General features: G+C 44.5%; 2 protein-coding genes, 1 long non-coding RNA gene and 1 other non-coding gene across 6 annotated transcripts in view; 2 read left to right on the plus strand and 2 right to left on the minus strand.

Moving 5' to 3' along the window:
* UBL7 (ubiquitin like 7) overlaps positions 1-1,094 on the minus strand; it is a 13,178-nt gene extending 12,084 nt beyond the window's left edge. Inside the window, exon 1 of one of the 2 annotated variants that reach the window (XM_057724691.1) lies at positions 980-1,094. The gene's annotated coding sequence lies outside the window, so the exon portion shown is untranslated. Of the gene's footprint in view, positions 1-926 lie in introns of both variants that reach the window. The other variant, XM_057724692.1, reaches the window with a different exon arrangement.
* A 20,474-nt stretch (positions 1,095-21,568) lies between these two features.
* TRNAE-UUC (transfer RNA glutamic acid (anticodon UUC)) lies at positions 21,569-21,641 on the minus strand. The gene has a single exon. It is a non-coding gene; the product is annotated as a tRNA-Glu (tRNA).
* Positions 21,642-27,065: 5,424 nt separating this feature from the next.
* On the plus strand, positions 27,066-28,140 carry LOC130844026 (uncharacterized). Its single transcript, XR_009051133.1, has 3 exons — positions 27,066-27,119; positions 27,365-27,532; positions 28,105-28,140. It is a non-coding gene; the product is annotated as an uncharacterized LOC130844026 (long non-coding RNA).
* Positions 28,141-67,415: 39,275 nt separating this feature from the next.
* ARID3B (AT-rich interaction domain 3B) lies at positions 67,416-120,378 on the plus strand. 2 transcript variants are annotated; one of them, XM_057725253.1, is made up of 9 exons: positions 67,416-67,521; positions 70,265-70,899; positions 98,635-98,706; positions 98,915-98,987; positions 112,208-112,391; positions 113,624-113,904; positions 114,022-114,276; positions 115,642-115,743; positions 117,868-120,378. In XM_057725253.1, the coding sequence occupies exons 2-9, from the start codon at positions 70,342-70,344 to the stop codon at positions 118,029-118,031; spliced, it is 1,689 nt and encodes a 562-aa protein (XP_057581236.1). In that variant the 5' UTR covers positions 67,416-67,521; positions 70,265-70,341; the 3' UTR covers positions 118,032-120,378. The 2 variants fall into 2 exon arrangements, with proteins under 2 accessions (XP_057581236.1, XP_057581237.1); XM_057725254.1 differs by having other exon boundaries at positions 115,645-115,743.
* The last annotated feature ends 1,518 nt before the right edge of the window (positions 120,379-121,896 follow it).

A 121,896-nucleotide genomic window follows, 5' to 3' on the forward strand; every position in this document is an offset into this window, starting at 1 on the left:
TGCTTTAACTACCACAACAGCTTTACAACAAGCTCCCTGCCTCTGGCCTCTCCCTATCAAATATCCATTTATCATTTTAAAACACAGATCTGATCAAGTCACTCCTCTGCTTAGAATCCCTCCAATGACTCCAAACCACCTCTATGAATAAGTCTAAACGCCACAGCCTGGCTTTCAAAAACATTCCCATCTGTTCTCTCTGCCAGCCTTCCTCCCCAAGAGCGCTGGGCTGCCCCGCCCTCCCCAAGAGCACTGGGCTGCCCCGCCCTCCCCAAACCTGGATTGATAACAAAGCTCTCCCCTACTTTATACCTCTGCTCATCTGCTAACTCTGCATGTAAATCCTCTTCCCTCTGTGGTCTCTAAGCAAACTCCCATCAAGACCAACCCCCATACAATCTCCTCTGTCCCCTCTCTTCCCTCTATTGTTGTCACATTCCCTCATGGCAAAGGGTTACAAATATCTATTTACTTCTCAATCTCCCTCGCATTCCATTCTTAGAGGCCCTTGAAAGCAAAGACTGGAGTTTTCTGTCTTTGTTCCAACATCCAGTACTTATGGGTGCCCAGAAACTCTGAGGGCGGAAGAATCTTGTAAGGCAAGACAAGCCCTTCTTATAATCATCATTGCTTCCAAAGTGGCTTCTTTGGAAGAGGAAAGAAAAGGCTTCGAGGCTGCCCAGCAGACCCTAAGGCATCCTCAAACCTTCCATCTCCAGGTTTACCGCAGGGAAGGAAATAGGTCTTTCAATCTACCGTATCTCATCTAATCCTCACAACTGTTCCCTGAGACAGTCTCATCTACACATTACAAAAGAAGCAACCGAGACTCAGGTGAAGTCAATGGCCCAAGGTCACTGATAGTTAATATTGGGACAGGGACACTATCTCTCGGATGACGACCCCACCGCTCCCATGGGACCAACCTAACAAATCAACACACGTCCAGCCCGCGCGGCCCGGGACCCAGCGCCCTCACCCGTCCCGCGGAAGGAACCCGGCCGCAGGGCCGCCGGCGTAAACACTCACTCGGATCCTCTCGCCGGAAACAGGAAGCTCCGCGCTGCATTCTGGGAGTTGCAGTCCCAGCTGCCGTCCTCCGCCCCTTTATAAATAGCCGGCCTGCAAGTGGCGCTAGCTGCAAAGCTTCCGGTTCCGGGGAAGGCGTGGCTTATCTGCAGTTTGAAAGTTCCGGCGCGAGGTGTCTTAGTGCTTTCGCGGGAGAGGGTTGTACATCTGTCAGTGTTCTAGGGCGCAGATCCCTAGAGCGAGGCATGCTGTGAGGTTTACAGCCCCGCAATTCCCGCCCTTTCCGGGGACGCGTGCAGAGTCCGTCGGTTCTGCCGGGTCCTTACAGCCCCGCAGGTGGACAGTTCGCTGCCGGGCTCTCAGCCGCATCGCGGACCCCAGATCCCCTCTCGCGTCGACCCTTCGCTCCCAGAGGGCCCTTTCCCGAGCGGCCTCTTCAGACACGCCCCAACCCTGCGGCCCTCACCGGAAAACGGCCTGCCTTTGGATGAAGTCAGCCTCTTTGGTTCTCCTCGCCTCTGGCTTCTCGTGGCGATCCTGTCTTTGAGGGCATGCCGGGAACCCAGCGATGACTTCCTCTAAAAGTTGGTTCTGTGAGAGAAGTTACCAAGCCGGGTTCCTGGTCCTCCCCAGCGTGCAGTGGTGGGATTTATGTAAGTCATTCATAGAATCAGTTCGGGAAGGGGAATTCCACCGAACTCTCCAGGACCCCCCGTGGATATCAAAATCCGCAGATACTTAAATCCCTTATAAAAAATGGGGTAGTACAGTCGGCCCTCCGTATCCTCGAACGCGGAACCCACGGATACCGAGGGCCGACTGTATTTTAGACGCACAGTTAGAATAGATTGTGTTTGCACAAAGGTTAGGATTAGCCAAACTATTCTGGTTGAACTCTACTCGAGGAATTAATTCAAGGACTAAGGAAAGCAAAAAAACAGGAGAATATAAGAAAATAATGAGGTTGGTCCTAGGGACTAAAGGCTGATCCGGTGTGCACAAACGTAAAAGCATGACTCTGCAACATCCCAATGTATGGCCTGGGACTGAGGCAGCAACTGAACAAGATACCTTGACTGAGGACAGCAGATAAACTGCAGGGTCTCCGAGGGCCTAACATTGGAGGCTAATCACTCCCCTGCTCTTCTAATACAGGAGATTTTCACGAAAGTCTGTCACTCTGTCTTCCTTCTGAAGCCCAGATTCCTCATAGTTGTCCCCAAAGTACCCTCTCCTGCATGCTATCCGTTTTTAGATATAACCTCACTTTCAGAAATTCTTCCTAACTATCCAGCTCTCTTTAGGCTCCTTCTCTGATCTACTAAGCTACTTGCACCTGAACCACATAATTTAGTGTTTTATTTTTTATTTTTTTAAGCTCTTTATTGGAATATAATTGCTTTACACTCTTGTACCTGTTTTTGAGGTACACCAAAGTGAATCAGCTGTATTTATACATATATCCCCATATCCCCTCCCTCCCGCGACTCCCTCCCACCCTCCCTGTCCTGACCCTCTAAAGCATCACCCATCATCGAGTTGATCTCCCTTTGTTATACAGCAACTTCCCACTAGCTATCTATTTTACGTTTGGTAGTGTATCTATGTCTATGCTACTCTCTCACTTCATCCCAGCTTCCCCTTCGCCCCCCACCCCAGCCCCATGTACTCCAGTCCATTCTCTACATCTGCATTTCCACTCTTGCCCTGTCGCTGGGTTCATCAGTACCATTTCTTCAGATTCCATATATATGAGTTAGCATACGGTATTTGTTTTTCTCTTTCTGGCTTACTTCGCTCTGAATGACAGTCTCTAGGTCCATCCACCTCATTACATATAGTTCAATTTCGTTCCTTTTTATGGCTGAGTAATATTCCATTGTATATATGTGCCACATCTTCTTTATCCATTCATCTGTTGATGGGCATTTAGGTTGCTTCCATGTCCTGGCTATTGTAAACAGTGCTGCAATGAACATTATGGTACATGTTTCTTTTTGGATTATGGTTTCCTCTGGGTATATGCCCAGTAGTAGGATTACTGGGTCATATGGTAGTTCCATTTTTAGTTCTTTAAGGAACCTCCAAACTGTTTTCCATAGTGGCTGTACCAGCTTACATTCCCACCAACAGTGCAGGAGAGTTCCCTTTTCTCCACACCCTCATTGTGGCTTTGACTTGCATTTCTCTAATGATTAGTGATGTTGAGCATCTTTTCATGTGTTAGTTGGCCATCTGTATGTCTTTGGAGAAATGTCTTCCGCCCATTTGTGGATTGGGTTATTTGCTTTTTTGGTATTAAGCTGCATGAGCTGCTTGTATATTTTGGAGATTAATCCTTTGTCCGTTGCTTCATTGGCGAGTATTTTCTCCCATTCTGAGGGTTGTCTTCTAGTCTTGTTTATGGTTTCTTCCATTCATTTATTCTTGATTTTATTTCCATGATTCTAGGAGGTGGGTCAAAAAGGATCTTGCTTTGATGGATGTCATAGAGTGTTCTGCCTATGTTTTCCTCTAGGAGTTTGATAGTGTCTGGCCTTACATGTAGGTCTTTAATCCATTTGGAGTTTATTTTTGTGTATGGTGTTAGGAAGTGTTCTACACTCTTTTACATGTTGCTGTCCAATTTTCCCAGCACCACTTATTGAAGAGGCTGTCTTTTTTCCATTGTATACTCGTGCTTCCTTTGTCAAAGATAAGGTGCCCATATGTGTTTGGGCTTACTTCTGAGTTCTCTATTCTATTCCATTGATCTTCCTTTCTGTTTTTGTGCCAGTACCATACTGTCTTGATCACTATGGCCTTGTAGTATCGTTTGAAGTCAGGAAGCCTGATTCCACCAACTCCATCTTTCCTTCTCAAGATTGCTTTGGCTATTCGGGGTCTTTTGCATTTTCATACAAATCGTAAGATTTCTTGTTCTAGTTCTGTGAAAAATGCCATTGGTAATTTGATCGGGATTGCATTGAATCTGTAAATTGCTTTGGGTAAGATAGTCATTTTCACAATGTTTATTCTTCCAATCCAAGAACATGGTATGTTCCTCCACCTGTTTGTATCATCTTTGATTTCTTTCATCAGTGTCTTATAGTTTTCTGCATACAGATCTTTTGCCTCCTTAGGCAGGTTTATTCCTAGGTATTTTATTCTTTTTGTTGCAATGGTAAATGGGAGAATTTCCTTAATTTCTCTTTCTGCTCTTTCATTATTAGTGTATAGGAATGCAAGAGATTTCTGCGCATTAATTTATATCCTGCTACTTTACTAAATTCATCAATTAGTGCTAGCAGTTTTCTGGTAGAATCTTTAGGATTTTCTATGTATAATATCATGTCATCTGCAAAGAGTGACAGTTTTACTTCTTCTTTTCCAATTTGTATTCCTTTTATTTCATTTTCTTCTCTGATTGCTGTGGCTAAAATTTCCAAAACTGTGTTGAATAATCATGGTGAGAGTGGACACCCTTTTCTTGTTCCTGTTCTTAGAGGGAATGCTTTCAGTTTTTCACCATTTATAATGATGTTGGCTCCTGGTTTGTCATATATGGCTTTTATTATATTGAGGTAATTTCCTTCTATGCCCACTTTCTGGAGAGTTTTTATCATAAATGGATGTTGAATTTTGTCAAAAGCTTTTTCTTTGTCTATTGAGATTATCATATGGTTTTTATCCTTCAATTTGTTAATATGGTGTATCACATTGATTGATTTGCATACATTGAAGAATCCTTGCATTCTAGGGATAAACCCCCTTGATATGGTGTATGATTTTTTTAATGTGCTGTTGGATTCTGTTAGCTAGTATTTTGTTGAGGATTTTTGTGGCTATATTCTTCAGTGATATTGGCCTGTAATTTTCTTTTTTTGTAACATCTTTGCCTGGTTTTGGTATCAGGGTGATGGTGGCCTCATAGAATGAGTTTGGGAGTGTTACTCCTTCTGCTATATTTTGGAAGAGTTTGAGAAGGATAGGTGTTAGCTTTTCTCTAAATGTTTGATAGAATTCACCTGTGAATCCATCTGGCCCTGGGCTTTTGTTTGTTGGGAGATTTTTAATCACAGTCTCAATTTCCATACTTGTGATTGGTCTGTTCATATTTTCTATTTCTGCCCGGTTCAGTCTTGGAGGATTGTACTTTTCTAAGAATGTATCCATTTCTTCTAGGTTATCCAGTTTATTGGCATATAGTTGCTTGTAGTAGTCTCTCATGATCTTTTGTATTTCTGTGGTGTCTGTTGTTACTTCTCCTTTTTCATTTCTAATTCTGTTGATTTGCATCTTCTCCCTTTTTTTCCTGATAAGTTTGGCTAGTGGTTTATCAATTTTGTTTATCTTCTCAAAGAACCAGCTTTTAGTTTTATTGATCTTTGCTATTGTTTCCTTCATTTCTTTTTCGTTTATTTCTGATCTGATCTTTATGATTTCTTTCCTTCTGCTCACTTTGGGGTTTTTTTGTTCTTCTTTCTCTAATTGTTTTAGGTGTAAAGTTAGTTTGTTTATTCGATATTTTTCTTGTTTCTTGAGATAGGACTGTATTGCTATAAACTTCCCTCTTAGAACTGTTTTTGCTGTGTCCCATAGGTTTTGGGTTGTTGTGTTTTCATTGTCATTTGTTTCTAGGTATTTTTTGATTTCCTCTTTGATTTCTTTAATGATTTCTTGGTTGTTTAATAGCGTATTGTTTGGTCTTCATGTGTTTGTATTTTTTACAGTTTTTTTCCTATAATTGCTATCTAGTCTCATGGCGTTGTGGTCAGAGAAAATGCTTGATACGATTTCAGTTGTTTTGAATTTACCAAGGCTTAATTTGTGACCCAAGATGTGATCTATCCTGGAGAATGTTCCATGTGCCCTTGAGAAGAAAGTGTATTCTGTAGGTTTTGGATAGAATGTCCTATAAATATCAATTAAGTCGAGATGGTCTAATGTGTCATTTAAAGCTTGTGTGTCCTTATTTATTTTCTGTTTGGATGATCTGTCCATTGGTGTAAGTGGGGTGTTCGAGTCTCCTACTATTATTGTGTTACTGTCGATGTCCCCTTTTATGGCTGTTAGCATTTGCCTTATGTATTGAGGTGCTCCTATGTTGGGTCCATAGATATTTACAATTGTTATATGTTCTTCTTGGATTGATCCCTTGATCATTATGTAGTGTCCTTCCTTGTCTCTTGTAATAGTCTTTACTTTAAAGTCTAATTTGTCTGATATGAGTATTGCTACTCCAGCTTTCTTTTGACTTCTATTTGCATGGAATATCTTTTTCCATCCCCTTACTTTCAGTCTATATGTGTCCCTTGGTCTGAAGTGGGTTTCTTGTAGACAGCATATGTAAGGGTCTTGTTTTTGTATCCATTCAACCAGTCTGTGTCTTTTGGTTGGAGCATTTAATCAATTTACATTTAAGGTGATTATTGACATGTATGTTCCTATTACCATTTTCTTAATTGTTTTGGGTTTGTTTTTGTAGGTCTTTTCCTTCTCTTGTGTTTCCTGCTTAGAAAAGTTCCTTTAGCACTTGTTGTAAGGCTGGTTTGGTGGTGCTGAGTTCTCTTAACTTTTGCTTGTCTGGAAAGCTTTTGATTTCTCCGTCGAATCTGAATGAGATTCTTGCTGGGTAGAGTATTCTTGGCTGTAGGTTTCTCTCTTTCAGGACTTTCAGTATATCCTCCCATTCCCTTCTGGCCTGCAGAGTTTCTGCAGAGAGATCAGCTGTTATCCTTATGAGTTTTCCCTTATATGTTATTTGTTGCCTTTCTCTTGCTGCTTTTAATATTTTTTCTTTGTGTTTAATTTTCATTAGTTTGATTAATATGTGCCTCGGTGTCTTTCTCCTTGGGTTTATTCTGTATGGGACTCTCTGCGCTTCTTGGACTTGATTAATTATTTCCTTTCCCATGTTGGGGAAGTTTTCCACTATAACCTCTTTAAATATTTTCTCAGACCCTTTCTTTTTTTCTTCTTCTTCTGGGATGCCTATGATTCGAATGTTGGTGTGCTTAATGTTGTCACCAAGATCTCTGAGACTGTCTTCCATTCTTTTTTATTCTTTTTTCTTTTTCCTGCTCTGTGGCAGTTATTTCCCCCATTCTATCTTCCAACTCACTTATTCGTTCTTCTGCCTCAGTTATTCTGCTGTTTATAGCATCTAGAGTATTTTTAATTTTGGTTATTTTGTTATCAATTACTGTTTGTTTGCTCTTTAGTTCTTCTGAGTCCTTATTAACTGTTTCTTGTATTTTCTCTATTTTGTTATCGAGATTTTGGATCATCTTTACTCTCATTACTCTGAATTCTTTTTCAGGCAATTTTCCTATTTCCTCTTCATTTATTTGGTCTTGTGCATTTTTACCTTGTTCCTTCATCTGTGACATATTTTTTTGTCATCTCATTTTCCCCCCACTTTTGATGGGCGGGATTGTGTTCCTGTCCCACTGGTTGTTTGGCCTGTGGTTTCGAGCACTGGAGTTCGTAGGCTGTTGAGTATAGCTGGGTCTTGGTGTTGAGGTGAGAACCTCTGGGAGACCTCACTCTGAAGAATATTCCCTGGGAACTGGTTTCTCTGTTAGTCCAATGTTTTGGACTCAGAGCTCCCACCTCAGGAGCTCAGGCCTGACCCTGGGCTTGTGAATCAAGATCCCTCAAGCCGTGTGGAGCAGGAAAACAAAAAAAATTAAAAAAAAAAGTAGGGGAACAGCAGAACAATAGCAAGATAAAAAATACAATAATAGGAAACTAACAGATGTGTTAGAGAAAAAAAAAAAAGATGGAGCAACAACTGGAAGGTAAAACAACTGCAATAGCCTAAGTGAGGAGGTAGGAAGAAAAAAAAAAAAGCCAGAAAAGGCCTTGGCTATGAGTGCGGGACTTAGACAGGGGTAGGGGTGGGGAGGTGGTGGGGAGGTTGGGCAATGGGCAGGGCCTACGCTTAGAAAAGGCCCTGGGGGTGGTGGGGAATGGGGCTTAGGCTCAATGAGGCAGAGGGGCCCAGGAATGCCTGTGGTCCTGGGGGCAAAGGACCAGGTCAAGGTACCCAGCGGTCTCCCTGGGCCCGAGTTGGTGGGAGAAATGCTAGGCTCCCTCCCCCTTGGGTTCTCTTCTTCCTCACCCCCTCTCTCCTATTTCCCTAGGACCCTCACAGCTGCAGGGCGCACTGGAAGGCAGGAGACCAGACTCTGACGCCCAACAGGCTTCCCAAGGGCAGCCGGGCTAGGGTAACGCCTGAGGCACTTCCCCAGATCTCCCAGTCTCATAGGGTCCCTGTCTGCCTCTCTTCCTCTCCCCCACCCCCCACTCTCCTAGGTCCCAAGCAGCTGGAGGGGGCCCTGGAGTGTGAAAGACCAGGTCTGTGAGCCTAGCAGGCTTCTAAGGGCTAGTGGGCAGGGGAAATACCTTCTCCACCTCCCTCGATCCTCCAATCCCAGAAGGCCCCCTCCCCTGCCTGCCTCTCCTCTTCTCCCCTGTTTACCATCTACACCCCTAGGACCAGTGAGACGTAGAGGGGCCCCTGGAGGACCAAAGACCAGGCCTGGTGGCGCAACAGGCCTCCCGGTGCCAAGCGGGTAGGGAGATTTCCTGCAGCATCTCCCCTGATCCTCCGGTGCTGCAAGGTCCCCCCCACTGCTATCTGCCTCTCTTCCTCTTCTCCTCTCCTCCCTCCCTCCCATGCCTGTACGACCCACTCAGCCAGAGAGACTGAAGGACCAGACTCGGGAGCCCAGCAGGCCCACCGGGCCCAAGTGGGCAGGGGAAAGGTCCTCCGCACCTCCCCTGGTCCTCTGCTCCTGGAAGGTCCCACCACCAGTCTGCCTCTCTTCCTCTTCCCCTGCCACGCTCCAACGTCACCGAGACTGATGCGTCTGGGAGGGGACCCTGGAGAGCTGGAGACCAGGCCCGGGAGCCCAGCAGACTTCCCAGGCCAGTGGGCAGCAGAAATGCCTTCCACTCCTCCCCCGATCCTCTGATCCCAGAGGGTCCCTCCCCCCTTCCGCCTCTCTTCTTTTCCCCCCACCACTTCCCTCCTGTACTTCCAGGACCAATGGCCCGGAGGAGCCTTGGAAGGTGGAGGACCCGCCCAGAAGAAATACCCTGCGGCGCCTCCCCTATTCTTCTGACCTGGAGAGATCCCTTCCCACTCCCACTGTCTGCCTCTCTCCCCGCCATGCCCCCAGGACCCTCGTGCCGGAGGGGGGCCCGGAGAGTGAAGGACCAGGCCCGGGAGCCCAGTTGGCCTCCCTGGCCAAGAGGGCAGGCGAAACGCCCTCTCACCTCCCTGTCCCCCAATCTCAAAGCCCCCTCCCCCAACTGTCTGCCTCTTCACCTCCTTGCCCCTCCTCCCTCCTTCCCACACCCCCAGGACCCAGGCAGCCCGGAGGGGGCCTTGGAGGGTGGAGGACCCTGCTGGGGAGTCCAGCAGACCGCCAAGTTAGGGAGCTCAGCAGGCCTCCTGGCCTCCTGGTTGGGAGAAACCCAGTAGCGGTTTCCCAATCTCCCTAGCCCCCAATGGTCCCTCCAGACGGGAACCTCCCCCATCACCCAACCACCCCCCAGGGGCAGCAGTCCCATCCGGCTTCCCCTTCCTCGCCCCCCCTGACTTCCCCCAGGTCCTGTCCGGTTGCTCCGGGGTTCCTCCGGTCTGCTTGGGCCTTGGGTCCCCCGCCAGCCTCTGGCAGCTCTAGTGTTTCATTAAACTTTGTTCAATGCTGTGCGTTAACTACCTGCAGGAGAAGAGGAAGAGGTAGGGTTAGGGTCTTCATCTTGTTTTCCTCATAGTGGAGCTGAATATACTAGGTGCTCATGAGATTTTTGTTTTGATTGATTTCATTATAAGCTCCGTAGGAGAACGAGCAATGACTATCTTACCCTCTGCTTTATCTTCAGCAATTGACCAGGACCTGGCCCATAGTAGGTGAGCAATAACTATGTGTTGAATAAATAATTCATCTACCAAATGTAGCTGTCTTACTGTAGCTTGTTGCTCCCAGGAAAGGAGCTAAGCTTCTCTGAGTTCTGAATTGTACATTGTAATGGTAAACTATTAAATGAGTAAATATAGTGATAAACTATTAAATGAGTAAATAAATGAAGTAAATGAATGAATAACCCAGGACCAAACAGGTTCTTTGAGAACCAATTTACCAAGTAGGTGCTGTGGTCAGAAGTAAGGGTCAGATTCTAGATAAAACTAGACGTCTGGACACAAGACAAAGATGGATGACCAGACATGGTAAAAACGAAAGTGTCCAGGCCCAGTCCTTCAGTCAATTGGGAGACATATATCCTCGTTAGCTTTTCTGAGAAAGTGGTAGCTGATCTTTCATTAAACCTTCAAGAGACTCTTTGCTCAATCATTAGCTGTTGAAAAACAAGTTATAAGAATGCACATTTGCATTTTTAAAATAACTTTATAAAATTAATATGGGGATTTCTGGGTCTGGCAAGAGAGCAAATGAAAATCATCTGTAAGTACTCCTACTACAAACAAAAATGTATAAAATAATACATTTATTAAAAAATTACGTAGCTGTGATCACAGGAGACATGGGAAATCCTCAGATGCCAGAAATGAAGGGGTAACTGGAAAAAAGCAGTGAGCTTTGGAAGCTGATGAGCACCTTTCCAGAGAGGTTAGTGGTCCTGGAAGTCTTGCTTGGAGATTTTTATTTTAACATCAAAATACTGGGCTGGGCCCCAGAGCAATTGAAACTGATACCGCTACATAAAGTTAAAACCTTTAAAAGATTTGCATCCTAAGTAAAAGGGCAGAGTACAGAAAAACCAAAAAACCCAAACCCATGCAACAGCACTAAGAGAAAACAAGAAAAGTTCTCTCCTTGGCTCCGAAGGCAGGGCAGTGAAAGGGGGGTTGATGTGTGAAAGAATAGTCTTCCCTGAGAATTAGAAACCCCAGGCCTGTACTCTGGGTAAGTTTGTGGCCAAACTTTCCTAGAAACGTCCAGAATTGGTCCTGGGGTCTGCATTTTAACATACAATTAAACTGGGGCATTCTATTAAGAGACTTAATATTCAGTGGCAGGAGGAAATGTGTAGTTGGTGACTTTTGTGTGAGTGAAGTTGATTCGCTGAAGTTTGCTTTTTTTAATAAGGGGAAAAAAGGCAAATAACATTTCACTTGAGGTCTACAATTTAGAATTTTTAATCCAATTCATTCTTTTACAGAAAGCAACAAAAACCAGACCTGTATGAATAACAAATATAAAAACTAAAGACATGAAAATAAAGTAATTAAGTTCATGCTCAAAATGTGATCTTTGTTTTGTTTTGGCTGCATTGTGGGGATTGTGGGATCTTGGCTCCCCAACCAGGGATCAAACCCTCACCCCCTGCAGTGGAAGCACAGAGTCTTAACCACTGCACTGCCAGAGAAGTCCCTCAGAATGTTATCTTAAGTATTATCTCAAGTTTTCTTGAATCAACTTTATTTAGAAATAATTTACATACAATAAAATGTATGCTTAAAAAGAATTGGTCCTTGGACCCACCTCCTAGAATAATGGAAATAAAATCAAGAAGAAACAAATGGGACCTCATGAAACTTAAAAGCTTTTGCACAGCAAAAGAAACTGTAAACAAGACTAGAAGACAACCCTCAGAATGGGAAAAAAATAGTTGCCTACAAAACAACGGACAAAGGATTAACCTCCAAAATATACAAGCAGCTCATGCAGCTTAATACCAAAAAAGCAAATAACCCAATCCACAAATGGGCGGAAGACCTAAATAGACATTTCTCCAAAGACATGCAGATGGCCAATAAACACATGAAAAGATGCTCAATATCACTAATCAGACAAATGCAAGTCAAAGCCACAATGAGGTATCACCTCACACCGATCAGAATGGCCATCATCACAAAATCTAGAAACAACAAATGTTGGAGAGGGTGTGGAGAAAAGGAAAATCTCCTGCACTGTTGGTGGGAATGTAAATTGGTACAGCCACTATGGAAAGCAGTTTGGAGGTTCCTTAAAAAACTAAAAATAGAACTACCATATGATCCAGTAATCCCACTACTGGGCACATACCCAAAGAAAACCATAATCCGAAAAGAAACGTACCATAATGTTTATTTCAGCACTATTTACAATAGCCAGGACATGGAAGCAACCTAAATGCCCATCAACAAATGAATGGATAAAGAAGATGTGGCATATATATACAATGGAATATTACTCAGCTATAAAAAGGAATGAGATGGAGCTATATGTCATGAGGTGGATAGACCTAGAGTCTGTCATACAGAGTGAAGTAAGTCGGAAAGAGAAAGACAAATATTGTATGCTAACTCATATATACAGAATCTAAAAATGGTACTGATGAACTCAGTGATGACAAGAACAAAGACGCAGATGCAGCGAATGGACAGGAGAACTCAAGTTTTGGGGGGTGGGGGGTGAAGGGAAAGCTGAGACGAAGTGAGAGAGTAGCATAGACATATATATACTAGCAACTGTAAAATAGATAGCCAGTGGGAAGTTGCTGTATAACAAAGGGAGTTCAACTTGAGGATGGATGATGCCTTAGAGGACTGGGACGGGGAGGGTGGGGGAGAGTCGAGGGAGGGAGGGAATACGGGGATATGTGTATAAAAACAGATGATTGAACTTGGTGTACCTCAAAAAAATAATAAATAAATAAAATGAAGAAAAAAACAAAGAATTGGTCCTGGGGTTCTTGGTAAAGCAAATATAAATCCTTTATGGAGTGACACTACCAAAACCCATGCCACCCAACAGGAAAGACGAAAGCTAAACTGATGATTTCACACAAAGAATTAACAAATATTCATGGAAATAAGCCATTGTCAGAAGGAGCAGAAGTACAAACAAGTCACAACACCAAAAATATCAGATATTAGGAAGCCAATTAAAAAAGGGAAATAAAATAAGCATGGTAACAGTCAAGACACTGAAAAAGCCATCAGGACTTTGAGAAAGAATAACACATGATTTGAGAACACATAAATTTGAGAAGGACCAAAAAGAACTTTCAGAAATAAGAAGTATTGTCACTAAAATTAAGAACTTAACAGATGTAGGTTCTTGTCGAAAATGTATATTGTGAATATCTTCTCTCAGTTGGTGGCTTGTGTTTTTACTCTCTTAAGGGTACTTTTTTTATATAAATTTATTTATTTATTTATTTATTTATTGGCTGTGTTGGGTCTTCATTGCTGCGCATGGACTTTCTCTAGTTGCAGTGAGCAGGGGCTGCTCTTCGTTGTGGTGCACTGTGGGAAGACATTCTGGAACCTTTTTAAGCATTGAAAGTGTTGAAGTATGTGGGCCGAGCGATGGGATTCAGAATGTCCTGCTTGAGCAGTGGAGGAGCTGAGGGTGCGGGGCATGGAGACTAATATCACCCTGTTTGGTCCTGAGGGATGGCTGGTTAGCCAAAGACGGGTAAGATTCCTCAGAGGAGGAACAACCTAAGACAGGCACAGCCGCAGAGGGGCCAACAGGGGTGGTGCATAGAACCTTCCTTATATCACCGTGTTTGGCCCTGGAGGATGACTGGTTAGCCAGAGACGGGTAAGATTCCTCAAGGGAGGAACAACCTAAGACAGGCACAGTCGCAGAGGGGCCAACACGGGTGGGGCACAGACCCCCAATATCTGAGAGAGGTCTCCTGCCCCCAGGGCTGTTTTGCTCTCCACACCCAGCTCAAATCCACACCTGCTCAGCTCGGACCCAGGAGGCAAACAAGGATCATTGCCCCAGTCATGTGAGGCCTTTGATTGTTTATGAGTGTAACCTGAGAATGTTAGCCCACGAACTCAATAAAAGCAACCTGGGATGAGTCAGCAGGGCTCTTGATCCGAGAGGTCTTGAGCCCCCCGGTCCCACTTTTCTCTTCAGTCTGTGTCTGTGTCTTCTTCAAGCTTGCGGCACCCGTCACTCACCTCGAGTCGCCGAGCTGGTCTCGGCAAGTGGCGCCCAACGTGGGGCTCGAAAGGCTTGAGTGACGAAGGTTCACGGAAAGTGAAATTGATAAAAGTAAAGAATTGGGAAGTGCCGTGAAGCCCCCAAGAGGAGAGTAAGAGGCCTCTGGAAAAATCCTGCCAGTAAGTAAATCTCTTGGGTAGTTTGTGTTCGGGGTAAAATATGGGAAATAAAGAAAGTTCAGATTAATATCGACCAGATGTATGCCTGTTACGGCAGCTCCTAAGGGCAGGTGGAGTACAAAGCAAGTGAAGGTCTTGTAAAAAGCAAATGAAGGTCGATTGTTAAAAATTCTGTAAATAGTTGAGAATATTGTATATAGTTTCCTTCTTTAGGCTAACACTGGGTTTATGTACTTAGGGATAAGGTTGGGAACGAACTTAAAAAACTGCATTCTAAAGGGACTCCCGTACCAGGTTCTGTTTGGTCAAATGTGGTCTCTGATTAAGTCAGTATTAGAGCCTCTATTAGAGCCTCTATGGGCTCCTGAAGGCTCAAATGATAGCTTTGATGAAGAAGCCCGTCCGTCAGAGGACCGATGGGCATGTGCGGTGCCAAACGAAACTGAAAAACAAAAGGGAATACAAATGGCTGAGGGATTAAGACCCTCGGCTCCCTCAGTTGTGGAGGAGGGCAAACTTCCTATACTGCCCCCTCCTCCACCCTCTTTAATGCCGCCTGGGGGAGCTTATGCCTTTCCTGTGTCTATAGGACACTCAGTTTTATCACCCTTACAGAAGGGCATTTTGCAGGCTAGACAAGAGGGAGATCTGGAGGCTATGCAAATGGCATTTCCAGTAACTATTCATGAAAGGGTGGCACCTAGAGTGGATCCTAATAATCCCAATGGAATTTATGAGGCAGTACATGAGCCAATACCCTTCAAAATATTGAAAGAATTGAAACAAGCAGTACAAAATTATGGAGTAAATTCTCCATTCACCATAGGTATCATACAGGGAGTAGCCGAAGGCTCTCGTTTGATTCCAGCTGATTGGGCAACGTTGGCTCGTGCAGTACTAGCCCCGGGAGAATTTTTACAATTCAAAACCTGGTGGTGTGATCATGCTGAAACTATGGCAAACCACAATCGAGCAAGGCAGATTCCTATCTCCTTGGATCAATTGATGGGTAGTGGAAATTGGGGCAGAGTTCAAGATCAGATTCTGATGGAAGATCAGGCCATAGAACAGGTGAGACATTGTTGCTTAAGAGCCTGGGAGAAAATAGAAGCTAAAGGGCAAGCTCCTGTCTCTTTTCAAAAGATCATGCAGGGGGCAAAAGAGCCCTATACTGAATTTATTGCCAGATTACAGGAGACTATCAAGCGGCAGATCACTAATGCTGAGGCTGCTGATACTATTTTGCAATTATTAGCCTTTGAAAATGCGAATACAGATTGTAAGAAGGCCATTGGACCTATGAAAGGAAAGGGAACATTAAATGATTATATTAGAGTGTGTCAGGGAATGGGAACTGAGAGCTTTAAAGCAACAATGATGGCACAAGCTATGGCTGGACTGAAAATAAATAACAAATTTCCAGGGAAATGCTTTAACTGTGGTAAACAAGGACATACAGAGAAACAATGTAGGAAGAGAATGGATAGAAGGGCTATTAATTTTCAAGATAATGTAATCAAAGGGCAAAAACAGCCTGGACTTTGTCCAAGATGTGGAAAAGGATTTCACTGGTCAAGCCAGTGTAAATCTAACTTCCATAAGGATGGAACCCCTTTGTCGGGAAACTAACAACGGGGCTCACTCCTAGCCCCGCAACCAAAGGGAGCCTATCAGATCTAGAAACAGACAGAAGTGGCCCAATACTCCGCAGTGCCATGGAATTATCACCAGCCACAGCAGGCAGCGCAGCCTTAGACCTTCCTTGTGCAGAATCTATTATTATACTGCCTGGAGAAACTCCAACATTGGTCAGGACAGGAATTACTGGACCTTTGCCAAAAGAAACCGTTGGCTTAATACTAGGAAGGTCTGGTTTAACATCAAAAGGAATTAGAATTCATACTGGAGTAATTGATAATGATTATGCTGGAGAAATTAAAGTGATGATATCAACTTCGGTTCCATGGAAAGCCCATCCAGGTGATAGAATAGCACAGTTGCTTATTCTGCCATATTATAAGATTGGCAATAGTACAAAAGTAAGGAGAACGAGAGGCTTTGGAAGCACAGGAGAGGCTGGAGTTTTCCTCTCTGAAAAAATTTTAGAAACACGCCAGACGTGCTCAGTAACTATAAATGGAAAAGCTTTTAGAGGATTAATAGACACAGGTGCTGATGTTTCAATTATAAGCAGTAATCATTGGCCTTCTCGCTGGCCTACTTGTCCTGCAGACATTACAATGGTAGGTTTAGGTAAAGCTCATGGCTTGCAGCAAAGTGCTAAAATATTGCCTTGTATTGGCCCAGATGGGCAGCCAGCCCACTTACAACGCTATATAGCAGACCTTCCAATTAATTTATGGGGAAGGGATTTATTGCAACAATGGAAGGCTGAAATCCACATTCCAACGATAGATACTTATAGTATGCAAAGTCAAGAAATGCTAATAAATCAAGGATATCAGCCAGGGTTAGGTCTTGGTAAATATCATCAAGGGAAACTATTTCCCATTCCAGCTGAAGGTAATGCAAATAGAGAAGGTCTTGGAGATCAGTCTTTTCACTAGTGGCCACTGTTCGTAAAAGCTTACTGCTTCCCCCAGCACCAATCCCATTGACCTGGAAAACTGATACACCTGTATGGGTTGAGCAGTGGCCTTTAACCATAGAAAAGTTAGAAGCTCTAACAGAATTAGTGACTGAACAGTTAGAAAAAGGACATGTTGAAGAATCTTTTAGCCCATGGAACTCTCCAGTATTTCCAATAAAGAAAAAAACTGGTAAATGGCATTTATTAACAGATCTCAGAGCAGTCAATGCAGTTATACAACCAATGGGGGCCTTACAACCAGGCCTCCCATCACCTAATATGATCCCTGCTAATTGGCCTCTAATAGTTATTGATCTGACAGACTGCTTTTTCACCATTCCATTACATCCCAAAGATAAAGAAAAATTTGCTTTTTCTGTGCCTGCACTAAATAATAAAGAACCTCGAAAAAGGTTTCAGTGGAAGGTGTTACCTCAAGGCATGTTGAATAGCCCTACTATTTGCCAGAATTTTGTTGCTAAAGCCCTTGAACCAGTACAACTAGAATTTCCTAATTGTTATCTTATCCATTACATGGATGATATCTTGTGTGCTGCTCCTAATCAAGATTTACTTACTTCTGCGTATATTAGCATGCAGCTTTGCCTTGATAGAGCAGGACTTAAAATAGCTCCGGAAAAAGTACAAATGCATAGCCCATATCAATATTTGGGCACAATAGTTGATAGAACAACTATTAGACCACAAAAGGTGGAACTGAGGTCAGATCAAATCCAAACTCTTAATAATTTGCAAAAACTCCTAGGAGATATTAATTGGCTTCGCCCATGCATAGGGATCCCCACCTATGCATTGTCTAACCTATTTGCTTTGTTAAAAGGAGATTCAAAATTAAATAGTCCAAGAACTTTAACATCAGCTGCTTTAGAGGAACTAAAACTTGTAGAAAATAAAATTCATTCTTCTCAATTACAGAGAGTAACTGTTAATCAGCCATTGCAATTAATTATATTACCTTCTCATTCACCTACGGGGATATTAATGCAAAATGAAGGAATTGTGGAATGGTTGTTTTTAGCAAATACTATGGTAAAATCCTTGTCACCTTATTTAGAATTATTAACTCAGTTGGTTCTGAAGGGAAGAACTCGAAGTAAGCATTTAATTGGAACTGACCCTTCACATATAATTATTAATTTAACTACTAAAGAAATTCAGGCTTGTTTCCAAAATTGTATAAGTTGGCAAATTGCCTTTACTGATTATATTGGGAAAATTGATAGAGAGGCATTTTCGAGCCTCGTCTAAGAATGTGACTCATTTTAATGATGCACAGCTGCTGATATGGTGGCAGGACTCATTGACTAATATCTGGTCATCAGGAAGGTTAATCACATGGGGAAGAGGGTTTGCTTGTGTGTCACCAGGACAAGGCCTGGAACCTGTGTGGATTCCATCTCGGATAGTTAAGCCATATCATGAGCGTTCCAAAGAAACGCCATCTTGAATGGGATATAGAATCTCCGGAGATGAACTTTGTACATTTTTTTTCAGGTTTGAGCTTTGGAGACTAAGTTTACTAATTAGGCCATCCCTGATAGACCTTTGTGTAAAATAAAACGGATATGGGCTGACAGACAAGATCAGATTCTTTGGGATGTTTGCTGTGGGGCGGAGGGTGTGATACTACTTAATGGTTCCTATGGAACAGTATGAAACTGGTCCCCTAAGGGGTATGCAGTCTCTAATGGTTTACACCAAAAAAACTCCTCCTGCAATCCCTATAAAAGGTTGTGATGGCATATACCAATATTGCCATGCACTCGCCCTATCCCATCTTATGGCTTAGGATTGGATTAATACTTCCTTGGCCTCAATTAGAGAATGGCAGAGCTCAAACAGAAATATGGAAACTTCCCTTAAGTTTAAGAACATTACAAATCTGGAATGGCCATGATGCCAGTGACACATCGGCTGGGATATGGAGCGGATGGTGTCACACTGGACATACAACAATTACAAACTAAAATAACTGGCATGCAATATGATTTTTGCAGTCTCTACACCAAATTTGCTACTTTACAAAATATAGCTGATGGATTAAAAGCATTGCATCCATTGGATTGGATAAAAGGCATGAATAGCAGTCTCCTAAGCATTTTGATACTTTTTGTTGTCTTTTAATTATCCTATGTTTAGTTCTCAGGTGCACAGAAGGAAGGCTCCAAGGATTGACAGAAAAAGAAATAACTCGAATAGGCTTATCTTCTCCTACAGGCTTATCTTCTCCTACGAAAACAAAAAGGGGGAAATGTGGGAAGACATTCTGGAACCTTTTTAAGCATTGAAAGTGTTGAAGTATGTGGACCGAGCGATGGGATTCAGAATGTCCTGCTTGAGCAGTGGAGGAGCTGAGGGTGCGGGGCATGGAGACTAATATCACCCTGTTTGGTCCTGAGGGATGGCTGGTTAGCCAAAGACGGGTAAGATTCCTCAAGGGAGGAATAACCTAAGACAGGCACAGTCGCAGAGGGGCCAACACAGGTGGGGCACAGACCCCCAATATCTGAGAGAGGTCTCCTGCCCCCAGGGCTGTTTTGCTCTCCACACCCAGCTCAAATCCACACCTGCTCAGCTCGGACCCAGGAGGCAAACAAGGATCATTGCCCCAGTCATGTGAGGCCTTTGATTGTTTATGAGTGTAACCTGAGAATGTTAGCCCACGAACTCAATAAAAGCAACCTGGGATGAGTCAGCAGGGCTCTTGATCCGAGAGGTCTTGAGCCCCCCGGTCCCACTTTTCTCTTCAGTCTGTGTCTGTGTCTTCTTCAAGCTTGCGGCACCCGTCACTCACCTCGAGTCGCCGAGCTGGTCTCGGCAGTGCACAGGCTTCTCAGCGGGGCAGCTTCTCTTGTTGCGGAGCACGGGCTCTAGGCACATGGGCTTCAGTAGTTGTGGTATGTGGGCTCAGTAGTTGTGGCTCACAGGCTCTAGAGTGCAGGCTCAGTAGTTGTGGTGCACAGGCTTAGTTGTTCCGTGGCACGTGGGATCTTCCCGGACCAGCGATGGAACCCGTGTCCCCTGCATTGGCAGGAAGATTCTTAACCACTGTGCCACCAGGGAAGTTCCCCCCAATTGTTAACATTTTATAACATTTAGCTTATCATTCTTTCTCACCCTCTCTCTATATATATTATTCTCCCACCCCCATCCCCAAGCCATTTGAAAGCAAGTTATAGATATGATGCTCTGATACGCTTAAATAGTTCAGTGGGTATTTCCTGAAAACAAGGATGCACTTCTTACTAGACACAGTACAACCTATTAGAATCAAGAAATTAATACAGCTCTACCATCTAATCCACAGATGTAATTTAAATTTCAACCGTCCTAGGTAGGTGGAGACTGATCACCTCACTGCTGTTTTCATAAATTATTTGGGAGATTTTTACAAAGTTTGTCACATCAGTCATTAATCCAAACAGCTTTGGTTCCTTTTAGTGGTGAATAGTATTTAGTATCCAAGTCTGGGCATGTTTATTGCCACTGAGATGTCATTATTTCCATTCCCTCTCAGCGGATAGACCTATGAAATATATGTTTACACACACATTCATCTATATTTCTATTTCATATATATGTTACATATGAAATTATATTATATATGTTCTTTTAAAATTGATTTTCATTGGAGTATAGTTTACTATATATGTTCTAATACCAACACTTCAAATTCCAATTCAACACTATGTATTCTTTTCTATTCTTCCCATCCTGTATAATTTTACCTTTCTTCTCCAAAATGGCTTCCATTTTCCACAATATATTTACCTGCATTTGCTCATATTGAAATCCATAGTGACCATCACAGTGGAGCCTCTTCAACTTGTGGCTGAGTCATTTTAACATTTAACCTCAAAGTTTCTGATCATTGCTTTACTATCTGGCATGATGAGAGTTCTAGGTTCATCTTTACGTTTCCTGCCCCAAACAAAGCAATGAGCCATTTCTTCAAAAAGCTCAGATGGTTTTTAGTGGGAAGTTGAATTTTGAGACCACAATCTGGGCACTAGGGATGCTTATTTTTACTGGATTGCTCATTATTTCTAAGCTGCTTCAGTGGAGAGAGCTAGATCTATATCTACACCTAAATTTATATCTAGATCTATACTTACAAAGACAGAAATAGAGATAATTTATACTGCTACTTCAAATTCAAGACTACAGGGGTTTATGTAACTTTTTGTATATTATCAGTACATGTTTCTTTCCTTTTCCGCACTGAGAATCCTAGTTCTCAAGAACATGGGATATTCCATAATTACTCATTCACTTTATCCCACATTGCTTACACAGGAGTCTCTAACATAACAATATGAATACTACAATCACTAATATAATTATTGAGAAAAGTTTAAAAAAATTTTTTGTATATACCCTTTCCTTCTACCCCTTCTACTCTTTCCATTTTAACAGATGTATTATCTGACTCTATGCCCATTAAATATGTTACCTTCTTCCACTTAACACTTTCAATTATCCGAAGAATTCTATGTTTAGTGTTTACCACTAGCTTTTTTACAATTGAAACTCATTCTCTTATTAGACTTCTCAGGAAGGGCTATGATATTCCCTGGGCTTCTTTGTATTAATAGCAGTTTGTCTGTGGCCTTTACACGTGAAAATATATAATCCTTGGCTCACATTTTCTTTCCTTGACATATTTTCTTCTGATTATGAAAATCATATTTTCTTTCCCTTACAAGTGACTTGCTCTTTTTGCCTAGTTACCTAATTTTGTTTTTCTTTTTTTACCAGTAAATTTACCAGACTACATCTTGGTATTGCTTGTTTTATGTTACTTTGGGGAGGAGGGGTGGCGAACCATATGGCTTGCAGGATCTTAGTTCCCTGACCAGGGATTGAACCTGGGCCCACAGCAGTGAAAGCACTTAGTCCTAACCATTGGACCACCAGGGAATTCCCTTTAAAATATTTATTTATGTATGTATTTATTTATTTACTTGGCAGTGCCAGGTCTTAGTTGTGGCATGCAGGATCCTCGTTGCCATGTACGAGATCTTTGTTGTGGCATGGGGCTCTTTTTAGTTGTGGCATGTGGGATCTAGTTCCCTGACCAGGAATCAAACCCAGGCCCACTGCATTGGGAATGCAGAGTCTTACCCACTGGACCACCAAGGAAGTCCCCTTGTTTTAGGTTAATAGTCTCAGGCATGTAGTATGCTCTTTCAATTTGTAGTTTCATATATATATATGGAACAATCAGACAGAAGGTAAGCAAATAGAGGATTTAAACAACACAATAAACCAACTAGATCTAACAGACATATACAGAACACTTCATCCAACAACAAGAGCATACACATTTTTCTCAAGTGCATATGGAACATTTTCCAGGAGAGACCATATGTTTGGCCACAAATTAAGTCTCAATAGTTTTTTTGTTTCTTGTTTTTTTTTTTTGGCTGTGTTGGGTCTTCATTGCTATGCATGAGCTCTCTCTAGTTGTGTAAGTGGGGTCTACTCTTCATTGTGGTGTGCAGGCTTCTCAGTGCAGTGGCTTCTCTTGTTGTGGTGCACGGGCTCTAGGCGCGTGGGCTTCGAGTAGTTGCAGCACATGGGCTCAGTGGTTGTGGCTCGTGGGCTCTAGAGTGCAGGCTCACTAGTTGTGGTGCGTGGGCTTAATTGCCCCGAGGCATGTGGGATCTTCCTGGACCAGAGATCAAACCCATATCCCCTGCATTGGCAGGTGGATTCTTAACCACTGCACCACCAGGGAAGTCCCAATAGATTTTAAAAGATAGATATCATACAGAGTATCTTCTCTGACCACCAAAAGATAAAATCAGAAATCAGGGACTTCCCTGGTGGTCCAGTGGGTAAACTCTCAATGCAGGGGGCCCAGGTTTGATCCCTGGTCAGGTAACTAGATCCTGCATGTATGCTGAAATTAAAAGTCTGCATGCCAAAACTAAGAATACCATATGCAACAACTAAAGATCCTGCATACCACAGCTAAAGATCCCACATTCCACAACTAAGACCTGGCACAGCCTAAATAAATACATAATATATTTTTTTAAAATCAGAAATAACGTAAAGAAAACTGGAAAGTACACAAACTATGGAAACTAAATTACACACTTTTAAACAACTAATGGATCAAAGAAGAAATCACAAGGGAAATTAGAAAATATTTAGAGAGGAATAAAAATGAAAACAACACACCAAAAGTTCTGGGATGCTGTGAAAGTGGTACTGGGGGAAATTTATAGCTATAAATGCTTACATTAAAAAACAAGAACATACAGATGGCCAATAGACACATGAAGAGATGCTCAACATCACTAACCAGGGAAATACAAATCAAAACTACAATGAGATATTACCTTGCACCTGTCAGAGTGGCTGTTATCAAAAAACACAGTGATTGTCAATGAGGATGTAGAGGGAAGGGAACCCTTGTGCACTGTTGGGAATGTAAATTGGTGCAGCCACTATAGAAAACAGTGTGGAGATTCCTCAAAAAATGAAAAACAGAGCTACCAAATGATCCAGGAATTCCATTCCTGGGTATTTATCCAAAGAAAACAAAAACTCTTAATTATAAAAGATATTTGAACCCTTATGTTCATTGCAGCATTATTTACAATAGGAAAGATATGGACATAAACTAAATTCCCATCAATAGATGAATTGATAAAGAAGATGTGCTGTATGTACACACACACACACACACACAAGAATATTATTCAGCCATAAAAAAAATGAAATCTTGCCATTTGCGACAACGTGGCTGGACTTAGAGGGTATTACGTTAAGTGAAATAAGTCAGAGAAAGACAATACTGTATGATTTCTCTTATGTGTGGAACCTAAAGAACAAATGAACAAACATAACAAAACAGAAACAGAGATACAGAGAACAAGCAGGTGGTTGCCATGGGGAGGGAGGTGGGGGGAGGAAGGAAATAGATGAGGGAGATTGAGGTGCAAACTTCCAGTCGCAAAATAAATGTCTTGGGTATGAAATGTGCAGTGTGTGGAATACAGTCAATAACTATATAATATCTTTGGTGACATATTGTAACTAGACTTATTGTGATAAATATTTTGAGATGTATAGAAATATCAAACCACTAGGTTGTGTAATAAAAACTAACATAGGTTAATTATACTTCGAAAACAAACAAGGTCATAGAAAAAGAGATCAGATTTGTGATTACCAGAGGTTGGGGGAGGGAAGGAGAGGAGAAGGGGAATTGGATAAATGTAGTCAAAAGCTATAAACTTCCAGTTATAAGATAAATACTAGGGATGTGATGTACAATGTGATAAATATGGTTAACACTGCTGTATGTTATATATCAAAGCTGTTAAGAGAGTAAATCTGCTGTGCTGTATGTCAATTATATCTCAATAAAATCAGAAGAAAAAAAACCCAAAGATCTCAAATCAACAACTTTACAACTTAAGGAACTAAAACAAGAAGAAAAAGCTAGCAGAAGGAAGGAAATAATAAACATTAGAGCAGAGATAAATGAGAAGAGAAAAACAGTAGAGAAATCAAATCAATGAAACCGAAAGTTGGTTCTTTGAAAACATCCACAAAATAGACAAACCTTTAGTTGGACTAAGAAGAAAAGAGAGAAGACTCAAGATACTAAAATCAGAAATGAAAGTGAGGACATTGCTACCAATTCTACAGAAATAAAAAGGACTATAAGAAAGTGCTATGACAGTTGTATGCTAAAAAATTGGATAAGCCAGAATGAAATTGAGTTATTTGTAGTGAGGTGGATGGACCTAGAGTCTGTCATACAGAGTGAAGTAAGTCAGAAAGAGAAAAACAAATATCATATGCTAACACATATATATGGAGTATAGAAAAATGGTACTGATGAACCTAGTGTCAGGGCAGGAATAAAGACGCAGACATAGAGAACGGACTTGAGGACACAGGAGGGGAAAGGGAGTTTGGGATTTAGTGAGAGAGTAGCATTGACATATATACACTATCAAATGTGAAATAGCTAGTGGGAAGCTGCTGCATAGCACAGGGAGATCAGCTAGGTGTTTGTGATGACCTACAGGGGTGGAATGGGGAGGGTGGAAGGGAGACTCAAGAGGGAGGGGATATGGGCATATATGTATACACAGAGCTGATTCACTTTGTTGTACAGCAGAAACTAACACAACATTGTAAAGCAATTATACTCCAATATAGATGTATTTAAAAAAAAGAATAAAAAATCCTTTCAGTCTTGAAAAAAAATTGGATAAGCCAGATGAAATACACAAACTCCTAAAAACAAAAACCTACCAAGACTAAATTACGAAGACATAGAGTATCTGAATAGACCTATAACTAGGAAGGAGATTGAATCAGTAATGAAAAATCTACAAACATATGACAACTAGATGGTCCTGAGAAGCTTTTGAAAAAAATACCTTGCCACACACACCAAAGACAATGAAAACAAAAAACTGCCAAAAAAGAAAAGCCCTGGACCTTATGGCTTCACTGGTGAATGCTACCAAACATTTAAATGAATAATACTAATTCTTCTCAAACTTTTCCAGAAAACTAAAGAGGAGGGAACACTTTCTAACTCATTTTACAAGGACAGCAGTACTCTGACACCAAAGCCAGGCAAAGACACTACAAGAAAACTACAGTCCAATATCCCTTATAAACACTGATGCAAAAATCAACGAGATACTAGCAAACAGAATTCAGTAGCTTATTAAACAGATTATACACTGTGACCAAGTGGGATTTATTCGTGGAGTGCAAAGATGGTTCAACACACAAAAATTGATCAGTGCAATACACCACACCAACAAAATGAAGGGAAAAAAACCACATGAGCATCTCTATCTAGAAAAAGCATTGACAAAATTTGACACCCTTTCAAGATAAAAACATTCAGCAAAAAGCAGTAGAAGGAAACTACCTCAATGTAATAAAAAGGGTCTTCTTCATTATATCCCCTTCCACTCGCATGGAAGTGAGTTTGGTAGACCAACTGGGGAGGAGGGGGGTGTGTGGCGGCTGCTGGTTGGGGAAGGGAGGAAAAACAAGAAGGGGGAGAACCAGGCCAAGATGAAAATTCCTGGTGTTCTCACAGCAGAGTGATGGTGGGGCTTTGAGTGCTCCCCACAGGTCATCGCCCCTCTGCCTACCCCTCACCCCATCTCCACCACTCCTCTCTGAGGGGAGAGCATCTTGCTCCTGCTTATAGGCTCACAGGGAACCGTGTCCACTCAGGCCAGCCCATCCGCTGAGAAACACAGCCGTCAGGTCCAAACACTTCACTGGCCATCAGCAAGGTGGCCTGCTGTGAGATTTGTCTGTGCCTTTGGAGAGGTCCTCCCTGACTTCTACACCCGTCACTTCATGGGGTGGGGGGAGTTTACCTGACGCCCAGAGAAGTAAAGGGACCTGGTGCCAGTCGCAGAAGACCACAGTTCTGTCTTGTCCCCACCCACTTGGGTTTTCCCATGGAGTTCCAGGTAACAGGTGGCAAAGTTTCCCCTGGCTGCTGGCACAGCTTACTCCTGCAGGCTGGACACCAGAAAGGCTGTGAGAGGGGTGCGGGTGGGGGAGGTCAGGCATTTGACTCCGTCTCTTCGCGCTGGGATCAGCCTGACTCAGTCTCCTGCGCAGGCTCAGTCTGGCTGCTGGCCAGCGTCCTGCCCTGGTCATGACCTCCGCTCAGATGTGCATCACTCGAAGCCCTGCTCCCCGGCATCCTGGCATGCTGCAGCTGCTGCTGCTGCTGCTCTGGACGGCCAGCGCCTCTGAAGGCCACATAAAGAGCAGACCTCACAGCTTTGTGGTCTGGAAAGGTAGCGAGCATGGCGCGAGTGGCATGGTGGGGCATAGGATAAGAAGCCTCCAGAGTGGGTGAGGAGTGTGCGGCACCGCAGGAAATGCATGCAAATGGCTCTGCGGGTCCCTATGGGGAGGGGAGTGTGTGGGTCTGGGTGAATGTGTGAGTGTGCGCACTGCCAGGCCAGAGAGAGCTGTAAGACTCCAATTCTGACAGCAGCCCATAGCCACAGCGCGGGGAGCCAACTCCTTTTCCCAGGGCACGCCCTCCACCTCCTATGGGGACATGCCAGGTGAGCCCCTGGACAGCCGAACGCAGGCCCTGTTGGGAGCGGGCAGTGGCCCAGGGGTTGGCTTTCCTCTCAGCTATGTATAGTGCTGGCAGAGGGCGTTCCTTGGGAACTCTCGGTTTGAGTCAGGGAGTGCATCTGTCCTGTAATTTTCCAAGGGGAGAGATGCAAATATGAATTTGGAGAGTGACTAGAGCTGCGATTCTGGAGCTGCGCCTGTGCCTTCCTGTTCTTCCTCCTGAAATCTGTTCTCCCTCCTCCAGGTGGCTTCCTGTTTGAAGGGCTCTCTGATGATGAGGATGACTTTCACCCAGTAAGTGGCCTGGCTGCCTGCCATTTGGGGGAGATGGTGGTGGGGATGCCCCCCGCCCTGGGAGTTGGCACTCTGCCGCAGGGAGGTGGGCAGAGCCCTTTGGTGGCCCAGCTGTGTCACACTCTTGCTGTCTGAACCTGGCAGCTTGGGAAGTCTCCCCCAGAACTGTTCCTGGAGTGGGGTTGGGGTTCGTCTGGGAACGTCACGGGGCTGCTTCCCTGATCCTGGGTGTGTCCGTTGTCCAGAGTGCCCGGTCCACGCCCTCGAGCAGCACACCCAGCTCCCGCCCGGCTTCCCTGGGGTACAGCGGAGCTGCCGGGCCCCGGCCCATCACCCAGAGCGAGCTGGCCACTGCCCTGGCCCTGGCCAGCACTCCGGAGAGCAGCTCTCACACGCCAACTCCTGGCACCCAGGTATAGAGACAGGTGGGAAGATCAAGGTCGGGCTCCCAAGGGAGAAGGTCCCAGTGGTAGAATGGATTGGCCTTAGCTGATTCTGGTGCTAGATCTGCTTTGAGCTGAACTCTACCTGGAGCCTCCGTGGGTTTCCCACTGCAGCTCAGGCGACCCCCCCTCACCTGCCTTTAAGGCTCAGAAGTCCGGGGTTCATCACAGGCCTGATTGACTCCTCCCAGCAGTTTGGAAGAACCTCCTGTCACGTAATCTGCCCTTACTTACCCCTGAAAGTAGCCAGACACCACAGGCTTAAGCATTCTTGGTGATGGTCACGCCAGCTTCCAAGGAGCGCTGGGGTCCTAAGCTGGGTCAGGGGCCCCATTCCATCTCCCTGGAGCAAAAGAGAACAGAACCTTTGCTGCCCACATAGAGAGCTTTTAGGTACCTCTCTGTGGTTGTCTCATGGAGGCCCCTGCTGGGAGGCAGTCACTGCGCACCCAGGGGCACCCTGGGGTGATGTGACAGCGGTTGGTATGTGCTGGGAGCTTGAGGTGGCTCTGAGCGTGGCGCTGACCGTGGTTTGTCTCTAGGGCCATTCCTCAGGGACCTCCCCTATGTCCTCCAGCATCCAGTCAGGGACGCCCATCACCAACGATCTCTTCAGCCAAGCCCTACAGCATGCCCTGCAGGCCTCCGGGCAGCCTAGCCTTCAGGTCAGTCTTCCCCACTCCTGAGGTTCACACAGCATCTGAGTTACTTTGGACACTGAGCTTTTTTCTGTTTCCTGGAGGCCCTTCCCTCTTGGCGTGCTTTGCTCCAGGAACAGCTGGGGCGTGGCAGTGTGACAGGAGAGGATGTTCCCAGCAAGGGCTGTTGTCCCTGTGGCTTCCACTCCTGCACCCAGTAACCACGGCCTGGCTCCACTGACTGCCTGGCTTGGACCCTTGTGGCAGTTTTAGTTGAGGAGTCACTCATCCGTTCTGTGAGTGTTGCCTGAGCCTTGAGCATGTGTGTACCAGGCCTGGATGCAGCTCCCGGGGTAGGGACGAGCCAGCCCTCATCCCTGCGGTGGAGGGGCGCCAGGCAGTTACTAAACTGATGGAGCAAGAGGGCGAGAAGCCCAGCCGAGGCTTGAGGTAAGGGCTTAGGTCAGGCACAACTTTCCCCAGGAAGGGGTGTTTGGCCTGACTGTCAGAGAATTAGTTAGAGGCTAGCCAGGCAGGGAAGGGGGTGTTTGGTTGAGGGGGCGTAGTGTCCAGGCAGAGGCAGCCATCCTTAGAAATGTCCTATGTCTGTCCATCTATGACCTTCCACCCACAAGACTGGTTTTGAAATCATCGTGCCACAGTCTGGATTTTGTTCCTGGGGTTGATAATGAGGCTTGGCTTCCTGTCTCATCCTATTCCTAAATTGTCAGCCAGATTCATCACCCTTAGCGAAGTGATTCTTACTCCCTGGTATCATTATCAGAAGCCTCTGGGGAAGGTTAATGAGGCCCTGAGTCTTAGCTCTATTGTCCTGATGCGGCTTTGATCCATCTCACTTTCAAATTGAGTGTTGAGGCACTTTCCACCCCAGAATCCCAGACGTGGGTGGAATTTGCTTTGCACATTACTTCACAATATCCAAAAGGTAGAAGCAACCCAAGTGTCTGTCAGTCGATGAATGGATAAAGCAAATGTGGTGTATACACACAATGGACTATTATCCAACCTTAAAAAGGAAGGAAATTCTGACACATGGGTGAAACTTGAGGACATTATGCCAAGTGAAGTTAGCCAGTCACAAAAAGACTGTATGATGCCACTTATAGGAGGTACCTAGAGTAGTCTAATTCATAGAGACAGAAAGTAAAATGGTGGTTGCCAGGGGCTGGGGGAGAACGGGGAGTTGTTTAATGGGTACGGAATTTCCGTTTGGGAAGACAAAAAAAGTTCTAGAGGTGGATAGCGGTGATGGTCACACAATAATATGAGTATCCTTAATGCCACTGAACTGTACACTTAAATGGTTAAAATGGTAAATTTAATGTTATGTATATTTTACCGCAACTTTGAAAAATACAGCGAAGACACCCCCCCACCACCACCAAAAAAGGGAACACATCAAAATTTGAATGTGTGCCACCCATCTCTGTGCTGGAACTCCGCCAACCCTTCACTTGACTGGAGCCTATCCTGTGAATGGAGATTATGAGTTCCCTAAAGTGGTTGTAAAATATAAAAATATGTCTATGCTGCATATGTGGGACTCTTTCCTCTCCTAGAGCCTGAAATAAAAATGGACAAAGAAGAAATTACTACCTTTATGGCTGAACATTTATTTCACAAATGTTCAAGTGCCTATTTTACGCAAGGCACTATGCCAGGAGCTGTGGAAGATGTAAAAATGAAGCATATACGAGAAGTTCATAGTCTGGAAGGGGAAATGTCCGCACGTAAATTTTTTGGTGAATAATTTTCATGTCAGATAAAATGTAAAATGTGCCCTTTTCTGTACCCTGAAAGCACCCTGTGCTTCTCTCAATTATTGTATGTGTTTTACTGTACTGTTATTAACTTCATTTTTCTTTCACCCACAAGTTGTAGATTGTGTTGGTGGCCCAGTACATCATCCTCCCTAGATCCACGCCCTGTACCATTTACTTTTGCAGTGCCCGCCCACTGTTAGTGGAGTAACCTGCCTGCCCCTTGATTCTAGCTTCCATCACGTGACTTGCTTTGGCCAATGCAATGTTAGTGGATGTGATGAAGGCAGAGGCTTGAAATGGACTTGAACATTGGGAGCTGCCCTTTTGCACCACTGCCATCACCAGGAGAACAGGCCTGGGCTAGCCTGCTGGAGGACATGGTGCAGAGCTGAGTCTCCTAAACTGCCTTAGCAGAAGCCAGCCTAGGTAAGCTGTCCATCGGATGACCTATAGACATGTCACTCAGCCCAGCCAAGAAAAGTGTACAAATTATCATTGTATAGCCCGATGAATTTTTTAGAAGGTACACATCTATATAATCACTACTCAAAGCAAAAACAAGAATTTAGCGGCACTTAGAAGCAGCTCACAGGCCTCTTCCCCGTCATTACCCACCTCCTCCTCCAAAGGTAACCATTACCTTGACATCTAACCAGAGATTAGCTTTTGCCTGCTCTTGAACTTCTTCTAAATGGAATCATATCATATACAGTCTTTTGTGTCTGGCTTCTTTCATTTCACATGACATGAATGAGATTCTTCCAGGTTGCTGTGAATAGCAGTAGTCGTTCCATCATTTTCATTGCTTTACGGTTTGGATATAACACAATGCATTCATTAATTCTACTGTTGATGTACTTTTGTTTTATTTTCCAGTTAGAAGTATTAGGAATAATGCTGCAATGACTGTCCTTACATATGTCTTTTGGTGAGCATATGTGTACATTTCTGTTCCATACATAGTAGGAGTAGAATTGCTAGGATATTGCTTAATACGTACTGCCAAACAGACTTCCCAAGCAGCTGTACCAATTTACACTCCCAGCAGAAATGCACGAGTCCCACTTTCTCCACATCCTTGCCAACACTGGGTATCGTCAAGTGTTAAATTTTTTTTAACTTTTTATTTTTGGCCGCACCGTGTAGCTTGTGGGATCTTAGTTCCCTGACCAGAGATCGAACCCAGGCCCTTGGGAGTGAGAGCGTGGGATCCTAACCACTGGATTTCCGGGGAATTCCCAAGGCTTTTTAATTTTAGCCATTCTGATGGGTATGTAATAATAGCTCATTCTGATTTTAATTTACATATCCCTGATGCCTAGTGAGCGTGACTATATTTTCATATGAACATTTGAATATCCTTTTGTGTGAAGTGTCTGTTCAGGCAAGATTCAAGTTTGTACTTCATAGACTCTTCTACTGTAGGATCAAAAGGGCAGCTAAGCAGGTCAGGAGACTCACAGCAAGAGATCCTGAAGATGATAAAGAACTGTGCATCAGCTCTAACCCAGCTTTTGCATCATCCCAACATCAGGAATGATACAGTGGGATTCCAGCATAAGACACTGAACTCTAGGAAGCCTCAAATCAGTACCCAAGAAGCAGACAGTGGGTTAAACACACGGCAATGTGGGGATCTTCAAGGAAAACCCATTGTCTGGTTGCTCATAGACGCACGAGTTGTCAGATATTCTGGAAACACCAGGACTTCAGGGTCTGGTTCTCAGCCACACAGGCTTAGAAAAGAGCTTTTGCTGACACAGCGAGTCAGAAATTAATGTAAAAATCAGAATGCTGGGGAATGCTCTAGTGGTCCAGTGGTTAGGACTCGATGCTTACACTGCCAAGGGCCCAGGTGGGGACCTAAGATCCCACAGGCTGCATGGTGTGGCCAAAAAAAAAAAAAAGAAGCAAACTTAAAAATCAGAATGCTGATTTATTAATTCACACCATGAACCAGAATTGCCAAGCATTCCAGTCTCTGATTAGGATACTCACTCCCTGTAAGAAAACAACTTGGGAAGTCAGATATAATCAGAAGGCTGCATGGTGAGGTGGAGAAATGGGAGCACCGGAGCACCAGAAATGAGAGAGGGGGGCCAAGAATAGCAGGAGTGTGCTTCCAAGACCCTCACAGTAAAAAAACATCTGCCACTGGAACTGGACAGAAAATGACCTTGGACGAGACCTCACTCTCCCCAGCCAGTGCTCAGATGAACACTAACAATATCCCTTCAGAGACTCTCCTTTTTTTCGGTGTTTCCAGTGTTAGTGAACCCCCTTTCTGATTGACTCCTTCTTCTTTGGATACCTTAAGGACATCTTTTGCTTGTCTTCCTATCATCCATTTCCCCACCTCCTTCCCCAGAGGTCCCTGGCCGCTTTTCTTTTCTTTTTTAATAAATGTATGTATGTATGTATGTATTTTTGGCTGTGTTGGGTCTTCATTGCTGCACATGGGCTTTCTCTAGTTACAGCAAGTGGGGGCTACTCTTTGTTGTGGTGTGTGGGCTTCTCATTGCAATGGCTTCTCCTGTTGCGGAGCACGGGCTCTAGGCATGTGGGCTTCAGTAGTTGTGGCACTAGGGCTCAGTAGTTGTGGCGCATGGGCTTAGTTGCTCCGTGGCACGTGGGATCTTCCCAACCCAGGGCTCAAACCCATGTCCCCTGCATTGGCAGGCAGATTCTTAACCACTGCACCACCAGGGAAGCCCTTTAGTGATTTTCTTAAGCCATTGAATCAAGCGAGCACAGCCTCTGAACTTTTCCATTACTTGAGCCAAGATATTCCTTTTCTTGTGTAAAACAGTTTGCATTGGTCTGGTAGAACTAACTGACTATCCAATATCTAGTCTCTTCTTTACTTACAGAACCCCCCTTTTATTTGCAGTTTAAAAATATTTATTCCCCGCTACTTCCCTGGAGCTAGGGGTAGCCCCAATATGGCCAAGAAGATACTACTGAAAGTCCCTGGGTAGTACTTCTGGAAAAATGATTTATTTTCCAATTAAAAAAAAAGAGAGAGAGCAGATTCAACTGGCACGTGCATTGTGCCTTTCCCAACCCTCATCTCCCTGCCTTCAAAGCAGACACAATATCCAGAAGAGTGATAGCCAACTTGTGATCCTGAAGCTGAAAGACACACACTAAAGATGGCAGAAGAAGATATAAGGAGCCTGATTCCTTGAGCAGATGTACCAGTTCCCAGACTGCCGTTCCCAGACTGCCTATCCCAGACTCCTTGTAACATGAGAAATGTAAACGCCTTATGGGTTTAGCCACTTTGTTGGGTTTCTGTTAAATGTAGGCAAATGCGGTTCTATCACTTAGAGAATTCAGTACACTGAAGTGGGATGCTGCAAGTAATATAATCTGAAACGTGGATTTGTTGAGTGGTAGAGATGGGCGTTCGGGCTGTGAGGGTACATGTGTTACAGACAGGAATGCCAATGACCTTGTTAGGCAGTGGTGGACCATTTAGTCAATTTGTTCTTCTATGGGAGATACCCCACATGCCAACCAAGTCTGTTGCGTTAGGGAAAATAGCTGGAATGATTCAGAATGTTGGCACATGCTGGCGACTTCGCTCCATCTTCAACAAAGTCCTGAGGGAGACCAATGAGCTAGCGTTATCCAGGCTGAAGAAGAAAAGGAAGGAAGTACCACTTCACTGAGGAAGGCACTCCGCCTAGGGCCTACAAATCTCCTTTGACTGAACATCTCATCATTTGGAGACTTGCAGGGCTGAAAAAGGTCATTGTTTCTGTTCTCCAAATAGGAGTGGTGGCTGCCAAGCAATAGCTTAGCAGAAGATAAGACTGGTGTCCTGGGCCTTTCTAAGCACCTTCCTTTAAGAATCACCACTCTACAGAGGAAGTGGGGTCTGCAAAGTGTTCTCTTCCTGCTAGAGCCTTTTATTACCAGTTGTCTCAAGTCAGTGAGCATTAAGTTGAAGCCTAGAAGAATAAGGAGAGCACAGAGGCCAACAGGTAATAAAGGAGCATTTTTCAGGTTTACAGACTGTGGCTGCATAGGAGCTTCAGTTGTGGTTTCTTACACATAGGATTGAAGAAGAGGCAAATAGACCAGAAGCCTACAACATTTTTGAGAGAATCATATAACCAAAAATGAAAATTTAAGGACCTGACCATCAAAACCTTATTTTTCAAACCCAGGCCCCCAAACACACACAACAGAAAGGGCATCCTCCCCAAAGTTCACCTTCAGATATGGTTAAAGAGGGTAACGTACAAAAAGTCTTCTCAAAGGAAGATGGAACTTGGACCATGGAGCACAAACAAAAACATTCCTCCCAGAGAGCAGGTTGGCTGAGTAAGGAAATGACTGTCCGGCAGGGAGTCCTGGCTGCTCCTGTCTAGCAGAATCTGGTATTTGCTGTAGATCTAATGTTTGCAATAGCTTTGACGTGTTTCCCATTCTTCCCTTTCCCATGTGGGAGTTTAATTTTGTTTCTTCTCCAATATTATGTATGGGATACATTGGGAGAAGATAACTTGGCTTTTAGTTTGTAGGTTACTGGACTTTGTATGAGGATTCACATCAGGGCTAAGTGGAGAAAACTGCATTTGGGCTAGAGATTCTGGCTTTTGAGATGGATGCAGTATCTGGATGAGACTTTGGAAATGTCCCCACTAGGGAGGGAGCATATTCTGTTTTGGGGAGGATGGCTAGCCAAAAGTGTGAACTGTGGCAGTCACAGATTTCCTTCTACCCAGTAAGCATTCTGATCCATGACTTTGCCATCAGAACCCTGAATTTGTTTAGGAAAACAATGTGCTCAACTAAAAATGACATCAAAGTTTTCTGGCCATTGAGACATGAGCAAAACTCTGCCAAAGGTATCTGGAAAAGCTTTGTTTTCTGGTTATAAGTATCACTACTTCTCTCCTTTTCACTTATTTCTCCTTTTCTTGCCTGGAACCAAATGGAAACTTGAATCTTCAGAAAAGAATGAAGAGCGTCAGAAATGGTAAATATGTGAATAAACGTCAAAGACTACTTTCTTCTTGATTTCTTAAATAGCATGTGGCTATTTAAAAATAATGTGGGAGTTTCTTTTCTATGCTCTGGAACTTTTTAAGTAGCTTTGAAGGTTTGGTAGATTCTCCTATGAATTCTTCTGGGCCTTGTGAATTTTTAAGGAGTAATTATTTAACTATTTGTTTAAATGTTTTTGTGTTTATTAGGGTTAATTTTGGTAATAATATTTTCCTAGGAAGTTATCTATTTAATCTACGTTTTCAAATGTGTTTGTCTAGACTCGTGAAAAGCAGGATCTTAAGATTTTAAATTTTTCTTCTGTTTCCATGGTTATTTCCTCCTTGTCATTTCTTATCTTGTATATTTATGCCTTTTCCCTTTCTTTCCTGATTAGATTAGCTAGTAGTTTGTCCATTTGACTGATTTTTTTTTTTTTTCTGAGAACCAGTATTTGGATTTATTCTTTTTAGTTTTCTTTCTCTTTTCTAACTCAATTTCTGCTTATATCTTTAATAGTTCCTTCATTCTGCTTTCTTTTGTTTTGTTTTGCTTTTACTTTTGTAGCTTTTAAATTGATGTTTAATTTTACTTAGCTATTTAGTGTAACACATTCTCTTCAAACAACTACTTTTGCAGCATCACGTAGATTCAGATAAGCCGTGCTTCCATTATTGCTATTTCATAAAACTCTGCAATTTTTTTTTGTATTATCTTATTAACCAGAGTTGCTTAATACAGAGTTTTAAAATTTTCTAGGTGAAAGATTCTTTTTGCTTTTAATTTTGTTATTAATTTATACTTTTATTGCATTGTGATCAGAGAATGCTGTTTATATCATTGCTCTTTTTAAAGTTACTGAGATTTTATTTTGCGACCTAACATATCATCAATTTTCATGAATGTTCCTTTCGATTACCCAGTAGCCAGTGCTCTGATCCACCAGATCTCAGACCTGTCCTCAGTGTTTCCCCTCTCACAATAGGATCCTCTCCATCTGGGATAATTCTAGCTGACCTTGCTAGTATTTGCCTCCTCCTGGACCGGGCTTCAGTCTTCTCTCTTCCCCTCATCCCTACCCCCCACCCCTCAGTTCACATGTGAGCTCTGGAGCTGGCTCTGCTGGTTTCAGATATTTATCTCTCCATTTACATGCAAATTGAAGCTTGAGGTACTCTCCCTCTCCTAGGATGCTGTAGGTGAGGGCTGGGGTGATGTAATTTGCTTTCATTGTTGATCTGTGTGGGTTTCAGAGGATTGTGAAGGGGTTTAGGCATCTGCCATTATTCTACAGGAATCAGGAAGCTCTGTGACTTCCTTTTATCATATCTCTGCTGCTTTTTCTTCATTCCTGCCTTCCACGGGCTTAAATTTTCTCTTTTGCCCTTCCCTTCTCATCGACATTGAAGTCGCAGTTCTGTTTCTGTTCTCTTACTGCTAACTCTGAAAAATGTAGCATGTACATTTAGCTTAGCAAAGTCTAAAATTAATCAGTATCATTACCTTCCTTCCAAACAATGTAAGGACCTTAGAATGCTTTCACTCCTGTCATCGCTCTCTCATGTTATTATTCATTCACCAATCAATTTTCTGATCCTACCGCGTGCCAGGTTGATATAGTAATGAACAAAAGGTATGTGTCTGGCAGGTGTGGGTGATGGGCGGGGGGGGGGTCCCCTTTTCTAATTTTTTAGTGGGGGTGACAAACGAGATACAAATTTAAAATATAGTACAGCGAAAAGTACTACAAAGCAAAAAATAAAGCAAGGTAGGGGAATATGAAATCTCCCATTTCTGTGTGTTTGTGTGTGTGTGTGTATAGTTAGTCATCCAGATATCTTGGGGAAGGAACATTCTAGGCAAAGTGAAGAGCAAGTACAAGAACCCTAAAGGACTTCTTGACATGTTTAAGGAACAGCAAGAAGGCATGTGAGGCTACAGTGAAGTGAAAGAGGGGACGAGTGGTAGGATTTGAAGGCTGTGCACAGAGCTAATAAGGAAACCAAAGTAGAACCTAACAAGGACTACAGCACAGCCTACAGTGCACATTAAGGATTTTGGCTTTTATCCTGAGATGGGCAGCCACTAAAGGGTGCTGAACAGAGGACCGACATGGTCTGGCATGCCTTGTGCCAGGACCACCCTGGTTGCTATACTGAGAACAGATTGCCGAGGGCAGGCCCATTAGGAGGTTACTGCATTAACCACGTGAGAGATGATGATGGCTGGCCCAAGGTACAGCAGAGGGTGGTGATGAGAAGTGGTTGCATTCTGAGTGTGCTTTGGAAGTTGAGCTGACAGAATTTGATCACCGACCAGTGAGGTGTGAGGAAAAACAAGAGAACAGACAAGGATGACACCCAAAATATTGGCCTGAGCAACTGGAAGCCTAATTCTTAGAATGTCCCCAGCACCCCCTTGCCCTGGTATAATCCCTTTTGAATAAGCGCACTCCTGTGATTATGTTATGTTATACAAGGCAAATGATAGACTAGCCAGGTGGACCTGATCTAATCACAAGCCCTTTAAAGGCTCAGGTTTTTCCAACTGGTGGGCGGAAGGAGGAGTCAGAGAGATTCAAAGTGTGAGGAGTTGGGGGCACACAAAAAGGAGTCCAGGCAGCCAGTAGGAACAGAGAGCAGCTCCCAGCTCCCAGCCAGCTGGGAAATAGGACCTCGGAGCCATAGCCACAAGGAACTGGATTCTGCCAACAGCCTGAATGAGGTTAGAAGCAGGTTCTTCCCAAGAGCCCCCGGGGAAGAGCCCAGCCCAGTGGACACCTTAATTTTGGCCTTGCAGGACCCTGAGTAGAAAACCCAGCCAAGCCCAGGCTTCTGATCTACAGAGCTCTGAGATAATGAGTGGGTGTTGTTTTATGCTGCTAAGTGTATGGTAGCTGTTACACTGCAATAGAAAATGAACACACACACAACTCTTAGGGAGGCTGGGAAACGGTGTCTCTGGCTGGACATTCCTGTGCATTGTTAACCTTGGAGGGGGAGGCAGCAGGTTTAGAGTGAAGGAAAGAGAAGAATGAGTACTGGGGGGATGATGTCTTTTCCCACACTGAAAACCTGCACTATCCAATACAGTGGACACTAGCCGCATGTGGGTACTGAGCACTTGGAATGTGGCCAGTCCAAATCGAAATGTGCTGTAAATGTAAAATACCCACTAGATTTTGAAGAACTAGTATGAAAAAAAAAGGGATGTAAAATATCTCATTATTATATAGTTTGCATTTTGAAATAATATTTTTGATAGATTGGATTAAGTGAAATACATTAGTAAACTTAATTTCAAACTGTTTCTTTTCACGTTTAAAAAATTTTGTTACATATGTAAGTTAAAATTTAATTACATTTGTGACTCCCATTAGAGTTTTATCGGACGGACGTTGCTGCTGTAAACTCTCGTATGTCTCAATTTTTCTTTACATGCACATGAATTAAATTTTTAAAAACATTATATCCTTTTCTTTTCAACACTATACGTTTAAAGAGGCAATGTTCCCAAAAGAAATAATGGCAAAGAAGGGAATTCCTAGTCATGGCCAGTAAATCTGTTTTCCCCGATACCTTAATAAACTAGTGGATGTACGTACATATATAGGAGAGGTTGATAGAGTAGAGGGTCTTGGAAGGAAAAGAAGGTACGACCATCATGGAAATGGAAATGGAAATGGTGCTTATACCATCATGAGTCATCCCTTGAGTTTGGGCACAACACAGTCTCAAATAAAGTCAAAACGGAAGGGGTAGCTGTTGTGTAGGTAGGTACCACGACTTATTATGGGAGGGTGAAGAAAGGACTGGCTGTCACAGCTCAGCCTCACCAGGACATGTATGGAGTGCCCTCTGGTGGACTGTGGTGGCACTTGAGTCAGGCGGATCAGAATCCCCCACTTTTTTTTTTTTTTTTTTTTTCTTTTTTCGCGGCACCACTCGGCTTGTGGGATCTTAGTTCCCAGACCAAGGATCAGACCTGCACCCTCGGGAGTGAAAGCTCGGAGTCTTAACCACTCGGCCATCACGGAATTCCCCCAAACCCCCCACTTCTTACCATCGCTGCCACCCTCGCCCAACCCACCCTCATCTCAGGTGAGAATTACCCTCAGAGATTCCTGATTGGTCTCCTTCCTCCCACTCCTGTCCACCAGAATGAGCTTTTAATACCGTCATCAGGTCACGTTGCTCCTTTGCTCAAAACTCAGGAATCACTTTTCTTCTCACTCGCAGTTAAAATCGAAGCCCTCACTACTCCGCAACACATCTGTCCCTTCCTGACTCCACTCGAGCCACGCTGGGCTTCTTGCTCTTTCTTGCTCTTCAGTATAACACATCAAGCATGCTCCTGCCCTTAGGTTCGCTATCTCCTCTGCCTGGAATGCCTGGACCACTCCTCACAGCGATGCTCAGATGTCACCACATCACCTTCTCACCCTAACTAGGAAAACAACCCTCCTCCCAGCTTTCTATATCTCTCTCAACTGGATTTTTTTTTTTTTTTTTTTTTTTGCGATAGCATTTAACACCATCTGACCTGTTACATATTTACTTGTGTTATGTATTATGTATTTATTACCTGTCTCCCCCTACTAGAATGCAAACTTCAAAAAGGTAAGGACCTTGTCTGTTTGGTTCACGGTTGTATCCCCAGCATCTAGAACAGTGCTTAGCATGTGGTAGGTGGTCAACAAAAATATTTGTTACATAAATAAATGAAACAAGATCTGAACAATGAACAGGCATTGAATGCCTTCATTGTTTCATTCTTGGGTATGTCACTAAAAGGTTAACTTTACAAATTTATGTAAAATTAATAAAATTGCTATTATAATCCCCACAAATTTCTTCTTAATTGGATAAATTATCCTAAAATTCATATGGAAAGAATAAAGTACCTGTGACTAGTCATTAAATGTAGGAAGAAGTACACTAAAGGTACATTTGGCTTACCAGATATCAGAGGACACTATGAAGCTACCATAATAAAATCCATATGATATTGGCATAGGGATAGACAAATGAACCAGTGTAACAGACTAGGAAATCCAAGAATAGATACCTGATTATAAGAATATAACATATGAGAGATGAATTTTTAATTCAGTGATAAAAGGATGATTATATAATAAATAGTACTGATATTATTTACCAGCAAAAATCTAGAGCCCCATTTTATACCATTTATAAAAATAAGCGTCAAGTAGAGTGTCAAGGCCCAAGCAGAGTGAGGGAGGAGTCCATGGTGGGGAGAGGAAGATCAATGGTGGTCAGAGTGAGGTGTTGGAGTCCAAGCATGAGGAAGGTTTCTACAAGGCAATGGGATGTGGCAGCAGCCCAGCTGGGAATGTCAGAGTCCAAGCCAGGTGAGGAGTGAGTTCATGGAGAGGCTGGACAGTGGTGACATAGAAGATGCAAAGGCATTTATTAAGTAAGTAAATATCTTGAGGATAATGGGAGCCAATGTTGCAGGAGGGAGGGGATGTGGGGATATATGTATAAATACAGCTGATTCTCTTTGGTGTACCTCAAAAGCTGGTACAAGAGTGTAAAGCAATTATATTCCAATAAAGAGCTTAAAAAAAAAATGAAAGGACAAAAACAAAAAACAAACAAACAAATTGAAAGGACAAATAACAAAGTCCTACTATATAACACAGGAACGATATTCGATATCCTGTGATAAACCAGAATGGAAAAGAATATGAAAAAGGATACAAATACGTATAACTGAGTCACTTTGCTGTACAACAGAAATTAACACAGCCTTGTATATCCAATATACTTCAATTAAAAATTTTTTTAAATGAAAGGGTGAATATTTTCATGGAGAAACTAGAAAAACCTTGTGGTGTTAGATTGGAACTGGAATGTTTTCATTTAATATGAGTAAGTAACAATGTATGTGTAAGTGTATGTATACATAAAACATATTTTTCCCTAGGTCTATGCACTGAGAGGAGACTGGGGGCAGTAACATCCCTAAGCAAGGAGCCCGCTTAGCAAGCAGATCTTAGATTCTGAGTCCTAAGAAATCTGGCAGAGACCATCTTAATCAAGTGAATCACGTAATCAAAGTTAACATCACAAGTAATACAGCAGTTTGAAATTGTGCACCCCCTTATAGGATGCAGTAGGAAGAACACAGCATCACTTCTGTGATATTCCTGCCAAAGTGCAACACTTGAATCTAAACATCAGACAAACCCATATCAAGAGACATGCTACAAATTACTGGCCTGTTATCATCAAAAGTGGTCATGAATTTCAAGGAAAGACTAAGGAAATATTACGGACTAAAGGGAACTAAAGAGGGATGAAAAAGCAAAAGCAAGGTATGATCCTGGGTTGGATTCTTTTGCAAGGACATTGTTCGGACAATCGTCAAAACTTGAACGGGCTCTGTAGATTAGACTGTAGTGATGTATCATTGTCAATGTTCCGGTCCTGACAGTTGTATTGTATTTCTTATAAGAGAATATTGTGGTTTGTAGGAAATACACAGAGTAATGTATTTGCGTAGGTAGCAGGGCATATTGCTGGCAACATACTCTTAAATAGCTCAGGACAAAAAAAGTTCTGTGTGCTAGTCTTGTAATTTTTCTGTAAGTTTGAAATTTTTTCAAAATTAAAAGAAAGGAAAAAAAATCTTGTTTTAACCCCTGATCCAATGGGGGGGGGGGGGTGGACGGTAAAAAGAAACATAAAACACAACTGCACAGGTATAATTTACACTTTTGTGTACCTGTATATGTACTTCAATACAAAATAATTGTAAATTTCTAGAAAGAATGACTTGATGTATTTCTAGAAAGGAAGGAGTGTTGGATATAGAGAGTCAATCTATGATCACCCTTACAAGTAATCGATACTATCCATTCTAGCATAATTCCAAACATACGTGGCATACCACTGTTAGATTGATCCAATGCATGTACTGTATCCTGGAGAATGGCACCCCATCTTTGCAGAGTACTGTCTCTACTTCAGCTGTACCTTCAGCAGACTGCCCCAAACATCTTCTTGCATCAGGTACAGCGTAGGATATGACCATTTCTATTAGGTCATGGGCTTACGCCCCACAACTCCTTCACTGTAAAGTGGGTCCTGATCTGATACAGTTAAGTGGGATCCTAGGACAGCGGATCAAATAATCTATAAGCCCTGGTTAGTGGTGCTGGCTAAGACCCTGTGAGAAGGAAAGGCAAACCCACACCTGGAATACGTGTCTGTTCCTGTAAGAACGAGCCGCTGGCCCTTCCTGGGTGGAAGGGACCGCAGTGTGCTCTGGGCCTGCTTTAGGCCTCACTGAAAGTCGTCTGCCTTTCATACCATAGTCTGGAGCTGTATCCCTAGGTGTGTACTGTGCTGACCAAAACCTGAAGAGGCCCACCAGGTGGAGTGTTTCCTTCTGTGGTGGATGTAAGATGGCAATAATTTGTGTTTTGCTTTGGTGGAGAGCTGTCATGCCCTTGATGACTGAACTCCTAAAAATTTTATACATTTAGAAATCCCTGAACCTTCACGGCTCTCTCTGGAGTGCATGTGTCTTACCAAGGCCTCTGGTGTACTATCCACTCTCATTCCTCTGGCCCAGTAACATGATGTTATCAATATGACGCATCTGCGTGGTGCTCTGCAGGGTGTCCTGATATTCAGATCTCTTCGGGCTACAGTATGATGTAGGGTAAGAGACATACCCTGGGGGGAAACTGTAAGTGGGTATAATTGTCAGTTCCATGTAAATGCAATCGTTTTCTGTCTTTTTTTTTTTTTTGGATTGGCCAAATCAATGGTTGCAGAGCACACACCTGAGGCCAATGTAATATGCTCTAGTACATATACCACATCTGGCCCAGCAGCTGCAGTCAGGGGCTAGAGTACCTGGTTGAGCTCATGGTAGTCTGCAGTCACCCTCCAAAGTTCATCTGGCCTCTTCAGGGGTGAGAATGGTGGATTAAACAGATGATGGACACCAACATCCCTGCATCCTTTGTATGCTTAAGAATGGAACTCATCTCTGTTATACCCACTCTTAGTACTTTTCTGTGTTGAACCTCAGGAGTAAGCCAATCTCAATTATACACACAGGGAAATGACCCTTGAATGGGTCCAAGAACCTGGTGGACCCACTGTAAGCCAAACCTAAGACAGGATTCCACTTCTTACCTGGCCTCCATGTGCCTCCCCAGCTCTAAGGGGGAGGGGGAAGGTGATACTTGAGGTCTCCAGTATCAATGTGAACACAGACACTGAGTCCAACTGACCTTGATATGTTGTATTCCCCCCTTCCCAGCACAGTTACACAAGTAAATGGCCATAGGTCTCTTTAGAAAAAGACTGGTGGAATCATGTATTCTTATTATAGTGTTGAGAGTCCTTCCTCCAAGGGACTCACTACTTCTTCATTGCTATCAGTGAGCCAGGTTCTATAACAATATCTTCTATCATCAGCCCTGGTCTACAGCGGAGAGCTACCGCTTAACTTTCTTAGAGATTCTGGTGGGCCTCTCACCAGCAAATTTCTTATGGCCTTGGTAAATAGTGTCTCTTTTGGTTCTTTTCATGGAACATAATTATCTGGCAGGTCTAGTTATCCATAGTCTATTTGGAGTTCTCACTTACCTGAGTCTTTTAATCGCACCTCCGTCATTTCCCACAGCAATTCTAACAGGTAAGCTTCTTTAGCATGGGTCATTGCTTTTACCATGCTTCTAGGATCCATCGTAGTGGTGAGTTTGCACCATCTCCTGGTCTTTGCCAGGACAATGAATCTTGTCACACAAGGGAGGGATCCCAGGGAGGACTTCCCTGGTGGTACAGTGGATAAGACTCTGCACTGCCCATGCAGGGGGCCTGGGTTCATATGCTAGATCCCTCATGCATGCTGCAACTAAGGGTTCATATGCCACAACTAAGGAGCCCACGTGCCACAACTAAGCCCTAGTGCAACCAAATAAATAAATAAATTTTTTTTTAAAAAGAGAAGGATCCCAAGTCAATAAACTTTTCCTTTTCCAATTCTATGTTTCTTCCCCCTTCATCAAGTACCCTCAGGATCCGTTTCCCTATGTATCCCCTCTGGCTCCTGCAGGTACCTGCCGGCTAGACCTGGCTGCTCAATCCCTTTCTTGCCTTTTCAGGCTCAGCACTTCCAGAGCTGGGTTATGCTGCAGGTAACCTAGTATAGGCCAAGTGGCTAGGAAGGGAACAGGGCCAGATTATGACAGAGTACTTGTTGCTTTGTGAGGGAGAGGCATCTGCACTGTCTCCCCGCAGAAGGGAATGTTGGCTCTTACTAAGGAGTGGGCCTCTTCTGCAGGCTCAGAAGATTCAAAGGAACTCGTGGAGTTAAAATCTTTAGGAAAGTCCACTTTGATATCTCCATTCCATGTGTCAGAATCCCAGGTTTTTCCAACCAGGACCCTGACTTTAGCATAAGATGTGCACATCCAATAGTCATGCAATCCATCATCTGTATAGCACTATTCCCTCCACACATCTCAAGCATCTGGTATGCTGTGCCCTCTAGAGCTTTCCATTCTGTTGGTTCACCCCGCCCCCGACTCACCACTGGTTGTACTCCACCTACCTCCAGTAATGACAATCCTCCTTGTCAGATGGGTGGTGGTCGGTTTCCAAAACCCCATCTTATCATCAGCTTTCTCATCCACTTCTGGTACCAACTGTCAAAGGTCAGGTTCTCAAGAAGGAGATGCTGAGATAGAGTTTGGGGTGTTAAATGCTTATTAGAGATCCACACCCGTGAAAGGAAGGGAGCGAGAGCAGGATTGGGCAGAGGGAAAGTCAACCTGTGCTGCAGGCTCAGCAGAGTCTCAGCCAATCAGCAGCTCACTCTGGAGTAAGAAATCCCATCAGACTTGTCCAGCATCAAGTCTAAATGGCTGGACCTTATACCCCTATCTTGCTCGGTCAGCAGATGCAGGCTGCCCCAGGAAGGGGCTGACCTCAGGCAAGGCAGCCCTGTGTAGGCTCTGAAGGAACTGACAGCTGGAGACTGTCTGCTGACCACTCTCCCTGAAGCTGGGCAACAGGTCCTCCCTTGAAGGGCAATCTGGGCAGCATATCACCACGTACGCCACAATAATATACATGTGTAAAAGTGCATAAATCCCAAGTTATAGCACAGGCAACTCTGTCTAATGCACTGTGGTGACCTAAATGGGAGGGAAGTCAAAAGGCAGGGGATATCCGTATGTGTGTGGCTGATTCATTCTGTTGTGCAGTGGAGGCTCACACAACATTGTAAAGCAACCGTACTCCAATAAAAAAAAAACAACCCAAGTGAACTCACCAGGGAACCATCACCCAGCTGAAGAAACAGAAATTACCAGCACCAGAGAAGCCCCATTCATCCCTCCTTTCAGTCAATATCTCTTCCCCAAGGTAACCATTATCTTTCTATTACCATAGACTCATTTACCTGCCTTTTTTTTAAACTATGGTCAAATACACATAACATAAAATTTACCATCTTAACCATTTTTAAGTGTATAGTTCAGTAGGGTTAAGTACATTTACACTCTTGTGCAACCAACCTCCAGAACTCTTCATCTTCCCAAATTGAAACGACCCATTAAACAACTCTCCATTCTTCCCTCCTCCCAGCCCCTGGCAACCACCACTGTACTTTCATCCCTATGCATTTGACTACTCTAGATACCTCATATATGTGGAATCATACAGTATTTGTTTTCTTGTGATTGGCTTATTTCACTTAGCATAATCTCCTCCAAGTTCATCCAGGTTGTAGCATATGTCAGAATTTCCTTCCTTTTTAAGCCTGAGTGATTGCATTGTGTGTATACACCACACTTTGTTTATCGGTTCCTCTGTCGCTAGACACTTGGGTTGCATCCCCCTTTTGGCTATTGTGAGTAACACTGCTGTGAGTATGAGTGTACTCGTTTACCTGTGTTTGAGCTTTATATAAACGGAATGACTGATACCATATACTTTTGTGGCTGGTTTCTTTCTCTTGACATTATGTTTGTGAAGTTCATCTATTTTGTTGCTTATAGTAATAATTTCTTCTTTCTCATTGATATATAGTATTTTGTTGTGTGATCACACCTCGATTTGTTTATCCATTCTACCATGGATGGACACGGAGTTTGTTTCCAGGTCTTAGCTATTATGAATAGCACTGCTCTAAATGTTCTTGTTCACGTCTTCTGGTATAAACATGTGTGCCTATCTGAGGATACATACTTAAGACTCATAGACATGTTTAGTTTTACTAGGTACTGCCAAAAAGTTTTCCAACTGGCTATACCAGTTTACCCTCTGAGGAGCACTGAATGAGTGTCCCAGTAGTTTCACACCCTCAGCAGCACTTGATATCATAAGTTATTTTAATTTTAGCCATTCTCATTGGCATAAAGTGGTATCTCATTGTGGTTTTAATTTGTATTTCCTTCATGACTAATGACGCTGAAAATTTTTCATGTTTATCAGTCAATTGCATATCCTCTTTTGTGAAGTATTTGTTCGTGTACTTTGCCCTTTTCTTAATTAAGTTGTCTAGTTTTTTTCTTATTAATTTTTTGTATTGTAGTATGTGTATATATTTTTCAAAGGGTGTTTAATTTTCCACTGAAGACGGCATGGGTTTGCTCCAGAACCCTAAGAACCCTTCTTGGGCTTGCCACAAATGACACAATTACACACAGCATCTTCTCCCATCTCCTCTTGCCCTCACCCCCGCCCCAGACATGTATATGTATTGATGTGTGTGTGTGTGTGTATGTGTGTGTGTATACACTCTTGGTAAGTGTCGGTTGTCGGATACATTTATTGCAAATACATTCTCCATCTGTGTGGCTTGCCTTTTTGCTCACTTGATGTCTTTGATGAACAATAATTCTTCATTTTAATAAGTTTAAATTATCCATTTTTTCTTTATGGTTAGTGCTTTTTGTGTTCCTCTTATAATTTATTTTTTAAATATATGCATAAGAATAAACGTCTTTATTGAAATAAAAATATTCTTTTGTGACCCACTTAAGGTTAAATTGTGTCACATCATTCCCTCTCCCACAGCGTGGTGTTGCTAAGCCACCACCCTGCCTTTGAATTGGGAGTTCTGGAATCAGAGTATATCAGGGATCATGGCAAAAACTCCTTCTCCTCTTTCCCACCAGAGCCCTGATTTTGTACAGGTGTCCACCCTCCTCCATGTAGCCCTGTGCTTCAGGGGAAGATGGCCCCACTCTGAGCTACAAGAGGGACATCACAATTGCTTAATCCAATCATGGCTCCTCATACCTCCTATCGTGGTCATGGAATCCAGTTCTGGCTAAGGAAACGTGAGAGGCTCTTGGGAAAGTAATCTTTGCTCCCTTCAAAGAGAACAGGAGGAGTTGGCCCATTTCATACATTGGATGTTATGGGGCCTGATGGCAAATCCCATACACTGACCACAGAGATTTGCCTCAAAGAACCGGGCTTTTGATGACTTCAAGTGCCATTGCTCATATTATGCCTGAAGAATAACCTTCTGCCATCTGCGTTTCCTTATGATTGAAGCCATTTCGAATCAAGGTTCCAGTCTCTTTCAACTGAAAGCACCTAGTGACCTTGGGTGAATGGCAGAACGTGGACATCCTTGGTGGATTGTGAGCGCAGGGCAAGCTCCACAGGTTTGTGGCTTGTGCTGTCACATGAGGCCCCATGCTCAGTAGGATCGACAGCTTGGTTTAATGTTCTGCTGTTACTGTTTTGAAATCCCTAATAACTTATGAACAAGCGGCTCTGAACTTTCTTTTCACAATAGGCCCCCCAAATTATGTAGCTGGTCCTGGTGATGCGACATTTCTTATCTCCTTGTTTTTCTTTATCTGCCCTCTCAATCTTTGAATCTGCACAGCTTCATCCTCAAGACTCTAGTCTAGATGCCTCATCTGCAAACGTCCCTGGTGGTCCAGTGGCCCCCACTGCAGGGGGCGCGGGTTCAGTCTCTGGTGGGGGAAGATCCCTCATGCCACACAGCCAAAAAATAAAATAAAATAAATAGATGCCTCAGCTTCATAAACCACCAGCTTAACTAAAATGAGGAGGTTGGACCATCATCAGTTGGTCCCTATGGAGACTACCAGCACTGGTAAGAGTTCAGCATCCCCCACCCCATTTTGGTAAGCAATGACTTTTCAGTATCCCCAAAGTGACTTTTACAAGGCAAAATCCAAGCGTCCTTGCCTGGCTTTCAGTATCTTTTCCTTTTTTAAATTTTATGTGCTTGCTTGCTTGCTTCCTTCCTTCCTTCCTTCTTTTGGCTGTGCCATGCTGTTTGTTGGCTCCTAGTTCTCCGACCAGGGATTGAACCTGGGCCCCCTGCAGTGGGAACGCGAAGTCCTAACCACTGGACCGCCAGGGAAGTCCCATCAGTATCTTTTACAAAATCAAAACGTTTTGTCTTTCTCTCCTGTCACACTTTCAACCTCAACCTCTATTACTCTCCAGGAGGAATCACCCACTTCAGCCAAAATGAAAATAACAATAATAATAATAATAAAAACAATGTATTCACACATAAACAATGCAATAATGGCAACAGACTGTATTACACATATTACATTTGATCCTCACCATAAGTCTGTGAAATATAATTTTGAAATAATTACTCTGTACCTCTGTTCTATTACAAATAGAATTTGATGATCAGCATTATATTTAGAATTCATAAACTTAATAAATATAGTTAGTCATAAACATAAAATTAATAAATATAGTTAGTTACTGGTCACGTTTTAAAACTTTTTATTCTGAAAGAGTTTCAGCCTTATAGAATGGTTGCATGAAAAGTACAAAGACCTCCTGTATACCTTTTATTCAGATTCTCAAAATGTTAACATTTTACATTTGCTTTATTGTTCTCTCTCTCTTTCTCTCTCTCTCTCACATATATATGTATGTATGTTTATGTGTGTTTATGTGCATATATGTATGTATATAATATAAAACTACTTCCTGAACCATTTGAACATTTGAGAGTAAATTGATGGTATGATGCCCTTTCACCCCTAAATACTTGAGTGTACGTTTTCTAAAATAAGGGCATTCTCTTACGTAACAATAGCACAATTATAAAAGCTGAAAAATATCATTGTTACAATAATACCATCTAACCTACAGTCTTTATTCAGATATCATTAATTGTCTCAATAGTGTCCTTTATAGCAACAAGGAAAGTAGTATTTTTCTGGTTCAGGATCCAATCCAGGATTACACGTTACATTTACTCGACTAGACTATTTAGTTCCTTCAATCTACATTAATTCCTCAGTCTTTCTTTGCCTTTTCATTACCTTGTTACTTAAAGAATACAGGCAGGGGCTTCCCTGGTGGTGCAGTGTTTAAGAATCTGCCTGCCAATGCAGGGGACATGGGTTTGAGCCCTGGCTGGGGAGGATCCCACATGCTGTGGAGCAACTAAGCCCATGTGCCACAACTACTGAGCCTGTGCTCTAAAGCCCTCGAGCCACAACAATCGAGCCCACATGCCACACCTACTGAAGCCCGTGCGCCTAGACCCTGTGCTCTGCAACAAGAGAAGCCACCGCAATGAGAAGCCTGCACACCACAATGAAGAGTAGCCCCTGCTCGCCACAACTAGAGAAAGCCCGCACATAGCAACAAAGACCCAACACAGCCAATTAATTAATTAATTAATTAAAAAAAAAAATACAGGCAAGATATTTTGTATAAAGTCCTTCAATTTAGGTTTATCTGTTTTTTCCTCATGACCAAGCTCAGGCTATGCATTTTTGGCAGGGTTATCACAAAAATGATGCTATGTTTTTCTCAGTTCATTAAATCAGGAGGCACACAATGTCTATTTGTCCCATTACTGGTGATGTTAATTAACTTTGATCCCTAAATTAAGGTGGTGTCTGTCAGATTTTCCATTGTAAAGTTATTCTTTGTCCGTTTGTAATTAGTAAGTGTCATATGGGGAGATATTTTTATACTATATCTTATTCCTCATAAAAGCAGTTTTAGTATCCATTGATGCTAAAGTTAATCATTCTTTTAATTGAAAAAGTATACATGGGACTTCCCTGGTGGCGCAATGGTTAAGAATCTGCCTGCCAACACAGGGGACATAGGTTCAATCCCTGGTCCGGGAAGATCCCACGTGCCTCAGAGCAACTAAGCCCATGCACCACAACTACTGAGCCCACGTGCCTCAACTACTGAAGCCCGGACGCCTAGAGCCAGTGCTCCGCAACAAGAGAAGCCACTGCAATGAGAAACCCATGCACCACAATGAAGAGTAGCCACCACTCGCCGCAACTAGAGAAAGCATGCACACAGCAGCAAAGACCCAATGCAGCCAAATAAATAAATAAATAAAAATAAGTAAAATTTTTAAAAAAGTAAATACTGTCTAGATGCTGTTGTAATAAAAACAAAAAGTATACATAACCCAATGGTTAAAAAAGAATCCAAAAAATATATCGTGAATATTCAGTGAATATAGTGAATAGCACTGTGAAAAATAAGTCTTCTAATTTCAGACCCTCAGATTCCCTCCTCCTGTTACCTGTTTGTGAATGTATCCTTGTGGCAGAGACAATGTCAACATGGTACTGAAACCCATTTTATTTTCTTCTTCCTGGGCATGAAGAATGACAATATTTCCTACCCTGCCTTGTAGTGAGGCAGGGGTCATGAGACTAGTTCTGCTTCAAGAACTGTAAACAGAAGTGATACGTGTCCTCCTGAGCCAAAGCATTTAGTGGCAGCATGTGACTCTCCAGCTCTCTCTTCCGATGCTGCAGCAATTGTGGGGGCCGTGCCTTTAGTGGGGGAGCCACGAGATGGAAACAGCCTGGATCCCTGAGTCACTGCATGGAAAACAGCTGCCCTAAAAGAGCTGCTTGTCTCTCAATGGACATGTGTATGCACCAGAAATATAAGCTTTTTCTCTGGTAAACAACTGAGATTTCAAGATTAACATGTTGCTACAACATAATTTAGTCTATCCCAGTAAAATTACACTGGAAATGTTCCTCACATATTAAAAAACATGTAATTATGTGTAACTTTATTGTATGTAAATAGGTATGTTATGAAATATTCTGTATCTGCCTTTTCTTAACATCTTTTGAGATATTTCTACATCAGAATTTTTAGCTCATTCCTCTTGAGTTGGAAAGTGCTCTATTGCAGGAATGTACTTTAGTATATATTTAGGAGGTAAATTTCTTAAATAGGTACTACATATATATATAGTTTAAAATTAAAACAGTTCAAAAGAGTATATGTGAAAAATTCTCCCTCCCACGGTTTCCCTGTGCCAACAAATTCTCTCCAACGGGAACCAATATTTTCTGTTCCATCTGTATACTTCCAGAGATATGTACAGATAAGATGTATAAATGAACCTCACTTAGTCTCAGATTTGGCTGAGACCCCAAAACAATAAGGTCATATTCAAAGTTAGATGCAAATTCACCAACACAGAATGTGCAGAGGGAGAGTGTAGAAAACCAGTTTTTTACTCTTAGTTCACCACCCACCTCCAGCTTACCAAATGTGTTGGAGAGGTTGAAAAAAAGATAGGAGAGTCAAGGTTTTTAGAGGAAACTATTGCACTTTGTACTGCGTCATTGCCACCATCCTCACCTCATCCTGAAGTGTGTATGCCCTTTGCCTCTCACTGATGTTTGGAGTTTTGCTGGGATCACGCAGCAATATGTAATATTCCTTCTGATCTGAGAGACACAGTGGCTGATGTCTGCATCATGTCTGGGATATGTAAAAGGTAAAGGACTGGCTCAGGCATCCTGTGGGGTAAAGAGGAGGCTATGGTTTGGGGTATGACAGGTCAAATGAACATGTTTTCTCTAGACCAAATGTGGTACATACAGGCAGGAGCTCTGGAGAAGTATTGTCTTGGATCCCGTGCAAGAAAGCTGCCTAAAGAAGTGAGTGGACTTCAGCAGAAGGAAGGTGGATGCATATCACCAGATGTCCAGAGTCTCAAGAAAGAATTGTAAACAAATAACCACAAAAGCAATGTACTCATCTATGCAAAAGAAAGTTCAGAGATGAGATCCCCAAAGGTGGAATGATGGAGCTTTAAAGAACTCAGAAATACAGCCTGCAAAAAAAAAAAAAAGAGTAAGCCTTAAACATCTGCGAACCCCAGAGAATGCTGAAGCTACTCATGACAGTATTAGTCAAGTACAAACATTACTGTCTCCCCTGTGACTTCCTCCACATGTTCCAACCTTAACAGGCTTCATGGTTGTTTAAGTTATTCACTGAAAGGGCCACCTGGCTGTCCAGCCTGCTTTCCACTCACCAAACTATGTCCTGGCATGAGGTTGTGTCTACTTGGAGGAAGAATTCTTTTTCTACTTCACACAGAGGTGCGGTTCTTTCACCATGGGGTTGCATTCACCCAGAAGGGAAACATTTTTCTAATCTATACAATGACTCCAGATGAACTAGAAGCCACCCAGCTTGGAAGGATTAGAGACAGTACCAATAAGATGAGGAAAGTGGAAGCACTGAATGAAGAAGGAATGAAACTGATCACGTACTCCTTTTCCATAGGAGGTGACCCACATCCTAGAGCCCACTCTGGGAAAGAGGAAGAAGCCTCAGTTTTAAATCAATTTTAGAGTGATGACTATTAGAGGGGACTGGGCATTTCTGTTACTTAACTGACATTGTTTGGGAGATTAGCATTTCAGGAGGACTTTTAACACATAAGAGTAATTAGCAAAGTTGATGGACTTGACCAAGGTGAAAGGGGCAAGGGAAAACCAGCCTTAGACAATAAACTGAAGGGCCAATGAAAGACAAAAATTAAGATGCTTTCTGATTTACACCTCTAGCTCCCGGCTAATATACATTCTGTCCTCTGCAATTTGATGTAACCTCTAGACTAAATTCTCTCCAATGGGATGTGACATGGATTAGGGGTAATCGATGGGTGCCACTTCCAGGACTGGCCTAGTAAACACCTTCTCTCATACCTACACACAGTGAAACTCTTTCTTTCCTCTCCCGCCAGCTGGATGCAGGTGGTCACAAGGCCACGAAAGATGACAGAATAGAAGGAATCTGGGTCCATGAATGACAGGGAGGATGAGAGCTGCCCAATCAAGCTGAACACTTGTTCAAGACTGCTAGGTGAGCAGGATATAAACTTCCATTTTGTTAAGTTGTTGTATTTTAGATTTGCTTGTATTAAAGGAATCATGATTCTTTCAAATCTTGAAAGAAAAAAACACAGAATTATCTATTTAAGAAATTATTCCTGGTGGTGCAGTGGTTAAGACTCTGTGCTTCCAGTGCAGGGAGCCTAGGTTCGATCCCTGCTCAGGGAATTAGATCCCACATGCATGCCATAATTAAGAGTTTGGATGCTACAACTAAGGAGCCTGCCTGCTGCAACTAAGACCCAGCACAACCAAATAAATAAATAAAATGAATATTTTTTTTAAAAAGGAATTACTTCTTGCCAGGCAAGGGAGAACTGCAAGGAGACAGATAATCTCTGTGAACAAAGTAAACGATGGGGTTTATATAAGGCTTGGGGGAAATGTGGGGTTAGGTTTAAATATAAGTGATTGGCTATGACTGGCTCAACATGAAGTGAAGTTAGTCATTCATTAGGTAGATTTCAAGAGCAGATCTGTTGTAGCAAGTTTGGGTTGTCTGTGGGTGATTCAGCCCAAGACTGATCCTGACTGGTCTTTCCTTTTCCTGTTTAAATACCTGAGGGCATGAGTAAGGTTCTTCAGGCAAGAGTGGAATTTTTAAAATATTTTTTATTGGAGTATAGTTGATTTACAATGTTGTGTTAGTTTCAGGTGTACAGCAAAGTGAATCAGTTATACATATACATATATCCACTCCTTTTTAGATTCTTTTCCCATATAGGTCATTACAGAGTATTGAGTAGAGTTCCCTTGCGCTATATAGTAGGTCCTTTATCTATTTTATATATAGTGGTGTATATATGTCAGTCCCAATCTCCCAATTTATCCATTCCCCCACCCTTACCCCCCTGGGAACCATAAGTTTGTTTTCTACATCTGTAACTCTCTGTTTTGCAGATAAGTTCATTTTACCCTTTGCAAATTTTTTTTATTTTCATTTTTATTTTTTAAGGTAATAAAAAGTAGCTAACCTTTAATTTTCACTAAAAGACAGGAAGCATTAAGTATTTTTCCTAAATTGTACCTGAGCAACAAGCAGGTGCTTAATATCCCCTTTATACAAATGAAGAAATAGGCTTTTAAGTTGTGTAATTCCACATGTAAGTGATATCATATGATATCTGTCTTTCTCTGTCTGACTTACTTCACTCAGTATGGCAATCTCTAGGTCCATCCATGTTGCTGCAAATGGCATTATTTCATTATTTTTTTTACAGCTGGGTAATATTCCATTGTATATATATACCATGTCTTCTTTATGCATTCCTCTGTTGATGGACATTTAGGTTGCTTCCATGTCCTGACTGTTGTAAATAGTGCTGCAATGAACATTGGGGTGCATGTATCTTTTCAAATTATGATTTTCTCCAGTTATATGCCTAGGAGTAGAATTGATGGGTCATATAGTAGCTCTAATTCTGTTAGAACCTCCATACTATTCTCCACAGTGGCTGTGACAATTTACATTCCCACCAAGTGTAGGAGGTTTCCCTATTCTCCACACCCTCTCCAGCATTTATTGCTTGTAGATTGACGATGGCCGTTCTAACCAGTATGAGGTGATACCTCATTGTAATTTTGATTTGCATTTGTCTAGTAATTAGTGATGCTGAGCACCTTTTCATGTGCTTTTTAGCCATCTATATGTCTTCTTTGGAGAAATGTCTATTCAGATCTTCTGCCCATTTTTTACAGTTTTGTTTGTTGGTTTGTTTGATATTGAGCTGCATGAACTGTTTGTATATTTTGGAGATTAATCTCTTGTTGTGGCTTCATTTGCAAATATCTACTCCCATTCTGAGGGTTGTCTTTTTGTTTTGTTTATGGGTTTTGTTTTTTGTTTTTTTTGTTTTGGTTTGGTTTGTTTTTTGGCTGTGCAAAAGCTTTTAAGTTTAATTAGGTCCCATTTGTTTATTTTTGTTTTTATTTTCATTACTCTAGGAGGTGGATTGAAAAAGATCTTGCAGTAATTTATGTCAAAGAGTGTTCTGCCTATGTTTTCCTCTAAGACTTTTTTTTTAATAAATTTATTTATTTATTTTTTTATTGGCTGTGTTGGGTCTTCCTTGCTGCACATGGGCTTTCTCTAGTTGTGGTGAGCAGGGGCTACTCTTCATTGTGGTGTACGGGCTCCTCATTGTGGTGGCCTCTCTCATTGCAGAGCATGGGCTCTAGGTGCGTGGGCTTCAGTAGTTGCGGCACATGGGCTCAATAGTTGAGGTACACGGGCTTAGTCGCTCTGAGGCATGTGGTATCTTCCTGGGGCAGGGATCGAACCCGTGTCCCCTGCATTGGCAGGGGGATTCTTAACCACTGCACCACCTAGGAAGACCCTCCTCTAAGACTTTTGTAGTGTCCAGCCTTACATTTAGGTCTTTAATCCATTTTGAGCTTATTTTTGTGTATGGTATGAGGGTGTGTTCTAATTTCATTCATTTACGTGCAGGTGTCCAGTTTTCCCAGCACCACTAATTGAAGAGACTGTCTTTTCTCCATAGTATATTCTTGCTTCCTTTATCATAGATTAGGTAACCATAGATGAGTGGTTATATATCTAGACTTTCTACCTTGTGCCATTGATCTATATTTCTGTTTTTGTGCCAGTACCATACTATTTTGATTACTGTAGCTTTGTAGTATAAAGAGTGGAATTTTCCATTCTCGTCTCCCTTTTGGTCTTCATTGACAGATCATGGAAGAGGCTATTAAATATTGTCTAGAACAAGAATGGGCAATTTTTTAAAAAGATACAAGTGAACTTATTTACAAAACAGAAACAGACTCACAGACATAGAAAATGAAAATATTGTTACCCAAGGGAAAATGGCAGGGAGTGATATATTAGGAGGTTGGGATTAACATACACACACTACTATTATATATATATAAAATAGATAACCAACAAGGACCTACTGTATAGCACAGAGAGCTATATTCAGTATTTTGTAAAATCTATAAGAGGAAAGAATCTGAAAAATAATATATATGTATAACTGAATCATTGTGCTGTGCACCTTAAACTAACACAACATTGTAAATGAACTATACTTCAATTTTAAAAAAAGATATTAAAAAAAGAGTACTAAAAAAATGTGCACAGATATGACAGGACACATTTTATTAAAAATCAGAAAAAAAAAATAGGCAATTTTTTTTCCTGCAAAGGACCAGAAGGTAAATATTTTAGGCTTTGCAAGCCATACTGTCTCTGTCGCAGGTACTCAGCTCTGCTGTTGTAGCACAGAAGCATCATGGACATTATGTAAACAAATAAATGTGGCCATGTTCCAATAAAAATTTATTTACAAAAACAGGTGGTTGGCCAGATTTGATTCACAGGCCATAGTTTGCTGACCCCTAGTCTAGAATTCTAGACCTAATCCATCTAGATTAGATGTGCTTATGGTTTTCCCTGCAGGGTGAAATGGTGGTTGCAGTGATCGTCATGATTTTCATTTTGGTTTTGATCCAGGATCATCTGTTACACCATCTGATGAGGCAGCCACCACATAGTAGAGTTTAATTTCGACACCAACTAGACAGTATATGACTGCAACATAAACAAACATACAACTAGTAGAATAAGGAGGGACTGGAAAGTTCACCAAAGTCATGATTCAGATTTTCACCGATTAAACTCCCAGAAAAGATCCTCTTCTTTGTTTTGTTTTGTTTTATATCTCTTTGCTTATTTTGCCTGTGCCGGGTCTTAGTCGTGGCAGGCTCTTTGTTGAGGCATGTGGACTCTTAGTTGTGGCATGCAGCCTCCTTTGTTGCAGTATTCAAACTCTCAGCTGCAGCATACATCCAGGATCTAGTTCCCCCACCAGGGATTGAACCCAGCCCCTCTGCATTGGGAGTGCAGAGTCTTACCCACTGGACTATCAGGGAAATCCCAAAATCCTCTTCTTGACCTAAGTTGTGGAAATAAGACAAGGAGTATTGACCAGGTTGTTACCTTTTGAAATTTTTCAAAGTTTCTCTCACTTTTTTGATAATGTTGAAAACCTGTCTGAGAGATCTTTGGGAATATAAGCTGCTTAGAAGCAAATAGATCTGAAGTTTCTGAGGGAACCATATTGCCAAAAAAACCCCACAAGCCTGGCCTGAATAAATAAGTAAAGCCATAAAACAACACTTGGATCTCCAACCCTGCACCATCAGGAAGCAGGCTGTCAAAACTCTATAGTCCCCAAGGAAGGTGTGCTCCCAACTTCACGTACAACCAGGGAGAAAGGTGGCTGAGGGAAGACTTGCCAGAGGGCAGAACCAGGGTATAAGGAGAACAATGACAAGAGAATTGTTCCTCAAGAGCAAAATTGGGTCTAATCTGAGAACTTCCTTCACTGCCAGGAAAGGGCATCTTTTTTTACACACACACCTGCCCCCCACCTTAACTTTTTAATTGAAGTATAATTGGCCTATAACACTGTGTTATTTCCAGGTGCACAACATGGTGATTTGATATTTCTATACATTGCAAGATGATCACCACAGTAAGTCTAGTTACTACCTGTCACCATACAAAGATATTACATAATTATTGACTCTATTCCCTATGCTGTTCATTTTATATCTCTGTGACTCATTTATTTTGTAACTGAGAGATGGTACCTCTTAATCTCACCACCCATTTCACTTATTCCCCCACCCCCATCCCCTGCCAACCACCTGTTTGCTTTCTGTATCTATGAGTCTGTTTCCTTTTTACTGTTTGTTTGTTTGTTATGTTTTTTAGACTCCACATATAAGTAAGATCAGACAGTATCTGTCTTTCTCTGACTTACTTCACTTAGCACTATACCCTTTTAAGTCATTCATGCTGTTACAAATGGCAAGATTTCATTATTTTGTAGGCTGACTAACATTACGGTGTGTGTGTGTGTATGTGGGGGGATAGATAGAGAGAGAGAGATTATGTATGTACACACACACACACACACACACACACACACACACACACACATAGAGCTTCTTCATTCACTCATCTACCAACAGACACTTAGGTTGCTTTCGTAAATTGACTGTTGTAGATCAGGCTGCGTGAACATAGAAATGCATATATCTTTTCAAGTTAATGTTTTCGTTTTCTTCAGAAAAATACAGAGAAGTGGAATCGCTAGATTATATGGTAGGTCTATTTTTAGTGTTTTGAGGAACTTCCATACAGTTTTCCACAGTGGTTGCACCAATTTACATCCCCACCAACAGTACATAAGGATTCCCTTTTCTCCACATCCTTGTTAACATTTGTTATTTGTTGCCTTTTTTAAAAAAAATTTTTATTGGAATATAGTTGATTTACAATGCTGTGGTTAGTTGTCTTTTTGATAATAGCTATTCTGACAGGGATGAGGTGACACCTCATTGTGTTTTTCTTTTAACTTTTAAACTCGTGTCATTTGCATTTCTCTAACAAGAAATGCATGAGCATCTTTTCGTGTGTCTTTGGCCATCTGTATGCCTCTTTTGGGAAAATGTCTATTCACAGGACATCCCTGGTGGTCCAGTGGTTAAGAATCCACCTTCCAATGCAAGGGACGCAGGTTTGATCCCTGGGGAACTAAGATCCCAAATGCCACAGGGCAACTAAGCCTGTGTGCTGCAACTACTGAGCCCACGTGCCACAACTAGAGAGAAGCCCACGCGCCACAATGAAGAGCCCACACACTGCAACAAAGACCTGACACAGCCAAAAATAAAAATAAATAAATAAATATTAAAAAAAAAAAGATTGCATTTCTGACAGTGGCTGTCACCAAAAAAAAAAAAAAATGTCTATTCATGTCCTCTGCCCAAGAGCCCTCTTCATAATGTACATCTAGCAGAATTCCATGATTGCTTTGGACATGACTGTTTTGTGTTTCCCATTCTCCCTTTTCCAAATAGGAATTTATTTGTTTATTTTTGGCCGTGCCACATGACATGTGGGATCTTAGTTCCCTGACCAGGGATCAAATCCATACCCCCTGCATTGGAAGGGTGGAGTCTTAACCACTGGACTGCCAGGGAAGTCCCCCAAATAGTTTTTATTGCAGTTTTTCTGTCCTCTCTATCATTGGATATGGGGTGGGTGGGTTCATTGGAATAGTGATGAAGTAGCAACAACTTGGCTTTTAGCTCATAGGTTGCTGGGCCATGAGGAAATTCATCCAGGCTAATTAGAAAAGACTGTGACCCAGATTTTGATATGAAATTCGATAACTGGATGGGGCTTTTGTCTTCTCCCTTGGGGGAAGGGTGAATACATTTGGCAACCAGAGAGGCTGACTGTAACAGAGACCTTGTCTATCTACCAAAAGCTATTAATCTCTGGGACTACTAGACTAGTTTCCCATATTCCCATTCAATTTGGGTGTAGCCATATGACAAAATTTTCTTCAATGTAATGTGAGTGGAAGCAATATGTACCACTTTCTGGGGATGGCAGACCACAAGATGAACAGAGCCAAGTCCCCTGAATGACAGCGATGTAGGAAAGCTTCCTTCCTGAACTGCGTTATTTGTCCAGGACTATTAGGTGAGCAAGAAATAAATTATTTTGCTGAGTCGTGTTTTGGATCTATTTGTTGCAGTAGTTTAGCCCACATTAACTGATATACACCCCATGAGTCATGCTTGTTCAACATAATGATTATATATATACATCCTCTTTACACATAATTATTAATGGTAACATACTAAACATCCTGTAACGAGCCTTGCTTTTTTCATTTAATGTCTTGGAAAGTGTCCCATATTAGTACATTAAAAACTTCGTTTTTATCTTCTTTCCGTTTTGGTTTTTCATAGCTGGAGTACCATGTTACTTAATCAGTTCCCTACTGATGGACATTTCGACTGTTTCTAATCTTTAGCTAGAGTTCTATGTTGCAGTTCTTTCAGCTGCTACTCTGCAAATGCAAGGCACAGGTCGGCTTCAGGTCCAGCAGTGTCTGGTTTTACTTTCTGAGTTAGGACTTGACTTAGCTTCTTTTAGTCAAATTACAAAGCTAATATTTGACTATTTTGATTCTTTGTGGCCTACTGTTGTAAAACTCAAATGGTTACAAGTTCAAATGGGAGGAATATAACACGCTGGTTAGCAGCACGAATTACAGTCAGATAGCCCTGGGTTCAAATCCCAGCTCTACTATGTGTAACGTGTAACTTCACCTTGGACAAGGTTAACTCCTAAGCATTAGTTTTCTCACAGTAAAATAAGGGTTATTGTGAAGATTAAATGATAATGTAAGTGAAGTGCTTAGCGCATGATAGCTATCAGTTAATAAGCACTGTAGAACTTTCCTTAACATACAATTTCTTTCTAATTACCAAAGAAAGCAAAAATTAAACCTGAGTCTCATGTTAGCACATGTATCATAACTATCTTTATTGTTAAGACAGGAAATTGTTTTTTAAAAGGTTAAATCTTTTTTTTTCAAAATGATTTTATTTTACATGCTTTTCTGTAACTTGCTAATTTCTCTTTAAATTCTACCACTGACAACTTCCTATGTCAGTAGAAATGTATTGACTTCATTCTTTTTAAAGACTATAATTTGGGGGGGTAATGATTTATTTTTATTAAGGAGAGAGCCCTAAAATCTTGTGACTATTCTTTTGAATTTTGTATCAAACTGTCAGGGTTATATTGTATTGGGTCCGGGTTGATTCTATATTGTAGGTTCAGGAAATTCAATCATTGCAGATGCCATAATTAATGTTAAAGCAAACAACACAGATGCTTCATCGAGTTGGGGAGTGAGAGGGAAGGAGTTGCAGAAAACATACACAAACGTAAATGCCATTCTCCTAGCACTTGAATTCCAGAAGTTCAACTGTCCATATTAGGAAATGACTGGTTGCTTGATGACTACAGTGTAAAGCTAAGTATTTTGCCCTATTTTTTGTGAGGGTGGGGGGAGGCATGAAAGTGAGTTGGTCAGGAGGACATTATTAGTAAATCAGTTAGCTTCATAACCACTCTAGTCTCTTCCAATGTAATCTCAGTGCAGTTATAAGCATTATAAAATCAAACTTTCACTTTAACTGGAGAAACTGGAAGCTGAGCTTAGTTTTTCGAGATGAAGTTTCTGAACCAGATTCCCTATGGGGTTATCTCTTATTCCCTGAAATTGTGGTAGAGTTAAGAACCTGTGTTCAGATTGGTTTGAATCAATCAAAGCATTTAACATGTGCTCTTGCCATAAAGTGGCAAATGAAGTCTTGGAGAACAGGCAACCTTTTCAACTTCTCTGGCACTGAACATATTTCACCTTAATAAAATATCAGGAACTCCCATTAAACTATATATACTTGGTTTCCTTGAGCTCAGATTCAGGATTAACTAGCATTAAGCTTGAGACAGGAACACAGCTGTGGTGCACGTGCTGAGTGGGAACAATAAAAACATGATGAACCCTGTGCCCAAACATCGCAAAAGGAAGTCCTCCCCATCCTATATTTGAGAGACTTCTTTTCCACTGAAGTTTCTCCAATATACCTTGCATCTTCTGAGCTCATGTTTCCAAAATCCTTGCCTGGTCTCCTTCATAACATCTCTATACTTGTCTCATTTTTTTTTTCTTTTAATACAGAAAAGAGTCTTGGCCAACCTTGACACTAGAAAATGTATATTGCTATTCTTGAGAACTCAACATTCAGTATTGGTGCTTGGGAATAAAGATTTTTGATGGATTAAAGCCCCTGGGCCTGTGTAGATATATGTGGACATATTTATAGGAACTGGTTGGCCCCACAACTCTCCCAGCCTGCCAAGCTCACTGCCAGGCTGACTTCAGCATGGGCACCCTCTCCTCTTAATCTTACCAGCACTTGATGGTGTCTGGTTTATAACAGCTCTGTCGAAGGAGGGGACAGATGGCTCCCAAAGAGCCCTGACCAGAGGCAGAGACCTGAGACCAGATGTCTTGTTCTAGGACAGATGGCTTGAACTGCCCTCTGTTCCATTTTGCTCTAGAAGTCTGTGGAACTGCTGAGTCCTGGGGCCACCACGGAAATCTGGGTGGAGCTTTGCAAAGACAGCTTTCAATTGTGTGTCGAGAAAAGTGAAATGGAGAGCTGCAACTAAGGAGCCTGCCTGCTGCAACTAAGACCCAGTGCAACCAAATAAATAAATAAATAAATAATAATAAATAAAAAAGAAGAGTGAAATGATCCAATGTTTTCAAAGATGAATCACTCGCCTTAGAGGTCTGACCTCTTCTATTCCCAGGTGAGGGAAAGAACAACATAATCCAGTTCACCAAAATGTTGGCAAACCCCGGAATCAAAAGATTGGAAAGGGCCTTTGTGATGACAGCAGGTTGAAAGGGAATATGGCAAGAGAGCTGCTTCCCGCAGGAGAAGGCTGACTGCCCACAGCCAGCAGGCCTCATTACTTTGGGCCTCAATAACTAGGTGCTGGCAGTTCCCCAGAGTTGATTGGCTTGTGGAGGCTGGCACATCATAACTCAAGACATCAGACACCAAATACAAATTATCTGATTTAAAAGATGAACAACAACAACAAAAATACAAACAGTTCTGTGAAAGAAAGGACCCAGGAGTCAGCCTGATGGGCAAAACCCTCCCCCCACCCCATAGGAATACACATTGGGAGCCCAATCAGGCTGCAGATAACATTACTGGTCCATCCAGCGCCACAACAGCAAGGTCCGCTCAGGAATGTGTGGACTGGATACACCTCCCTTCAGGCCCCTGGCCTTGGACTGTCACATTCTTTCTTTACACATAGTTAATACCATTTACTCAACAGAGGCTTTAAGCCTGCTAATTGAGGCTCCTGAGGCTATACCTTGATCTCAGAACAAGAAGAACCTTAATCATCTGTTACATTTTAATTTTCTATTACAGTAAAATAGAAATAGAGCTCCCTCAGCCTTACTTGAAAAACTTCTTGTGGGGCCAATGCAAGTCGAAAATGTAATCACTGTTCATTTCAATGGGAAAATATTTTACATGTTCCTGAGTCCCCAGACTGACATCCATTCATGTGAAATTACCAAATCTCTTTAGGGTGGACACAATTACATCAATAATTAACACTGGTTATCATAAACACGTAAAGACATTTTCCCTTCATTAGTTATTACTAATTACATTATAATTCTATAATATGGCCATTTACCTGTTGTTTCTTAGCTTTTATGCCCTGTACTATTTAAGAATAAATTTATAACAAAACATACATACAAATGATACCCAATATTTATACATTTCAACCTTTATTTTTTAAAAGAGTACTAAAATCCATGAAAACCATGCAAATGATATCACCTCTATTGAACAGCCTCTTTTATTTAAAAGAGACAGGATGTAAGATTATCCCTGCTATATTTAGGCAAAACTATAAGAAATGTGCTGGGAGAACTTAAGGTAACACAGGCCAGCTATGTGATGAGGATGCATGGTGACTCTCTTCTTCAGCTCTAAGAATTATACCAAGCACATCCAGCCTGGTAGATGCAAAGAAATGCCTTAGGTATCAGTTATCTTTTACTGCAAAACAAACTGCCTCAAAACTTGTTGGTTTAACTTTAAAACAATAAACCCCATTTTTCACTGGTCCATGGGTTTGTCAATGGGCATCTTCTGGTCTGGGCCAGCATAGCTGGGCCTAGATGGTCTACAATGGCCTGGCTCACATGTCTGATGGCTAGCAGGCTAGTTGGTCTAAGGGGCCACACTCATATCTCTGGCAGTTGCTTAGATGTCAGCTAGGGTGATGACCACACGTCTTTCATCATTCATCACGTTAACCTGGAGATTTTCACATGGTGGTGGAAGAGTTCTCAGCAGCAAGAGAGAGCAAGCCATAATTGTGAGCAGTTTTCAAAACTTCTAGCATCAGATTTGCTAATATCCCACAGAACAAAGCAGATTACGTGGCCAAACCTAGATTCAAAAGTTGGAGAAACAGACTCCACCTTTCGATGGGAGAAGCTGAGAAATACTATGGCTATTCTGTTCAGTCTACCACACCTTGGAAACCAAAGTAGAGAGATTACATGATATTCCTTGTAACCAGAATGTGTGACTATCTCAGGGTTTAAACACATTACTATGAAGGGGGGATGGTGTGTGTTTCCGTTTCAACTACTGAGGTTATCTAGTAAGGCTGCTCTCTTGGATCCTCTACTACACCTGAGGCAAAGAGATAAAGCCAAAGAGGTAGGCAGAGGCTGGGCTCTGCAGGCCACATGAAGGAATTTAGGTCTTGATCCCAAGAGTAATGCGAAGCCATAGAGCGATTTAAGGAGAGAGATAAGATCACCTCGGCTGCAATGAGGACAGTAATTCTAGAAGCTTTGACAGGAAAGGGAATCTTGAGATAAGGCTTTAGTCGCAGAATATGGGGTCAGGGGAAAGATTTTTTTTGTTTTGTTTTTGTTTTTTCAAAGCAAAAGATAGTTGAAACTAGAGCTTGTTTGAATACTGATGGAAGGATGCAATATTGCAAGAGGTTAAAGGGAGAACCCTGATAATTGGGAAGGGAAACTTGAACATGCATGGAAAGTTTGGTTTAAAAAAATTATCATACAATTAAACTGATTGTATTTTTCGTATACAGTTCTATGGATTTTAACACATGTATAGACTCATATACCTTCCACCACAATCAGAATACAGAAGAGTTCTATCACCCCAAAACCCTTCTCTTTGCTAAACCTTTCTTTTTGTTATCCCTTATTCCTCCATCCCTAATTCCTGACAACCACTGACTTATTCTCTGTCACTATAGTTTTAATATTTTCAAGATTTTCATTTTGAGACTAGCTTCTTTCACTCAGCATAATGCCTTTATTGTTATGTTGTTATAATGCCAAGTTGCTGGGTATATCAATACTTCATTGCTTTTTATTGCTGAGTAGTATTCCATTGGGGTCAGCTTCCGATACAATTCCCCAGGTCCTAGTGATATCACTATTCTACCAGTTACTTGGGGCAAAAACCTTGATCATCCGTGACTCTCTTCTCTAACTCATACATAATCCATTAGCAAGTCCTGTGGCTTTACTTTCAAAATACACCTGAAATCTGACGAATTTTTGTTTTGTTTTGTTTTGTTTGTTTGCTTGTTTTGGCTGCGTTGGGTCTTTGTTGCTGTGCGTGGGCTTTCTCTAGTTGCGGTGAGCGCGGGCTACTCTTTGTTGCGGTGCTCAGCCTTCTCAGCGTGGTGGCTTCTCTTGTTGCGGAGCATGGGTTCTAGGCAGGTGGGCTTCAGTAGTTGCAGCACATGGGCTCAGTAGATGTGGCTTGCGGGCTCTAGAGTGCAGGCTCAGTAGTTGTGGTGCACAGGCTTAGTTGCTCTGTGGCATGTGGGATCTTCCCAGACCAGGGATCGAACCCATGTCCCCTGCACTGGCAGGTGGATTCTTAACCACTGCACCACCAGGGAAGTCCCCTGACCAATTCTTATTACCTCTACTGCTGTCATCTAGTTCAGGCCACCATCATCTTCTGCCAGGACTAGTGCTTCCACTCTTGCTTTGCTACCCTTATTGTCTATTCTCCACACAACAGCTAGAATGAAATTTTTATTTCTTCATTTATTTTTGGCAACGTAGCAAGTGGGACCTGAGACCACTGTCTAACCCTTCCCCTGCTTTGTTCTTCTTAGAATACATTTATATAAAAACAAACACATACACACACACACATCTGTCTCCCCACACTAGAAAGATCCTTGAAGACAAGGACATTTTTTGTTCATTGTTCAACAAGCACCTAGATGAATAGATGAGTGCCTTGTCTGGCATATAGTGAGAGTTCAATGAATTTTTTTTTTTCCCCACACTGAACAGCATGCACCATCTTAATTCTCTAACCAGGGATCGAGCCCTTGCCCTCTGCAGTGGAAACACAGATTCTTAACCACTGGACTGCCAGGGAAGTCCTTCCATGAATATTTTTGATTGAGTAATTTACAGGAGGAAAAGACAGGATGGGAACACATGTAGATTTCTAGATTTTAGGGCATTCTACATTTTCTGTAACTTATACAGTAAGATAATCAGGGGAAGGGGTATGGGAGGCATAAGGTTAGAGATTTGCACAGAGTGGAGAGCAAGTTAACTAGAAAAATATAATGAAGTTTCCAGACACTGTTCAAAGCCCATTTAAGACTGACATTATTATATTTAGTGATGCCAATCTGTTCAGCAGGACAATTTACTATGACGAGGTACAGCATTAAGAAGCATGTTAGTCTACCCACAGTGGAGGACTTAGATGGGGAAAAGAGGAGTGTTGGGGCAGGCTTAAGAGTAAGAAAGAGGGGAATTGCAATGATGTGCCATTGAATTTAAGATGGATAAGGGGGGGACTGAAGCGTGAAAATTAAGTAGAAGCTTTCAACAGATTGGAGTTTCTGATAAAGTGTAAAAGACAGCTATGGTGAAGTTCTTGAGCAGTCAAGCTAAAGGCTAGCAGGCTGTGGTTGGACAGAGGGATGTTTGAAATACTGATTCATAATACGATAGGGTTTCTGGTGACAAGGTCCAGGTTTTTGACTGGGATTGGGAAGTTGATGTACGGGATGAGGCCTGCATGTTAAATGAGTTGTCCACAGTGACTCTGAATTTATCAAGATGGAAGATGCCTAGAGAAGAGAAAGTAAGACAGGGACCTGGATGCACATATTAGCAGATCACCTCTATAGAGGCGGTTAAATGGGCAGCAAACTCTTACGAGTAAGCGTCAGAGAAGCAAGGGTTTTTACAAGAGGTGACAGTATTTGGCACACTGCCCTCCACTTTTGGAACCTGGGAAGTGAGAACATTAACCCATGTGAGGGAGTTTCAGGGGATGCAGCATCATCAGAGGACAGAGAAAAGGTGATCTGGCAGTGGGAATCTCAGAGGAACATCGGTTTGAAGGTACGGCCCGCCGGCGCTACACCAGCCTCCCCAACCAGAAAACACGCCGAAAAGAGCGTAAGCGCACGGGCTCTTTTCAACTCCCCGCGGAAGTGTTCACATCGGAACTCCTCCGTGTCTGCGCATTCCCATTGGCGGAAGCTTCCGCCAGCTTCTACTCGCTTCCGCCCACGACTCAGTTGGGCGGAGCTTTCCCGAGAAGTCACTTCCGCCCGACCCCGCCCCTCGTTCCCTTTTTGGCCGCTTCCGGCCGCAGGCCCCGCCCCATCCCAATACGACCCCGCCCCCTTCCCGCCCCGGGCCGGCCACCCGGCCCCGCGGCGCCGCTTCCGGTGCGGGCCCCGCCCCGGCTGTGGCCCCCGGCTGCGGAGAAGTCCGAAACGCTGCTGCCGCGCCGGGGCTTGAGTGGCCGCCTCCTCCACCGCCGGCGGACCCGGAGCGCCCCGTACAGGTAAGCCGCGCGGGGCCCAGCTCCCTCAGCCTCGGCGGGAGCCGGGGCTGTGGCAGGTGGAGGGCACCGAGGAGTAGGAGGGGAGGCAGGTGGGTAGGGGGAGACGTGAAGGCGCGGGCCGGCGGAGCGCGGGCGCCGCGGAGGAAAAGTGAGAGCGCTGGGAGGAGCCCCGAGGCGCCCTCGCCCTTCAGGGTGTTTTGAGATAAAGGGATGGGAAGAGTGAGGGGCCCCGGGGAGCTGAGAGGGGTAGAATAGGTGGGGCTGGGACAATCTAAGAAGAGCCGGCGTATTGGCTGGGAGGGCTTGGGAGAGGTAAAAGTGATAGAGTCGGGGTGGGGTGGGGGGTGTAAAGAATGGCGAGGGGGTGGACGTATGGGGCTTAAAGGCGACTGAGGCCTGAGGGATCCGGCAGCGAAGGTAGAGGGAATGGTGGGCGAGGCCGGCTTCAAAGCTGCAAGGAGTCCGTTGCGCCGGGCTTGGAGGACCGGGAACTTTAGGGGAAATGGGGGAGGGGGCCGTGTGAAGGGATGGAGTGGTTTAGATTTCTGAGGCCTAAGTTTTCTAAAAGTAGGCAGGTGGTATTGTTGTTTGGATCAACTAGCTGCTTAGGGACAGCGGGAAGATGGGCTCTTTTGGGGGAGGGTGTGTGTATCGAGTTGTAGAACTGAGTCATCTCAGTCTTACTAAAGAGGCTGTGAGACACCTCCCCCTCTGCTGGGGACAGCACACAGAGAAGATGGTGCCACAAGATGAGAAGCAGTTGTTCAGTGACTGGCAGGACTTGGTTGAAAAATTATCCCGCTTGTGGTTGATCGTTGTTATAATGTTATACGGAGAATGAAAATGACCCCATTTGATTTGCTTTATTCTTTTGTTTACTTTTCTTTGGTGCAAATTGTTTTCATTTTAAATGAAGACTTTTGGCAACTGGATTTAATGTGGGTGTAAATCTTTTCTTGCTTTGTTACACTATAAAAAGGGCTATAGCAGAATGAAAGTATTGCTGCAGGCATAACTCACACTTTCTAAAGTGCCAAGGGAGGAAGTAAAGGCAGTAAGAGGCAAATTGGGACTTGAATCTTTCACAGAATGCAAAAGACAAAAGCAGTGCTTCAAAGACTAAACAAAAAATGAGAATTTAAAATTTTCCACTTTTTTGCCTAGCTTTAAAAGTTGTACCTTTTTTCTCTTACCCATTTTAAAAAATGTATAAATCCAAGCAGTTTTTATTGCTAGGGTGTGCTTACTTCCCCATGAATTTTTGAAGGTGCTAAGACAGTTAAGTTTTTGGTCTGTCTTTTCTTTTTCTTTCTTTCTCTTTCTTTCTTTCTTTCTTTCTTTCTTTCTCTCTCTCTCTCTCTCTCTCTCTCTCTCTCTCTCTCTCTCTCTCTCTCCCTCTCCTTCTCTCTCTTTCTTTCTTTCTTTTTAAATCTTTCTACCTAATCTTAAAACAGGGGAACAATGAAAATATCAAGTCCCAGCCTGTGCAGTGCAGCTTCTTCTTTCATGTGATGACAACACTGTACGCCATGTTGGGAGTCCTGTTCACCTAGAATTTGCCCATGCATAGTAGTGTATTCAGTTATGGGGACTTGCTGAGGAAACATAACTCAAGCGAGGTTTGCTGGGGCTGGAGGGCTGGAAAGGAGGAAGGGAAGGGGGGTTGGTTAGAGGAGGAGAGGGTGTGAAAGGGGTGTGTGTTTGGAGACTGATTGGTAAGAATGCTGATAAACCGGCCCCCAGAATACTTTTGGCCTGAAAGCCTTTTTTCTTTTTGTATTCATCATAGAATGTCATAGAAGTGAATCAGAAATAAAGGGGATGTGAAGAGATTTACCAGGCTGTTTATAAAAGAAGTTTTGACTTGTTTAGACAATATTGATACCTGTTTCCAATTAATTACCTTAAAAATCTCCAGAGGAATCCCCCCCACCCCCAGTTTGTTTTTGAGTGAGGATTGCAATTTGAAACTCTTGGCTCCTTGTGTGTTGCTTTCTCTCATGTTGTTGAAATTGGATTCTTTTTGAGGCTATAAAGTCTGGTTAGTATTGGCTCAGCCCACTCGAAAAGCAGGCTGGCAGTTTGATCTGGGAAATTTTGAAAGTTTAAACCTAAGCGCAGTTTGCTAGGTTCTGCTTTTCTATGAGAGGAATCTTTCGGTCTGCCTGATAGCTCTGTGTCTTGCTTAGATGGTAATACCTTTCTCTGATGGGCCTGGGAGCATAAGCAATATTCTCTTTCTTGCAGGCAGACCCTTTTTTCCCTTTCTTTTTTCTCTTTCTTAATTGTGGTTTTCATACTCACAACCTCTGTACAGTGCAAACCCTGTTTTCACTAATAAACAGATTAATGTTTGATAATGTTGAGGAAGAGAGATCAGAACACAGATAATTTGCACAGATAATTTGCAGACTCGTCATCTGGATTTACTTCGTTTTAAACCCACAGTAGTCCACCACTACTGAGATTCATCCCATATTTGTCCTCATAAATCCCGTTCCTCTTTTTCACACTTTTCCTTCCCCACCTACCACCACTCCCTACCTCCCCTTAGCACCCCACCCCAAACTCCCACCACTCATTCATCTTAAAACTCAGTTTTATGGGCATATGTTTAATGTTCAGAACTATGCCCTTTACTGGAGAGAAGAAAACCTTTTTATGCCTATTTTACATCGGTTTTTGTTTTTTGTTCTTTTCCTTTTTTTTCTCCTTCTTTGTGGTTTCTATTAATCACTTAAAGGTTTAGACCCAGTGTTCCTGCTGGGCTGTGCCCAGGTGCAGAGCCATGCCAATCGCTGGGTGAAGTCGGAGGCAGTGATGGAGCCACTGCAGCCTCAGCAGAAGCAGCAGCAACCGCAGCAGCCGCCGCCACCGCCACACCTGGCTCCTCGGCAGATGGATGCCAGAGAGAAGCAGGGACAGCAGATGAGAGAAACCCCGTTCTTGTATGCCCAGAAGCTGGTCACACAGCAGACTCACCTTTCTGCCACACCTGGGAGGCCTTCTGGTAGCCCTGCCCTGGGTCCCTTAGGCAGAGTTCCACCGGCCACAGCAGTGGGCCGAGTTTTTGAACGGAGCAAGGTGAACTCAGAGACCGAGGAAGAGGAAGGAGGTTTGGAAGATGAGGATGGGGATGATGAAGTTGCAGAGGTGGCTGAGAAAGAGACCCAGGCTGCCTCAAAATATTTTCATGTGCAGAAGGTGGCTCGCCAAGACCCCAGAGCAGCACCCATATCTGGTCTGCTTCCAGTGCCAGGGCTCCCACCACATGGACAGCAAGCTAAAGAAGACCATACCAAAGATGCTTCTAAGGCCTCCGCTTCAGTCTCCACAGCAGGGCAGCCAGGCTGGAATCTGGATGAGCAGCTCAAGCAGGTCAGTCTTTCTAATATGGGGGTGTTATTTGTTCTCCCGAAAGGCTAGCCGGTGAGGGGTACTGGACTGCCAGGGTCTGTGCCAGCCTGTGACTTATCAGTCTACTTCAGTGACCAGCAGCCTAGACATGAATAGACTTTGAGTTTTTTCCTCATAGTTTTCTTTTTTTTGTTTGTTTGTTTTTTGTTTTTTTGTCTTTATTTGTTCTCATAGTTTTCTTGATTAGAGCAGTGAAATGTGTGTTACCCCTAATGTAGATCATTCCAAGTTTAATATGAAAGACTGTCAGTACAGTCTTTTTCTTTTTTTCTTTAAAAGAAGAATGAGGTTGCAGCATTGTTAGAGGGATATCTAAAAATGAGATGTGTGACTCTAATTTCAGTTTTTCTAGTAGTAGTAGTATGATAAGAACAGTCTTGCCTAAGACAGTGTCTTCGCTCCAGGCTAACCCAGGATCGTGTTTTATAAGGACAGTTTTGTTGTTTTGCTGCTGAACATAGCTGATGAGAAGCTTTTGCATTGTGTGTATTTTCCAGCAGAGCCTAGTAGATGTGATTTCATTTCACCCTTATGTCACCTCCTTTGAAACAGGAAAGGGTAGACCTCACAATTCCCTTATTTATTTATTTATTTATTTATTTATTTATTTATTTATTTATTTATTTATTTATTTTTTTCTGTGCCGTGTGGCTTGCAGGATCTTAGTTCCCTGATCAGGAATTGAACCTGGGCCACAGCAGTGAAAGCGCTGAGTCCTAACCACTGCACCGCCAGGCAATCCCTCACAATTCCCTTTTTAGCCAAGGCAAGCTTCAATGATTCCCAAACATGGCCGAGCGTCACAGTCATCTAGGGAATTTTTAAAAATACAGACTCCAGGGTCCTAATGAATTATCTCAGGGGGTGGAGCCTAAGGAGTCTGTGCTCTCTGCCTTCTAATTCTTCTTTCTGGCTTGCCATGCCGTTTTTCTTCACCCAGAGAATGAGAGTGATGATCAGTTCTTCCAGGCTCAGTGATTTGTTGGTGCTTAGGCAGGGAGTTCGTAATAAAGTCGGTAATATTTGGGTACTCCCCATAAGCACATATACGTCACGTGGTCCAGTGTGCTGTTTAGAAATTAGTTGTGAAGAGCTATGGATTGACATGGGGGCAGCCAAGGAGAAGTCATATGAAAAAGGTCCTTAGCAAACTGAAAACTCAGCATCTTTCTATCCAGCAGCCCTGCCTATGCAGTGGATCTGAGTTTCACAGAAGCAGTGTTTGCAGTAGATTCCAGAGCCAGCAACATGGAGTTCAGATCCCATGTCTTCCATCTATCACCCTGTGATCTTTTGGTAGGGCTCTTAATTCTTTTGAGCCCTCTGTGAAATCAAAATAACGAAGCATACCTCCAAGGATGTTGTGAGGATTAACAGAGCTAGCACGTGGTGGGTAGGAGTGCTCCAGGTGCTCTTTCAAGCAAACAGTGCCACCCTCTGCTGCATCCACACAGACATGCTCGGAAGCAGGGGAGATGCTGAGGTGCACAGAGGTTTTCCCTCACATCACCAGGGGGGCAGTGGCAGAGCTCAACTAGGATCAGAGAATCCCAACTTCCCCGACAGCAGCAGCCTGGCCGCCAGCCCAGACCCGCCTCCTGGCTGATTGCTTTGGTTTAGCAAAACATCTGTGACTTGCCGGCAGCCCCCGCACTGCTGTGTGGTTGGCAGAGTTCCATGCTGGCCGCTTAGTCAGCTCCTAGTGGGATCCCGCCCTGACAGCACTGGGAAAGTTCAGGCCCGAGGCGGCTGGGCTGCCCCCGCCTTGGCAGCTGGCCAGCCTCTGCTTGTGTGCGGTCGTTCCTAGAAAGTGCAGCCTCGTGCGAGGAACAAGTGGAGCTCCAGAGCCTGTCTGTCTTCAGGAAGTGCAGCAGGTGTTGAGGTCAAGCCATTAGAGCTTTGAAAAAAGACACTCTGCAGAAGTGGCGTGTGTGTGCACACACGTGTGCGCAGTGGCAGGCACCCAGCCCTGGTTCTAGACAGCATCAGCCGCGTGGCTGCACAGCTCAGTGCTTAGGAGGCTGGCTGTTGGCTTCTGAAACCCTCTGAGTTCATTTTAAGTCTCCGAGGCCTACTCACTAATTATAGACAGCCTGGCAGAGCACCTGCCAAAATGTTTTTAAATGCCAGCGTAGCTGAGGCCTAATCTCACCCTAAATTTACCCTTTCCCTAAATTTGAAGATCAAGAGCTGGGTTAGGGGGTCACAGGGTAACAGTGACTTTAAACCTTGGATGTGCACCTCCTTTTCTTCTTTTGAATTTATTTTTCAAGATTGATTTGGTCCGTGCTCTCTTCCTTTGTCTAATCCTGCTTCTAAAAGTGGTAAATAATGTGCTTGGAGATTTTAAAAACATTTTAGTTGTGCTTTGGAAGGGGGACTAAAAAAATAATAATGTCCTTATGGAGGGCCTGTAGAAACTATTACAAACTATGAGTTGAGCTTTTTTTTTTTTTTTAATTCAAAGTCTTTTATTTCTTGTGCAGTTAACTTCTAGAGAGCAGAAAAAGACCTTATTAATGTGTGACAGTGTCCATTTTGTTCTCTTACACAACAAGCTGTTACAGAGGCCTCTTTGGGCCAGGCCTGTACTCCCGGGGCTAAGGCATGCTTCTCCCTTGAAGAGCTCACCAGCTAGGTTTAGCAGAGGCTAAGGCATGCTTCTGCCTTGAAGAACTCACCAGCTAGGTTTAGAGGAGGCAGTGTGGGAACATCAAGGGGAATTGAATCTTGGGTTGCAACAATTTTTGACTCTGTTCTGAGTCAGTTAAAGCCCAGCTGCCCAGTCTGAGCTATGCTGCAGATGTTTTAAAACAGAGTTTCGTTTCAGATATCCATACACCAAGATAAAGTTGATTTTCGCTACAGCATAGCTAACATAGCTTGGTAAATCAACAGGAATGCTCAAAAATACTTTACAAGTGGTGGTGTGGGGGCCACAGCAGACATCTGGCAACTGCAGAGCAAAATTGGAAAAGTTGAAGGGCTCCATGGGTTATCTTCTGTTTCTGAATCACTTTCTCACAGCATGTAAAGTCAGAATTATTTCATGGTTTCTCCTTGAAGAAACTTAGAAAATGATTGCCTCTCAAGGCTTGGATTGTTAGAAAGAGTATGGTATTCTCTGACACCAGAGCGATGGGAAGATGGGTAACGGCATTGAGCCAAGTTTCTAAAACCCATCAGATTTCGATGGGCAGAATAAATAATTGTAAAACAAGATAACAAAGAGCTGAGTGTCACTTCTCTCAAGGGAAATCAGTAGAACGCTGTCAACAACCAACCAGGGGTGTTACTGGCCTATTAGGGATGGCCTTCTGTCCTTCTGGAAAGAGAGCAGTTCAGGCAGTGTAGGCTTTGTCTGTCTTGAGCCCATTAGTGGAGCCGGTTTTCCAGAAGGCCATAGACCCCTTCCCGTAGAATAGGAAGATGGATGATGGCTTGATGAGCATATGGGGCCCAGAGAGTGTGTCTGATTTTCTATATGCTTTGGCAGTCTCTTGGATTACTGAGTGTGGGAGGGAGGAAAGTTGACTGCTTGGTCTCCAGAATCCATTATCAGCAGTTCCTCTAAGTAGTGAGGTGTGGTCTCTTGGGCTCGGCCTACTTCTTTGGGTACATATTGCATGTCTTTGGAACATTTGATGCTTTTAGTAAAGATTGTGCAAACTGTTACCTGAAAATAAATAAGATCATGAGCTTTCTCTGCTTTCTTTGTAGGTCTGCTCTGCATGTCCTTAGCTTCTATATTCATAGAATCCATCTAGATCAGTGTTTCTCAATTGGAAGTGATCTCCCCATCCCCTCCTGCTCCCAAGGGATGTTTGGCAATGTCGGGAGGTATGCTTCGTTGTCATGACTGGGGCAGGTGGAACTGTGCTGCTGGCATTGAGTGGGTAGAGGCCAGGGATACTACTAACGCCCTGCAATGCACAGGACAGTTCCCCACAACAAAGAATTATCTGGCCCCAAATATCATTAGTGCCGAGGTTGAGAAGCCGTGCTTTAGGCTGTGTAATTTGAAAGAGAACATATGGTGTGCTTTCATCAGACGCTGCCCTAGACTCTTCCTTTGTGTTTTGGTCTTGGTAACTGAAGTGTTTGGCAACCTTGAGTTTTCTTCACTTCTGTTTTCAATATCCGCGTTGTTTGTGTCTTCTACCCTCATCATCTGGTTGAGCAGACTGCGCGTCACTTGGGAGAGGATTGCGACCTAGAACTTGTGCTCCCTTATTTGGCTCTATCAGTGGTTCTTCAGCCCAGAGTTTTCATGATATCTAAAGATGTCGATGCTGATTTGTGAGAGAACTCAGTCGCCCTCTAGACATTAACCCCAAAAGGTCAAGGCTTAAATACTCAGCAAACTTGTTATGTAGTAAGAGATGTAATTATTAAGTCAGCATTGGTTTTGGAGCCAAAAGATGTGGATTTAGGTCCTAACTCCACCACTTGCGTGCTCTACCCTACCTTTCTGAACCCATGCATACGTCTCTCCCAGAGGATGGTAATCCTCTCTTGCCAGCCTCAGGGAGCAATTTTAAAGATATCACAAAGGGGGAAAGGAATATGAGTGTGAAAGATCTTTGTGAAATTTATACCATTATGCAAAGATTAGGTCAAATTGTCATTAGCACCTAAATACTTTTTGAAGCTATAATTTTTCCATTTTTCCTACCTTTGTAGTGTAAGATGTTCCATAAATCTTAGTGCTCTAAAACAACTTTTTCAAGTTTTCTACAGCTGTGACCAAACTCTAGTATGCTAGGGTTCTCTGAAGCATTTCAGGATTATGTGAGCTAAATTACTTCTTTAGGTAGAAGTAAGCTTTAAGTTGAATTCTTATAAATACATGATTAGGGACTTAACTTGGGTCTTTACCTATCGTTCTTAGCAAAGACTTATGCCTCCATCTGTGTCCCAGATCCCATCCCCTCCTAATTTTCAGGGACTTGCTCCATCAGTGAACTCATTTCCCTGATTCTTTGGACTCTCATCTGAAGTTTACTCCACATTAACACATGTTCTACGATCTCCCAAATTAAAAAAAAAAAAGTCTCCTTTAGTCAATCTGCCTGATTCAATTGCTACCAGGAAATGAGAAGTCACTTTTTATTTTTTTAATTTAAATTTTATTTTTATTTCTTTGGCCTCGTGGCATGGCTTGTGGGATCTTAGTTCCCCAACCAGGAATTGAACCCAGGCCCTCTGCAGTGAAAGCTCGGAGTCCTAACCACTGAACTTCCAGGGAATTCCTGAGAAATCACTTTTTAAAAACTCCCTTGACTGCACACCTCCTTCCAGCATGTTCTGTAGTCCTGACTATCCCCACACTTCCCACAACAAAGCTTCTCAGAGGAGTCGTTTGCACTCCTTACCTCTGATTTGTCACCTTCCACCCACTCCTCAATTTACCTCAGCCTGGACTCTGTCTCTTCCACATCCCTGAAGTTCCTCTTGGTGAGACCTCCCAGGGATCACGGTGTAGCTAAGCCCTGCCTGCCCTCACCTCATTTGATTTCTCTGCAGCATTGAATTCAGTAGACTCCTCTCCTTGAAACATTTCCTTTCTTTGCTTTCTGTAGCCCCTCCATTGGGCTGTTTTCTTAAATCTCTTTCTCTTCTATCTAACCTCTAGAACTCCCAAGTTCCCCATGGCTCAGTTTTAAACCCTCTTCTCTGTATGCTTCCCCTGGGCAATTTCTTTCACTTTCATGGCTTTGAATACTATCCACAAGCCATTGACTCCAGTGTATATTGTTTGAGCCCATGTTTCCATTCTGAGTTCGATGGATATATCCCCAACTACCTTCTTGGGAAGTTTTACTTAGATGTTTTACTGGCCCCTCAAGTTTAACACATATAACTCTTAATTTCCAACCTACTCCCCCACAATTATTTCCTCTGTTTTCCTTCTCTGTAAAGGGCATTTCTGCCCACTTGGTCATTCATATCAGAAACCTTAGAGCTGACTGTCTTTGTATACCTCCTACTCTGTCACTCCATCTGGTGATGTCCAGTTCATCACCAGTTCTTATCAATTCTGCCATCTAAATATCTAGAATCCTGCCACTTCTCTCCTCCACCATCACCTACGTAATCCAAGCTACTATCAACAAGTTTTTGTGTCTTCCCTCCCCCATTCTAATTCTCCACACAGCAGCTAGAGTGATCTTCTAAAAACCAAATCAGATTAGATCCCTCTTTTAATGCCCTCCAGGTTTGTCGTCAGTTGCTGTAATTGTAAAAGCCAAAATCTGCATAATCTGATCCCTGCCTGCTTCTCCAGCCTTATTTTTGCCAATATCCTGACCTATCACTGAACTCCAGCCACCCTGGCCTTTGCATATACTGGTCCATCTGCCTACAACACTCCTTCAGGCTGTTACCCAGCCTTCCATTTTCACCTTAAACATCACTTTCTCAAAGGTACTATCTTCACCTTTAGTGTAGGCCGTGCTATAGGCATACCTCAGAAATACGGCGGATTCGATTGTGAATATCAAAATAAAATCAGTCACATGAATTTTTTGGTTTCCCAGTGCATATAAAAGTTATGTTTACATTATACTGTAGTCTAGTAAGTGTGCCAATAGCATTATATCTAGAAAAACAGTGTACATACCTTAATTAAAAAATGCTTTGTTGATAAAAAATACTAACCATTATCTGAGCTTTCAGCAAATTATAATCTCTTTGCAATGGTAACATCAAAGATCACTGATCACACATCACCATAACAAATATAATAATAATGAAAAAGTTTGAAATATTTCGAGAGTTACCAAAATGTGACACAAAGATATGAAGTGAGCAGATACTATTGGAAAAATGGCACTGATAGGTGTGCTTAATGCAGGGTTGTCACAAACCTTCAGTTTGTAAAAAAAAATGCAATATCTGCAAAGTGCAGTAAAGCAGAGCACAATAAAGAGGTATGCCTGAATATGTCGTCCCTGAACATTATACCTTTATATTTGTGTGATTTATTTGTTTGATATCTGATTCCTATACTAGGTGGTAAGCACTAAGAGGACAGGGACCATGTCTGTTTCACTTATCATTGTGTCCCAGCACCCAGCAGAATAATGGCGGATAATAGGAGCTGCATAAGTATTTGTTTCTCCTACTGTCTTTTTTTTTTTTATAAATTTATGTTTATTTATTTATTTACTTATTTACTTACTTATTGGCTGCTTTGGGTCTTTGTTGCTACGCATGGGTTTTCTCTAGTTGTAGCGAGCTGGGGGCTACCCTTCATTGTGGTGCGTGGGCTCCTCATTGTGGTGGCTTCTCGTTGCAGAGCACAGGCTCTAGGCATACGGGCTTCAGTAGTTGTGGCACATGGGCTCAATAGTTGTGACTCACGAGCTCCAGAGTGCAGGCTCAATAGTTGTGGCGCACGGGCTTAGTTGCTCCGCGGCATGTGGGTATCTTCCTAAGGCAGGGATTGAACCCATGTCCCCTGCGTTGGCAGGCAGATTCTTAACCACTGCACCACCTAGAAAGTCCCCTCTTCTACTGTCTTTTAATTTGACCTGTTTTGTTTTGTTTCTTTTTATGTAAATAGCACCATTTCATTTCTTTAAAAAAATACTTTTTTTAAGAATAGTTTTAGGATCACAGCAAAATTGAGCAGAAACTACAGTGATTTCCCATGTACTCCCTGCCCATCCCCCCCCACCCCCCACGCACAGCCTCCCCCAGTATCAAAATCTGCACCAAGGTGTTACATTTGTTACAGTCAATGAACTGGCTCTGACATATCAGTATCACCCAGCCTGTAGTTCACATTAGGGTTCACTCTTATTGTACATTCTGTGAGTTTTGACAAATGTGTAATGACATGAATCCACTGTTATAGTAACATACAGAGTAGTTTTGTTGCCCTGAAAATTCTCTGTGCTCCACCTATTCATACCAGCCTTTTCAGGTTGACTTCTTTTACTTAGCAATATGCATTTCAGTTTCCTCCATGTCTTTTCATGGCTTGATAGCTCATTTCCTTTTCACATGGAATACTATTCCAGTGTCTGGGTGTGCTGCAGTTTATTTATCCATTCATCTACTGAAGGACATTTTGGTTGCTTCTAATTTTTGGCACATATGAATAAAGCTGCCATAAACATCTGTGTATGGTTTTTTGGTAGACATAAATTTTCAACCCATTTGTGTAAATAACATGGAGCATGATTTCTGGATTGTACTGAAAGAGTATGTTTAGTTTTGTAAGAAACTGCCACACTGTCTTCCAGAGTGGCTGTGCCATTTTGCATTCCCACCAGCGATGAAGGAGAGTTCCTATTGCTCCACATCCTTGCCAGCATGTGGTGGTGTTAGTGTTGGGGATTTTGGTCATTTTCTTAAAATTGAATTTTCATTGAGATAATTGTATATTCACATGCAGTTCTAAGAAGTAATTTAGAGAGATCCCTGAATACTTTGTCCAGTTTCCCGCAACAGTAACATTTTATAAAGCTATGGTATACTGTGACAACCTGGATATTGACACTGATACGATCTACTGAGCTTATTTAGACTTCTTAAGTTTTACTTGCACTCTGTGTGTCTGTCCTGTTTTTAAGCCTCTTTAGTTGTATGTTTAACGCATCCTCTGAAATTCTTGCTACTTAACAAACGCATTTGAAGCTGCAGATTTCTCTCAAGGTTGCACTTTTGCTGTATCCCACAAATTTTGATGTGCAGCGCTTCCATTGGTTAGTACTAAATGTTTCAAAATTTCAGTTGCGATTGCTTCTTCAACCCGTGGGTTGTTCAAAAGTGTTCTTTAGTTTTCAAATATGTGGGTTTTATTTTTTTTTTAAATCTTATTTTATAGTTTATAATTAAGCTCTAACCATTGCTGTTAGAGAACTGGTGCACTATCAGTTTTCTGAAATTTGTTATGATATCCTTTGTGTTAGCCTTGTGTATGATCAGTTTTATAAATTCTCCATGTGTGCTTGGAAAGAATGTATATTCTCTGTTTGATAGAGGTGGGGCTGTGTATCTGTCTGTTGGATCAAGCTTTTTAATTGCATTATTCAGATCTTTCTTATCCTTACTAAGTTTGTGTGATCACTTTCAGAAAGAGGTGAATTAAAATATTCCAGTGTAAGACTGGCTTTCTTTTGATTAGTATTACTGCATTTTTTTTCTTATATATTCCAATCTTTGTATATTGAGACCACATATAAAAGACATATAATCTTTTTTTATTAGGTTAATTTAATCCATGTAATTATTAGAACTGGTGATACATTTGGACCTATTTCTGCCCTCTAACTTTGGTTGATTTGTTTTGTTTTTGTTTTTTGTTTTTGTTTTTGCTTTTTTTTTTGGCATTGAAACCTCTTGATTTATTCAGATCATTTAGCATACATATGCAACTGTGACCCCAAAGTGTGCAAAGTTAAAGCCTTCAACTGTAGCTGAGAGGAGAGGGCAGGAACAGTACACCTGGGGACGGGGGTGAGTCAGAAGTGATGGGCAGCCTCCTCCCTGGGGCCAGGGATGGGGTGGCCTGAGGAGCAGGGCCCGGGTAGTCCAGGGCCAGGGGAAGGGGGCAGAGACCGGGTAGGGAGGGAGGTGCCGTACAGGAGAAGCCAGGAGGGGCCACCTGTGCCAGGGGTGGGAGCCAGGCCAGAGCAGGCTGCAACGAGAAAGACCTGAGGCCAGGCGCAGGGCCTGAGAGCCCATACTGAAGAAGGAGGACTGGGGGGCTCCCAGTCTGCCCTCTAACTTTAGATTTCCAGTTTAGTCATACTTTTTCTTTGCTTCTTGTTTTCTCCTTTCCTGTCTTTTGTTCGTTTGATTGAATTTTTTTTAGTCAGTCTTTTATTCCTTTTACTGGCTTAGAAGTTATGCTTTCTGTTTCTATTCTTTTATTGATTAGATTTTTCACTTTCATTCTTGACTTTTTACACTGCTTTTTAAAAAAAATATTCATTTATTTATTTGAGTGTGCTGGGTCTTAGTTGTGGCACACAGGATCTTTGTTGCCACATCCAGGATCTTTGTTGTGGTATGTGGGATCTCTTTATTTTTATTTTTTAAAAAATAAATTTATTTATTTATTTATTTACTTATTGGCTGTGTTGGGTCTTTGATGCTGTACATGGGCTTTCTCTAGTTGGGGTGAGCGGGGGCTACTCTTCATTGTGGTGCGTGGGCTCCTCATTGCAGTGGCTTCTCTTGTTTGTGGAGGACAGGCTCCAGGTGCATGGGCTTCAGTAGTTGAAGCACACAGCTCCATAGCTGTGGCTCCCGAGCTCTAGAGCACAGGCCGAAGAGTTGTGGTGCACGGGCTTAGTTGCTTCGCGGCATGTGGGATCCTCCTGGAGCAGGGATCAAACCCATTTCCCCTACATTGGCAGGTGGATTCTCAACCACTGCACCACCTAGGAGGGATCTTTTTAGTTGCGGCATGCAGGATCTTTTAGTTGCAGCACGTGGGCTCTTAGTTGCGGCGTAAATGAGGGATCTAGTTCCCTGACCAGGGATCGAACCTGGGCCCCCTGTATTAGGAGTGCGGAGTCTTTACCATCAGACCACCAGAAAAGTCCCCTACATTACTTTCAAACAATATTAGGATCTTAGAAATTCTAAGTTTAGCTTCTGCCTGTCCACTTCCATCATCCAGTTTATTGTTGTCAGGATTCTAATTTGTTTCACCCTCACCCCCAAATTAGTCCCCCCCCCCCCGGCCCTGTAACAGTCAGTAGTTATTTAAACTTCCTGGCAAGTTTATCCATCTTCCCCCCTCACCATTACTACTGCTTCTTTTTTAAAATGTTTGTTTGTTTGTTTGTTTGTTTATTGGCTGCTCTGGCTCTTAGTTGTGGCACACGGGATCTTTCATTGGGCGAGGGTTCTACATTGCCATGCATGGGCTTCTCTCTAGTTGTGGCACATGGGCTCTATTGTTGCAGCACGTGGGCTCTCTAGTTGTGGCGCATGGGCTTAGCTTCTACATGGCGTGTGGGATCTTAGTTCCTCAACCAGGGATTGAACTGACGTCCCCTGCATTGCAAGGCAGATTCTTAACCACTGGACCACCAGGGAAGTTCCTCACCATTACTTCTTATATCCCATTCTTTCCCTTTGGGCTCAGTTTTCTTCCTTTTTTAGTAACTCTTAGCAGAGATTTGTATACAGTAAACTCAGTCTTGGTATGTCTGAAAAAAAATTTTTTTAAACATATGTCTGTCTTTATCTTGCCCTTATTCTTGCACGATTGTTTATAGCTTTAGATTCTAGATTGACCATTATTTGCCTTAACACTTTGAGAATATGATCCTGTTTGTCTCCTAGCAACTATTTTTGCTGTTGAGAAGTCTGTTAACAGTTTAATTGTCACCTTTGTGAATCTTTTTTCCTCTTTTTGTAGCTTTAAAATTTTTTCTGACTCTGCTATTTTGCACTTGTGCTAGTGTTCTGGGTTTGAACATATTTTTATTTACGCCACCTGGGCCGTGATCTGCTGCTTCAGCCTGATTTGTGTCTTTTTTTTTTTTCTTGGCTGCTATTTTTCCCTGATCACTATTCTAATAGAAGTATTTGAACCTTTCTCATTTAGCCTTCTTTATGTCTTTTCTTTTATAACTTTCTCTCTTTATGTCTTTCTTCTGCATTCTGGGATATTTTCACATTCTGTTTTCCAGTTTCTAATGCTCTCTTCAGCTCTGTCTATCCTACTTAATCACTTTAAAAAAAGTCTATCTTAATATTGTGTTTTAATATCTATTCCTTTTTTTGGTTTAAAAAAATCTACCTCTTCTTACCATATGGTTTCTATTTCTTCCTTTAGCTCTTTGAACATCTTTAGCTTTTAAAAACTTTATATTATGGACTTATTAAAACTTTTTATTATGGGAATTTCATGTATACTAAAGAAGAGAATGGTAATAAACCACCTATGTCCTTTGCCCAGCTTTCAGCAATTACCAACATTATGCCATTCTTTAAACATGCTTGTTTTAAAGATGCTTTTAGAATGTGTATGTGTATAACTGAGTTACTTTGCTGTACAGCAGAGATTGGCACAACATCATAAATCAACTACAATAAAAAAATTAAAGATACTTTTAGGTTATTCTATCATTATTTCTAATTCTTGGAGTGCAAGTTTTCCTTGTGTCATGTTACTCTCCCCTGTGGTGGTTTATTTCCTCTTGCAGTGGTTTGTTTTTGTTTTTCAGTGTAAGCCTATTTTGAGTTGGGATTTGTTTCCATGGGAGTCCCATGTGCTTTGGATTATGGAAGCATTCCTAAGGGGAATTTCGTTTTCTCCTCTGCTGGGGCCCTACAAATTTAGCTGGTTGCCATTGGCTTAGGGTACATGAATTTGGAGTCTACATCTGTGCCTGGTGAGATCCTGGGTTTCCATTTCTTATGGACTCTTTTTCTGTGAGGCCCCTAGCAGATGGCAAGGTTCCTTTCTGCTTCTCCAGGTTGGTGGGCAGTTTTTTAAGCCATAGTTGATGGGGGGGGGGGGGGGGGGGTGAGGTTGAAGTGTAGACCTTCCTGGCCTCTGGCTTTATGCATTTATCTCAGCTCTGCTTCCTGGCATGCAGGAGGCCTGCAGCCTGGACTTTTCTCCCTTAGGGGTGATTAAATCCCCAGTCCTCAGGCCTCAGCTGTTAAAAACTATATTGGGGTCCCTTTTCCCTTGAGTCCTTCAGCTTCACAGTGCCTACTCACTGCTCTCTGATTCCTTCCTTTTTGTTTCTGGCTCTGTGGGCTCTGCTTTCTTTCTTGGTTTCAAGCTTAGCAATATGTGTAAAGGGTGTGGAGTGTTAAATTTTATCTAGCTCTTCTAGTGAGGTTTTCTTGGAGATGGGGAGGTGGTAGAGTTGCCCCACATCAGACTATCCTCACTCATGATTTCATTTGCTACTTCGGTTTTTTGTTTGTCTTTGATTTTTAATAGCTTGGACTTTTTTACCTCTCCTGTGCTGGGTATTTGCCTTAATTCAGTGAGTTGTGTGAGGTAGGCCCTGATACTGTCCCCCCTTTTACATGTTTATTTTACAGGTGAGGAAAGAAGGGTGGAATGGGCTGCTTGTAGTCTCAGAGTTGGGAAGCTGGGCTGTGAACACGGGTGGTCCAACTTCTGCCTCCAGGCCTCTCCTCTTCCTATTCCAGAGAGAGCAGGGCAAGGGTAATCTTTTCTCAGTGGTTTCATTACTCTAAAAGTAACTTTATTTTTTCTGATTTTCCAAGTAATTCAGACTCATTTTAGAAAATATAAAAATTTGTAAAGAAGAAAATATAATCACCACAACCACATAACTTAGGTATAAATATAAACATTTTCTTGTATTTCCTTTGTGTGTGTGTGTGTGTTGTTGTTGTTTTTTAATGCCTATTACAAGCATTTTTTTTGGTTTTATTTATTTATTTATTTATTTTTTTCTTAGGGGATCTTCCTGGGGCAGCGATCGAACCTGTGTCCCCTGCATTGGCAGGCGGATTCTTAACCACTGCGCCACCTAGGAAGTCCTTGGTTTTATTTTTATGCCCAACTTTTATTACATAATAGCCCATGAGCAATTTTTATATTTAAAATTTATTTTACAGTGTTATTTTAAAATAGTTTAATTTTTAAAAAACATATTACAGAAATTACATTGACTCAAATGATTTTTAAAAAGCTGAAATGAATAGAGTAAAAGTCAGCCTGACTTTCCACAGGTCATTGTTGTTAACAGTTCAGTCTATGCTTTCTCAGAGCTTTTTCTTTTCACAAATACATTTGCTTGTTTTTAACAAAAATGGGAGTTATACGACTTAGTTTTTTACTCAATATTATGACTGTCCTTTGATGCGTGTTTATAAAGATCTATTTTTTTTGTTTGTTTGTTTTTTGTTTTTTTGTTTTTATTCCCTGAAATGGGCTCTTCTGACTTTTTATAAAGATCTATTAATATTTTATAATCAAATCTCAAAATTATATGAGTAATGTGAATAGATGCTCATGAAAAATTGAAGCAGTATAGGAAACTACAGAGTAAAAATTTATATTTTTAAAAAATATTGTGTCCTGTTGCCTACCCTGCTCCCTTCTGTCCCATCCTCCCATCCCAGAGGAGGCCACAGTTAGGCATGAATCAGCTTCTATGGCTGTTCCTGTATATTTACCTGTTTAGTGTGTGGTCACAGAATATGTGAGAGTGTGTGTTTAGTATAAATACAGACTATCTTTGTAGATGCTGTTGATCTTTTGCCCTTTTGTCTGTATTTCTGTGGTAGGATAGATTACTCTAGAAGTTGAATTTGCTGTATCAGAGGGTATATGTATATTACTATCTTTTCATATGTTTATTTGCCTTTTGTATTTGTTCTGTGACTTATCCTGCTTGTAGACTTTGCCCATTTTTCTTTCTTTTTTTAACTGTGTAAAACATGAGACTTACTCTAACAAATTTTTAAGTGTATAATTCACATTATTAACTGTAAGTACAATGTTGTACAGCAGATCTTTTGAACTTTCCATTTTGCGTGACTGAAACTTATACCCATTGAACAACAGCTTCCCATTGCCCATCCCCGCCACCCCAGCCCCTGGCAACCACTATTCTACTTACTGCTTCAATGAGTTTAACTGTTTTAGATACAGTCATATAAATGGGAGTGGCTTATTACACTTTATTTACATGTATATAAATTTTTATTGACATGTTTAATTTAGCATAATGTCCTCCGGGTTCATCCATGTTATCACATATTGCAGAATGTCCTTTTTTGTGACTGAATAATATTCCATAGTGTGTATAAACCACATTTTCTTTATCAGTTCATCCATCGATGGACGCTTAGGTTGATTCTATATCTTGATTATTGTGAACAGTGCTGCAGTGAACATGAGAGTACAGGTATCTTCAGGATCCTGACTCCAGTTCTTTTGATTAAATACTCAGAAGTGAGTATTGCTGTATCATATGGTAGTTCTATTTTTTATTTTTTCATCAACCCCTGTACTCTTTCCCACCAACAGTGCACAAGGATTCCAGTTTCTCCATATATTCTCTCCAACAGTTGTTAATTTCTGGCTTTTTGTTTGTTTTTATAATGGCCATCCTAACAGGCACAAGGTGATATCTAGTGCTTTCAATTTGCATTTCCCTGATGATTGGTGATGTTAAGCATCTTTTCTTATACATATTGGCCATTTGTGTGACTTCTTTGGAAAAATATCTATTCAAGTCTTTTGCCCATTTTTTAATTGGGTTATTGGTTTTTTTCTGCCAAGCTATAGGAGTTCCTTATATCTTTTGGATATTAATCCATTATCATATGTATAGTTTGCAAATATTTTATCCCACTCTCTAGGTTTCCTTTTCACTCTGTTATTTCCTTTATTGTGCAGAAGCTCTTTACTTTGATGTCCCATCTGTCTGTTTTTGCTTTTGTTGGCTGTGCTTTTGGTGTCATATCCAAGAGATCATTTCCAAGACTAATGTCATGAAGCTTTCACCCTATATTTTCTTCCAGAAGCTTTACAGTTTCAGGTCTTATGTTTAAGTCTTTAATCTTTTTTTTTTTTAAGATTTTTTTGTTGTGGACAATTTTTTAAAGTCCTTATTGAATTTGTTACAATGTTGTTTCTGTTTTATGTTTTGTTTTGGCTTTTATTGGCCACGAGGCATATGGGATCTTAGCTCCCGGACTAGAGATCGAACCCACACCCCCTGCACTGGAAGGCGAAGCCTTAACCACTGCACCACCAGGGGAGTCCCAAGTCTTTAACCATTTTGACTTGATTTTTTATGTATGGTGTAAAATACAGATCCATTTCCATTCTTTGCATGTGGATATCCAGTTTTCCCAACACCATTTGTTGAAGAAACTGTTGGTTCCCATTGTGTATTCTTGGCATCCTGTCAAAGATCGCTTGACTGTATGTACATGGGTTTATTTCTGGGCTCTGTATTCTGTTCCATTGGTCAATATGTCTGTCTTTATGCTAATACCATACTATTTCAATTACTGTAGTTTTATAATATGTTTCAAAATCAGGACGTGTGAGGCCTCAGCTTTGTTCATCTTTCTCAAGATTGTTTTAGCTATTCAGGATCCTTTGTGGTTCCATAAGAATTTTAGAATTTTTTTTCTCTTTCTTTTAAGAAGTGCCCTTGGGATTTTGTTAGGGATTGCATTGAATCTGTAGATCACTTTTGGGTAGCATGGACATTCTAACAATATTAAGTTCTTCCAATCCATGAACACAGGATGTCTTTCCATTTATCTGTATCTTCTTTGTTTTCTTTCAGTAATGTTTTGTAGTTTACAGTATACAAATCTTTAATCTCCGTAATTAGATATATTTCTAAATATTTTGTTCTATTTGATGCTGTTGTAAATGGGATTGTTTTTCTTAATTTCCTCTCAGGTTGTTTTTTGTTAACGTACAGAAACAAAACTGATTTTCGTATGTTGAATCCCTATCCTATAACTTTCTGGAATTTGTTTATTAGATCTAACAGTTTGTGTGTGTGTTGTGTGTGTGTAGTCTAATTTAGAGTTTTCTACATATAAGTGCATGTCATCTGCCAACAGAGGTAATTTTATTTTTTCCTTTCCAGTTTGGATGCCTTTTTACTTCTTTTTCTTGCCTAAGTTGCTCTAGCTAGGGCTTCCAGTACTATGTTGAATAGAAGTGGTAAGAGTAGGCATCCTTGTTTTTTTTTAATTAATTAATTTATTTATTGGCTGTGCTGCATCTTCGTTGCTTGCACGCGGGCTTTCTCTAGTTTCAGAGAGCAGGGGCTACTCTTTGTTGTGGTGCACGGGCTTCTCATTGCCATGGCTTCTGGTTGCGGAGCACAGGCTCTAGGCGCAAGGGCTTCAGTAGTTGCGGCACATGGGCTCAATAGTTGTGGCTCATGGGCTCTAATGCACAGGCTCAATAGTTGTGGCACACGGGCTTAGTTGCTCCGTGGCATGTGGGATCTTCCTGGACCAGGAATCGAACCCGTGTCCCCTGCATTGGCAGGCGGATTCTTAACCACTGCGCCACCTAGGAAGCCCCCTTGCCTTGTTCTTGATCTTAGAGGAAGAGCTTTTAGTTTTTCACCATTGAATGTGATGTTAGTTGTAGACTTTTCATATATGGCCTCTAAAATGTTGATGCCACGCATTCTTTTCCTAGGTCATTGAGTATTTTTATCATGGAAGGGTGTTAATTTTTGTCAGATTCTTTTTCTGCATCTATGGAGATAATCATGTGATTTTTATCCTTTGTTCCATTAATGTGGGAAAGCACATTGATTTTGATACGTTGAATCATCAATCCTACTTGGTCATGGTGTATGATCCTTTTAATGTGCTCTCAAATGTGGTTTGCTAATAGTTTATTAAGGATTTTACATCTATATTCATCGGGTAGTTTTCTTGCAGTGACTTTTTCTGGCTTTGGTATCAGGGTAGTGCTGGCCTCGTAAAATGAGTTTAGAAGTATTCCCTCCTTTTCAATTTTTGGGAAGAGTTTGGGAAGGATTGGTATTTTAATTCTTTAAATGTTTGGTAGAATTTACCTGTGAAGCCTTCCGTTCCATGGCTTTTCTCTGTTGTGAGGCTTCTGATTACTGATTCAGTCTCCTTACTAGTTATAGGTCTCTTCAAATTTTCTTTTTCTTCATGATTCAGTCTTAATAGGTTGTAAGTTTCTGGGAATTTATCCATTTCTTCTAAATTGTCCAATTTGCTTGCATATAATTGTTCACAGTAGTCTCTTATAATCCTTTCTATTTCTGTGCATTGTTGCAGTGTTTCCGCTTGCATTTCTGAATTTGTCTTCTCTTTTTTTTTCACAGTAATTTAGCTAAAGGTTTGTCAATTTTGTTTATCTTTTCAAAAAACCAACTGTTAGTTTCGTTGATGTTTTTCTGTTCTCTGTTTTGTTTATTTCTGCTCTAATCTTTATTATTTCCTTCCTTCTGCTAACTTAGGGCTTAGTTTGTTCTTTTTCTAGTTCCTTGAAGTATAGTTATGTTATTTGACATCTTTCTTATTTTTTAATGCAGATGTTTTTTTCTACTATAAACTTCTCTCCTTGTACTGCTTTTGCTGAAGTCTGTGAGTTTGGGGCTGTGTTTTTGTTGCCTTTACCCGTTTTTCTATTCTGTTATCTTTTTCTTATTGATGTATAGTAGCTCTTTTGCATAGATCCTTGTCTTTGTGTTTCAAGTATTTTTCACAGTTGTTGGTCTTTCAGCTTGATGGTAGTTCTTTCATCAGGTAGTTTAAATTTTTGATGTTGGTAAATCTATTCATTTTTCCCTTTATGGTTTCTGTCATACTTAAAAAGGCCCTCCCACCCCCAAGATGATAACATATATATATATATAGCTATTATTTTATGGTTGTATTTTTATATGTAGATCTTAACTCCCTCTAGAATTAGTGGGAAGGATGTGAGGTAGGGATCAAAAAACTCTTTTAAAAACAGCGTTACATGGCTGACAACGTTCTGGCACATGGATAGCACCTTCCTATGTTGCCTGTTCCCTTATTGTCATACCTTTAGGCTTTTGTAATTTTTTGCTCTTATAAATAAAATTGTACTGTATTTCTAGTTGCTTCATTCGGGTAGATTCATAGAACAGAATTACAACATCAGGAGGAGACTGAGAAAGTAAGGCAGCTACAAGCAGGGACTTGAAGGTGCACTAACTGCATTTGATTCTCAGCTCCACGCTCTGGGATCACTTCGCAGCCCTCTTCACGCCACTTCCTGTGCTTCATTTTCTCATCTGAAAAATGAAGATAATAATAGTACCCACCTCAGAGCATTGGGCTGAGGTTTAAATGTTTAATGCACATAAAACACTGGAATAGGGCCTGGCACGTGGTAAGTATTCAGCCATTATTAGTTGCTGCTGTTGCTGTTTTCATTGTGATGGGCATTTTAAGGCAAGTGACTTTCAGAAAAGATCATGGTATTTTAATATTTCCCTCTGGGAATATAGGAGATCCCATTGCCCCAATCCTTGTTATCATTGAATATTATCATTTTTTAAAGCTTTTCTAATTTTATGCATGAATAACGGGCTCCTTTTTTGCCAGGCCGGGAGAGGGGGTGCACTCTCTTCTGATATCCTTTTGAACCTTAAAACTAAACTGTTTCCTTTAGGAAATGGCTTATATTGCCTCCTAGATCCCTTTTATGGAGTTGTATTTTAGAACTTGAAGTCCACCTGCTTTTCAGTATGTGATTTTTTTACCCCACATTCATCACTTAGCCTGTGGCGGTCCTCCGAAGTTCATTCCCGTGGCCTTTTCTTCAGGTACTGACATTCACTTGAGCCCCTACCATCTGGCAGGCCCTGTGCCAGGTGCACACGCCTCACAGAGGACTAAGTTACTTTCCCTGTATGGCAGAGACTCAGCCTGGGAGAGGCAGAGGGCAGCATAGGGGCAGCTGGCCTCAGAGTTGGGATGTGTGTCCTAGTGTTGTCTCCCGGGCTGTGGGGCTGAGGGGCTGGGGGGCTGGGAGAAGCCCTAGGAGACATTCTCAAAATTGTAAGTGGGGCTGACTTTTACACACGAAGTGTAGCTGTGTTGTGCCTGAGGAGACCTGCTCTGTGGAATCCCAAACTTGAAAATTTGTTTTTACTTTATAAAATAATTCATCATAGCATGAATAAAAAAAATATGTTCTTCCTATATATTTAAAATATGTAGTTTGAAGAAAAAAGTTTTACGAAACTTTTCTGAAGCACTGACTTCAGGCAGGTTTCTTGACCTCTTCAGGTCTCAGACAAAGATGATGTGTTCTCCCACTCTGCTTTCCAGCCCTGGCTTTCTGAGCTCTGGGGTGTGAAGGGATGTCAGCTACCATTATGGATATTCAGGTGGTAGGTAGCTCGTGGGATGGAGTAAGCAGTGCTGCCGACTCCAATTCTGCAGAGAAAAGGAGCTGGGACTTTCCTCTGAGGCACTCAGGCTTAGACTTGGCTGGGCCACTTTACTCTTTGGCATAGAGGCGTCCTCACCACCAACAGTGCATTTTAGTTTTTCTTCCTCCTTCTGTAGGAACACCCCATTTCTGGGGCAGTCTTCTTGATTGTTGCATGGAGAGATTATATCCCTAGATGGAAAGGTAGGACTGCCACCCTCTCCCCCCTCCCCCACACTTCCTCCTTTCTGCTGCTTAATCCGAAAAGTGTCCCTTGGCTCTTTTTTCCAAACCACCGAGTTTGAATTGATCTTTGTTGCTTGCAAGAGGTGTGGAGGCACTTTCTGGTTCCTGCTAAAGTTACCTGACAGCGGAAGGTGTGCATCTGATAATTATAACTCCAGTGCTTGCAAGGCCTGAGCTATTGAGCTAAAAGCAGTAATCCTGATCTTATCAGAAGGGTTTTGTAGTCCAACAGTGTTGCTTATAACAGTATCTGTTTTACTTCCTGGGGTTGCCCTCTGCTTTTAGGATTCTCCTATAATCCTGCCCATTACCCCTTGTGCATGTCTCATTACCTCCTGGGATCAGTTAAAACTGATGGGAGGTCAGAGATGTTTTTCTTTTCTTCCTCCTGAGATCTGGGAATTGGGACTTTTAACATTACAACATTGTCAACCCGTCCAGTAGTAGGCTAGTCACAAATGTGGTATAGGTAATACCTACAGAGCCACAGATGTAGCCAAAGAAAAGGTGGTGTATGTGCTGCTTATTAAAAAAACAATAGGGCTTCCTAGGTGGTGCAATGGTTGGGAGTCTGCCTGCCAATGCGGAGGACATGAGTTCGATCCCTGCTCCAGGAAGATCCCACATGCCAAGGAGCAACTAAGCCCGTGTGCCAAAAAAAAAAAAAAAAAAAAAAACAATAACAATACTATCACCAGCAATATTCAGCTCTGAATACTTTTGTTACACTCTGTATTTCAAAGTTATTAACTTATATCCATGAGCTTGGGGTCAGCCCTTTGAAGTCTAGTGATTTAGCTAATGACTACTTTGAGGTTCAAGTCCCAGGAATTTGCCCAGATCTGAACTTTGGGTGGGATTCAGAATTTGTTAGATTATAGAGAGTAGAGGGAAAGGAAACACATTACAGTTCTGTGTCTTCAGAGAACACTCAAGAATCTGTATAAAAGTTGTAGTGTGTGTGATGGTGTTCTAAGGAGAGGGCAGTTTCTTAGAGGTTTCAGAATATGGGGAGCTCAAGTGAAGAGTTAGTAGCTTAGCCTCAGTGCTTTAAACCTGAAGGAAAGGGTTAACTCTTGCCTTGGGGAGGAGTGAGGAATGGGAACTAAAATTGCTTTGGACATCTGAGCTGTGCTTTAATAAGATATTCCAGGTGGTCAAGGAGTAATCCTAAAATAGCCTAGATACTTAATTGCTTTTAAAGTCAGGCGCTCCTGTCTCTGGGGAGGTACAGCTCTAAGGAATGCAGTGCTGGCTCCTAAGATCTTAGAGGCGTGGTCTGGTTGGACTTTTTTTTTCACATCTCAGTAAAAAAAAGGCCAAGGTACCTTTCTTGGGTCAGGAGAGGCTGGTTAAATGTCTCCTAACTGGAAGTTTGGCAGTAAGCCTTTGGCTCCTGCTGCCACCAGCTGCCACAACCTGGCTTCCTCCAGGGCTATGGGATGGTTCTTGTCACCCCCAGCACACCCCCAGAGACAGTGGTCTATTTTCATTCATGCTCAAAGGCCTCCTGCTGGATCCCCTGCCCAGCGTTTCTCCATTTTCATCAGAACATACCTATCTCACAATAAGGTTCAGATTCATCCTTCTCTTTCTCTTTCATCCCCTCAGTCCAGATCCAGTTGATTCTCTGACTTGGCTGCTTTTAAGACAGTCATTTCTCCCTGGTTCTACTGCTTTCCCCACCCCCAACCCGGATCCTCAGCATGAGCTTAGTACACAGCTGGCCAGCCCCAGTGCTGGCTTTCCCTCTCAAATCTTCAATACTGTTTACAAAAGTAATATGTTAGCATTGTAAATCATTACAGAGGGGCATTAAAGATAGTTTATTAAAGTCATATGGCTCTCTTACTTGAAACACTAAATATAGTGATTGTATCAGTTCACTAAATTATTCTATAATTTCAGTGCAATCTGAATTTTCTTTGTTGCTGGGGGTGGGGTGGAGAAGCAAAGGTTGGGTCTTGACAAATAATTCAAAGTTAATTTAGAAAAAATAAAGTTTTTATAATCGTCTCTCTCGAGTAGATTGTAACCTCCGAGAAGTCCGAGGTTCTTATCTGTCTTGCTCTTTTTCCCTCAGAACCTTCCACAGTGTCTAGTATACCCTAGTGATCAAATGTTTGTATGTGAATGAGTATAATGAAAAAGTCGAAAAGTGAAAATCCCCCCCAATTCCAGTCTGGTTAGGTGGCTACATAGTGTGTATTTTCCAACAAAAATGGGTCATGAAAGTCATCTAACACACTGATTTAATCACTTATTTTTCTGTTTGGAAAACATCCACTGCCTCCCCCCTCTTCACAGTTCAGAGTTTAAATTTCCTCCTGGTATTCAAGGCATTTCACAGCCTGTTTCCACCTTAACTATTCAGACTTGCATCCTCCCTGCCAAAACATGCCTTGTTTATCCCCCACTCCATGCTCATTGAGACTATAAATCTCTCAGCCCATTCTTCCAGGCCAGCTTCATCTCCACCTCTGAGCCGCCTCCTTTCTTCCACCTCCTGGGCACTTTGTGTTTTGGTACTTTGACTTGTTGTATCTGTTAAATGCTGTGTGTGTTCAGCTTATTTTTCCAACACTGTGGTAAAACTCCTGGTGGTGGGAACCACTTTTTTGGGGGGAGAGGGGGGTAATTCTTCTCAGCAGCTTGCACGATGCTCTAGACCTGATGTGGGTTCTAAGGAAATGAGCGTTGAATGAATTTGTATTAGGCTTTCCGCTTCTCAGGACAGGAAGGGCCCCTAGGGGCCCTCTCATCCAGCCCTGTCTCTCGTTGGAGTCCACACCATGCTATCCCAGACAGATGGGCATCTAGGGACAGGAAGCTGCCCCCTCCTGAGAAGGCCCACTCCATTTCTGCGTGGTTCTGATTGTTAGAAGTCTTCTAATCCACCTGAAATGCTCTCCCTGTTAATTTCTGCTCTGTGACTCTAGTTCTGCCCTCTGGCGCTTTAGAGAAAAAAGGAAAAAGAGAAAAAAAAAGACAACCCTGCTTCCTCTTTAAAGGATAGTGAATATGTTTCCCCTTCCAGGGGTGAGGTGTTGAGGAAGCACTATTTAAATTTTGAGTAGCAGTCAGATTAGACTTTGATTCATTATTTTTTATGTGCATGTTGGCAGTACTAGGTGCCTTACTAGTCCCCTCAGAGGCATAACCCACTTGTCTGTCTGTCTCTCTCTCTTCTGAGAGGAACGTGGGGGCCCCTCTTAGCCAGGATGTTGGGAGGTAGTGGTAAAAGGTTAGCAATTCTTATTCCAGTAGCCCTAGGTAAGTCTCCTGGGTGAATGCTGTGTGAGGGCTGGTTTTCTGTTTGGCTGTACCTCCCGGATGAAGCCAATGAGAAGAATCAAGGAGGAGAAGAATCTGCCATTGGTAGAGCCGCCCAAGGCCAAGATTTGGCATTTGTAGGCATTCTGTGTACCGAGGACATTATTCTTCTTTTCCTCCCTACCTCCCTTCCTGATGTCCCTACCCAGAACACTTTCCAGTGTTTTTTCCACCCATGAGGCAGTGTGGTGTAACAGAGAACCGGGCAGACCTGGGTTTCAATACTGACGTTACCACTTAGAAGCTCTGAGACTGTGGGCAAGGTAACTAACCTACTCTTTGAACCATTGTTTTCCCATCTCCAGATAGCCACCTCTGCATTGCAGAATTCAGGGAGAAAATGCTTGGTAAGCTCCTGGTCCAGTCTTTGTTACACAGAAGATGCAGGAACACGAGCTTCCTGCTCTGCTTTCTTCTTTCCCCAGCCTTCTTTCACTACCAATTTTGAGAGATTTATAGGCAAAACACTCTGTGGCCTCCCTGCGGAAAATGAGCTGAGTGTGGGTATGGTAGCCAAAGCTAGCCTTGGGTGCCTATTTGGGAACAAGCTGTCAGTTTCCTGTGAGCTCCTGGTGAGATCAAAGCTGTTGAGGTGAGCTCTCAAGTAGGAGGGGCTGAGAAGGTCGCAAATGGCAGTGAGCGGCCACTCTGGCTACTGTGGGTCCCACACGTTTCTGGGCTGTCCCTGCTGCCTGCTGCCCACAGGGAACAGAGCCTCTTCCTCTGGCTGGTAGAGTTGCGTGTGGCGACCCTTCAACTGAAATGCTTTTCTCGGGGACCCCTCTTGATCTCTAAACTGTTGAGCTGGCTCTTTTGGGGTGTGTTTTCTTCTACCACTCCCTGCCTTCCTCTGCCACTACAGTCTCAGTCAGCCACGTTCTGCATTCAAGAAATTCAGTCACTTCTGAGCTGATAACTTTCTAGCAGCCACACCCACACCCTATTGATAGACCAAGAAACCTGCACGTAAACTTGAAGTGCATACGTGAGCAGTGTTTTGCAGCAGTTGATCAGAGTTAAGAACCAAGAAAATAACTGCTGAAGCCTGTAATCCTGCCAATGAAAGGAGGAAGGGAAAATAGGAGTCGTGGGGTTAGAGGTCCCATGGGGGAGCCCATCCCTGCCTCTCAGAAGACGTGTCAGTGCTTTTTATGTGCTGGGGGCTGGGAATACCCTGACAGCATGCTTATGGATTGGGGACATAGGGGCACAGTAACCGCAACACGAGGTGACACGGCCCAGAGGAGAAAGACATTGGTGGTCAGAGGCGTCACTGAGGAAACAGCATTCCAGCTGGACTGTGAATGGTGGGCACGGCTCAGGAATTCCTCTCACCTCAGCCAGAAAATCCTCTGAATCAGGGTCGAAGTTTAACCGCCTCAAGACAAAGTAATGCAGAGAGAGAGGGCATTTCCCCATCAGCCCCAACTGAGTGTTTTAAATTATATAATGGCCCAGTTTTGCCTAGGACAAAAGAGAACACCTCCACTCCTGGGCAGCTCTTTTCCTGTGTTTTCTTTAAATAGTAACTGACATTCCTATCTGGGTGATGGGTCAAACAGTGGGATTGCTCAAAGAATGTAGTGTCCTACTTCTGTCCTGTTCTGACAAGTCTCCCTGTCCTCCGTGGTTACCAGCCGAGTTTGTTTCAGGCTAAAATCCCATCTCTATGCAGATTTTGAATCCGAGTGGTTCTTACTTAGTGGGCCGTGGTAGTGCACGGTCTGACCATCCCACTGCTTGGACTCTGCTGTGATTTGGCCAGAGCTGGTGAAAGCCAGGGGGTAACGATGACCCCCCCAGCCCTCACACTTGGGTGTTTATTTTCACACATAGTCACACGGTGGTGACACTGGCGCTGGCATGTGTGTTTTTACACTCCCTTCCTGCTGTGAAAAGCTCTGTCTGAGATTCTAGGCTGTGGATTCCATCCTCCCCACCCAGCTGAGTGTTAAATAGTTTTTGAGTGAGCATTCAGAGCTCCTAGAAGTTACTGTGACTAGGAAAAGACTGTTTTCATCTCTCTTGGTGACTGATAGAGAATCCTCCTGTGAACAGAATCAGCTTCAGATCTCCAGCTAGAGAGTCGGGAATTGAGCTGCCACAGTAAACAGCTGACATAACAGAAGCAGCAATGATCCCCCATTAAATGTCTTTCAGCTGATAGGGTCTCCTGGGATAATTGACTTTCCAGCAGGAATTACTGGCTCAAACAAAATCACTGGGCATTAGGGCAACCTACTGCAGCCTTTGAAAGGGGACTGTAACTCTGTCTGGTTTTGCTGACCTGACAGGCATAATTCATCTTGATTATTCATTGTGCTAGTTGCCACCAGATGACACCAGATTTCTGTTGACTGTAATTACAACGTGGGGGTGGGTTTTAGCTTTTTTTTTTTTTAAATAGTGTTCCTGCCACTTGGTTGTTGGCCTCCCTGAGCTGAAGGTGCTATAGGAAGATTTCTACAGCGTCTGCCTGGGGAGATGATGTGTGCACAGTCAGATAGCATTTCCTGAGCACTTCCTTACACACGTCTTTTACTAGATAAGCAGGGAAACAATTTGATGTAGCCTGTTTCATGTCAACTGACAGGGTGTCACTTCTTCTTGGTTATACTTCACTTCTGTGTGAATTGTGTATACTAAATTGCTGCTCTCAGAGAGCGGGTCTGCATCTCCGAGCCCACTTGGAGTAACAGAAGCAAAGTATGGCCCCAGAATTTAACTGAATAACCTGAATAACCTCCTGCTTTTAGGCAAGCTTTACTAAAGAGAGAGAATGGACTTAGACCAGGCTTTCATTTTATTGGCATGATTTTACAAGATCCCTACGCAGTCCAAAGAATGCCCTCCCAAGAAACCTCTGCTGCCCAACCCCAGACGTCCCTCCTCAGCCACTTACACACCCCAGCCAGCTGGGGGGCACACGTGTGTGCTTGTGCGTGTGGGCACCTTTGGTCCTGGGGGAGAAATGAGAGCGTGACGGTCTCAGTGTGTCCAGTCCCATCCCTGGATCCTCCGCTGACAGGTGGGGTGCGGTGAACAGGCGACTTCTGCGCTGACATTTCATGTTCCCCACTAGCAGAGGGCCTTTTGGACTCTCCTGTGTGGTGTATGTGTCTGTATATTTTTTGAAGAGGTGCTTAACTGGTTCAAATAACCAGTTAATGCCTTTTAACAATGATTATAGTTCATCAGGTATTCACTGGAGCCTTGTAAGTGCCAGGCAGTGTGTTGTGCGCTGAAGGAACAAAGATGAGTAAGACACTTTGTTCTCAGGGAGCTTACAGTGTGCGGGAATGACAGATAATTCCAAAATAATATGTTAGGTTCTAAGCTTGAAATGCACAGAGAGTGCTTCCAGAGTACCTGTGCAGCCGGGTGTGAAGGGAAGGCTTCCCGTAGATTTGGGGAATAAGTTACCCAACTGAATAAAAGTGGGAAGCAGATTTCAAGAACATAAACAGAAGCATATTTGCCATTTCCTCCTATTCAGTTGAATGGTGTTGGTTTGACCTAATCAATTAAATTAGGATTAGGTTTTCATTACCCTTCTAATGAAAATGAACTTCACCCTAGTGGCACAGAGTCTCCGTACCTTGGGAATAATCTCAGGCCCTGGGGGCCCTCATATCACTAGGCAGTTCTAATCACTAGAGTTAGGGCGTCTAGTGGTGAGGCTTGGTTGAGACCACATATCTTTGAGATCTGCAGGATCTTTGTCTTGCTCCCTTTGACCCTTTATCTTCCACTCAGAGTGTTGTGTGGGAGGCCAGGCTAGGTATCTTCACAACACACCATATAATATACAAACACACCGTAAAGCATACAAACATGCCCTACAGAACCTGCAGAAAAATGGTCCACCTCAGAGTGATGGCGCCCAGAAGATCAGCTAGGGATGAGCAGGTCCTCGGAAAACTGGGCCTTTGTGTCCTTCTCCTCAAGGGTTATCGGGTGTAAGTAACACCTACCCCCTCCAACAAATGGAGATGATTCTGCCACCTGACTCCCTCTGGTTTTGGAACCATAATTGAAAGTGTAAGAAACAAGGTGTCCCCGTTAGGGTGGCAGAGGCAGTTACTCGAGCCATCAGCCTTTCAGTGGGAGCCAGGAGAGCGCAGTTGCTGAGGGTTCTCACCTGCACCCTAAATGATTGCCTTGCCCTCTCTCGCTCTCTTCCTGCTCCCTTCTGAACTCTGTGCTTTGTTCCCCTTTAGAATGGTGGTTTGGCCTGGAGTGATGATGCGGATGGAGGCCGGGGAAGAGAGATCTCTCGTGATTTTGCCAAGGTCTGTAATGTTTCCTTTGTGATGACAAAAGGGACAGTTTTGCAGTGGGTCCTTGTATCTCATCCCCAAGGAATAAGGATAGAAGTGGCCTATGAGTCACATTTGTAGTCATTCAGATGGTTGTGTATCGCTGGTGTAACACTTCCCGCATAAGACAGAATTTTTCATTGTGGTATTTTTTTTTCCCCTGGGGGATTCGGGATTGCAGCTGTATGAACTGGACAGTGATCCGGAAAGGAAAGAGTTCCTGGATGACCTCTTCGTCTTTATGCAGAAGAGGGGTGAGTGTGCAGTCTGCTCATGATTTCAATTCACTGCATATTTATTGAGTGCCTACTGTGTGCAGGTCACTGTTAGCCATCCTCCCTGTGGAGTGCCAGCATCTTCTCCCGGGAGGACAAGAGCCATTTACTGCCAGTTGGTGCCATACTTAGCTGAATAATTGACACCAGGTTGAAGAGGGCAGAGACGGCCTGGGTAGAAAAATGAATGGAATGGTCATTCCCATTTGGTCCTGCTTTATTTTTGTCACTGTTTTTCTGATTAACTGGTCTCTGGAGTCATTTCAAATTCATATATACTTTTTTCTTAGCCTTATAGCAGTCCTGGATATGACTTGAAGTGGTATGTGGGGCTTCCTGCTGGTGCATCTAGCTTAATAGAGACTTAGAAAGGCCAGTGAAAAAATGGAGGCCCTTCAGGATTTGTTGGGAGGATCTGAAGTGATCCATGAAAAGGAAAAGCTAATTCTTTTTTTTTCTTATCCATTGGCTTTTTGATTTCTGCATTCACTGGCTTGGTTGGGGTGTTCCTGCAGTTTAAGTGTAAGACACACGGGCATCTGCCTTACAATGCACCTTGCCACTTCTCTGTCCTTCTCTCCTTCTCACTCTCCCCATCCACCCACCCCCAACCATCTCCACTTTAGACCATGGTGTGTCTGAGTCTGGAGCCCGGTGACTCAACTTCCTGGCTTTGTATCCTGTCACAGCAGTGCGTTCACCAGCTGGGTCAGCCCTCAGGAAGCATGGTCAGAACCCTAGGAGATGATCCTCTGCAGCCTGTGTAGCTCCATCTTCTGTACCCTCAGGACAAAGCCCTCAGAGAGAGCTGCTCCCGCCAGCGTGCTCCCAGGGACCCTGCCTGATCATGTATCCCTTGGTTTCTGTCTGATCATGTATCCCTTAGTTTCTGTGTCAGCTCCTTTATTGCGACCTGGGAATGAAATCCTCCTCTTTATCCTAGGCTGAGCTATAATGACAGCCCCCAGCCACTAAATATTCTGAGTTAACTCCTCTCCCTCCCTCTCTCCCTCTTCCTCTCCCCACCAGCCCCATCCCTCTTTCTCTCCCCCTCCTTCCCCTCCCTTTACCTTCCAAAGCCTTATTGCCTTCTTCGTAGCACGCCTATTATTGCTGGTTTGCTTACAAAGGCAATCGAAAGTTTTGAGTCTCGGTTTCCCGCCATCTCCAAGCCTATCAAAGCAGTCTAATTAGTTTACTCCTCCAACTGTTATCTGGAGCTGCATGTGTCAGTAAAAAACAAGAATATAATCCCGAAAGATAATGTGACTGGCAGCAGTGAAACTCCCTGGTTGCCCTGAGAGAGAGAAATCCACTTAATACTTTGGTCTCCCCTTCCAATTACCTTTTAATTATTTACAAGCTCCACAAGCCCAGCTGGTGCAAACCCAGGAGCTGATCTCGTCTCAGAGGGGCTGCTATAGCATTATAGATTTTAATCAGCCGTGTGGCTCCACTGCTTTATATTCTACTTTATTGTTTTTCTCCCTTCCCCGAAGGATTTTTAAAGTTATATCAGCTAGCCAAGAGTGAAGATCAGTAATTGTTTGTTTACTACTATATGTCCCCACTAGATGAGGCGCTCCTTGAGGACAGCCACTTTGTCACCTCTCCCTGTCCCTAGTGCTAGCACAGGGCCAGACCTGGAGGCGGGTCCGCTCAGGACGAGTTTGCTGTAGGAGCAGTCCTGTTGGTTTTCCTCACTCAGCTGCCCCACGCAGGGAGGCCGAGCTTCCCCTCCCCCACCCCACTACCACCCCCAATCAGACACCGGCCTGTGGTTGGAGGTCAGCAGTAGAGAGCAGTGTGTGCTGAATGTCCTGCTATTGCACCGCGCTGGGGCTGCCAGACTGCCATCTAGTCTATTCCAGAGTAAACCCAAAGCAGGAGTAAGTGACTCTTCTTTGATCATGTCAATTTATGTTTTTTCAGGCCCTGAGTAAATCTTTTTTCTGTCTCTAGCACTTATGTTAGGTATTTCACTATTTGCTGGCACCAGCAATAGAAGGGAAACAAGTCAAGTCTGTTGTGCTACTTGTTAATTACTCTAGTATAAGGTTTCTCAGCCTCAGCATGTTGACTTTGGGGACTGGATAGTCCTTTGGGAGGGGGCACCTCCCCAGTCTTGATAACCAAAAATGTCTGCAGATGTTATGAATTTGCCCTGGGGGACAAAACTGACCCCTTGTTGAGAACCGCTGCCATAGAAGGACAGGAAAGAAGGTGAAGCTCAAAGATTTCCTCTGAGAGAAACTCTTCTGGAAAATCATCTTACCTCCATTCAGAGCGCAATACCTGAGGGTGGCAGGGCCCATGTCAGGCAGTAGGACAAACTCCCTGCCTGTGGCTGAGTGCCAGAGGGGTGGGTGCTGGAGCCACATCCTAGGCTTGAGTGTGAGGACTGAGAGCTGCTGTAGCTCCAGCATGGGGAGAGTGGAGGCAGAAATACAGCGGCGTGTGTGGTGTACGTGGTCCAGGCACGACTGGAAGAACCCTTGTCTGTGGCCTGGATGAATCAGCTGGCACCAGACTGTGAAGAGCCGTGTTTGGCCAGAAAGTTAGCACTCCTATCTGTGACATAGCCGGGTTATTGAAGTTAACACATGGGGAGTATCACCAGAGCTGTGCTTTCAGAAAGTTTGCTGTGGCAAACAGTATAGTTGGGCTGAAGAGGGAAGACTGAGGCAGGGACACTGTGAATCACAGTGATCTCCCTGGAAAATTCATGTCTGATGGTCTAAATTAGAATTGGGCAGTTCAAGGCAGCTGGGAGCAGTTTGCACGTCTAACCATGTGAAGCTTGCTGTCTTTACTCTTCATGGAATCGGTGAGACCAAGAGCCCCTAGACGTTTTTGACTTATTTGTCACTCCCAAATTGGAGTGTCTGGGGCACTCAGGAGCCCAATCTTGTTTGCTGGCTGGGTGCAAGGAAAAGCCTCATAGGCCTTGGCAGTGGGTCAGCAACTCATCCTCCAGAGCCAATATAAAGGATAAGCAGTAGATTTCAAAGGAGCCACTGACAGCGACCTGAGTTTGAAAGGCTCTGTGATGCCCACCTGGGCCGTGAGTGGGCCAGGCAGCTTTCCCATAGAAGGCTACACTGCAGAGGAAGTGGACCAGGCTCCACAGGAGGCAGGACACAGCAGGTGGCCTCAAATGACTGCAGCTGCAGGTGATAAAACGGCTGTCCAGTGGGAGAGGGGCCCAGCCGTAACTGCTGCTTTGTGCTGGGTCTCTCTGGCTTGTTAACATGTTTGGGTGAATTGACTGCAGCAGATGGGCCTTTGAGCTCGCGGCACCTTGGTTTCTAGGCCAGACCCGGCGACTTGCACCCTCGTGACCCCTCCCCCACCAGCAGAGCAACCGGGCCCAGAAGCTGCCTGAGAAGAAGCTAGGGCAGTGCCCTTTCGGGCTCCCTGTGTCCTGGCTGCCTCAGAAATGGCTGCTGCAGCCTGTCGGGAGGCATGCGGAGGCGGAAAGAGCTCTGGACTAGGAGTGTGAAGCCAGTGCTAACATCCCACCCTTCTCCATGATCCTGAGCAACTCCTTCCTCTTCCCGGAGCCACAGTTTCCTTATCTGTAAAATGAGAAGGTTCAGTTAGAGTCAGTCTGAAAGTTTCTTCCAAGTTCTCTGTTCTGTATTACGTATGCATGATTGTGTCTGTTGAGCTACGAGCAAATGAGCCACCCTCGATAACCAAAATAAGAGGAAAGCCCCTTGAGCAATTTTCTATCAAAAAATTTGTGTAAAAACTACACCAGGGACCCCAAGACCAAATGCTTCACTCCTTTCCTTGCTGAATCATGTTTCTTCTTTTGCTGACTGAAGCCAAACGCACTTAAACAAGTTTCCTTTGATTGTGCTTCCCCCACAAATGTTTTTATAGAAAGATGGGTTAGATTTCAGAACTCCGATGCCCCTTTTTCCTCACCTTTTGCCATGTGCACATGCGCGCACATGTGCGCATGTTTGTAAAACACACACACACACGCCCCTTTCTTTGTCCAAAAAAAAAAAAAAAGCCGAACATTTGTAAATAAAATTCTCTGGCTAATTTAGCTCACGGTGGGTGGTTTCTGAGGTATCATTCCCCCAGTAGATTTTCCAGGGGGTATGGTAGAGGGGGTGCTAATTTGGAAGTCTCATAAACAATTCCATTCTTCCTTTATCAGTGAGGAAGAAGAGCTTGTTCTCTTGTTCCCCAGGCAGTGAAACAGAAGTGTGATTGCATCAAAGAGGAGGGAGATGATTTTACTGTTAATTTTATGATTGTCATCCCATGTACTTTACAGAACCCTTTCAACCCATTATCTGATCTGCTGCTCCCCACAGCTCCACCTCTGTGGGGTAGAGAGAGCAAAGGTTATCATGTTAGCCATGAAGAATCAGCCCCCAGGTTAAATGACTCACCTGAGACCACAGAGCCCATTTAGCACTTGGTCTCCTAATCCCCAGGCCAGGATTTTTTCCCTCACCTTCACTGCCCTTGAGAAAGTTGGCCCCTAGCACCAGCAGCTCCATCACTTCCCACCGGGACAGTGGACAAGCCTCATCTCTTCTTCAGCCTTCTGAGCCCCACAGAGACCATGGCCCATCTCTGCAGGTCAGTGCCTGGTAGGGTCTGACAGCATCTGGCCGATTAACACGGGGTAGAACTCTTCATGCAGGAAAAGTCTTCATCTCAGGGTAAGGCGGCCTGCCTCTCAGGGAGGGGCAGATGTGACAATTCACAGTGGCACAGAAGCTGCCATCTGTCAAGGTGGGATGGGGTGAGGGTGGGGGTGGGGTACTGGAGACAGAAGCCCTAACAGTAGCGTCTTGTGCGCACCCAGAGTGCCCGCACGCGAGGATCGCCCCTCCAGCCCCTGTCCCAGCTCACACACCAGGCTAAGGGCCTGCATGGCCATGTGGAAGACAAGTTTTGTCAAGACCTCACCGGAGAACTGCCCTCCCTCCCCCACCAGTTCTGTTCAGGGCTGCAAACTGACCTTGGTTTTCCCAAATGGATTGTTGGATCTGTTTTTGATGTGTATATACAAAGAATTTACTGTGGGAAAAGGGCTTGGTCTGCCTCTAAGTGCAATTTGAGTGTTTTTCCTTCTGTTGTGTGCTTATCTATCCATCTCAGGCAAGGAAATGTTCGTGACATATATTGCTTTGCCTTTTGGTGGAGGGAGGGAGTTTCTCGTATATTCTTTGTATCTTGCAGTAAATGGTCTGTGCTGTGGACACTCTTCCTGATAGACTAAGATATGTTTGTCTTTGTCAGATAAAGTTGGCTTTGGGACTTCATTTTCTAACTTTATTCCCCAATGAGAGTCCAAAATGTAAATCTTTGTCTCAGGATTAACCCTTTGTTTTAGGCCAGATCTTTTTCTCTCCCCAGGTGATCCAACTGCTGTTCAAGTACTGGGTTTTTTTCCCCCCACTTTTAATAGTCATTTAAATACCTTATAACTACTCAGTTATCCATGATAATGGAAAGAGATCTTGGTTTTTGAAAGGCATGATTAATTTGAATAGCTCACTTTTGTCTTTAAATTCAGCCCCTTCCTCTTCAAAATCATTTTATTGGTACTTCTAGCAGTTGGTAAAATTGGGTTGATAGTTTTGCCTCCTGTGTTCCAAAGTGAGCCAATATTTAGCAGATCATCCAGGGGTTGGCATAGGGAAAGTTTGAAGCGAGAGTTTGACCCATGTACGCTGTGGGAAAACCTACTAGGTCTTGAGAAGCTAGGAGCATGGATTGGCAGTGGAAGCTCAGACAGCCATGCACTGCTCAGGCCAGAGCACCCTTGAGTTATTGAGCCTCTCACCAGCCAGGCTTCCACCCCTTCTCCTGGTCTGTTGATGAGCAGCAAGCGAAGCAGAGAAGACCCGACAGTCTACCTCCTTCCACCTTCTTAACCTACTTCTCTGAACATGGTTTTTTTTTTTTTTTTTGGCACACGGGCTTAGTTGCTCCGCGGCATGTGGGATCTTCCTGGAGCTGGGATCGAACCCGTGACCTCTGCATTGGCAGGCGGATTCTTAACCACTGCGCCACCTAGGAAGCCCCTGAACATGGTTTTTATGGAAGGAAACAGCACAGCCATAACCATAATGTTATCATTGCCGTAGTAGAGTATAGCACTGCACATACTGTTGAACTTCACCTAGAGCAGCTAGTCTGCAAGAAAGGTAATGGGTTTAAAATTAGCCTCTCGGGTTGTGGTGCCTCCAGAACTCCCATGCCGTGCTGGTGGGAATATAAATGGGCATAACCACTGGAAATCTGTTTGGCGGTGTTTACTAACCCTGAACACGTGCCAGCCCTATTACCCAGCAATTTCACTTCTAGGTGCGTCCTCAATAGACGTGAGAGCTTATGTTCACTGGAAGACACACAAAAAAATATTCATAGCAACACCATTCGCTGTGACCAAAAACTGGAAAGAACTCAGATGTCCATGAGTAGTAGAATGGATAACTAAATGGTGGCGTAGTGCTGTACTGGAATACCACACAGCGATAACAAAGAATGAATTATTGCTGTACACAGCGGGGGTGACCTAAGCTCGCAGGCTTAACGCGGAACAAAAGAAGCCAGACGCAGAAGACTATATACCGCATTCTTCCATTTATGTAAAGTTCAAGAAAGTCACCTATCTGGATACATGTCAGGATAATGGTTACCTCCTAGGAGGGGTGGGGTGGGGGGGTGGATATTGATTGGGAAAGGGTAATGAAAGAGTTTTCTGGGTGCTGGAAATGTTCTGTATTTTCATCTGAGGAATGGATACAGGGGTGTACACTGCAGTAAAGATGTGGTGGGCTGTGTACTTAAGATTAGTGCACTAGACTCTATGTCAGTTAGACCCCGTCAGTGGGAAATTGGAGGTAGAGGGCTGAAGGATACGTGTAGGCCCAGTCCAGTAGTAGGATATCTGCCCATCCTTGCCTCTGCCCTGACTTGTGGAGCAGTCAGCTGCTCACTGCACGGCACACCAGCAGACCTTGCTGCCCCGTTTCCCGCTGGGAGGTATTTTCTACATGAACAAACCAGGAGAGAAGATCACCAGCCCTCTGCTTGTTCCTAGGGAGCAGGACTAGAGCAGGGCAGGACTTAATGTGCAGAGGAATAAGCAGGAGGCCTGCCTGCCTGCCTGTCTGCCTGTGCACATTCCCCGCTTAACGTGGACTTAACTCTTCCAGGCTCCCTGGTCAGCTGCCCAGCTCTCTTGACAGGCTGGGGAAATGATTAATGATCTTGTTCAAAGTCAGGAAAAAGCAGTGAAGGTCCTTGGCAGGGCCACGCCCTGGGTCCTGGGCCCTCACCCCTGACCAGTAGGCAGGAAGGCAGCCAAGTGACTCTGTCTTGGGTCCCTGCCCCCAGATTGCTTCTGGTCTTCACTGGAACGCGCCCATTCTCTGTGGTGGCGAGGAAGTGGCCGTCCCCCCAACACTCCTGCCATCTCCCACCTTTGTCTCTAGTGCCAGAGGAGGCCATCTCCTCGCTCTGCCCTTGCCCCTACTCTGCTCTTTCTCCAGTCTGAGTGGGGGGAAGGAGAGCCACGTGCCCGGGAGCAGCTTTTGTTTGGCTCCATCTGTGCTGCAAGCTCCTGATCACAGCTTTGGCCTGCAAGTGCCAGTGCCCAGCAGCATTCCCACCTCCAAGGGTTAAAGCCCCAGGAGCCCCCACAGCTTCCCTGGGTCCTGGCCTCATAAAAGCCTTTTCCGCATCTCCCTCGGGCTGCCTCAGGCTCCCTCAGGCTCCCTGGCTGAAATCTGATAAGGGGCCTCTTTGTTGGAACTGTCAGTCTCCTTTATTGAGTAGGGAACTGGAGACCAGCGGCATTTCTTGGGGTACAGATAAGGCCTTGGATTGCTGTCAGAGGGAGCATGATTAATTACCCTCAATCCTAGCTCCTGCTTTGATAGCAGTGACTGACGGTCCACAGGCTTCCCCATCAGGTGCTCCCCCCACCTCTGGGAGGCGTGATGGGGGCGGAGATTCGGCCTCCTGCAGGGCCAACACTGATGACCCACAGAGAGCTCCCTGCAGCGGCTGCTGGCCGCCTTCTTGGTTCTCTGCAGGTTGCTTTTGCATTTATTGCGGCCTGAGGCCTGTCCCCTCTCAGGTGAAGAGCCTCTTTAGAGGAAGATGTAATCCAGCCCAGAGAATAGGCCAGAGACTCCCCCACTTCCCCACAAGGCTGGAGAAAGAGCCATTGCTTATGGACTTGAACTTCACAGACCTGGTCGTAAGCCACACAGGGGCCCTTCATAGGAGAAGATCCCAAGCCATCCATCTCAAGGTTACTTGGCAGCATTATTTCGTAATTCAGGCAAGCTCCTAAAACCAAGTTACCTCCCTTGGTAATATTCACAACTATCAATTTTTGCTTTAAGTTTTTATTCATAGACTCATAGGACTTTAAATTTATTTATTTATTTATTTTATTGGCTGTGTTGAGTCTTTTTTGCTATGCATGGGCTTTCTTTTGTTGCAGTGAGTGGGGGCTACTCTTCGTTGTGGTGTGCAGGCTTCTCATTGCTGTGGCTTCTCTTGTGGAGCACGGGCTCTAGGTGTGTGGGCTTCAGTAGTTGCAGCACATGGGCTCAGTAGTTGTGGCTCACGGGCTCTAAAGCGCAGGCTCAGTAGTTGTGGTGCACGGGCTTAGTTGCTCCGCGGCATGTGGGATCTTCCTGGAGCAGGGATTGAAGCTGTGTCCCCTGCATTGGTAGGCGGATTCTTAACCATGTGCCACCTAGGAAGCCCCTCATAGGACGTTAGAACGGGAAGCCCAGATTCCTTGCGTCAGACAGATAGGGAAACTGAGGCCTGAATATGTTGATCCCCCAGCCCCCACCCCCACCTCCCCGGTGTGATGTATTGGTTTTCTTTCTTGTTCAGGCGGGAAACGCAGCTAAAAGGCCTCTCCCCATCTCTTCATAGCTGTGTCTCCTTGGGACAAGGGAGTTGGCTGTCAGGCCCATAAGCAGAGAGCAGACTGCAGAGACAGACCAGCCTGAGGATCCTGTGGTAGTTGTGGAAAGAATCGAAGCCAGGGCAGGTTTTGTGTCTGGATTGGCTGCATAATGTGAGCAAACCATGATGTCATGTAGAGCTGGCTCTCAGAATAGCTTCAGCTTTGTTTCTGACGGTACTGAGGGGCCTGCCTGCACTGGGAGCTACTTTTAGCACTTTTGTGGAGGGCCAACCGTGAGGAAGAAAATACCTGTTCCGCTTGCCCCCTGAGCCCTGGAACTGGGCTGCCTGGCCAGGCCACAGGGGCCCCGCTGAGAGAAATCATGACCCCCGCGTGCGCAGAGCGGGCCTGGGTTGCAGAGCAGCCCTGGCCTGTGGTTTCCCTCCAGTGCTCCTGAGAGGAGGTCACTTTTGGGACTTGAAATGCCACCTTGCTCCTTCCTTGTCTTCTCAGGTCTGGTATCTGCTTGTTTCCCTTGCGCCTGAGCAGTTCCCAGCCTAATGCAGTCACTCTCTGTGTGACTATAAAAGAGCTAATATTTTAATGAAATTTCTACACCTGTGACATTGTTGTCTTTGAAAGAAGCCATCTCAAACGACTGCTCTGAGTGAATCTGTAATTCCTCTCTGGGGAGTTGCCTTTAGAGGCAGTTTGAGCCACACTAGAAAATCTGTCATAGTTTATGGCCACACCTCATCTTCACACAAAATCAGTATAAACAGCCTGGACACTTCATCCTATTTTCCTGGCTTGTTTCCATGAATGACCATTTCTAAAAGTAAATTATACCCTTTACTGCCCTTAGAGAGAATCAAATGAAAATAGTGTAAACTTTGAAAGCTATTCACAAGTCGAGTTCCAAGACCATGTGGTAGCTGGCTCTGCAAGGTGACAGTTTTGAAGGACAGCACTCCCTTGGCTGGGCAGGCCCTGCTTGGCGGGCACTCACTCAGCCACTCCTGTTACGTGTACTTCGCAAACCCAGCCACCTTGCCCTCTTTAACACCTGTCTCCCCTTCTCTTTGGCCCCACTGAATGAAGTCATGGTTTCTTTACCTTCTTGAACCCCCTGTGCTCCATCCATTCCTGTGCTGCTGGTCCTCTTATTGTAGGACTCAGACGCAGAGGGCTTAACTGCTCTGGGCCTCAGTTCCCCAGTCTGTTTAATAAGGGTCGTGACCCCTAATGAACCTGCCAGGACCTGAGAAGAAAGAGTGACTTCTGTTCAGGGCTGTCAGCCTTAGACACTTCCAGTTAGTGACAGACCCTGGTGGGCACACCACAAGCAAGAGGGAAAAGCGTTTAACCGTCCCAGTTGGGTTAGCACAGAGCTGGTTGCTTTGACTCTGAGACACAGGTTTGTTTGTTTGTTTATTTCATCTGCATGGTAGTTTAGCTTATTAATCATTATAATATTCAAGACATGATGAGGGAGAAAGCAGTCCCTGCCTTCATTGAGCTTACAGTCCTCCAGGGATACCAGACGAATATACATGAAACGAGTATAATTGTTTGCTGAACTTGTGGTTATAAGAGAAATTCTGAGAGGAAAGAAATCCATATGAACTGGGGTAGCTGGAAAATCCTTCCTGGAGGGAGTGAGTGTCGAAGGCCAGTGTAGAGAGGATTTGAGCACACACAGGTCATTCTAGGCTTGATGAGGAGGGAGAGTGAAAAACAAAAAGTAGAGGAGAAAGGAGCTTGGTTTTGGGGTCGAGAGTGAGAAGACCCAACTGATTGGAGTGAGAGTGAGTTGTTGGGATGTGTTTGAAATACATCATACATACTCTTCTAAGGAGTGTCGGGGAACCCGGGTCATGAGATTGAACGTGTGAGGTGGGCTGGGTCGGCAGTAAGAGTCAGGGTTTTTAAACTAGGAAGTGAGTAGCGGGGTGAAAGTGGTGTTTTCATCAGATTGTCTGGTAGCAGCTTGCAGGTTGAGCGTGTGGATTCGAGGCTGCTGGGGGCATCTAATGGTGAGCCGGCAAGGGCCTGGCCCAGGGTGGTGGCTGCGGGCCGGAGAGGAAGATAGCTTTGAGAGATGCCTCAGAGAGGGAATCGGTGAGCCTCCCAGCAACCTAAAGGTGGGAGAGAGAGGAGAGAAGAGGAGCCAGTGCTGCCTCTGAGGTTCCTACCCAGGACCTCAAAGAGTGGTGGTGGTGCTGGAAGAAGAGGAAGTGATGGGGAAAGGGAGCTAGCCTAGGGGATGAAGGTGAGCTCAGTGTGAACATCTGACCTGGAAGTGAACAGGTCATATGTGTAAAGATGTTCTGGAAGCTTCTGGAATTGAGAGCTTTCAGGTCCTGTGTGAGGGGACCTTGGGAGTGGTCCTCCCAGACTCCCCAGGTGATGCCCTGAGGGTGTGAACTCGCCAGGAGTGTGAGTGTGCTCGGGCCGACAGGCCTGCAAAGGAGGGAGACCTTAGCCCTGTCCTGCCGGGAGACCAGTTCTGCTGTGTGAGACTCTCGTGCTGATGACAGGAAGAAGGTCTACTGTCCAGAGCAGCACAGGGAGAAGTTAACCAACACACGAGCTGCTGTGTCTTGGGAGCATGCCAGCAGTCCTCTGATATTTTACCAGTGCGTCTTTGAATTTAACTCTACGGCCCCTTAGTCCTTGACCCTCCAAAGACCAGCCAGTCAAGACAAAGGTCTTCAAGACCTCTAGCTCCCTCCGCACACTGAGAAAAGAGGCCCAGTCCCACCATAGCAGTGCCACTGCAGCAGTGTTTGTGCTGACACTGCTTCCGCCTCATAAACGTGGGACCCTTCACTGCACTCTGGCTTGAATTACCCTATAAAAGAGGTGGTGAGGCCAGTGTTCTAGGGCTGAGAAGAAAATGCCATTCCTTGAGGGGAAAGAAGCAGGAGGAGCTGAAACAAACAGCCCTTCTTTAATCAAGCTGGCATAATGTCCACCAGGCCGTCAGTGAGACCTCAGCAAGCCGAGGGGCGCGGGGCGGGGGCGGGGGGGGGGGGGGGGCAGGGGCAGCCTATGTACAGTAAAAGGACTTGCCATCAAACGGCAACAAGTCTCATACCCTGCCCCGGACGGTGACCCTTCCTGCTGGAATTCTCCCCTCTGACCTCCAGATCATTAATCCCGAGGCTGCCAAATGACAGTCATCCATCACGCCTCCTCACGAGCATCCCGGCAGCCCGAGAAAGGAGCCTGGCCCCGCCCTCCCTGCTGTCCCCCAGTGCTCATTAGTGGGCCTTCCTGCTCGGTGCCAGGTTTCCTAATCAAGTCCCTGGCTCCTCTCACTTCCCTTCGGGGCCAGTGGGCGGAAGCGGCTCTGACCCTCCCTCTTTCACAGGCCAGGGAAGGGTTGGCATAATTAGTGGGAAGAGAATTGTTGAGTGGCTTTTCATCCCCCTGTGGAGACCTGTGTGCCCAGCCGCTCCTTTGACATGGTGGGGACACAGGAGAGAAAGAACCGTTTCTCCATCCTGCAGCGGGAGAAGAGATGAGGAGAAAACAGGCAGTGTGCAAATAAAAACACAGTTATAAACTGCACTGAGAGCTGCAGAAGAGAAGCCCAGGGAGCTCTCCAGGTGGACCATGGGGCAGGACCTCCTCTGTCTTGGGAGTGAGGGAAAGACTTCCCTGAGGAGACAGCTGAATGGCTTCTGAGGGCTCCAGAGGACTGAGTTGCCAAATCATTAAGACAGAATCTGGAATCATACTGTTATCCCCCCAAAAAAATTTTAAGTCAACTAGTCTGGCCCTCTTACTTACATGTGGGAAACAGACCCAGAGAGGCTATGTGTTTTACGCAAGACCACACAGCCTGTGAGTTGGACCTGTCTTTCTGTTCTTCCCAAGGAGAACTGACAGCTAGTCTGATGGCTTCCAGGCTTTGGGATTTTGAGTCAAAGTATACTTCTAAGCAGATTTACTTACTTATTTATTTAAATTAATTTATTTGGTTGCACTGGGGTCTTAGTTGCAGCAGCCAGGCTCCTTTGTTGCGGCTTGTGGTCTCCTTAGTTGTGGCATGAGAACGCTTAGTTGCGGCAGGCATGTGGGATCTAGTTCCCTGATCAGGGATCGAACCTGGGCCCCTTGCACTGGAAGCATGGAGTCTTACCACTGTGCCACCAGGGAAGTCCCTCTAAACAGATGTATGAACATATTTCAAGTTTAGCAAAAGATGGGCATCCACAGATGTCTTCTCTGCGTGATAATGACACACCCCTCTCTTCCTCTCTTTGCACAATCGCAGGCACCCCCATCAACCGAATCCCCATCATGGCCAAGCAGATCCTGGACCTGTATATGCTGTATAAGCTGGTGACCGAGAAGGGGGGCCTGGTGGAGATCATCAACAAGAAGATCTGGAGGGAGATCACCAAAGGCCTGAACCTGCCCACATCCATCACCAGCGCCGCCTTCACCCTGAGGACCCAGTGAGTGGCCAGAGCCTTGGGGCAAGGAAGTTGAGGCTGGAGAAAGGGGATGATTTAACCTAGAGGAGAGGAAGGAAGGAAATTCCACTGTATAGTGAGCAAGATGGGCGGAATTCCCAAGAGAGCCAGGAGCTTTCTGAGATGAATCCCTCACTAACCTAAGTAACGAGAGCGCCCCTTGCGCAGCATCTCCTGTGTGCTGCTGCTTCACTCTTCCATCTCATTCAAACCTCACCAGCAACCCCGTCAAGTTGGTTTTGTCCCTGTTTTCCAGATAACAAGAACTGGGTCTCAGAGGTTAGATCGTTTGGTCAGGGCCGTACCAGGTAGTGATCAGGCCGAGATTCACACCTGGGCCTCTGTCTCTGAAGTCCACACTCTTTCCAGGACATCGTCTCCCACACGGCACCCCCCACCCTACGTCTGGCCCTTCCTACCTGACATTCAGCTTGCCCAGCAACAGTGGACCCAGAGGCAGGCAGGCAGGCTGGCGCCACTGGGATTGATAACCTGTTTTTCTGCCCACTTGAGTTAATGACAAGGGTGATGGAAGCAGTGAGAGCAGGAGCAGCACTGGAGAATGAGGGCCAAGGGGGAATCTGTTCTTTCGGAACTCTGGACGTGCTCTGTGAAAACTACGGAAAGATCAGCTATGTACAGGTTACGTGGCATGTTAAGGCCTTGTTGAAAGTAGAAGGGTTTTATGTAGTGAAGCTGTTCCAGCAGAAGCTGGAAATAGAGCAATAGCCAGCACAGCAGTCCTTCTCCCAAGGTTCTTGGGTAGAGAATTGCTTCTTGGGGCATCTGACATGAAAAGGGACAGCACTTCTAGGTCCACACAGAGTGGGAAGAATTGCTCCTGTCTGAACAATGGTTAGGAGATCAAGGAGCCAGAAACATTGCAAAACATGGCATTTCTCCTTTCTCCCAGGGCCTAGGAAGGTGCCACACGCACATGAAATGTTAGCGAAGCTGTCTATTTCCCTTATGAACCACGCCTCCAGTTCGAGCCGCATTTAGAATTGGGGAGCAGTTAGAGGGCCTGGGGTGGGGCGTCCAGGAGGTTCCTCTTCTTCAAGGGCACCAGGCTGTGCTCCTTTTTCCTAGGGGACAGAGCCTGCCCCCCAGAGGCCTCTTCCAGAGATCCATTGACTTAAACTGGGCAGTCCTGGTGCCCCATTTTGGATGACTGACTTCCTTCCTTCCTTCCTTCCTTCCCTCCTTCCCTCAAGGTATATGAAGTATCTCTATGCCTACGAGTGCGAGAAGAAAGCCTTGAGCTCCCCAGCCGAGCTCCAGGCAGCCATTGACGGCAACCGCAGGGAAGGCCGGAGGCCTAGCTACAGCTCCTCCCTCTTTGGCTACTCACCCACTGCTGCCTCTGCCGCTGCTGCTGCGGCCCCTGCCCTCCTCTCCCCACCCAAGATCCGCTTCCCCATCCTTGGACTGGGCTCCGGCAGTGGCACCAATGCCAGTGGCCCTCGGGTATCCCCAGCAACCACTCTCAGGAAAGGTCTGCAGGGCCCTTGGGAGGAGGAGGGGCAGGGAGGAAGGGCGCCAAGTTCCCGGGTCCAAGACACGGGTGGGAGGGTGGGTTATGAATTGGGTCCAGCTCTGGTGCCTTTGTCAGGTGATGGAGTCCCAGTGACAACCATGCCCGTGCCAAATCGCCTGGCTGTGCCCGTGACCTTGGCCGGCCAGCAGGCCGGTAGCCGGACGGCCACGCTGGAGCAGCTGCAGGAGCGGCTGGAGTCAGGGGAGCCCCCTGAGAAGAAGGTGTGCAGGCTGTCGGAGGAGGAGCAGCGCCTGGTGCAGCAGGCCTTCCAGCGCAGCCTCTTCAGTGTGGCGCGGCAGCTGCCCATGAAGATCAGGATCAACGGCAGGGGTGAGCGCCGGGCCCACGCGCCAGACCCCAGCTCCGTCCAGGGGCCTGCGGTGGGGCCCCTCTAGGTTCTGGCCCCCAGAAGGATCTAGAGGCCAGAGAGACACCTGGGGCTCCGGTGGCCACAGAGATCTCAGTGCACCAGACTGAGGTCATTTTCCAGGGGACCTTCAGTGGCCTCAGTCGCGCCCGGTTCTCTAGCAAAAGGGAGAAACAGTTGTTCGAGGAGGAGGAGCAGGAGACTCTGAGGGGCGGCTGCTGTGTCTTCCCCGTCTCAATGAAAGGGCTCGCCCTTCACCCCAGTGCCTCACTGTCTGGGAGAAAAACAGCGCCTCCATTCCAGAGGCTCAGCGAGGGAGGGGCCAGATTTGCCTCCGGCCAGGCTGCCAGTGACCCCGGGGAGAGAGGGAAGGAGGAAATACAAGTTCGGCAGCATAACCGGCGTCTTTTCCCTTCCCCTCCACATTTTTCAGGTGCCCCACCTTCTCATCCCCCGAACCACACGCTCCACATTGCTGTTCCCCTTTCTCTCCTGCCCCCCTCACACACATTTTCTTTGCCATTCTTGACTCTATCTCAGAACAGACATGAGCAAGCACGTGCTGGGAGGGAATCAGGTGTGAAGAGAGCTGTGCATATTCCCGGGCAGCCCCTCCCTGTCCCACTCTCCCCTGGCGAGGAGCCAAAGGGAACTGGCGGTGACAGCCTGGACAGCAGGGCTCTGCCCTGTTAACCACTCAGGCCAGGTGCCCCTGATCCTGCTGAAGCCAGAGGCTAATGGACAAGGCAGCTCATCTGGAAGAATTCTTGGCTCTTCAACATTGTGAGAGAGCAGAGTCTCAAGTGAGCCAGGGGAGGCCCTGTGTGCAGGCGCCTGCAGCCTTCCACGAGCCACAGACGGCTCAGATTGAGGGGCAGTGCCAAGTGCTGGGCAGGTCGACCCTCTCCTTGAGGACCTCCCAGCCTGGGCAAGGGAAGGAGGAGGCAAGGCGAGTTCTCAGAGTGGGGGGCTGGGTCTTAGTGGTCTCCGATGCCCTGCCTGGTGGATAGTGGGTGCTCAGGGTTGCTGAATCTCATTGAAAGTGTCAGTGTCCAGCTGCGAGCTGAGGTCAGCCTCCTTGCCTGCGCAAGCCCTCTTCTCTGAGAGCAGAGGGAGTTGGGAAGGTGAAGTGGCTCAGTGGAGAAAGCAAGCGATAGGACCTTGACCAGCCTGGCGCTCCTGCCAGACCTTACAATCGGCGGAGGTTATACAGGTGCTTTCTAACTCTGGGAGGCCTCAGCCTGCTGTGGCCAGGCTGGGAGAGCTTCAGAGGGGACGACAGAAATGCTGGAGGGCTTGACCGGGCCTGCTGTCTCCCTTGTCCCCAGCAGAGGACAGAGCAGAGGCCTCGGCTGCAGCGCTGAACTTGACCACGAGCGGCATCGGGAGCATCAACATGTCCGTGGACATCGATGGCACCACTTACGCAGGTGAGGCTCTTGGCGCTCTGAGGGAGGCGGCGGGGTGGCAGCCAGGCTCAGCGCAGCTCCCTGCAAGGCCCCTTCGTCACCCTTCTGTCTGAACACCTCCCCAGGGGCAGCTTCCTTTCATGCAGTCTCAGGGTTCCAGAGGTAAAGTAGTTCTGGATGAGGAGGGCTGAGGGTTGCTAACAGGATGACGATCCCCTCCACCTTTGACAGAGTGATAGACACCCTTTGTCGAAACCTTTTCGACCCAATGGTTGGCTCCTTAATTGAGAAAGTCATTTAATGTAAAGAATCATAACCAGCTCTGTCCATGCCTTTAATATTGTTAAATCAGAATCCACCATTACAGTCTTCCAGAGCATGGGTATCCTTTCTCTCACTGATTCAGCTCTCTCTTCCTAAGCATCATCTGTCATGGACCAAGAACTGACACAGGCAAAGGAATCTGAGTGCAGCAGAATCAGCCTATGTTTCCCCAGTCTTTTACAGTTGTCTCTCCCTAAATCTAATTTGGCAACAGTTTTTTATTGGTTGGTTGGTTTAGCACCTTTACCAAGACCTTCCAAGGTGTTCAACTTAGTTTTCATAGAAACAGCAATCCTTTTCCCACTCCCATTTCGTTGATTTAGAGAGGAGTTTGGGAACAGACCCAGCTGACTCTTGTTCAGCACAGCTTGCTGAGTGGGAGCCGCAGAGCAAGGGCACACTAGCCAGTGGCCTCCTGCCAGGAGCCCAGGCATCAGCCACGTGTTTTAGAGACGGCATGGGGAGGTGCCCAGTGGAGGGGGTTAGAGCTGCACCTTCTATCAAAACCCGGGGCATTTCCACAGGCCATGCTTCTGTCCCTTTGAGTGCTCCTGCTCTGGGGGCTGGGGCCAGGCCCCCTCGGGACGCCACCGTGAAGGCCTCATGCTCTGGATCGCTGCCGAGCCACCTGCTGGGGGCATCACGGTTGGGACCAGGAAAGGCAGCCTGCAGAGAAGCAGGGATGCCAAGTTGCCTTGGCAATCACCACAGAGTCGGTGCTTCAGAGACCACGCCACGTTCAAAGGTCTCTGCCCAGCACAGACCCCTCAAGGAGACTGGGCAAGCCGGTGGGTGGGGCCTGGATGCCCTTTGCCTTCTGGTGGTGGTCGAGGAGGTTTGGGGGTTGGGTGTGGGTCCGTGGGGAAAGCAGGGAAGGGGGACGTCAGTGCCTGGCTCCTCATCTCCTCTCATCCTCTCTCTCAAGAGAGGAGGATGCGTCTCCTTCTCCCTCAGCATGGGGAGCAGTCAGAAGAGAGTGAAGGCTCCCCAAACCTCACCTGCCTCAATCCTGTCCCACCTGGGTCCTTTTTCAGCAGCTACGCAGTTGCCCAGGCCAGGAACCTGGAAGTCGTTCCTGGGAGCCCCTCAGGTCCATCGCCCCGCAGAGCCGAGCAGATGCCACTGCTCTGCTCCTTCCCCTGCTGCATCCTCCACGGCCCTGGTTCAGGCCTCTCTTCTGTTAGAGTAGCTTCCTTGCAGGTTTCCATCCACCCACATTCCTCCTGACCCCACAGAGAGTTCTGAAATGCACGTCTCGTGATGTCCCTCCCCTTCTTCCCCTTCTTAAAACTTTCAGGGGCCTCACAGCCCCCACCGGGTAAGACCTCAGCTGCCTAGAGACACAGTGGCCCATTTCCTCACCCTCCCACCTCTCCCACCTCCTGTGACACATACCCGCCTTCAGTGCCTCCTGGTCCTGCCAGGCTGCTGCAGCAACCTCCAACACGTTTGCTGCCTTTCTCAGTTCTTCTTCTCTCAGATTTCCTCTGCCCGCCACACCATCTCCTCCTCCTCTTCACTTGGCCACTTTTTCAAGAAAGTCCAGGCATGCTCTCCCGTTGGAGCTTTTCCTGACCCGCTTTCCCCTGCCCTCCAAAGCCTCCTTTTTTCCTCACAGCACCCTGGGTACACTTCCCTTAGAGCCTCTGTGACGTTTCAGCAGAGTGACTCTGTCCCTCTCACCGGCCTGCTGGCACCTGTAGGCAGGGCAGTGCCGGCACCCAGCACAGAGGCCTGGAGCCTCACCCGGGGTTAGGCGGCAGTGCCTGCGGTGGAACGAGCTGAAGCTCACATGTCCTTCTCCCCGCCCCGCTCACTTAGGTGTGCTCTTTGCCCAGAAGCCTGTGGCCCAGCTCATCGCAGGACCGGCTCCCCAGAGCATCGGCAGCAGCGCCAGCAGCAGCAGCAGTTCTCACTGCTCGCCAAGTCCTACCTCATCCCGGGGCACCCCCAGCGCAGAGCCCTCCACCAGCTGGTCCCTCTGAGGGGCAGGACCCAGCTCCCACTCCCCACTCTCCCATCGAGGGTGGAGGAAGTTGATGCACAGAATTTACCTCATCTCATGGAGCCCACATCAGACACCATTTGGCCAGATGTTGAGAGTTTGGACGCGTCCGTCTGTCCAGGCTCCATCAGGTCCTGCTGTACTCTAGAGGCAAGGAGAGGCTGGAGGGGCCTGACAGGGCAGCGTTGTCCAATCAGGGATTGTTCTGGAGAACTGGGCGGGGTCTGTGGGCATCCAGCTTCCTCCAGGGCTCCCAGGCCACCTCCCATCCCGGGCACAGTGTATCGACAATCTGTAAGCTGACACAGGGCTAGAGGCCCTCCACATCCCTTCCCCTTTAATTTATTTCCCTTCCCCTGCCTTCTGCCAGGACCCCAGGGTCACTGGTCTCTTCCCTGCTCAGTCCCCCGATCTTTAACTCCTATGTGGGGCTGCTAGGAGCCAAGAGCATGCCTTTGTGGCCCTTCTCTACTGAGCATGGGACAGGGTCCTCCCGGCCCACCTTGCCTACCGTGTTTTGTTCCTGGAATGTGGGTCCCTCAAGTTCAGGTCTTCAAGCAGTCCTCAGGGCCGCATATCTCCCTTCTGATGGTCCCAAGAAAGGGCTCACGAGGGCAGTCTCAGGACCCTAGGCCTGCTGGGCATCTGCCGAAGGAGAGGCAGAGCCTCAGGGGCTGCCCGGGCAGGCCCTGGCACCCACTCCACTGCCCCTTTTCTGACCCTCCCAGACCTCTCGCCCCTGTTGGCCAGCTCTCCCAGGAAACAGCCCTCTTGTCCCTTGGGCCCCTCTTGTGGGGCCACCTCAGCCCTCACACCCCCAAAACCTGCCAATGTCAGGTTCATTGAAATACCTCAGATTTGTAATTGTTGATGTTTGATTCTTCAGGAAGTATTTGCATCTCTGAAATCTTTTTTATATGTGTTTGCTGACTTTTGTGTTTTTTTTTTTTACTTTAAAGTTTTTATTGTTGTTATTGTAGCACCAAAGAAATGACAGGTCACCCCCAAAGCCAAGCAAATGATTTGGTACCCCGGCCTTGCAGCCCTTCCCTAAGACCCCAGTGAGGAGGCGGGGGAGGCAGCAGGAGAGATGACTCAGGGATCACAGTGGCAGGAGGAGGTGGAACGGAGAGGCCTGCTGTCACGCAGGCTGGATCCTGAAACCACACCGGTTCTCGAGATGGCCCTTGACCCGTTCCCTCCAGAGCGGGGCAGCCCCACACCCCACTGCCCAGCTCACCGGGGCTGGGGCAGGGCGTCTCCCCTTCACTCAGCATTCCCATCTCAGGGCAGGCGTGGGCTGTGGGGGCCGTGGGCCTTGCAGAGGTCAAGCTGCCTCAGAGGGTGAGATGCTGAGAAAGCGCTGTCTCTCATCTTGGACCCTGGGGTGGAGCGGGCTGCTCCTGTGTCATAAAGAAGAGGTAATTCTCACACAAGGCTCACCTCTCGGTCAAGTAAGCCCTGCATTGTTCGGTAGAACCCCACCCACTGTGGCATCGTCGGGCTGTGGAGGTGGGAGACCATGGCGGTGCAAGCCCATGCACAGCTAACGCTCAGTCCATCTGGGAAAGGAAAGGGAACTCACACGCTTGAGCACAAAACACATACCTCAGCCCAGCGAGCTACAGCTGCACTGACTGCATCTTCTCTCTCCCCTCCCCCGCCCTCCACACTGTCTCACACTCACACGCTCACACAAACAGCCCCATACGCTGGGGGCTGACCCTCTCCGGGCCTCACCAGGCCGGCGCAGGATGTGGCAGAGAAGGGTGTCTGGGGCATGTGTCAGGCAGGGGCCCGATTGGCTGGCCCTGGGCCCACCTGAAGGCGTCACAGACATTGCGCCAGTGTGTCTTTCTCAGGGCTTTGGTTACGAGGGATGGACTCTGCCCACCTGGAGGACACAGGGACGGTGCTCTGTGTCTTCCCGGCTGTCAGATCCTCTCCCTTTCCGCAGGCAGCTTGCCCAGCCTCGCCCTCGGCAAGCCCTCACTGCTCTCACGGGCAACAGCAGGGTCTCAGCCTGGAAGCCTGAGGGTGGGAGTGCCAGCAGGTGTCCCCAAGGATGGGGCCCTGGGCCAAAAGGCGCGCTGCTGATGGTGCAGCCCTGAGGTCACATGGCAGCCGTCGGCCAGGGCCACTCTGTCCTGTTCCCCTCCCCGTCTTACTTGTATTTAACCAGGAAAAAAGTGGGATAGCACATGGGCAGCCTAGGCAGTGCATAAATACCTCAGAAGTCCTCTTGCAGCAAGTGTCTGTATATGTTGTGGTTATTTTCTATCTTACATGTTCTTGAATGTTTATATTTCAATAAACCTCTACCTCTTCACACAAGCAGGTCTTGCGGGCGCTTTCCGTGACTCTTTCATTTGACAGTAACAGGGAAGAGGTGAGGGCCTTCAGAATAGAAGGGGCTAAGTGAACTGTTCCTGATCCCTCGATTCTTCCTAAAGCCTCTGTCTTCATTGCTCACCCGTCATTCCCCCAGAGCTCTTACTCTCAGCCTGTCTTCTGTATTATCAGGGCACCTCTGATATTGCATGGTCACCAAAACCGACTCCCCTGGTGTCACATCAGGGTCCTAGCAGGCACCGGGCCAGCGGTCTCCTCCATGAGCAAACCCTCTTTGAACTTCTGCTGAATAAGTACAGTCTGCATGCTTACAGAGCTCACACTCGTGTCTGGGAGGCACACATAACTCTCTAGACGAAAACTGAGTCTTTAGAATACAGCATGACTGGGACCAGTGGACAGGTAAGTGCTGGAGCAGCTTACTAGGCAATCTCTGGAAGGCTTCCCAGAGGTGGACATGTCAGCTTGAATGAGGTTACCCACTGGAGACGTGAGGAAGAACAGAGGGACTGATACATGTGGAAACTCCGTGGCATCAAAGGACCTAGCATTGGGGAACTGTGAGTGGGGCCCAGGGTGTGGGGGGTTGGAAATAAGTGTGGCTGGGCCAGGATGGAGTCCAGGCTAAGGACATGCTGACATGTTTTAAGGAGGACATAGGCTTAGAAAGTGGCTTTTCTAGAAGGGTGATCTGGAGCTGGGAGACATTGCAGGCATGGACACCCTGGGACACTGCCACTGAAACCTAGGCCTAGACCCAGGCTGCTCAGCCTTTTTCTCTGCCACAATGCACATCCTATGAGCACAACCTGGTTTTGGCAAAACCAAAAGCAACGGGCAGAGGGGAAAGCACTGGGTGGGTTTGTGGTTGCCCTCCACCCATAACAACACACACCTCGCCTGTCTGCAGCCTCAGGCACGGGGGGTTTCTCTGCTATTTTGAAATGCTAGAAAGTGAGGCAGTCTTGAACCTCTCACTGACTTTTAAAAATCGTTTGAAAGAAATAACCAACCCTTTAGTACTTTACTAACCAATAGTTGGAACCACACATCACAACTTCCTGTGACACACCAGGGGGCTGCCACATGGAGATTCAGTGGGCCTGGTATAGGAGGAGGCCAAGAGATGAGGAGAAGCAGGGTCCAGAGACATTGGAATAGAAAGAGTGTGGAATGAATGTGAGGGGCTGCTGAGGGGGAAGTGGCAGCTGAATAAGGCTCCTGTTAGAGATAGAGAGTCTGGGAAGAGCAAGGCACCAAGCCACTGCAATTCCATTCTGCCCCAAATCAACAGAAAAAAATATAGAGTATCTAAGACCTTGAGAAAAGGACTAATTCCTCAAACTAGATCCTCCAAAAAAAGTTTATCAAAAGATACCATAAAAAAACAAAAAAAAACCTGGGAGGAGATACTTGCAACGCTAACAAGAGAGTAGTAGTCCGATTTTTTTTTTTTTTTTTAATGTTCATTGTTAAGCGAAAAGGAGGATTGA

The sequence above is a fragment of the Hippopotamus amphibius genome, chromosome 2 (genome assembly GCF_030028045.1).
Source record: "Hippopotamus amphibius kiboko isolate mHipAmp2 chromosome 2, mHipAmp2.hap2, whole genome shotgun sequence".
NCBI lineage: Eukaryota > Metazoa > Chordata > Mammalia > Artiodactyla > Hippopotamidae > Hippopotamus > Hippopotamus amphibius.

What these genes read in the sequence shown, in the direction of transcription:
- ARID3B (XM_057725253.1), top strand. Translation starts at nt 70,342, where the DNA reads ATGGAGCCACTGCAGCCTCAGCAGAAGCAGCAGCAACCGCAGCAGCCG. An exon ending in TCTCTCGTGATTTTGCCAAG is followed by an intron (nt 98,707 to 98,914) that starts GTCTGTAATGTT and finishes TCGGGATTGCAG; the next exon opens with CTGTATGAACTGGACAGTGA. An exon ending in GATCAGGATCAACGGCAGGG is followed by an intron (nt 114,277 to 115,641) that starts GTGAGCGCCGGG and finishes CCTTGTCCCCAG; the next exon opens with CAGAGGACAGAGCAGAGGCC.